Source organism: Platalea leucorodia, assembly GCF_965183815.1.
Source record: "Platalea leucorodia genome assembly, chromosome: 2".
NCBI lineage: Eukaryota > Metazoa > Chordata > Aves > Pelecaniformes > Threskiornithidae > Platalea > Platalea leucorodia.
In genome coordinates this window covers 22,738,226-22,882,404 of record NC_138824.1, presented here as the reverse complement: position 1 = coordinate 22,882,404, position 144,179 = coordinate 22,738,226, and the positions used below count along the sequence as shown (strand labels likewise).

The 144,179-nt window shown below is 43.2% G+C and overlaps 2 protein-coding genes across 9 annotated transcripts; one reads left to right on the top strand and one right to left on the bottom strand.

The window, feature by feature from the left end:
• Positions 1-28,757: 28,757 nt before the first annotated feature.
• On the bottom strand, positions 28,758-48,191 carry POLR1D (RNA polymerase I and III subunit D). Its single transcript, XM_082304741.1, has 3 exons — positions 48,060-48,191; positions 38,196-38,270; positions 28,758-30,113 (listed from the first exon to the last, which is right to left on the bottom strand). The coding sequence occupies exons 1-3, from the start codon at positions 48,083-48,085 to the stop codon at positions 29,828-29,830; spliced, it is 387 nt and encodes a 128-aa protein (XP_082160867.1). The 5' UTR covers positions 48,086-48,191; the 3' UTR covers positions 28,758-29,827.
• A 679-nt stretch (positions 48,192-48,870) lies between these two features.
• LNX2 (ligand of numb-protein X 2) lies at positions 48,871-109,953 on the top strand. Of its 8 annotated transcripts, none has more exons than XM_082305108.1 (12): positions 48,871-48,995; positions 76,587-76,749; positions 79,155-79,205; positions 81,962-82,480; positions 91,270-91,508; positions 92,598-92,797; positions 96,521-96,892; positions 98,422-98,568; positions 100,838-101,015; positions 102,798-103,029; positions 104,695-104,853; positions 107,668-109,953. In XM_082305108.1, the coding sequence occupies exons 4-12, from the start codon at positions 82,080-82,082 to the stop codon at positions 107,801-107,803; spliced, it is 2,064 nt and encodes a 687-aa protein (XP_082161234.1). In that variant the 5' UTR covers positions 48,871-48,995; positions 76,587-76,749; positions 79,155-79,205; positions 81,962-82,079; the 3' UTR covers positions 107,804-109,953. The 8 variants fall into 8 exon arrangements, with proteins under 8 accessions (XP_082161234.1, XP_082161238.1, XP_082161240.1 ...); XM_082305111.1 differs by lacking the exon at positions 48,871-48,995 and adding an exon at positions 64,128-64,174; XM_082305110.1 differs by lacking the exon at positions 48,871-48,995 and adding an exon at positions 71,326-71,368.
• Positions 109,954-144,179: the final 34,226 nt, after the last annotated feature.

The window sequence follows — 144,179 nt, the reverse complement described above, 5'->3', positions numbered from 1 at the left end:
AAACTCCTGATTTCAGGCAAGCCTTAGCCATGTTCTGTCACTGATGACGCTGAACTAATATATCGAAGGGAGATGCCTCCAAGAGCCCGCAAAACTAAAACACAAGTGGTCAAAACAGATCATGCTCCCACTGCTCTGCTGCATGTTCACCTTCTTGACTTTCAAGTAAAAGCCTTTATAGTCAAACCCTTGTTTACATGCCCCTAACCAAAGAACATGCTTGAACAACACATCTGGGAGTGATGATATGCTTGAGCGGTTTTAATCTATTCTTCAAACACTTACCTGGAGCAACAGGAAAGCCAAGCATTGAGATGTTTGTTCAGTTGGTGTCTTCCACCTCATGTGGAGCTGTGGCAACAATTAACTAAGCCAAACTAGCAAAGAATATAATCAGAGCCCTATGGCAATTAACAGAACATCTCTGACTTCAATAGGATTATGAGAAATGATCCAAAATGTTATTTTAATGTTCATAATAGCTTGTGGCTCAGTGGGAAGACATTAATGTACCATGAACTTAAAAAAAATAATTTTCCTGCCCAAGCATTGTGTACCACTTCTCAGATCAAGGTAACGTTTGTCCAAGTCTGTATGCATGAATCAAAGTGAACTCATCAGTGGATGAGATGGAAACACTAGGGGAGGACTCATGGGCAAATTACTGTTGAATTTCTTCATGGGACAACAAAACAGAGATCACCTTCAATTTTCTCTGCTCCATGTGACCTTTGAATGGAGTAGAGATGAAGAAATATTTTTCCTTTTTTCTCACAGGTTATGATGCCAGTCTGTGTTATGCACTGACCACCTTTTAGCCCTGCGTAGGTATAAATCACTTTGATGAGATGCTCAAAGCCCTGTAACCTCTTCTTGAGACCTCATCCAAAGAGTCGATCTCTGACTGACTCCCCTATATTTGCTCACCTGTATCTGCTTTGGCACAGTGGAAGTGAAAAAAGCTGTTTTCCATAACAAAAAAAAGCACATCCTCTCCCTCCCAATGAAATATTAAAATATCTTGTGAGAGACTTGCAGTGGTCCAGTGAAAATTTTCCTGTCCTCTCTTTCCTGTCCAGCTACCATGAGCAGAAATAATTGAAACAGAGGCTTTGACTCCAGGGGCGCACCCCTGTCATGGTTGGACCATCCCTGACTCTTGTTTGTAGTCTGGGAACCCTGTAAGAGAGCAGATAAATAGTCTTTACAATGTACACCCTGTAGACCCAGATGGTAGGGAGACCATGAACATTTGGCTTTTCCTTTCCAAAAACTGCAGTAGCTGCTATCCCTTTCCCTGTCTCCTGGAAACAGTCTGCCTACCTTAGTTACCACTTGGCCCTCAAACATTACAGCAGAGAAAATGCGCTGCCCACCAGACCTGTCCACCCTGAAGCTTTAGCAGTGTTGTTTTAGCTATGCAACTGCCATCATCCAGCTATGATGCTAGTCATGGCGCTCAAAAGAAAGGTGAAAGTATCATAATCATTATTATGCTCATTTCCACCAGGCTTTGATTCCGCAGTATTTCCCTTTCTTTAATGTAGAGATGTGACAAGACATGAAATAGTGGGCAGCTGGAAGGTGGTTTTCTTTCCATTGTCCAGCTGTGACTCTCAGAGCACTATAAATTGCTGAAGATGTTGCCTTCTTGAATCTTATATCCTTCTCCTTGCTGATGGATGTGAGGATAGGTATAATACCCTGCTGTCTGCAGTCCTACATGATACAGGCGCTCTCCTGCTACTGTACTTTGTCTGGATTGTTCCCTTGTGCATGAGTTTAATATACACACAGTCATCATCAGAATGAAACTTCTTTATACTCTTAACATTTTAAACTATGAAGTTGTTAAAATGTTTGGGATTTAGGGTTTTTTAATGGAACTTAAACTTGTGAATTTAACATTTTTGGAGAAAGCTCAGATTGTTAAGGAATCAGCAGGACACATCACTGAGCTACAATAGGTTCACTTTCATGTGGATGCTGTAGCAGGCAAGCCTTCATGGAAAAACTCTGAATGTGAATTTAGCTAGTTTTGGATAAAGACGCCTTTCAGCGTCAATAAACACCATGAATGCAGCCACGGTAGAGTTACAACTTAATGAGATGAGGGGAAGTGCACAGGGTCAGGCCTCATCTCCCGGCCTCTGTCATGCTAATCAGCTGGGCAGCCTGCAGCTGAAAAACTGCTGGAATTTTTATTTGCATTTCATTTAGTTGGAAGGAAATTGACCCAGATGGTCCACAAAGGCAATAGAAGGCTGGCAAGCAGTCTAGTGCTGCACACTTTTCCGAGGGGCTGCACTTGTCCGCCCGTCCCTCTTGGAGCCCAAAACATAAAAGATTAAAACAGCGTAAGGGAATTGATTTCATGATTTTTAGATAATTTCCCTAAGATTTCAGAAAAGACCTAAAAAACCTAATTTAATCAGCCAGGAGCTCAATAGTAATTAAAGGGAAGAAAAGCTGAGATAATGAAAGAGGTGGTGGGGATTTTTGCTGTTGCTGGTGGGAACCTTTCTTAATTAGAAAAAGTCTAAAATCTAAATGATGTTAATGATGACAAGCATGAACATTTATTGCAAAGACACTGTATCCTTGGTCAACTTAGATGATTGATTGCCAAATCTGATAAACTTCCTTAGAAAAACTAAAATGATTTGCTATGCATTTGTCCAAGCCCAGTATTTCCATGTGTTTACTCAAATGAACAATATTGGTGTCACTGTTATTCGTTTGGCCAAAGCTTAGATATTTGTGCAAGTGACGTGTGATTCCACACCATCTGCTCATGGTTTCACCTATTTTGCTTTGAAAGCTTAGTTAAAACTAATAAAATAAAGGCACTTCAGGTTCCACCTACTTTGCATTGTAATCTAAGAGACTATAACATTTCAGAGCAAGTGCAGCAACCTCATGGAGGGCCAGCTGATGGCATATCTACTTAATTGGAAGATATAAAACCTAACTGCATGGACATTACTAAAACTATTTCATAAGGGCAAACTTTTAGCCATAAATGTTCATGACACCCCAGAAGTGCATGGAGCTGGAGTAAATGGCTGGGGATCCCTTATCTTCCATTTGCACCAGTGGAGGTGCTGCCCTTTACCTCCACCCTGCCCTGAAAGGGTGGAACTGACCGGTCTTTCATTTCTACCAGCATTACTCTAGCCAGGGTGAAGCTTCCTCTCCTTATACAAACTGTCTTTCTAGATGGTTATGTTGCCTCAAACAGCAGTGTGCTAACCCCTCTGGTCTGGATAGTTGTTGAACACATGCAAACAAGTCTTCCAGTCCAAGTCCTGGGCAATCAAACCCAGCAACTTCCGTGGAATTGTTTCTGACTTCCACTTGTATAAAAGTGTGTGTAAATCTGGACTAACCCCCTTGGATTACCGGGCTGACATAGGTTTTTGTTTTCATTCAGTCTTTGGGGAAATATAATAAAAAGAGCCTGAGGTAGCCACAAAACCACACGATGGTGTGGTCAGTGTGACAGCTCGTGCAGGAACAGAAAGATCTGAGATTTTTCAGCTCCCTCTAGTTCTCTGAGGACTTACAGTTGGTTCAATTTATGGCAGCTCAGCTGCTAAGCAGCTGCATGAGCACACCACCAAGGTGACCCAAACGTACCACCAGGTTCCTGCAACAAGCCAGACAGAGACCTGGTCTTTGTCTTCCAAGGCATCAGTGACTCAGCCATGAGTTATCTCAAGAATTGTTCCTTCCCATGGTTATGACAGTCACACTTGAGCTTTGGTTTTATAAAGCTTACATAAAGCACTTGTCCACAGTCCTCTGTGCAAAGCAGATTGAGATAATTTACATTTCCAGCACAGTCAGAAGTCCCAAACTGCTCCTAATGTCCCTATTAGCAGTTCAGTAGCTAAGAAAGAACCGAAGAAAAACAGGAGGTCATTAGCTCCATTTTTTGATCTGGCAGTGGCTTCTTTAGTAACTTAGGGCAATTTATAGGACAAGTATTTATAAGGGAGCCAAGATTTATGTGGTTCTGAAGACCAAATACTCAAGATATAACACCTTAAAATCATACCTGAGAACCATAAGGCAGCATGCATAGCCACTGTCCACGCTGAAGGTGGCTGAAAGAGCTTCTGGCACTGCAAGTCCTTGAATTATCACCTCTGAAAGAGAGGAAGAGATCAGTACTTTCAATGTGGCTTCCAATATCCCTGCTTGCCCTCCACTGTAGAAGGGAAGGATGCTGACTGTGGGCAATGTCTGTCTCACAGGGGCTGGGCACACTGTGTAGGAGTGGTCTTGGCTTGCTTGAATGAACAAGCTGGTTAAGAAACACTTCTATTAGCATGCATCCTCCTATTCACTTAGGAGCCTGGAAGTGAGAGGACTTCATAGAAAATATGGAGGGCTGAAGCATTCAGAGGATGCATTAGTTACATTAAACCCTAAAGCACATGAGAAGCGTCTGGGGAAGTTATTAAAACAGCTCTTCCCAGTGGGGGTAGCCAGGGCATCATTACAGGATGCTCCCCTGGGAATAGCAGTGGGCTCAGCAATGAAACAGAGTAAAGGGCTTGGAAAGATTTGGATGGACATTCAACATCACTTGGACAAACTTACTCACAGATATGGGTGGTTCTGTCTCCTCTGGAGTCTTCTCAGTGCTGATACAATCCAACTTTGCAACTGAATAGAAGCTCGGTGCTGTAACTGAGTGTGGCAGGCCCTGGTGCCAAGGCAGTTCCTAAGCTACATTTTGATTTGCGCCTGAAACCCAGATGTAAAATTAAAATTGTCTCCTCTTCATACTGACAAGGCAGAAGAAAAAAATTTGAGGTGAACTTGGAGCTTTTTAATTGTAGCTGTACCGCTGCTGACCCAGTGCTGTCCCATCTGCAGTGTGGGTGAGGTGCTCCCCACCAGGTTACCCATTTCATGTTTCAATGTTGCATGAAACCACCTTGTTGTTGCCACTCTCTGTCTGGGGTAGCTGTGGTGTGTAGATGGGCTGAATTCAACGTACCATACATGAGGGCAGCAGCAGGCTGGGCCTTGTCAATCCCACTCGTAAGCCCTGCAAGATGCCCACAGCCACATCAGGGCAGATGACGGACGGAGCTTGCTCTCTGGCCCATCATGTTCATGAAGCTCATGCTGGAGAAGTTTGGATAAGCAGAGTAGAAATGGAAGTTAAAATCTGAAAAAAATGAAAACACCTGTGAAAACCAGCAATTTCTTTAGAATTTCTTTAGAAATTGCTCAGTATGGTTAAAGAGGCTTGCTGTCTTCTTGGCACGCTTTTCAGCAGCTGTCACTGACAAGGATTACCAAAGCACAAGCTGTAGCTGCTGGAGGAAATGGAAAGAATCAGTTCAAAGTATGAAGGGTAGCCCTCAGAAGAACAGTTAGGAATAAAACCAAAAGCTGCCAGATAAACTAAATGCAGTTCTGGGACTGGTGAGTCCAGTCAGCTCTCGCTGCAAGACCCTGAGCACTGCTGGTTTCTCAGATAGTTCGTTTCAAAGCGTTTTAGTGTTCTTACCACATTTTCCTTGAAGACTGCAAAAGCCAAAATTTGTTGTTTATGCTGAAATCCTGAGAAGGTCTCGAGCAAAACAGGAAATGTTTATTCAAACATCTGGCAAGGAGAGCTACAGGCTGAACTGGACCCTGGCTAACTCTCCCTCCCTGCTCAGCGCTGGTGTGTGCTGTGCTTGGGCTCAGCCTGGGACCTGCACATCTGGGAAGCTGCAGGCAAAACAGCCCAGAGGAGGACAAGGAGAATGACAGTAAGTCCAGAAAGTGTGATATACAGTGAAAGAACTGGAGTTGCTCTAGTGTATGCAAGGGATTTCCTGATAATATTTTTCAAATACGCCAAGAGCTGTTGCAAAGAAGGAGCAAAATGCTCTTCATGTCCATATAGAACAAGAAATAACATCCTTAGGTGCAGTGAGGAGGCTCCAGTAAGACACTAGAAACACTTGCTGATGGTATGGACAGTGAAGGAGTGGAGTTGTGCTAGAGAGGTGTGTGCTGTCCATCACAAGAAATCTTTAAGAACAGCTTGGAGAAACCTCCATCTGACAGGTGAGGATGATCGTGTCTTGTGGCAATGGTCTGGACTAAAAGACTGTTTGAAAACCCCTCCAGCCTTATTCTGATACTTTGCTTTTTTGTAACCTTTCAGAATGAATTTACTTTGATGACTTCAGCTCTCCGGATACTTTTGGTTTGATTACGTAGACTCACCTCACACCATGCATAAGGATTCCTGCACTGGTTCATCTCTCTAAAAAATAAAATAGTGTCAAATATAGGGCTGTAGTATGTGGATACAACTCAGCTAAATATAATAGTTTTGCAAATTATTATCCTAAGTCTGAATTCAATCTCTGTGAACCCCATAGAAAAAATGTCATAGAACTAGTAAATTAAAGGGAAATAATTCCAATGAGCTAAATGATTTTAACAGAAGAAAAATCATGCTACAGAACCCTGTAGATTAGTTTAAAATTCAAGGGAAAGTTAATTCATTAGTAAAGTCACTCAAGCTTGACTAATAACAGCCTGAGCCAGAAAATCTAGCAATTTAAAGTAAACCTTTAGTTGCAAGCATAACTTGATGCATATAATGCCAGCTGCAGAAATTGCCATTTCAAACCTCGCTCTGGTTGGCACAATGGGAACAAATAGCTCTCAGCTGCAGGTGAAGCCTACCAGACCTTTCTCCTCAATCTTTGTATAGTGTCAGTTCTTCTTAAAAAACAGCCATTAAATTATCGCCATTGTCTTGGGGGAATGGTGATTGATGCCTCTTCTTTTATGCTAACTCAGCTTGTCTCTCTGCTCTAAATGGCCTTGTCTTTGGCGTGGATGTTGGTAGTACATCATTAGGTTTTGGTACGCGTTGTGCCGCTCACTCACTCGCAGCTTGGCAAACAAGGCTGTCAGATGACGTGGCCGTTCGGCAGATTAATACAACTCTCCTGAACTCCTTAACAGAAAAAGCCATGGGCTCCCACCTGTTGGGGCTCAAGCAGGGTGCTTTGCAGGGAGCGCCTTCCCCTTGTGAATGCTAAGGTAAGGTAAAATAACCAGGCTTTGCATTTCTGCAGTATCTGTTGGGCTTCATCCCAGCTGCCGCAGGTGGCCTGGGAGGATGCGCATGGGGGAGCGGGAGCTACGGGAACCCCCTACGATGGCAGCAGAGCCCAAACCAAGCATTTCAGGTGCTTATGTTCGCATTCAAGCACTTGTTGCTTTGTTGTTGCACTGAAAATGTGAGCTGCTCCCTCATGTGTTAGTACACTGCAGAGGAGGGCCCTTTTTTGTATGCAGCTGATCACTGTTTGTAAAAGTGCAACCATATACCTTTGGAGAGGGACCAAAAAGAGAAGTGAAACCAAGGAGAAAGAGAAAGCTCTAAGGGTCTGTAAAGAGCTAAAAGCCTGTTTTGCTGACAGTGGTACAAGCCCACAGCAAACCCAGAGACGCTGGTGGTGCCATTATCCCTGTGACCACGGCCACTATGGTCCCATATGCTGTTTGCCATGCCAGGTCCCCTAGGAAGTGCTGAGTGGTTTCAAAAGTGACCCTTGTCTTGATGCCAGCAGAGCAGGCTGCTGTGGCCATGAGCCGCTTCCCTGCTGTACCACCATGCTGGCCTGCACTGGGATGGCGACTGAGCCTGGGGAGCTGGGAACCGGACCTGACGGAGCTGCATTTTTGGATGAAGGGCATTAGCAGTCTGAGCTACAGTTCCATTCCAAGTGAGTTGTTTCGCTGGGTGTTTCTGCAGAGCAGGAGTAACTGTGGGATATTCACCAGGTGACTTCTGAGAGAAAATGAGCTTTTCTAAAGAGCTGTGAGATGCTTTGACAAGATTGGGGGGGCAGGGAGGACAAAGGTGGGAGTGTTTGAAGATACTTTTCTTGTGTGAAAAATCTTTCTTCTCAAGACCATAAACCTGGAAAGAAAAGAGACAGGTTTTACATCCCTCTGGTCCCCCACGTAGCATCACCCTTCACCTCACTGATCCTGTTCCCCCTCTTCCTCCCTAGCCCATTTTGATTGCAAGTTCTTGGAACAGGGAGAGTTTCCTGCCATGTGTTTGAGTTGGCATAACATGCCTCTAGTGCTGACTGTAGTTTGTCAGAGCAAAATGAGTGCTAAATGTTTTATTTTTTCCTTTCTGCCCCTCGAACAGCCATAGTTTGAATCAGCTGTAATCTTCACAGCTTGTAGGCTTCAGACTTCCAGGTAAAGACAGCAAGTACTAAAATAAATAGACACATAAAAATTGTTATCTTAAAAGGGTAAAAAAGTTTAGCCTGTATCAGCTCTACATCCCACCTGGGGAGTGTGTGAGGCTTATCTGTGCATCTGTACCTCAGAGATGGGTGACCTGAGCTCAGAGGCTGTTATTCAGGCTCCTATATTTAAGCAGCCTCTGCCTCAGGAGGCAGTCTACATGTGCTGCAGCCACCACAGCACCTGGCAGACTTCACATGGACAAAATCTCTCCCACTGGGAGCCTTGTTTGAACCAAGGCTACTCACAGGACACTACTAGTGAGATTACTATGGTGTTCATGGTATAACATAATCCTCTTTAATTAGCACAAAACGTGGTTTACATTTAACTCAAGTTTTGTATTCTTTTTTATTTTCTTTTTAGAATGAAGAGAAGCTGAAAACCTTATTTCTCCCATACATTGAGTATTGGGTGCAGTTTGGGTCTCTGCATCTTAAGAAGGTTGTAGTGAAGTCAGAAGATATAGAAAAAGGCAATGAAAATGACTGAGGGTGGAGCAGCCACTTTATGTGGACAGACTGAAAAGACTCTTCAGTTTAGAGGAGAGAAGGCTGAGGGGATATGTACAAAGTTCACAAAACCATGAAGGTGATGGGTAAGGCAAACATGGAACTGGTGTTCACCAAATCCCTTAATGTAAGCACCAGGGAGTGCTCAGGGAAAGTCGGGGAGATCAGTTTAAAAGACACAGGCCAGTACACGGCTGGTAGCAAACATCTGGAAATCATGTCCATGGGAGGCCACAAAGGTGAATGGTATCAGCAGGTTCACAAGGGGATTAAACACATTTGTGGACAGCAGGTCCTTGAGGTGGTACTCAGAAGCCTGTGCAGGTACCTCCCACTAACACCCCCTCTCCTCTGGGGCTGGGGGCTCCCAGCAGTGTGAACGGACCACAGCAAGCAGTGCAACTCCTGTGCCCTCCCTCATGGCAGCTCCCACTGCCACCCACAGAGACAGAGTACGGGGGTAGGAGACCACTGCTCTGACACAGACCAATGCTACAGCCTTGGGGAGGAGTGGCTGGAGAGCTGCCCAGCAGAAAAGGACCTGGGGGTGTTGGTTGACAGACAGCTGAACATGAGCCAGCAGTGTGCTCAGGTGGCCAAGAAAGCCAACAGCATCCTGGCTTGTATCAGGAATAGTGTGGCCAGCAGGAGCAGGGAGGTGATAGTGCCCCTGTACTTGGCACTGGTGAGGCTGCACCTCGAGTACTGTGTTCAGTTTTGGGCCCCTCCCTACAAGAAGGACATCGAGGTGCTGGAGCGTGTCCAGAGGAGGGCAACAAAGATGGTGAAGGGTCTGGAGCACAAGTGTTATGAGGAGCAGCTGAGGGAGCTGGGGTTGTTTAGCCTGGAGAAGAGGAGGCTGAGGGGAGACCTTATTGCTCTCTACAACTACCTGAAAGGAGGTTGTAGCCAGGTGGGGGTTGGTCTCTTCTCCATAGTAATGAGTGATAGAATGAGAGGAAATGGCCTCAAGCTGCGCCAGGGGAAGTTTAGGTTGGATATTAGGAAAAACTTCTTCACCGAAAGGGCAGTCAGGCACTGGACCAGTTTTCCCAGGGAAGTGGTGGAGTCCCCATCCCTGGAGGTGTTTAAAAGACGTGTGGATGTGGTGCTTAGGGAGATGGTTTAGTGGTGGACTTGGCAGTGTTAGGTTAACAATTGGACTCGATGATCTTAAGGGTCTTTTCCAACCTTTATGATTCTATGATTCTGTGATTCTCAAGCTCACCTTCTGCAGTGTCTCCCTCAACAGCTTCTTGCTCTCCCCAGAGTCCAAAGAAAGCTCTCACTGCAAAGGGACCACCATGGGCGGGCAGGAAGAGGGAGCATGCCATGGACTAGCTGGTTCCCACATCTCCAAATGTGGTCCTGGAGTTACTTTTATTCTGCTTTGGTGGCCGGGAACAATACCTCTTTAACAGAGACACTGTTTCAGAGTAACTCTGTTTACAGCTAGCTCCAAACAGATTTTTGCAAATGTTTTCCCAAATACAAAATAATCAGTCTGCTTTGGTGGCATTCGACTCCTTCTTCATCTCATTCCTTTCCAGAGATGTGAGGGGAATATAGTTTGCTAGGATGTTGATGGACACAGAGCCTCTGGCAAACATGATCCTCCATGAAGAGTCACAGTAGGAAAGGATCATCTGGTAAATCTTCAAAGCTCCAGGAATTGCCCAACTGGACATCATAAAAAAAGTGTCTCTAAGTTACCAATTATGAACCAGTCACAAAACATAAAAAAAAGCATCTTAGGAATGCACAAAGCAAGAGACAAGGAGTCTGCAGACAATCCAGGGACTGCCCAACTGCTGAGCAAATCGCTACAGGTGAATAATAAATAAGACAAACAAAATCATTTTACAGATAATTTTGCAAACAAGAAAATGTCAAATAAACTAGACTTGGTTAGGAGCCCTATTCTAGCTTTTAGAATCTTGATTTTGTACAAAATCGGAATCATAGAAAATAATGGCTCAAAGGGCTGTTTTAGATCTGGGTTGGGTTTTTTCTTAAGTTTGCAATTGCTTCTTTTGAATGAACTGTACGCCCTTGGAAGATGTCAGAGTGACCTTTCTGGGAAGTACAGAATTCATCCAAAAGCTAAAGAAACCTTTATTCCTCCATTTTTTCCAGCGAGCCTTTCTGTGAGGTGACATCCTGCCATTACCCAACACCAAAGGTTTTACATGTGTTGTTTCTGCTGCTTCCTTTCCTCTACATCTTTTAGGTGTTGAGATGTGTAAAATCATAATTATGTGAACCTAGAAATAGAAGTAGAACCTACTCTTTTAGAGACCTACTGCTAGATGAAGAGGATTTTACATGTTCCTGGACTTTCTTTTGAACATTTAAACTCATCAGTGATCCCCATGTGAGCTGCCATGTTTACTGAGTTCATTTGTTTTATGGATTAAAGCACTCGGTTTGCCCTGGTTCTGCATCAGCTCAGAGCTGGATGCGGCCTGCTGGAAGCACCTGAGGAAGCATTGTGACCACTTCAAAGGTCCTGAGGGCAATGCTGCGCCAAGGGGACCAAGAGCAGATAGCTGTGTTTGGGGAGGAAGAGGAGAAAGGGTGAGATGGCCAAACTTTTGCTGAGCAGGAATCCAAACACAGCACTGGCCCACACCTCTCCCCTCTGATAATTCCTTCTGCTGTCTTCCCACCACCATGTCTCTGGACTCTTCACTGCCTTAACATCTCCTAACTTCACAGTTGCTCATGGCTGTAAATAGCTCTCAAGATTCAAGTGGGTGAGATGTGAAAAACGAATGGTCAGGTCTCTGGAAAAGAAAATCAGCTTCTCCAGATCCTGTGGAGATATACTCCGAGAGACACTCTCTTCAGGCTCCAGCTGATTTTTTCAACAGTAAGGACCACCCACATTTCTGAAACGTATTCATCCCATGCCCATCCTGCCCGTAAGTCACTCCGTGTGCAGGGTGATGTGCAAGCTGGATGTGGGAGCCACTCCAGCTCCCAGGAGTGGAAATGTCAGTGAGACACTCGACTGTCTGCAAGGAGGAGATTTGCATCCAGCATTCGGCACAACACTCAGACAGTTAAAAGGCTTTATCCAGGTGCCTAACTCAGGTGTCTAGGACTATCTGAGAGGCCGCCGCAGTTGCTAACACATGGGCATGTGAGGCTCACAGCTCTGCTCTGATTGCTGTTGCTCAGCCCTCCACGCACACCCAGGCACACAGAGCCCCTGTGCCCAGGAAAGTAGCTAGAAATGGAGTTTAATGAGAAAATGGGACAGACTGTTGTGATCAGGCACACAGACAGACCAGTAGCTTTGTTACACACAACCAGCCCTTTTTATTCTCTTTCGCTCTATTTTCCCACACTTATTTCTCCAAAGCACCTCCATCCCTCTCTGTCCCTACCTTTAGTCTCTCCCTTACAGGTCTTGCAGCGAGTTTTGTACGATCCCAAAATGTTCTTCCCCCTCTTCCCATACTGAGTCCCATACCCCTGTAGGCACTAACCCTGTCAGTCTGTAAGGTGAGCAGGGAGCTTCTCGGTCAGGGGTTGTTACCCCCAGACCATGGGGCTGATGCCTTATCTGTGACAGCCCTGGGAAGGGCAGGTTTTTTTCTCAATTAGGTTTTCTTGGTTTTCTCCAACTAGGCTATGGGGGTTCCTGCCCTGGCATCACTGTTCCTCTGTGCTTCTTTGTGTTCAGAGAAACGAGCCTTCAGTCACATAACCTAACACCTGTAGGCAGCTGAATCCCACTCCTAATGTCAGTCATGAAAATGATTGATAGTTTCTGGAAAGCTGCGCCAAATACTTGGATCATGCATGATCCTTTTTATTGAAATTATAAGCTTACAGATCTTCTCAAGGTACGTTGTTGTTTTTGAAGATCTGTGTGGCCTGTCATTTGGCTAAAGTTTACTTCCATATTTGTAGGTTATTTTTCTTTCACATCACTCCTCCTGCTGTAAATAAGCCATGAAGCTCAGCTGGAGGTGTGTGCAAGACAAGGTGACCAGCTCACTCCAGCCTTGCACAAGTGCATCCCAGAGGCCAGCCAGGGCCCTTGGCATCTCCTGTTGTCCACATCCCCATAGGGCAGGACCTGCCTCCCTGCTCAGCCTGGACTGCCCCTGGCAGTTTACAAGCAGTCTCTTCCTTCTCAGACCCACAACATTATGCAGAAACATCTCTTGGTCCAAGACTGTATTCTTTACTAGGGATGAATGAAACCCCCAAGTTTCAAGCTTTCTGATGTCTGAATCCTAGCTGAAAACTAAATGAAGACTAAAACCTATGTTTTTTCTCTAAAGGCTTATGGGTTTTATGCTTTATTCCCAGGAAGAGTAAACACAAGTTCTGAAATTTGGTCTCCAAACGCAGAAGAGGGTTTATTTCTTGACACGTAAAAGCTGATCGCTTCTTTTTCCCTGATAGTGCAGTTGACCATGAGCACGTCAAGAGTCTAATGTAAAGCAACAAACCTCATCCCTGCCTGTCCATGTGCTAAAGAGATTTAAATAATATTTACCTACCCCTGAACTTTGCTATGCCCTGTTGAACAGATGACTTGGAGCAAGAAAAAACGGTCAGTGGGACTCTCTGCAAGCTTCAACTTTTTTGTCCTCATTTAAGAGAGGGAAAGCTCTGATGAATCCCTTCAATGCTCTTGAAAAAAACTGGACAAAACTGCCACTCCAGCTATAGCCCACACTTCAAATGGCCGTGAGATGGCCTTTTCTGAATGTTACATAGTTCAAGGAGGCAGTGAAGTGCTCGGTGGAAGATTTTGTATGGGAACTTTAACTTCCCATTCCATTTGACTTTTGGTCTTTAAAATACAGGTCAAATCAATGAATTTAATGAAGGCCGTGGAACACAAAGGCTTTGCCTTGCATTTTGACCTAGATAAAGGAGAGTCAGTCCAGGTCAAAAGGCTTTAGCAGCACTTTAAGTGGTTAGTACACAAATGTGACAGAGTGTTTAGACTCTCGGAGACTTGCAAGACCCAGTGACAAGCCGTTAAAAGTATTTGAAATAGCTGCTTGAATGAACTTTGATAAGGTACTGCTATTGTCTACTATTGTCTCTTTCTTTTCATACCAAAACACCCCCAAAAGAACAAGAGTCAATGAATGTATAATGCAGTCCCACTTTTACTGGATTTGGGGCTTCTTTCGGCCCTTTGGACTTTTTTGTGAACTGTTTATGCCATTTTCATTCATTTCCCCACATTAAGCCTTTCTCAGATGCTAGTGATTAATGTGACTTGTCAGTAAGAGCTTTTAAAGTGCAATGATACTTTCAGAAGCTATAACATGTCAATTGAACCAAAGATTAAGAACAAATTAAGAGTAAATTTACTCTTACTGAATCTTCTTCCGAGATGGTGCTACCTTACGTGGAGGTGGTGGTGGCACTTTCCATCTCCCACATCACAGATGCAGATGTGTGAGGGAAAACTGGCACAGAGCAGCAGACCTGTATATTAAATTCTGGATTCATACCTTTCCTTTCACTGGGATTAAATAGTCCAGTGTTATCGTCAGGCACTTAACACACATTCACATACTCTACGCAGGCATCTAAATTAGGTGATTGAAATCAGCTTGTTGGTAAAGGTACGTTTCTGTTATCAACAATAAATGTATTTTAATGGTGGAAAGCGTACTGTCAGCAAACGCACGATCGTAAGATCTGCCAGAAAGCAAATCTCCATTTTAATACATAATTATTCTCCATTACCAGAAAGCATTTGTCCAAGGAAAACTGGTAAAATGTGTAACAGTTCATTATGCAGGACCAAATTTGTCTAGAAAGACCAAAATCCTAGTTAATTTGTGCAAGGCAGAAAGGTTCAGTTTTGTTTTGCTTTTCAATTTTGTTGTAAAAAGTCTGCTTCTTGAAAGCTTTCCAGGCCAGAGATCAGGTTCCCCCTTTATAATGGGAGCTATTAATGCCTGAAATGGGCCGCTCTAAAGAACCACATGTCCGTTTCACATGGTTTGATAGCTCCAAGATTTTGCTCACTGTGCTTTTGGGACTTTTCTCAGTATTCTCTATAGCGAGATTTTTATTGTATTTTACTCTTTTGTCTGGTTTTTGTGTTCGAAAATTTTCCCTTATTCATTGACCAGCAACTTTCTGTCACCCATCTTTGACTTTTCTTCTTACATCTGCATTAAAGCTGTCATTTACTTCTGCTTTTTCCCCTCTTTCCATATTTGACAGCAAAAGCCTTCATCAGCTTTTATCCCTTTTTGTTCACATTATGACATAACCTGCGCAAAGTGGCACAGCTCCCCAATTCTTGTATATAAAATTTGCAACATTTTTTGAGACGGGTCAATGCCCATTTTTGGGATCCTTTTCTTTATCTGAGTACCGTGTTAAAACTTTTTGCAGATGTGAGCTATTCAGGAGCAGCCTGCGGCTGCATGCAGAGATGGGGAAAAGAAGAAAAGGCCTTCCTATTTTGTGATTGCCATAGTAACTCAAACATTGCCAGGGTGTTTGTCAGTTTGGTAGGGCACAGCCAGGGAATTTTATTTCCTGTGCAATCAAGCCCTCTACTGGAGATCACGGCTTGTATGACACAGGGTTACAGGGAGGACAGTGGGCTTGTTAGGGCTGGGATTAAGCATTTCGCTTTAAAATAATACCCATTTGTATCCATTTTGTTCAACATAACAACAGCTGCTGGCCTTGGGATGACAGGCTTGCCTTTTTAACCAAAGTCTCCTATGACATTTATGAATGAGGCAGACTCCATTTTCACTTTGAATTCACACTGGTTATTTTTGGTTGTTTGATTCTTTTTTTTTTTTTTTAAGCGTGTGGTGATAGTTAACATTGTTCCTGCAATTATATTCACGGTTTATGACAGGGGAAAATTCAGCTTTATTTGGGGTGTCAAATTATCACTTTCATTTCGGGGCAAACAGGTTAAAAAAAGAAAGGAGAAAGAAGCAAAGAAAGCATCTTATGTCAGTATAGTGGAAGCTTTTTGTTAGACTGATAGATAGAGATGGAGAAACAAACTTGCAGGCGTAGAAGCTTTTCTTCAGACCCGAAACAGGAGGCGCAACCTCCAGACTGAGAAGGTTTCTGCCTCCTTTCTGGGTCAGAAGAAGGACTTGCTGCTCCAAGAGCTTCCCATTTTTCCAGGCTGTGGCAGACACCACCTCTCCCTGCGAACAGTGCTTTCCGTGCACACACCCCCAGGCCATCCCAGTCATGGCTGCTGCTACTGCAAAGCACCCCAGCTTTCACCTGCCTGTGGCTTAACTGAGCAGCAATGGCTCTGCCAACCTCGGCTCCTGGCCACTTTCTGCAATGGGTCCTAGCAGACAACTGGAGACAGATGCACTGATGAAGGCAGGAGGAGGAAAATAACAGCTTATGGGGAGGCTCCTTCAATTTATCGATTTCCAAGGGGGTTCAGTTTTCTGCTGCTTCATGGCCATCCTTTCTGCTAAGCACCTCAGGGCTGGAGTGAAAGGACTGACCCACCTGAGCAATAGTGATGAGGCGGAGAGACACCCTTCATCCCTCATTCCTTCATCCCCCATTCCTTCATCCCCCCAAAAGGGCTTGTTGTATTGGTTTGCATTTTTAACCTGAAGCAAATAAAGAACTGAGGACCGCGTTGACCCTGGCAGCAAGTTTTCCACCCAGAGGACATGGGGAAGCTCTGCAGCTGCGCGTCTCATGCCCTTTGGCCCTGGTGAGCCTTCATGCTGGTGTCAGGTAAGCACAGGACATTCCCATTTCAGTCAAGCAGCAATTGTGCTCCTGTCTAAGGTAATGCAAAGCAGCAAGGCCAGCATGAATCATGCCCAGGGCTGCTCCATCCCCATCCCCACCCTCACAGAGCCAGTCCCAAGACCAGGGCTGCCCTGAAGTCTCTGAGGAACTCGGGACATGGGTGCAAGTCCCACATGTCCCACCAGCTCCTCTCCTGACTTCACGGCTTCTGCAGCAGAGCTTCGAGAGACTCCCAGACCTACCTTGATGCATCTTTCCAACCTAGGACTGCACATTCCCTGAAGACTACTAGCTCTGTTTAAATATCAGCCAAAGTACTTAAAATCTGGCATATTGGGAAGGCTGTAAGGGAAGCCTTCCTTCTATGAAGCCAGAGGTGAAACTTGGCTTTTCTTTTCCCTGAAATATTTCCTAGAGGAGACAGTCACCCTGATATCTTTCTCCCCCACTGAAGCTGATGTAGAATGAAGAGCAAAAAAATCATGTATGTTAGGATGATGGAGTGGCTGATCTTCTTAACTCTCTATTTTCCCTGAAGAACCTGCTTTCAGATAGAAAAGGTTGAGATTAATATTCAGCTATCTACCTGAAACAAACAGGATTGTAGCCCATAACTACTTGTTTAAATATGCTTCAGGACCTGGATCCAGATCACTCAGGTCACAATGGGAGCAAAGCCTAGGAGAAGCCTGAACATGCATATGACTCATTAACCCATGGAAGATGCTCCTCAAGGCCAGCTCTCCTCTGTACTGCTTCCTCACTTTGTGCACAGAGGTGGAAAAGCTAATGTGGTGACTTCTGAAGGGGTTGCCCAACATGTGTACCTCTTCTGTACGTGCTGCCCACCTGGTGGGTGGCACTGCACAAAGCCGTGTTTGGGCTGGATTGCAGCAGCCCTGTATCCCCTGTCCATCGCATGGGCTTGCTCGCTTGAGACTCAAATCTGGCAAATGAATGTAGAAACTAAACGTAACACACAATAAGCTTCAGATGTGAATCGCATCGTCCTGCTCCATGCGAGAGCACTTCTGACATGCACAGGCAGCTGGCTTGGAGCAGACATGGCCAGGGACTGGCTGGGACTGGCTGGGGCTGCAGTCCATGACCTGCCTTCTTAGTGCCCACGGCCATACAAACCAATACTGTAACCACTTGCACCTAAGAGAATCACACACAATAAGGCAGCTGGAAATACCACCAAGTTCACCACTGACTGAGGACAGGATCTATCCATCCTAAAAACCAAATTCTGCCCTGAGATAAATTCAGTGATCACAAAAAGTCTCATATGCAACCCAGAGGAAGACCTTCCTCGTCAACGCAAAGCTGTCTACATCTTGCATTCTTGTGACCTCTCTACTATGCCAATAAATCCATTTCCCCTTTTCATCTCTCCCTTCCCTTGCCCCAAACATACAACCCCATTGGGAGAGCCACCATTTAGAAAATAAACTTCGTCATGCTATCATAGTTGACATTACTGTATTCTTTAAATATTTCCCTGTTTCCACTACCAGGAATTCTTCCTCTCCCCTTACAGCAGGTAAAAAACTTTAGGGGGTTGCCATGCTTTCATGGTGTCCGTTGTCTACATACAGTGAAATCAGTCCTATTGGTATCAATAGAAGTTGCACCTATAATACACCATCACAATATGATAATGTAACTCTAGGATGCTTGGAGATACTCATAACTCCTTGGAGATATTCAGAAGCTGCCTGGACATGGTCCTGGGCAACCAGCTCTAGGTGACCCTATTTGAGCAGGAAAGTTGGACCAGGTGACCTCCAGAGATGCTTTCCAACTTCAACCCCTCTGTGATGCTAAGTTGAATGCTGGCTGTTATAATATTGCTGAAAATTCATTATGACATTGGTATACTGCTGTAAACAGTCTTCAGAAAGTAAAGACAGCAAGAATCTACAGAGGATGATGAACTTTAAGGATAAGAGAGACTATGAAACAGCTTCACTTCTAATTTTCACCAGCATGAATTCACAGTAACTCTTCTGATGTCTATGGATTTGCACAGATGTAAGAAGGGAATCCTGCCCAAGTCCCATGGTTCTGAAATAAAAAGATGTTTTAAAGGTCAGTCAAATATAGCGATGCATGAAAACCTGTTGTTGTAGAAGACTTCACTTGCAAGCCATACCACATCTTGCCTACTTATGTTATTTGTGGAAAATTTTAAATTTTTTTTTTCATGCAGCACTTACTTAATTTCTAAGTTTTACAAGCCCAAGCAATTAAAAATGTATCTGAATGTAGCTGTTTTCAACATGGTCAGGCTCAGGTTCGATGGGATCACTGTTCTGTGAGTGAGCCATGATTCACCGGGCAGCAATCGATGTGGGGCCCAGCCTTGCCCTTCTTACAGCGTAAGAATTAGGATGGCAGGGGTATACGTTTGCCTTTAGGTTAGAAATATTAAAATCCAGTGGGTGGTGACCTTTGAAATAGGGAGGTAATATGTCTTTTATATAAATTCCCAAATTTACTCTGGAATTTTATATACATTCCCAAATTTACTCTCCCAAATAAACTCCCGAATTTAGTTATACAAAATACCTACTCAGTTCCCAGAACCAAACGATAGGAAAACCTTGTTAAAATAGTACGGCACATGCTGTAATCCGCTTCTAGGGAGAGCACTGATGTGGCTCAGAGCCTGTTTTCAAGGTGCGCACATCTGAAACGCTGGTGGAATCTCAGTCTTCTTCACTACAGTTGTCATATGAAGATTGTTATGGGACACCTAAAATACACACAGCTGTATAGGGAAAATTAGCTCTGTTAAGCTCAAAATTTGTGAGACAAAACAGCAGTTTACTGCTGAGAAGCTACTTCCATCATTTTATCCTTTGCAGAGAAAAGGCTGCAGTGGGACTTAACTAAACCTCAGTACAATTCTTCACTGTGTTATTGCCTCACCAGGTACTTTAACATGATATAAGCACAACGAAAGCCAAATAAAACCTGCAGCCAGCTCCTCCTCAGCAAGGTACATGGTGTACAGCTTTGTTGTCCCTGCTGATGAAGAAAGATGCTCAGACCAGATGCCTAATGGCACAGGAGAGAGGAGAAAAGAGCCTGCGCTAGCCATGGCACGTCTGTAGCTGGCCCTGGCCCGGGAAGGGTTAAACGCTTTGTGGTGAGGTGGGACAAACTTCACTTAAACTCAATTCTGCAGCCAGCCCGATTGTTTTGACACCTGCACTATGTGAGGGATGGCATGGTCTCCTTTGTGGCGCATAATGGCACATCTTCATTATTGTTCTAATACTCTGCAAAAAAAAAATCCCTAATCTTTCTGTGGTGCCAGTGACTGTTACAATGCCGGGACGTTTTATTTTCCTCCTTGCTCTCTCTTTCCCTTAACCCTCTATTGTTGCCATAGCCACGATGGTGCAGTACTGCTGGTTCGGGGAAGTTTCTGTACTGTACCGCCCTGAGCTTATTGTTTAAATCTTTATTATTCAACTGTTCTGAAGATTTACATTTTTAATGGCTCATTTATGTAATCCCATAAATAAAGTAGCAGAAAAGCATCCCACACAAATGAGTGAATTGGGGTTTGAAAAAAGCTGCTGAAGCAGGTCACTCAGGGTCTCAGCTGCGGGGCCTTGATTGGTATCAGCGATATAGCCACTGTGGCAATGGACTTAAGACCACCCAGTCAGCCCCAAAATGGTGCATTACCAGGGAATAGTGGAATGGTGCTATAGTTCAATCTCCCCTATTTAGCAGGGAGCAGAGTTCTGCTGCAAAAACCATTTTAGCCTCAGACTCATTTACCTTATTGCTTTGACAGCTGCACCTCTCCCGCAGTAAAGTTTAGATGATTAGCTTTTCCCTCCTAGCAGCTGATGGTGATAGTGTTTTTTTTTTCTTAACCAGTATATTCCTGGGGCTGATAAATTCCCTCTAAAGAGGCTGTGAATTCAAGCACCTGCCTGAAGAATTTGTTTTATAAACTAAGCACTGAGATGGAGATATGTTCTAACAATTCACTTTTAAGCTTCTCCCCAGTGCTCCCCTCACCAGCTCCCTCCCCACACATAAATCCTTCGCAAACTGTAAATCCTTTGAGCAGGGCGAGTGCATTCGTAGCCGCAGCCGCCGTGCTAATGAAAGACGGGGAAGATATTTTGTCCGGTCAGTTCTCACTCTTCAAAGTTGATTTTTTGTTGCTATCTCAAAGAGCAGCCGTGCAGCCACTGCACATCCCAGGAACTCTGTCTCAGTGCATCCACCACATCTCCTGAAGCATCCTGCTCTCGAGGACAGGCGCCAGCGGCCAGCTGCGTGCCCCACACCTCCCACCTTTACGTTACTCTGCTGAGTCAGTGAGAGAAACCCACCTAACTCCAACCTTGTGTCTTCAGCACCACCTTTGGTCAGTGCCACCCTGGCATGGCTTTGGCCCCACCAGCTAGCATCACCCCACAGGGGGGCCAGGCCCAGCATGGGCAGCTTGCCTGGGGCTGCCCCGCTTAAGGGACTGCAGCTGGACAGATGTGAGCCGGCAGCCCCGCGGCTGGAGGACCACTCTTGCCCCATTTTATTTTATTAGCGCAGATGTAACTGTGGAGAGCTGGTCCTCAGCACAAGCCCCCATCACCTGGACAGCCTGGGGCTCCTGGGGTGCTCAGGTCATGGCAAGACGGGGTAGCTGGGGCAGAGGGACAAGCTGGTGCTGCCTGAGAAAGGGACGTAGGACTGGCCGCTCCTCCTTCTCACCCCCAGGAGCATTTCTGGGGACCTCAGTTGGTGCAGCATGTTTGGGGAACAGTTTGCTTGCCTCTAAAATGGGAGGTGGACACCCCTGCTGCTGCAGAGGGGGAGCTTGGCAGCGGCATGAGCTGAGACCCCGCCGTGGTGAGCACCTACCCTGGGGGCCGGCAGTGGCTCATCCCTGCCAGCTCCCACCTCCAAGATCGTGCTGCCGGGTAACGATGGGTACCAGCCTGTTCACGCCGCAGGACAGCCTGGCCAGGTCCTCGCAGCGCTGCTCCCACACACCTTCCCTTGTCCTGGAGAGCTGCGGGAGCACACGGCCACGGAGGCAGCCCCATCCATCCTCCCCAGCTCTTCCCAAGGCTGCCAGGACGAGCGCCAGCCAAGGCTCAGGCTGCCAGACAGACAACAAGCACACAGTCAGAGCCAAAACGATGTGACATGCGCCCAGCACCCAAACCATGACACATGGTCTGCTGTTACCGAGACACATCAATCCTGCCTTCCCCATGCACAAGTGTTTTAAGTGCAAAAAACCAACGCGTTTTCCCCTAATTAAAAAGCAAAGCAGCTCTTTACAGAGGTACACCCATGTGAACCTCTGCTGGCAGATAAACCACAGTGGTCCACAGGCGAGGGGCAGCCGGACAATAGTGCTTCCTCAGTTTACCTGCTGGATCTCGTTCTGCCTGGCTGCGTGGAGCAGAGTCAAAGGAAGCTGCTCGGAGGCAGGGAGCAGGCAGCGAAACAAAGGCAGGGAGAATACCAGCCGGCCCAAAGGAACAGTGGGGAAGCTGATAATTGGGCCGTGTGTGTTTGGCTTTCGCCAGGCTAGCAGGTTTGTTTTTCCCAGGCTGGAGCCTAGGCTGAAAGAGACACGGAATTATTAAAGACCTCAACCTAGAAAGGAGAAAAAAGGAAAAAAAGTTGGCAGTGGCGGCTGGAGGTGAATCTCGAGTAATGAGAGCATGGTGGGGGCTCTCTGCTCTCTCCTGAGGGCGGAGGTGCCTGGGAAATTATTTTCAACGGGCAAAGAAAAAAGAAGTTTAGGTAAAATTCATTCCTGTGGATTTTTATTGCTAGTTTAACTCATTTCTCAGACAGCAGGGAGCCTACTGGGCAGGATGCAATAGGTCCTGCTATGGAAAGGTAGAGCTGTGCCTTCCCAGTCCCTTCCTTGTTGCAAGAAGATTCCTGCAGGGATCCAAGTCCAAATGGGACCCTTTGGTGAGGCAGACACAGAGCCACCCTTGGGAAGGGATTCCCCCGTGGCAGGGCTGATCTTTGGTCCTTTCACCAGGCAGACGTCATGAGGAGCTGTACGTCTACCTGCAGGTCTAGAGTGCTTCTTGCAGGCAGGGTGTGCGCAGGAGCTCTGGGCAGACCAAAAGCTGCGCTAGTGCAGCACCAAGCCTGAGCTGCTTCACTCTGCTCTGGCTTAACAGCCTGTTAACGCTAGGTCTTAGTATGGAGGACTGCAATTCCTTGTATATATATTTGCAAATCACATTATAGATATAAAATTTTCAATAAGGTAATAACCAACCTAAATATAAACCTGGTGATAGGGAGGGAAAATACATTTGCAGCCCCTTTCTCTTTTGGTTCAGTGAGAACCTACCTTGAGCCTTGCGGTCTCCATCTGCAACAAAAGGTGATGCAAAGTCCTGCTGCTGGACAGGCAGTCGTGAGGGCTGGGGGAAGCAGTACCCAAATCATGAACCCCAGGGAAAAAACGGGACCAGTAGGAGCTGCTGGTGATCCCACACTGCTCTTCTGGCTTCCCTACCCCTTTACGCTACCTGCTAGCCGCTGGATGGAGACAGAGCTGGGTGCTCAGCTGGTGCAAACCAGCCCAGCTCTGCTGACGGCAGCACGACTTCACTGATTCGTACCAGATGAGGATTTACTTATCAATACGGTACCATCCACTTTCCTAGGAGCCTATGCTTTCTCCCAGAGATTTATTTAACCAGAATGATCTCAGGTGTTTGATGTGAAGGGGGTCTTGACGGTAGCCGTGCCCCACACCACATCTTGCTGGGGTCCTCAGGGAGGGAGGCGCAGGGCCAGACCATGGGAAACTCCATGTGCCTCTCCTCCAGGCACCCCCCAGCTTAGTAAATCGAAGTCAGGAGAGAAAGAAGGAGGTAACAGAGTCAAACTCTTTTCTGGACAAAATATATCCTGTCCTCCAAGGACTTTGCAAGTGCCTTCTCTGCATGGAGGGGTTCAGAGAGGCACTAACCCCCCCAGCATTGGCTGGAGGAGCATTAGCAATTCAACCAGCAATGCCATGAAATCCCAGCAACATCGCCTCTCTGCTGCTTTAGCAACACAGTGGATTACGCTGAAGAGTAATGTTTTAATTTAGAGGTCTGCTGTGGGCAGAGTTGCCCAAGTTTAGACATCCAGATTGACAACATCAACTATTTTGCTTACTTTCCTTTTGGATTTTCCTTTTACTCTGGTGTCTGCTAATATGGTAGGGAGAGAAGACTGTATTTGAATATAATATACAGAATTAAGACAAAGCAATAGCTTACATAGAGCCTTGGTTTTCTTCATGTTTTATACTCCTTTCTTTATATTATTGAACTTAAGCAACAGCTCATTACCAGGAACTGTCTGTCGTTGCTGTTCCTTATGAATTAGCTGCTTGCTGGCATTTTTCTCTCCCTGAGACATTTTGAATGACTAGCACTGGCAAACTTTCAGCCCTCGTGGGACGTTTCAAAAGACATAGGCAGTTCCTCTCCAGGAAAGGCTGGAGAATTCAGAAGACACAGAGTCTCAAGCAGAACGCCCCCGCACGTCTCCCAAAACCAGACTTCCGTTGTATTTACACAATTGATATTAAGCTGTGTGTAATATTGCTCCTGTAGCACTTTCTGCAGTCTTTCCCCATTCCCGTCCATGCACCCCAGGAAAGCACAGATGGCTTGGCCGGGCTGCAGGTTTCATGGCGAGCAGAGGACCAGGGACATGCCTGGCTGGAGGTGACCGGACACGCTCCTGCTTGGCAGGAGGGAGAAGTGCGACTGCGCTAAGGCTATTCCGGCTGCCGACTGCCCAAGCAAAAACCAGGCCACATCCTTGCATTCTCCCTTTCATACCATGGTCCTACATTCATGCTCCTCTTTCAGATCCTCCATGACAAAACTGAACTCCTCCAAGCTGCAGTCCTGCAGTGGCCAACCTGCTCAGGCTGTGAGCACGCAGACACAAACCAAGGAGGGATCTCCAGAAGGTGAACTGTACTGAAACTGCTAAACATACAATTTAAAAGGGTCAATGTTTAAGTAGCTACAGTATGTTATTTTTTCGTTATTATTCTAATTACCATACATTTTTGACAAGCATCTGAGTCAACTCTACTGAGTTGCAGAGCTCGTGCCTTTAGCCTTAAAGCTGACAACCGTTAAGGATCTTTGCTGTCTCAGCGCAGACCTGAGACGGGTCAGGACCGATGAGAGAGCAGAGACTCTCACTGCGCCGCATCCGCCACCCAAGGGAACGTGCACTGGGCGCAATGGGGTAGCCGCGGGTCCTCCCACACGAAGCCCAGCCAGCACGGGTGGGAGGATGGCAGAGGGCAGCAGGAGGGCAGCCTCTCCGCTTGCTAGCAAGAGTCTCCGTCGGCTCTCTGAGGCTGCACTTTCAGACTTCAAGTCCAATTAAATCCTCAGTTACACTGGTTTTCTACTGTGGTCTAGACAGCCTTTTCTCATCCACACCATTAAAGATGCCACTGCCTTCACTTTCTGACAAAGTTTTGATTTTTCCCTTTGAGACTGTAGCGTCATATCCTTGTAATGCTCTTTTTGTGACCATGTGCCAGCCTGCAATGACACTGCAACGGCAGAACACAAGTCTGTTTGTCCTGCCATACTCCAGACCATAACAGTGCTCCACAGGCGATACAGAGTGCCTGAGGTTATTGACATGAGGCTGTGATGAGATTTTCTCAAAGCATTTCTATGTATCTATGCTGGGTATTCCTACATCTCAAATCCCCATTTACAGAGAAGAAACTAAGCCCCGAATCTGTCCTGCTCACTGCCAAAGGCACGATGGTCTGGCTTGCCCACATCCACAGCCAGGCTCATGGCAGTGGTGGCCAGCGGATCTGGAGGACACAGGGCTGCACAAGCCCGTGGGACCTCAAACATGGCCACATGGGGAAGCCGATGGCCGTTTGCAGAGCAGCCAAGAGGAGAGAAGATGGGTGAGAAACACAGCCTACAGTGCTTATGACCATGCAAAACTTATTTTTTTAGGTACAGACATATCCAGATTAACATGAAAACCTGCCTAAGATCCTAGAAGGATGTGGTAGATGGGAACTGAACTCTTCTCCAGAGACTTACACCAGCATTACAGGGCACTGCATCCCCTCACCGGGGCACCATGCCACTGCCCACGCAGCACTTGTGCAGTTAGGCCCTATGCAATCGCAATAGAAAAGACACAGGACGCTCTCAGGAGAACTACACAGAACTTGCACCGTTCCTTAGCCAAAACTATTTGGCTCAACATTCCAGTTGTAACACAAGGCTCATCATTTTGGATAGCAGTCAATATTGTATGAACAGAAATTTCGTGTAAAAATAGCATATTCTTCTTGCTTTCCCTTACAAACAAAAGTTTATTTTTGTTGCATACAAATGGAGATTCAATGTTTTGAGATTCAATATAGATGCAGCCTTCTAGAAGCATTTTATAAGGTGGGGGGTAATGCCCTGAGTGTTACTAAAACCATATTTGGTAAATTTAGAGCCTAAGCAATACGGAACCGATGTAAAATAAATAAGGAAGGTATATCCACACTGTTCATTTGAGACTTTGAGAGGTTGCTAAATATTTGGCATAAAAGTACTTGAGTTTTTTTCTGCCTGAAGACTATTGTATCTGGAAATGAGGGTGTGTATATAGTTTGCAAAATTTTTAAGGCTTTTTTTTAATTGGAACTATGTCCTCTTTAACATTTACTTTTGACTATTTCCTGTTGAGAGTCGCTAAAACAAAGAGCCTGTATTAATGTAGACAAGAGTTTCATTCATAGATGGTGAGCTGCAACAGGATTATTTGCAAGTGCAAAGATCACTCACATGAATAAAGATTTGGTGGATCAGCGACTCCACTGACAAAATGAATAAAATCCTCCTCCAAACATAATCCAAATATGTTTTCTTGCCACTTATCCAAGCAAGTCTACTTTTGTGTTGTTCCAGTTTAATTAACTGAAAACATTATTAATGAGAGCTCCGATAGGGCAGGAGAGGAAATGTGCTTCTCGGTGATCAACTTGCAGCCACAACACAAAAACCAGTTCTGTGCGTGCAGGAAAGGCAACCCCCTCCTGCTACATTATTCCATTGATCTACAAACATTTACATCTCCTTTGTCAACTAGTTTTCTGTAGAAATTTCATAATCGCTAAGGAACGCTCTTACAACTGCACCTCAAGAAAATTCTGTGAAGTAAACTTGGATCAGTCTAAAAAACAGGGTCTATTTTTGCCTTTAAGTCGAGTTATATGTCAAATCTGTTGGGCTTTTCTTGGACGTTCGTGATTCATTGTAAATAATTCAAATTGGATTTACAAAAGAGAAGAGGCTGTACAATGAATGTAAGAACTGCACGTTACCATACCCCTGACAGTCAAAACTAATAAAAGTATTTCATAAAGCCTAATTATAAAATGTTTTCTCCTCCTCTTTCACATCGTTTTGTGATTTACATTCAGTATCAGGTTGATGAAGATGAACATTTTGGAGGATTTCTGTCCAACATAATAAAAAAGGCCTAATTAACAAGTTCTTGTGGCTAGGGCAAGAGAATACCCTCACCTGAATACACTCTGTTACCCGTACAATGTGCACTGAAATGAAACAAAGACAACATCCGTAGCTCACAGATAAACACGAAACACCTTTGAAGCATCACTCCAGCAACATTAACGCAAGGTGCATTCCCCTCGCACGTAACTAGGCTGCAACGCACTACTACAAGAAGCTGAGACCAAGAACAGACTATTTATTTATTTATTTGTTTGTTTATTTTAAGGACTAGGCACTTTAATGAGTAACAACTGTTCTGAGTTACAGTAGTTAATAACATTTTTAAAAGTCATGTTCAGCTTTAAGTTTCAGGGTTTAAATATTATCTTTAAGATACCTTATAAATGTGATGCTGGTGCTGCATAATATGAGCAATGGCAGACACCATACACACCTGGCTTTAGCACCCAATTTTTGATTAAAAAAGTGATCAGCAGGTGAAGATTTGCCTTAAGAACAGTTAATGAGCAGCAGAGATTTTGGTTTTATTACGTACACTTATGAAAGACAGCACTAAAATATGGAATCAACCAATGAAAGATTAATAATTCACATATGTTCTGTAAGTCAGAAAAAAGTGGAATTAGATCTGAACCTACCACCAGTGATGAAAACAGGCTTTCTCCAGCTATCTGGTTTAGGTCACGTCAGATCCTCTAGTTGAGCATTTCTAGCACAGAAGCGCTCTCCATCAACAATCCAGACTAATTTTGAAATCTCTAATACTCTAATCACTTTCCCTATCTGAATGCCTGGCTTAAATTAATGTAGAATCAACAGCAGCACTCATCCTAAAGGGGTGTTTGACGACCCGAGTGTGCAAAGCTCTCAGGACACCGTATTATCACTGCAAGCCAGAGCAGCAAGCATTCAAGGGGGTTTGTCCTGTGGAACAGCCCCAGCCCCAGCCCTGGCCAACGGCGAGATGGATTCTCTGCTGCAAAGCCACATCCGTCCAGCACTGTCACTGCAGCACAGCCCAGCCAGCATTATAGGTGCTGTCCTTCCAGAAAGGATTATTAAGGAGAACACAACCAGTGTCCAGCAAAATAAGGACTGCAAACAACATCTGTTTATTTAAACCAAAGATAGTCCCACTTTCTCCAAAGATACTACTTCTGCCTTGATCTCACTTAAATTGTTGGACATTTTCTGAAAGGCTGGGACTTCTGTTTCAGTGCTATGTTTCCTGCCGGGAAACAGAGAAACTACTTGCAACTCCTCAGTGGAAATGTAAAAGTATCCCACTTTGTTGGATACGCTGACCCTGGCAGCCGCCAGTGGCCTCAACGCCTGCTTAACTACCTTCCTGTTACTCAGAAGAGTAATTTCCAGCTCATGCATCAAAATTCAGCCACAGCAGATCTCCGCTTTGGTCTCCCCATCTCCTAGCTAACACAATCTTTCCAAGAGAGACAGGCAAGTACAGCAAGACGAGGTATAGATAAGCCTATAGGTGGCACTCTTGCCCTGACACAACACTGAAGGACCATGAAGCGCTGGTCCTCCTTTCCCTCGCAGGAGAGAGGCCCACATCAGTCAAGAAACCCATTAAAAGCATTAATTCCACAAAGCACTTTTAACGAACATTTTCGATTTTATTGTCAACACACTTAAAAACAGAAACTTATGTTCAAAACAATTATTTTTGAGAATACCGAAATACAAAATATTTCACACAGAAGTTTGTTATTGTAACACAAACAGAAGGGAGACGTAGAATATGCCGCTGTGTATTACATGTGCTCCAAGTCATCACAAGTTTAAGAACTGTACCACTACAGAATTGTCACACAGGCTTGGAAAGTGAGCATTTGACTGTTTTTAAGAGCCATCTCTGCATTTCTAGTATTACACACTTACTTGGAAACCTCCTAGCAGTGGACAGAGAACATGGTAATTTTGTCTTCAAGGTTTGTTTTGAAAGCACCATGACAACAGACTGTTCAAACTACTTCCTTACAGAGGGAAGTCTAAACAGAGACAATTATTGCAGTTATGGCTTTTTAGGGGTAATGTTTATTATTATCTATGACAGGTTTGTGAATATACAATAACAAGCAAACTCAGTATTTCTTGGTGGTTCCTCCTGGAAAGCAAACCAGCATTGCCCATTTTAAATTTGTTCTTTTTATACTGAAGAAAGCAAACTCTTATATTCTATACAAAAACGTATATGCTTGGCCAGGCACTGACCAGCTTTCCCTTTCTTCTAAACTCTGTAAAACTAAACTAACCCAAACACACAGAACTTCTTTATTGGTTAGCAGCAAAGAAGTTCTGCCAGCTTTACACAATAAATAGATTTCTGCTTAATTTAAATTTCTTTCCAAAAGAGTGACATGACTGAATGAGTTGTATCAGACAGTGACACATGTATCACGCTCCATCACCGAGACCCTAAGCTTAGTCAGAAGGGGAGAGCGGAATGGAGCAGAGGGAAAGGAATGTCTGTTCTAGAACGACTGAAAGATTTATGCTGCACTTTGCTTTTCTCTTAAAGGTCCCGAAGAAAGGTTTTCTAAAGCTACCTCAAGGTTACTTCTCACACAAGCAACTCGGTTCAAAATTCAGTTTTGAACAGCATCTTTTCCTGAAAAACTGAGACATCCCTGCAGTTTGACACTTAATGACATTCCTGGCTTGTAACAACACATATTTGTCACTCTCCTCTCCTCATCGTTTGCTTGATCGCTTTTCATGCTTATCCTTTGTGTGCTGGTTCCTGTTTCGGTGCCTCGGAGGAGAGTAGCTGACTCTCCTTCTGGACTGAAAGCTGGGTGTATATGGGTGAATTCTGCGTTTCTTTGGTTTTTCTTCTTTCCTGCTTTTGTTTGGCTCAGGCTCCTTACTGTCTTCCTTTTGCTCACGTTCTTGGTCTTGTTCTTTTTGAGACGGTAATGTGTTTTTGATGGTATTAATAAGAAATCTTTTATTTGTACCAGCAAGAGGACATTTCAACCTGTAAAGACATTTAAAAGTGATCAAATGACAAGACAAAAACATTCTGAAACAAGTCTGAGATTTTAACTTCAATAATTTTAAGACAGGTTTGTGCTTTTGGCTTTCCTTGCATGCCACCTAGTGTAAACTCTCAGTACAGAAAGATATGCTCAAGGTTGTCTCCACTCTCCTTTTATCTTACTCTTTATAGGATGATAATTATTCTACTTCAGCACAGTGAAAATCGACATGATTTTCACAAGGTAGCATGTGCAGGGGGAAGCAGGCGATGACAATGTATTTTAAGGTTGACGGTGCTTAACTTAGGTATTCAGGAATCAAATATTCAGTGACATATTCTAAATCAAATCAGAATGGTTTACAAGATCATAACCTACTAAAGTCAGCATTATTTAACGAACTGAGATACTCAGAAAGTAAAAGACACACTTGCATGAAGAACCCAGACAGCTGTAGTGATAAAATACACACACGAAGCATACCGATTTTAACTTATATCTGGCAACCACCAAGCAAAATATTTTATTTCTTTTTCTTAAACAGAAAGGATACTTATCCAGTTCTTTTCCATTGTTTCTGACTTTCTCCTCTTGCAGCTTAACACTTTTGCACATAATTTATCAGCTAGTTTTAGTAAACAAGTACTGTACATTTCATTTATCTTGTTGGTATCAGCTGTACTCTACTTATTCCCAATTTATCATCTCTCAGAGAATGGAATGAGAAAAAACAAGTTTGAATATATTCCTGCAGAAAGCAGAAATCACTCTGACGACTTTGTTTATAGTGAGAGCCACCATGGTGTTTGTCTTCACAACATTTTTGAGTCTGCATGCTAATGGAGAAGTTACAGGATTACTGTAAAAAAGCAGAGCTGTTGGAGATCACAGTGCCACTTACTCAATCAACTATGGAGTCAATGAATCCTTACACCACAACGTTAAGATCATCTATTCTACTTGAATATTTTGTGTAAGTATAGAAACTATACCTTGACCATTTAAAAACCTTTGACACCTATGAATAATCAGAGGTATCAGAACAACAAGAAAATCGTAATGAAGATCCCATCTGATTATTTAGCATCCTTCATGACTTTTAACTGGACATGGCATTTACCGTGGTGTTTTGCTTCAGGTCTGCCTACTAAGCATTACTGAGAATTGTTCTTGTCCTAAATCCTCAAAGAACTTATGAGAGTCTTTTTAGAAGTATACATTAAACAGCCACACTGTTTTATTTCCACTAGGTATTTCTTGACGCATTTCTACAGCATAACTAGTTTTAGAGTTTTCTGAACTTTCTGAATATAAATCTACACTGTTTTGCTCAAATCATGGTTAAAAAAAATAATTAAAAAAAAGTCTAGATCTGTATCTAGTATAGCTGTTTTGTCAATTAGGGAGACAGTATTTATCCATTAACTGTACTACTAAGTAAAAATACAAGGCTAACATATGTCAGCAGGATAGGGTTTCTACTTCAAGCTACATCAGCTATGAACATGGTGCTGAACATGCCATGGCACAGGGTACACTCAAGACATAACACAAAACAGCCAACATTTAAGTCCTCTGTATGTCTTATTCCAGCATTAAATTGTTGTACCTCAACACTTCCTACCAAGGAGGGTGGCTTTCTCTAGGCTGTATCCAGGCAAAAACCACTTCACATTTGTCTCCTTCCTCTTGCTTTTTCTTAAAAGCTAATGCATTGATTAAGCACTAATATATATAGCACCAGAATAAGACAATGTGCCCTAAATAAATTCACCTTGCTGAGGTATTTATTTCTTTTTGGCACTATGAGTGCTGCCTGAGCTATACTAAGAATGAAAACTGATGAGAAATGCAGGGCTTCAGAGTCAGCTAAGAGATGCCATTAGTTCACCATCATACAGTGATAAAAGCAAGCCACTGGGCTTTCACGGAGCAGCAGTAAGTTACAGCACTGAAGAGAAACATCAGGCCTTAGTTTTATTGACCTCAGACTTCAACAAAGCAAATTCTGCCTTTAAGCCTTAAAGGAAAGGAGATGTATGACACATGCTACATTACACATGCACACACACAAGCCCATAATGTTTACATATATCCATGGTATATATGGGACCATGAAGATTAAAAGTGAACTGTATTAATCCACTGATATATTTGAGAGCATTTCTAACGGTGAGAAAATTGTAGAATACTTCTACAGTTGACTTCCCTGAAGACAAGCCTTTGGCTTATTGTAGGTCTGATCCTGCAAAGCTCAATTCAGTGACAGCTTTGCCCTCAATATAAGTTCTGAAAGGCTGGGAGGCAAGCTCAGCCTGTGCAAGGTGCAATGCAATGCTGCTGACTAGTGAACAGTGCCACAGACCAGCTTTTAAAAGCTTTTTGCCTTTTTTTTTTTTTTTTTTTTTTTAATTAAAAGACCATGTTAAAAGGACATTAAAGTTTCAAACTGAGGTGTTCCTGAAGCAGGGCTGCAGGCATGACCAAAGCAAGCACGCAACCTGCAATTCTAGAACAGTCTTGTCTACAAAACAGACTCCAGTTCTGTAGCAGTGTATTCACTCAATGTAAGGGTTCACTTTTTGCTTTGCATGCTCCAGTAAGCTAAACCAAGCTATTCTTACACACAGAACCTCATCCCCCTCCACAGACAAGTCTCACACCCCCCAAAATCTCTCCAATATGCAATGATGAAGTGTTGAGCAAGAAAAAAAGATTAAATCCATTATTCTGAACATAGGTCAAACCTTAACCCCACTTTTGACATTTTAAGCCAACTTCTGTGCGATAACACAGAATTTCTAGCCAATACCTGTCAGCGAGTGTTGCAGAGCACTTCAGCACAGAAGTGTATCATACAACTTCTTATCAGTAAAACACACTGACACCACTTAAAGACACAAGAGTACAGTGCCATACGCCACAGTCTCTTCTCTGCTGAGTAACTGGACATACCAAACAGGCTTGGCACAGTCAGCCTTGGCACACAGAGTAACTCAGATCTTTCCAGGAAACAGTGTTCATTATGCACGAACTTACAAGTACATTTCTACCACTTCCAAACTGCCATGGAAAATATGGTACTTAACAGAAGAGTGACTGAAGGCAAAAAAAAAGCAGCTAGAGGTTGTTTTGCCAAACCAACTAATCTAGGCTGTTACCCTTTCACAGGGGATCTCACAAAAGAGGATGCCTGGGATGACACTGCAAGCTTTTATGTATGGTCTTGGCAGCTAGATAGAGCTGGCAGGACTTTGGATGGGAACCCGCGCTCTGATCACAAGAGTTTAACGTATTTACTTTGCAATCTCTCTCTGTACCCTGTTTCTCCTCCTTCTCACATTCAAATGAAAGAGATGTAGCGGAATCACATTGCAGTGCTTCTGCACAGTCACACAACACCCATTCAAAGACAAGATGCAATACAGCATTTTGCAGTTCCGGTGCCCTCAAACCCTTCAGCCTCACATTCATTACTTTGTATTCTGCAGTACTTCTGACAGATTTGGTATTGAACAGAAAGCTATCTATAGGAATGAAAGCAATTTTAGGATTGCTTTACAAGAAAGAGGGTTAAAAATAATTTAATGCTTCCAACATTTATCATCTTTTTGCGATTTCATCTGCTTTTACAATGCAGAGCTGAAGAAACCATCCCAAAATACCCTGTTTTCCATATCTTATTTTAGGTATTTTAAGCAGAGAACATTACATTCAGTTCAGCCTTAGCTCACTTGCTACCAGCATTTTTGGAGACCAGACCTATACATTGGAGGAAAAAAACCATAATAGCCTCCAGAACTTGTCCACACAGTAGCTTTTGTGGCATTTTAACTGCCTTTCTCAATTAAAGCAGAACAACTCCTTAAAATGGGACCTAACTCCACTGCTATAAAAGGCTTATTAATTAGGTACATAGGACTGACAAAACCACTTAAGGAAAGCTGAGCTTTTGGCTTGATTTTACATAGACACACAATTACAGCTTTATTCCACCTGATGAATCGAGGATACATTTATCTACATTTATCTAACCATTTCAAGTGTTCTTGCACTATTTGTCCACAACTTCCCATCCAGGTGGCCCTTCCAGTGTTAACTTTCAGACAGCTGCTCTGATGTCTTTTTTCATCTCAGAAGTTCCAGCATCACCACTGAGATTTAGCCACAGATGCTGCTCTCTCTTGCTCAATGTTTCCAGGATTAAGACATCTTCAGAAGAGGATCCTCCCTTCCCCTTCTCTCACACATATTCTTACTTGTGATTAGTTCCACTAATGCTTGAAACAGATACATCATTAGCAGGATCTACACCATGTGGTATCATAAGGATGTAGGAGACCCCCAACAAGAATCACTATGGCCACAGAGTACATACGAAAGGAGTACTGCAGGAACTAGAAATACTGCGGTGCTGAGAGCAAGAATCTTGAGGACAAGGAACAAGTCAACACTGAAGAGCCAGTAATGCAAGATATACAAATACCCATATCCAGTACTTCTTGGATGAATTTGCCATGGACCTAGATAGTATCAACCTAAGCAGTCCTGAGGGCATGGAGGCCAGTGAGCTAGGATTTAACCAACTAAGAGATCATGCAGCCCATTGGCAATACTGACAGTTGCTCCATGTCCAGAGAGCCTCAGATTATGTCCCTTCACACATGAGCTCTTGCCTGATATCACCACCAACCTCCCTGTTTGGGTCAAGCCTTTCTTCTACCAGCATCTAACCCCTACAGGTTGCAGCACCTACCCACGTCATCCACAGCAAACTTGTAAGACAATGTACCATTGGCAAAACATTCCCAAACTGAAGAAATAAATACTAGCAACACTGTCCCAGATTTCAAGGCTGAGTGTTTGTATCAGAGACTGTAGGCTACAGGACGACCGCTTGGTACGTTTCTTCTGTACCCATCAGCTATACTAGTTTGGATGCTTGCAATTTAGGCTCAAACAGCAGCTGACTATCCATTTCACGTGAGGAGACAGCAAAAAGTTAGGTAGGGGTGCTTGGGGAACTTCTTCAAGCATTGCACTTGAGCTATGGAGAACTAATCACCCTGGACAGTAACGGAGCAGTGGCTTGAACCTGAAAGCAGTCCCAAAACAGCGTTCAGAGGCTTGCTGGCTAAGGTGTGGCTGCCATCAACACCCACCAGGAGACACTACTCCTTTGTAATGGTATGCACAATATAGTTCCCCAGGAATGCCACCTCCCCACACACCTCCCTTTAATCAATTCCTGCCAAATGCCACTGACTGCAGAAATCTATTTACTGGTATCCAACAGCTGCTGGAGAGCAACATAAACTGGAATCAGCAAAGTACGAGCAGTAGCAGCCTCTGCTTCTCCTTACCCAAAGACAGATGGCAGAACAAATCTTTTCTTCATAGGCCGAGTTGCTTCAACTATCCAGTGCCAATGCAGGATTGATGGCCTTACACTAGATGTCTCCAGGGTTTGTGCATCTCTTCTCCAGGACTCCTCTCACAAAGGGCTGAGGAAATCCCAGAAGTCCTCATGAAACACACCTGTAAGCATTTTCAGTTTGGCAAGGAAGGAAGGTTTTGCGTTTTAGCTGTTAAGACTGTGCTTTTAGACAAGTTCATGATGACCTTGTCTCTTTGCTTCTACCAGTTATGCTTTCCTGGCTTTGGTCTACTAATATACATTTTCATGAAGTAGCTTTTCTGCTCATTTCATTTGGTATCCATAAAGCTCAGAGCAGCAGTTACCTTCCTCTCAGTAGTTTACAGTTGCAAGGTTACCTGTCAGTCCTGGATCTAATCTCTGAAGCCCTTCAGGATTTACCGTAACATCAGTTACATCTGATGGCATTTTGCTGGAGTCTGATACTCAACTGAGCATAGTGAAGTTTCCTTCCAAATATCTTACTGGTTATCTCATCTCCCACTTATACGTGCAATACCTAGTTGTTGGGCCAGTTCAGAAGGACCAGAACAGCACAATGGGGCACGAAAAATATTAAAGGGAAGAGAGCAGTGGCAGTGTCCAACTGCTGTTCTGTCTCTTGCGCCTGCAGAACTGGACACCAAAGACTTATTGGGAGTCTGCCTATGGGGGACTTTATACCTTCCTTACAGCCACACACACCAGCTGTACACTAGCCTATGCCAAACTCTACAGCAGCAGATTTGTGACAAATGGGATTACTACCAGTCTCTCTAAGGATAAATTCAGAGACGGAAAAATCCCTAGAGAAACGTCATATACAAAAAAATCATCTCTCAGTGCAGGATATCCTGAGCGGCAGACTGCCTGAAGCTGGGACAGTACCTTGAGGAAGCACTGCTACTTTCTTGTACTTTTTTTCCCTCCGTTTCCTAGGCACTGGTTATGGGCCACTGATAGGAACAGGGCACTGCAGAGACAGATCCTTTCTTTGACCCAGTATAGCTATTCTCATGTTCACCTGCAGTTGAAAGGATCCTTACTTCAACAGTCTCGGGTCAGGATATCACTATGTCAATCCCTATGTCAACAGTCGTCTTCTGCCTGAAGCCTTCTTGACAATCCTCTCCTCCTACACCTTTCACACAACCCTGGCCTAGCCAGCCACTATTTCACTCTAGTGGAATCTGCAGCTGTTCTGAAGAACAGGTCACCCTTGGCTATCCCCTCCTCTGACACGTCTTGGGCATCAGGCTTTAGCAAATTGCATGTTACCCTGAGCTGCTCATCATAGCCAGCTGAGCAAGACGACTACCCCTTTACAGACAAGGAATAAGAAGTAGCCAGAGCCAGGAGCAGAAGACCATACACACTCCTGGCAGGTATTCCAGACTGCACTAGTGACAGTGAAGTTGCACAGGGACACTTGGTTATCTCCCAACAGAAATCTGTAGTCTCCCTGCCTGGAATTAACTTGCCAATTCAAAGTAACTGGATGCATGCAACACTTATGGTGCTAGTTATCTGCACTGGTTTACCTGGCCATTTGGCAAGGCTGACAGGGTAAAAGGATGCTGTATCAGTATAGCTATAACCACTCTAGGGGATCAAACTAATTTAACTATTTTAACATAAAGGGTATAAACTGCATCCCAGCAGAAATACTGGGTGAAAGATACAAAAAGCCCAAAACTTGCTTAGAAAATATAAATTATTAACTTTTTTCAGCAAGACACTATTTTAACCTCTTCAGAGCTACTAAAACAAACATAGCCAAGAAATCAGCTCAGAACTTCATTAACAGTGCAGGCTTATCTTTTACTACTGTTGGTGGAGGAAGCCAAACCTTATCAACAAATGAGTTCAATGCAGTCAGCTGGTGCCCTACTTGTGTGAACATCCCTAGATCAATAGCTTCTTATCAAAGTCATATACATTATTTTAAGATGAACGACTCTTCTCAGCATGTTATTATTTCTTTAATTACAATTACATGCATTATATGCCATGATAATCTAGCTGTAAAAATTAAATACTGCATTGAATAATTAATACTGTATTTCAGTTAAGATTTAAATCACTTTCCCACTTGCTATACAAATCAGCCCCTGGGTTTTAGGTTGTGGGGTTTTTTTAGTATTAAAAAAATACCTCCTTCCAAAACAGGATTATACTTTCAGTTCATTTTTGGCTGCAATTTACATATGGATTCTCTACTAGAGGATCATTTATTATTTTTACTGCTTTAAGGGTTTAGGTGTCAAGCTATGAATTTTAACTTAAACAGAATCTAACCCAGTAACATGCGGACAGTATGTAAGTACATGCACACTGAAGCTACCCAATATTTTAAACTCATGAGGTTCCAATCCAAACTTTGCAATTCCATCTATTATAAGGAAGTACTGTTACAGAAGCTACTCCCAATTTTCCAATTGCTTTGACTTCAAGACATTCTGTCCAGCAATTTCATGCAGGCAGAATTTACTTCAACTTCTTTCTTATCTGGACTCAAATTTTTGCCCAGACAAATTAATACCTGGACGAAGACAAATTATTTAAACATGAAGCAAATTAAGAGGTAGAGACTTCTGTCACACATTAAATGTAAAATTTATTTTGGCACTGGTCATAGCATTAATTTCCTTTTGGCAAAACTTACCAACCCATAGCTCCCATTGTTTCAGCTCTGGTTCTCCCACGTTTTGCCTCTTTAAGTAACTCTTCCACAGCCTTCCTAAATATGAGGAAAAGAAAAAAGTTACCACCTGCAAAACACAAGAACTTGACACTTTATGCACTTATGTAAATAAAGTGAAGAGCTTCTTTACTGTAATGAATTAAGCAATAAAGAGGCTACAAAAATCACCTTGACTTTCTTATTAAGATAGTTCAGATTCCTATGCACCAAGACTAAAAGAAACATTTTAACATATTAAAAGCAATTTAAGCTGTTGCAAATACAACAACTGCAATATTAATTGAAGAGTAGAAATAAAGTGTGCAAAACTGGTGTATTGTACTGAAAAGCACAGTCCCTATCATTTCACCTTGGGAATGCTCTTCCCTGCTGTCACTTCACTTAGGTTCTTCCTAAAGTCTTTCAACCACAGCAGACCTATTTTGAGCACAGTTAAACACCACCAGTAAAACAGCAAGCAGTCAAATGACAGTAAAATCACTGCAACTATCAGTTGTCAAACTGCACTAGCTTTGTGTAACAGTGGAAGAAAAGAGCTCATCTTTGTGACTATGATCCACCACCATCCAAAACAACCAATCTTTACATTATCAGCATCTTCTAGAACAAACTGGCCAGACTAACACTAAAGCAACCAAATAACTATGCTCACATAAAAAGTCAGAGTGTAAATTATGCAAATTATAGATAACTCCTGCAATGTCAGTCTTTCAGTTCTCTTTATAAATTAATTTCAATCTCAAATAAAACTTAAGTAACTGCTCTACAGTACATGGTTGAAGTTAATGGAAGAAACAATGAACAGATAGTGTGAGCCATTTATTATATAAATTGAATGCATAAACTATCAATTTGGTTAGTTAACTGTAAGCAACTCTGTATGTCAACTAAAAATAATTGCAAGACAGAAAAGGAAAGCTATGCACCTGGCCATAATACCCAGTATATGAAGCTAAGCATTAACATCACTGACATGGGTAAGACCGAAGGCTTGAGGAACTGAAGGTAGGAGGTATTAAAGAGGGTATTGATTGTTTAGCTCTCCCAGCTATGATGTGCCAGAATGGCTGCTGGCGTTTGGACTACGTGAGTAACACAATCATCACCTTGATGGCACAAGTGTCTGTGTAGACTGTGCAAAAAAGGTAACTGCCAACAGCCTTCAACTCAAACCTTAAGGAAGCCACGTCCCATCATGTTGTTACAGTATTATCAGCATAGCAGGATTTTGCTGCTTTACCACAGATAAAAAAAAGCCTGAGTACTTTGTCAAGCCAAAATTGAGACTAGAGAAGTCAAGAGTCATCATCTAATAGCAGAAGCAGGTCTGAGAAGAAAAGCAAGCAATTTATATGGCAGGCCCATGTGAAGATCTAACAAGCTAATGCTGGGCTCTAAATATCTAACAGAGTGGTTTATTACCATTTAGGTTATTAAAGTCTACATGGAAAACACAAGAGGTCTTAGCTTTAAATGCATATGCTACATGTGCATAACAGGGAATGAAAATAAGCAGTACAGAATTTCCTTCAGTCGCTAATGAGAAAACGTTATGCAGTTACACAGCAGCCTACATCTGTCTGTCTAGATCTAACCTTCTTCAGTCTGTTATGGTCTTAACATGAGCTTTTACCGGCTCCCTTCACATTTGTGATCGTGGATTCGTTCATTCATTAGGATAGGCTGGTGACATTTTATAAACACAGACACACTTTTTCTTCTGTCTGTATTGCTTTTGGGGATGCTTTGGTTTTCCCTGGCAACAGAAAACAAATTGGTGCTAAATGAGGACAAGTGTGATGTACACCAAGGTGTAGCTACTCTTTCTACAGCTAGTCTGCAGTTCTGTTTGAATATAGTTTTCATATTTTATACTTATAAACACCTGTCACAGAACTACTTCATCAGTTTACAGTAACTTCCAGCAAGCAATACTTTAGCTAAAGATTCCTAAACAAGCTTCCAGAATTGGTCACAAGTTCTCAAACAACATATAAATAATCCTTGATCAACATATTTATATATACGTCATTGTTCCAAGGGGAAATCATTTTATCCAGCAAAAGCAGAGATCTGTGCCAGACAGACATGCAAATACCCAGAGGTCATAACTTTTTCCTTTGAGAGTTTGCATTTGAAGGACTTTGCAAAGGAAAGTGTCCAAGACTTCCACAGAAACAATAGTACAGAAATGCACCAAAAATTGTAGTATTGCTTCTCTGTGCACTAGCCTATTAACGGCACATTGGTTTAAGGTTCCTCACAGAAGTCTCTCTCATATAAGGCTATTAGTATGATCCCAGTGGCAGCTGGGCTTGGGGTACTTCAAATCTTTTTTTAAGCGTACATCTGACTGCAAGGACATGTTGTATATCCAGTCATACCACAGGCATTCATGGAAACTGAGTATCTGCCCAGGTAAGCTGTCACCTGTTTGAGTTACCTGCACCTACAGGCCAAGGACAGCATCAGCAACCTCGCCAGCTACAGCTGCCTTCCCAGGCAGGAGCAGCAGGGTGTGCGGGACAGCTGCTCCCCAAGAACAAAAAAAAAAGGTAAGAAACAGGCTTTACCACTGGAACATGGGAGATGTTGCATACACAGGTCTCCACGAAATTATGGCAAAATTTATTTTTTCTCCAGACCCAGAAATTGCTATCTGAGCAGCCTGAGCTAGTTTATTAGCGATGACAGAAGGAACACGTGGCCTTTATAAAAGCTTGTCCTGAGCCTTCAAACAGCAATGTCAGATGAAGGGGAGGAAAGAGGGGGAAAAAAAAAAGCGTCTGACTTTTACTTACCACAGTCACCAACCTGAGTGATTCTGTTTTGAGAAACTTGACTAGGAAGCAGATTAAAAGCCACTATATCTGTCATTATTTTATAATTAAAATAATAAACCAAAGTATCTGAGCTACAAAGCACTAATAAAACACACACACACACACACATATTGTAAACAGCTATGATTCACTTTCAGGGGAAATGTCACAGTGTCAATATGGTGACATCAATTCTATTAACTTAGGTAGGAATTATAAGCTATTAAGTATTTGAGACTTTTTTTTCCTCTGGTTATATTAAAGATATAAGACTGACTTGGCATATATCTTAGTAGCCTTATAAGTCAACATCTTCCTTTCTTATCAAACCTTGTTTCCTAATATTGGTCTTTCAATATCACTCTTATTCACTGCACCTTTACAAAGGCCTTTTGACTTGCACAGACAAATGAAAAAATGCTCAGATCCTCTTTGAAATAATGTGTTTCCACTCACTGAACTTATATCCTCTACATAAGTAAGCCAAAAGCTTAAAAGCTATGCAAACAAGGTTTTTACATTTGCTTTTAGAGGCCTCTTGGGACTCAGCATTCCTCGGTCTCTTCATTTTTACAGCTTGGTTACAATACAAATAGTCCTGTGGCTGCCAGCTTCCACTCCAAGAGCAGCAGCATGAGCAAAGGGAACGCAGCACGCAACGTTCACATGAGAAGAACTCAAACACTGGGGGATTGATAGGAGGGAAAATTAGGGACAGGGGCACATTTAAGAACACCGTCATCATTCTGGTGTCTTTTATAGCAAGCATCCCTTAAAATTTGCCGGGCAATCCTTTTTGACCAATAAAGCTTAGCTGCAGAATTACAGTAACATGAAGGTATAAGCAGTGACGCTTTTATCTTCAGGAGTACAATGCAAGATCTCTTTACATTTCTGACGGATTAGACTTTTTCTTCTATATTCCAAGGTTACAGGCGAAGCTCCCATTGCATAAATCCTATCGACTTGCATCAAAAATGCATGTACCCAAAGAACGGGAGAATGTTAAAGGCTCTGAAGGCAGGCAAAACCAGAGATATTTTCTATTCCTCACTTAGGGAAAGAGCTTCATCATTTTTTCCAAAAGATCAAAGAGATAGACTGAAAAATGAGTAATTGTTAATAAAGAGGCATGTCTGATACAGTTACAGGCAATGAAAACACCATGTCATTACAGAGACCACCCAATGTTTGTAATTATAGACCACTCTGTTAGGAGAAGATGTATCACGCTGGATCTGACAGCCAAGAGGCATGGCAGCCACAGCTCCATGCCCAGGTCCAACCAGTAGCAACATTGAAAATCTGCTCCCAGCAGGCAGACGCACACACCACACATGTACACCACTGGCCACGCTGATCACAGACACACAGAGCGCTCACACCAACAGCTTCATCCCGCTCCTCTCTCTGGCTGGGCATAGAAGCCCCTGAGGCTTCAGCCCAACTCCAGATGCTGGTACAGACCATCATACAGAGCTGGCTGGGACTCCCCTGGTCCCCCAGTACCCAACCCCACTGCCATCTTGCCCACAGAGACACACGGGCACACACATGTGTCTTACCCCTGGAGAGCCCCTGACCCTACAGCCTTTCCAGCAGCTGGCCAGGACTCCCCACTGCCTCCGACAGCTAGCTCCTCCCGTGGTCTTGCTCTTAGAGATACACGCTCACCTCCCAGCTCCCACCTTATTCACCCACTCACCAGCTGATCCAGCTTGATTTTCACTAACAGCTACACGCTCCCTCATACACCCACACTCGCTCCAGTACTGCAGCACAGATAAATTGGTCCCCAGTCCCAGTCCAGTGGCTGACACTTGTTTTCACTCACTCCGTGAAGTGTCCCCAGTTGCTGGCACCCAGCCCTCCAGCCCAGGGTCCCAGCCCAACTGCTGGCATCCAGACCTGCACCTTGTTCCAGTTGCTGGCACCATGCACACACAGTCCCTCCGACCCATAGTGTGACTCTAGCTGCTAGCACTGAGATGCACACCCTCTCCCCTCAAATAGAGTCCCTCACCCAAGAAAGAGTCAGAAAGGAATTTAAGAGGGAGACAGGACAGACTGCACTGATCCGGCGCAGGGCACGGCCAGACAACTGTACCAACCAGCAAGCTATTCACACATGACCAGACCTTTTTATCCTCTTATTCCTGTATTTTCCCACTCTTGCTTCTCCCCAAATAACCTGAACCCATCCCTTTCCCTGCCTTTGGTTCCTCCCCTACACATCCCATAATATGCCTTACGCAATCTCAAAATGCTCTTCTCCTGCATCCCTTAATGCCTCCCACACCCCTCTGCAGCAACACCCTCAAGTCCCAAAGGCACTCCAGCATTGACTCATCTTGATGGGTGTCACGCCCGGCGGCTGAGGCTGCCTCCTGGGACGGGCCCAGAGATGGTCACTCCTCTGAGGCCTTACTGTGGGCTCCCACCTGCTGCTGTGCCCCTGTGCTCCTCTGGGCTCGTGGAGATGGACCTCTGATAGTTTGGTGGCTCCTGGGATGGGCCTGGGAGAAGCCAGGGCTGGGCACTATTCGGGCTCCTCCTTCCACCATGGTCTCTCTTTAGTCCTCTGTGGGTGTGCCTAGGAGCTTTCAGCACATAACCTAACAAACTCTGCCATCTCCACCCACGCCATCATCTCATTAAAGATCCCGATGAGAACTCTAATGAAAATATATCTGCTGTAATTGCTTCACAGCACACAATTGGCTACGGAAGCGCACAGACCTGGAGCAGGAGGGCAGCGTTCATATTCAACATCTCCCAAAGTCAGAGAAGAGACGTCTTTATCAAACACTTCTTCGCGAAAGACCTTCACAGCATTAATAACTGCTTGCAGTCTATACCACTACTATTCAAGCTCAAAGGCCAGGCTGCTCGGCTACTGCGATCCCCAAAATCACGCTTAAACCTACCTCCTGAGGCACTCTAGGTCCTGACAACAAGCTGCAAGCCCAGGAAAAAAATTAGCAGGCTTTTTAATCAATTTTCTCAAAGTAGTTTTATGCAGGCTATACAACTTATTTTTAACAATGCACGGGACTGGAAATAGAAGTGGATGTTGGTATTCTGATTACATCTGAATAATTAATATCAAGACCTTCAGTCAAGTAAAGGACTAAAGATACTGCCTTCTACAATAAAGGAATGGTAATGAAGGCCAGTGTTATTTATAATTAACTCCTGTGAGCTGGTTTGTCCTATCTGCTCACACTTACTAAGAAAACTGATGAAAAGGAATGTCAAGAATAAAGCTTAAGCCATAACATTAAGAGCAACAACGAAAAAAAGGCACAAATATGCCACAAACTTCCTAACATTTGTTCAAAGGCCAAGACACTCCACATCAGACATGTGAATGCTCTCATTCTTTGTCCATCAGGTTTCTTACTTATTTAAATATTCTATTTGTCATTCCCATAGCTGCTATTTGCAGCACATTTCTGTGCTGATATTCTCACCAGCTTGAGTAGTGAACATACCACTCCATTTCAAACACTGACTTTAGCTTGCAGACCACTTTTGCCATGAATATGGGAAAGAATGGCATACTGAATCCTGACACTTCGATTTTTAACTGTTAAAAACCAATAGTAAGAACTATCAATTTCTCCAAGGCACAATGCTTATTTGTTAAAAGGTGTAACTGGGATGCCTGTGCAGCAAAAATATTAGATTATTGATTCTCAACTCAACTACAGGCCTCTTGTTACAGAATTATAGCATTCTTTGTGATTCAGAGCAGCATCTCCTTAGGAAACACTTAATTCCAAGTAAATGATGCTCCAAACAAGCCTGGTAAGCACTTCTAATAAGGTATGGTATCCAAGGTTATGAAATATTTATAGCTGTTGAAAGACAGAACGGATTATGGAAGGATTTGGACACACAGTATAACAAAGCCACTTTCTTTATATTCGCAGAGAAATGACATATTTTCTGGGCTTCAAACACACAGAACAACCATGACAGTAATTTAGGAAGGAGAGGGAGAAGATTCTTTTTTTTTTTTTAAGATAGCGATGAAAACGGTGACCTCTGTAATATCCCAAAGGATATTTAGTTGAAATAAACTAGGAAAAGCACACACACACATTTGCAGGGGAAACAAACTAAACAGTTCCTAGTAGCTGATTTGTAACCTTTTTTTCCCCCCCTACTCATTCTTGGGTCATATCTTCACAATCCCATTAATTGTATATTAACAGAATTTTCCTAGAATCACACTATCTCAAGACTCTGGGTCTTTACTGATGTACCATCAAGTTCACAGGAAAAAATGTCAGTTCATACTTCTAACAAAGATTATTAGGTGAGATGGAGCAGAGAAAGTAATTCAGCAGAATTTAGCAATTACTGTTTTACAAACTTGTGTTATTTACAGCTTTTAAAGTTTTAAAATCCAGAGTACGCAACAGTTACATGGTAACTTGCGAGTTACTATTCAGCTTCGGTAGCTACTATTACTTCCTATTAAAGTGAGGAAAACATCAAACGCAAGGTCAAGCAAGAGTCAGACACAGTAAAACTGAAAAATAATAGCAGGAAAATGTGGCAGTAAGGACAAAATAGAACAAGCAAGATGAAGAGACCTCTCCTTAGATAATAACCAAACAAAACAAGATGACTGACTTGTCTTAACAGATCACTATTTGGAATGCTGGGACACAAAATTCGCTTCAGACCTGAAAAAACGTGCACAAAAACAGTTACACTTCTTTTTCCTCTGTGGTAAATTAAATAAAAACTGCACATACAAAAACCTTAAGCTGTTATTTAAGACTTGTGCATTGCAAGACAAGCCTGAATTCAGAGACAGACTACTGAAAACATTCCAAATAAACCCATTTTTAAACACTAAAAATCTACCTAAAATAGTTAACACTCTCGCTACAGAACAGAAATGCCATTATTTGTATGCTAAAGCCGTATCATAAAGAGCCTAAAAATTATAAACCCTGACTACCATCGCTGTACTGCTCACAGGACAGTACGATCAACAGGTCATTGAATATGAAACTAAGGAGTAAAGTCTGCAAACCAAAGGATAAAGAAAGGTCTGTGTTAGACTCTTGAAGACTCTATGGGGAAGCATATTTAGAGTAAGAAATACTCAAGTATCACATTGTAAATGCATATAGCATGAACTGAATTCAGGGTGCTACTAGCAAAGTGAGCTGTTATGAAAGCTGAGGGTATGAAAAAGTAACTAATGACAGGTAGATCCAGGACAGAAAGTGATAATCATCAAGTACACTATATTGTACTTCTAATGTGTTCAGAGACGATTAAACACATATGGAGGTGAACGGTAGCACGGACTGAAGACACTGGACAGCTAAACCCTACCGCATACCACCTGAGCTTCATCCTCATTATCTACCATGCTGCCATGGAAAAGGAACAGCAAATCCCGACTCCGCTTGAAGCTATGAGGCAGGATAAAACTTCAAATCTGGTTCCTGGGAAGGAGAGCATCAGAAGGAGACAGTGGAGCAGTCCGCTGTAAGCAGTGAGCGAGCGGCTATGCCCTGACCTGCCCAGAGGACCCCAAGTCCCCAGCACGGCAATAGCAGCCAGAAGACAGACAGCATGGAAGCACAGTGAGACGGTTTCAAATTGCTACGAATGAACAAGGTTTAATTTTGGAATGGCACTAGTAAAATAACATTCGGGCATATATAGAAAGAAGCTTGAATTATTAAACCAATGATCCGGGAGCAGAAGTAGCTTACCAAGCATTAAAGGCCTCTTAGAAAGCATTATGCTCCCTAGCCCTCCCACCACCCCAGTGCTATCGCTTTTTGTTCCATTTAAATATTTGTTAGATATAAATAGAAACAAATTATTTTCTATAAGCACTCTCAGACATGGTTTCTTAAAAGTTAATGGGGAGAACCACAGGGAGAACAGTTCAGAAAGCGTCTGGTCATCACTTCACCATATCAGTTTTAAACAACCATAAGAAACACGCAGTTACTCACAAGCAAGCTTGCAAAGAAAAAAAAAGATTCCAATAACTACAAATAGGTTTATCACCCCAAAAATCTGGGACATACACATCTAAAGTCTGTTTCTAGAACAAAAGTAAGAGAGGCCTGCTGTGACTGAGTATCCAAATATAGAAATCTGTATTTTAATCCTCAAAGTTTGCTTGGGAACACTGTAACTCAGTACACACAGCGAGATGAATCCTCCCGTCCCAAGGAAACGCAAGGCAGAGAGCAACTTTATTTTTTGACAAAGTAACTGCCAAGCATTTTGTATTATTCCATACAAGGAACAGGGCAATTTTAACAACTAGTCAACTGGCATATCTCCAACACTGAAAATAAAAATTCGTAAGAACGGAATTTTAACTTTTTTTTTCTTTTAAATTTACCAAGTACACCCAATCACCGATTTATAACTGATGAGAGATGAGCCGCCACACACTTCTCTATCTTGTTTCTAAATAGTATCAGCATGCATCACGAGAATTATTTTTTTTAATAATGGATTTTTTTCCCGTTATGCAGGAACATTTATTTTCTACAGCAACTCCCTCCGCGAGGGCTCCGCAGTTTCGTCCCGGGAACACGGCACACGCCAGCTCCGGGCCGCGCACCCCTCGGAGCGCACCCTCACGGCAGCCCGAGGGGCCGCGGCGGAGGGCGGGCCGGGGGCGCCGGGCAGCGCCAGGCCGGGCCCAGCCAGGCCGGGCCCGGGGCCCTCCTCTCCACCGCCGCCTCACGCCCGGCAGCCGAGGCCCTCCGCCAGGAGGGGGCCGGCCCGCGCCCGCAGCCGGCCCCGGAGCGCACCGACGCGCAGCGCTGGGCCCCAGCCGCCCGCGCCCCCGCTCCGCAGAGCCCGGGGGCCCGTCCCAGCCCAGCGCTGCCCGGGCCTTGCGTGCGGGGCGGGAGGCGACGCCGGGCCCTGTTCGGCGGAGAGGCCCCGCCGAGGCCGGCAGCTCCCGGGGCCGCTCAGCCGGCCCCCGCCGCCCGCCTCTCACCTCTCCAGCTCCGGGTCCTCCTCCATGGCGACGCCCGCTCTCCCCCGCTGCGGCCCAGCTGCTCAGGCGAAGGCCGGCGCCATGTCCCGCTCGCCGCCCGGCTCGGGGCGGAGCGGAGCGGCGGGGGCAGGCGCAGCGGACAGCGAGGACCCCGGCGGGGGCGGAGCCGGGGCGGTGCGAGCCGGGCCGCCGCCACACCCCGCCGGGCACCTGTGGCCGCACCTGGCCCCCCCATGCCCCGGGGGGTGACAGCCGGCCCGGCGGGCTCCTGCCAGCCCCGCTGCGCGCCGGTGGGACCCACCACAAACCTCCGCCCCGGCGGCGGGCGCGCTGCGGGCCCGGCGCCGGGGGAAGGAGGCGTGGGGCGGTCAGGGCTCCCGCCCGTGGCTGAGCGGGGACGGGCGGGAAGGGGGCTCGGCGGCAGCGCCGGCGAGGCGGGAGTGGGGCTGCCGCCTCCCGTCAGTGGCGGGGGTCCCCGCCAGGGTTTGGCCCCAGCAAGGCCGCGGGGCTCGGGCGGGCGGGCACAGGTCTCCGGGCCGGCAGCTTCCCCCGCCGGCCCCTCCTCCGCCCCGGCCCCGCCCGCCGCCTCCGGCCCCCCGCGGCGGGCTGCGATCAGGCGAGTGGCGGGGACACCCCGGCCCCGGGCTCCGCCGCGGCCCGCCCCGGCCCCGCTCCCATAGGCTGCGGCGCGCCCCGCCGCCCGGCCCCGCGCCCCGGGCTGCCGCCGGAGTGGCGGAGCGCGGCTGTCACTTGGGCCGCGCCGCTGCCCGGGGCGGGGGGCGGAGGCGGGAGCACCGGCCCGGCCCGGCGGAGACGCGCTCCGCCAAGTGCTGCCCGGAGTTTGCCTCCCGCCAGGCGGGAGGGCGGGCGGGCGCAGCCGGCTCGGCTGAGGGGCGCGGCGGCGGCTGAGGAGAGCGCGGCGCGGAGCCGGCGGCGGTGAGTAACTTCGCTGCCCCGCCGCGGCGCCGGGCGGCTCAGCCTCCCCTCAGCCGGCGGCGGCGGCGGGAGGGCCCCCGGGCGGGGCGGCGGCCGCGCCCCCCCGCCCCCGCCTCGACCGCGGCAGCGGCGGCGGGGGGCTCCCCGCGGGAGCGGCGGGGCCGGGCCTGCTGCGGCCGCCGGGTTGGGCCGCCCTGCGGGGGGCAACAAGTACGGGAGAGGGGCTGGGGCCCGGGAGCCGCCGTGCGGGGCTGAGGCGTGTGCGCCTGCGAGCGGGGTCCCCCGCCCCGGAGCCCCGGCCCGGGCGGCGCGGCCCGGCCCTGCCCTCGCCCGGGAGGAGCGGGGTTTCCTCCCGGTCTCCCCGGGGGAGCGGGTGCCGCTGCCCGCTGGGCGGCCCGCCGCGGGTCTGCGCCCGCCGGAGCGGAGCGGCGGCCGCGCCCGCAGCCAGAGCGCGGCTCCGCGGAGCTGAGCTGCGGGCTCAGGCGCTGGGGACCGGCTCCGGCGGCGCCTGGTTTTTGGGGTCCCTGCATGCACCGATGCTGCTCCCGCGTAGCTTCATTAAAGAAGCTGCTGCCTGAAAAGGAGTCGGATTGCTGCGTGCGGGGGAGGCAGAAGAACAGCTGCGAGCAAACCCCTGCTGCAGGAGCGGGTTTCAGGTTATGTGTTTTACAGCTGCGCCAGAGGAAATCAGAGCTGTATCTGAAATGTCCCTGAAGCCTGTGGGTACTTGGCAGCTATTTCAAAACGTTAACTCTAGTGCTCTGACCCAGGCTCTCCGTTTTTCCCCCGTTTGTTAGCTCTTATCACCGAAAACGTGGTTTGAATACTTAAAACCTCGTGTCTTTCAAACTTTAACAAGGCATACTTTTAAAATTATCATTGCTCTTGACAGAATATTAGTACTCGGTCAACTAATTGAGAAAACAGTTGCTGGAGCTGTGATAGTGACAAATCTGACAGTCCCTTGTGACTTTTCTTACCACGTTCCTAATGCATAGTGTTGATTGTTTGCTTCTGTAGAAATCCGCTATTAAGGACTTCTGAGCTTCATTTAATTCCTTTTTTAATTACATGATATTGTGGGTTTGTTTTTGTCCCTGTGTGCAAAGTAAAAAATGTCTGTTAGGGATTAGCTTTGAGATACGTTTGGTAGTCTCTGGAAATAAATTCCGAATCTTAAGTGCATTTGAGCTTCTGTTCAAAAGAGAAACTGTTCTGAGCTAGGCTCTCATTAAATAAACACTTTGAATTACTGATATTTTTTTTTTTTTTTTTTGTTCCTTTACCCAATTCCTTTTGGCTTCGCGATGCTTTATTCTAAGCTGCAATCCAGCAGCAGATCAAGGAGGCTTAGGAAGAAACATCAGATGGTTTCAGTTAGTGTCCCTACCACTTGGAAAATAAACATGTTAGTACCATATGCTGTCCTGACTTTATTAAAACAGATTTCCTCAAAATGGAAACAAGGTATGTCAGCGTACTTGCTAGAACCATAAGACTTAATAGGGTCCTTTATCATTTACTCTTCTTTTTTTTTTTTTTTTTTTTTTTTTTTTTTTTAAAAATGATCAGCTCACTGAGGGAGGAATCCTCCTTCCTGGACACAATACTATATAAAATGATTAACTCCAAATTCAGCAGGCTGCAAAGAACACCATTGTGCTCAATTAGATTTTTTTTTTTTGTTGTTAAAAAAAGTATGCAATGCTATGTTTTAAAGTGCTTGTATTATTACAATTCTAAAATCTCTGGATATTAGGAAAAAAAAAGAAAGCATAATTTGACAATCAGTGTTTTCAGTCCTGAATTTCTAACTGTAGTGACCCTTAACTCTGCCTAGTGACTTCAGCAAGAGATAGCCCAGGGCCTTGGACTCAGGTCTGAGATTTGCAAACACAGCATGATTTCCTAACACAGGACTCGAATCTTCTATTTTAAAAAAAAAAAAAAAATCAAGGTACAATTTAGGGATGAAACTTGGCAAGAGGAATGGAAGCTGGTGATTGGGTGGAAAAGTACTGTTCTCTTGAGACAGGTTAGCTTAAAAAATGAGATTACTAAAACCTGTCATGGGTAATTACAAAAACATTGGCTTTGACGTTGCAAGCTTTGGCATTTGTTTGGAGTCTGCTCTCGTGGAAGCACTGATGACCTCGGTGAAACTTTGTTTTTTTGTAAGACTTTACCTGCACTGAACAGCCTGTCAGTCTTGATCTTGGTATATATTTATGGGCCTGTATCACTGAAAACCAGTAGAAGTTTGTTAGCTTCTAGTTAAAACTGTCTACTTGGAAACACTTCTTCTAGTTACAACTGTCTACTTGGAAACACTTCAAAATATCCCCCTCTTTTTTTATCCCATTTTTCTGTCCTCTTAAAAATGTCTTAATATAGTTGAAAGCAACTGTGAAGAAGTGATACTAACAATATCAAAGTGAAATGTATAAGGATATGATGTGTACTAGACATTGGATTAATATAAATTAATGTCATAAATCAGCAAGATGCTGCTTATTTAAAGAGCTATTAGATATTAAGAGCTGTAACTAATAAGAAAACAGCATTCATTCAGTGTTAAAATGCTCCCTGGTGTAAAAGGCACTAGAGGAAACCGGTTGCCTATTTGATACAGCAGTAGCTTGTCTCTGATATTTGAAAATTCTTTGCTGATTTGGTTTGCAGAAGCAATTTTAATGTGACCCCACTGAATCACATGCAGCTTAATTGCTTTATTAGGTCAATGGAGTTTGTTGTTGAGAAATTGTAGTGCCTTTCGAAGATGAACGTTCTTTTAAATATCAGTATTAAATTATGTAATTGTTGTGTCATGATGTCTATGGAGCAATAAAAAATAATAATGTTGTGGTGTGTGCTTTTTGGTTTTTTATGGCCCCAATTCTGTAGATGTTTGCACTTACATATGTTTCATTTTAAACACCCAAGTATTTCTTTTGGAATTAGTAGGTTTGTTCTTGGGCTTAATGTTAAGCCTGCATGTAAACGTTTTCAGGGTCAGGATTTGTGTTCGCAAAGTTCATGGGATGAACCTGTCGGTTTTTCATACTGACTGTTCTGTATTCTGCATGAGATAATGTAGGCAGCTGACTTCTGCTTTGGGACTGGGGGCTGGTTTAGCTGCCGACACGTAAAGAGATGCTCCCAGCCCTGCTGCTGCGTTGCAGCGCTCTACCTGAGCTGACTTCATCCTTGCAATGTGCTTTGCAATACTGCAGGTGTCTCTTTTATTTCTAATGTGTTTTTACTGATACAACTGTGCATAGATGTCAATCCTTTATGTTCTTGTAGATGCTTATTTCAATTGATATTAGTTTTACAAGTAATTTGGGGGCTGGAAGAGGAGGGGAGTCTCTTGCTGAGTGTCTCACACTGAGCTGTGCCTTAGATGGTGAAAAGAAAAGCTTAACTATGCAGTTGTTTGACATAAAATCAGGTAATTTGTGAACATGCAAGATTTTAAATGGTTTTGCATTTCTGCTATTTTTCCACCCAATTAGTGGGAACTATTTTTATTTAAAAAATGGAACCTTAGAGTAACGTAGCTCAATATTTGCAACCTCATTTTTGTTTCAAGTAAGCAAGTTATGATGTTGCTCTGGGCTTGTGGTATTTTGTTAAGAATGTCTAGAATTTTCTTGCTGTCGTCACAGCAAAACAAACCAAATCGGGTAGGACAGTAATTGTGAGGTTATATATGTGTCAGCTCAATATTATATAGAAGTTAATTTCTGCCCAGGCGGAGTTTGTTTACTTTGGGATGGAGGGATAGATTTTGCATTTTGCCTGGCTGTTTTTCCTTCATTCCACAGAGAAGAATGTGTTTTTCTATTTCGTTGCAGAGATTTGTCACGCTTAACCACTGTTTGATGGGGTATACAGAATTTTTATGAAGAACCCTTGTTTGTAGAGCAAAATGCAATTTGATCAAGGAGTATGTCCAATGTATGAACTGATCCGGTTTTAAAATGTTGTAAATGGTAGTAATAAGTAGTTCTAGAAAATGGATAAGAAGGAACTATGACTTATTTATCTTTTTTTCTAGCAATAGAGCACAACGGAAAGTGGTGTATGTTAAAGGAGAACCCGTATGTGTCTGGGCGAAGGGAGGAACCCAGGAGTTGCAGAAAGGCAAAGTGCAGCTTTTGGTCAGGTTGCCTGGAGTGGTGTAGTGCTGTCAGATATTATTCAGCACAGTGGGGAAAAATGAGTGGCAAGCTACCTGCTTCTGCATTGGTATGTTCTTTGCAGTGGGAGTGATTTTGAAGTGTGGTGTGGGCTGCGCTCCCCACCTCAACCCCTGAGATAGCCCTGCCACTGGGTGTTCCCATGACCTTCTCTGAAGAGGTTGCACAAGCCCAGCGGAAGGTGTCAGGATGCCAGCGTCATGCATTCCCAGGGGCTGGCTGGTCAGAAAACAATTGGGAGTAAACAGTTTATTATTGGGTTCAAGTCAGTGTTGTTATATGTTGATGCTTTTATTGACTCTTGCAGTGGTACTCATCATGTAGATTTTTTTTTTTTTCCTTTGCATGCAATTTTTGCTTGAATCCGAGCTTTCCTCCACAGACAACCCTCTCTGAATGCAGTGTCATTTTCACCATTTTGGCCCTGAAAGGCCAAAAAATACTAGTGATGGAGGATTTTAAGTTCTTGTCTTCCTGTGGCTTTCTTTGTTCTTCAGATTGGTGCTAATCCTCATTTCGGAGTTCATACATAGGAAAAAGAAAGCTGGTGCAGCAGAGGTTTTTGGCACAACAGAAGCAAATGGAAATTCAAGCAAAGCTAACAGAGGTAAAATGTCGCTGACTTGTGTACTGAAACCAGTTTGTGGAAAGCGATTTTCAGTGGTTGCTATATTGTGCTCGGACAAGCTGTCGTGTTCTGCGACAGGAATGTTGTGTTTGCTTTGAAAGGACCAACCCATGGGGTTTTTTTCTGACACAAAGCAACATTTCAGGATCTAGGTGTGTCGTGATTTTTCTGGCTGTCAAGTTTTGGTTGGCATTCCTGAACAAAGTCTTCATTTATAAAAAAAGCTTGGCTGGTATCAGTGAGACTTCTTTGTTGGTGCATTTTACTTTGTCATAACATGAATGTGCTTCTGTCTGCGTACCTTGTATTAGTCCCCAGACGAAATGAGCTGTATCAGCAACGTACTCTTATGGCAGAGCCTATACTGGGGTTTTCTGTGGGTATAGCAATGTCATCCAAATCATTCCCATAGTTGACATCGCTACCTGCTACACCAGCAAAACCAAACCAACAGCAGCAAGAAAACCCACAACCCACACAAGGCTCTTAAGCTAACCACGTTTTGACTTCAACACAGTTGGTTCTTCCACTGCCTTCAGTAACAGTCTGTGCAGAACAGGACATTCAAAGTCCATCTTATGGCTGGTAGCCTACATCTAGGGCAAGTCCCATTTCAAGGAGGACACTGGAGATGTTAATATTTGTATGTGCCTTATGGATAGCTCACTGAATATCTGCAATAGGTTAAATACTTAAATATGGACCATATTAAGTTGCTTCTACACGTTTGGATGTTAAAAGTTATAGCAAAAAAAAAAAAAATCGGTAACAGCTATTGACACTTCATGCAGAAGAGGATGCCTTATTGTTACTTCCAAGTTCATACATTTATTTACCAATAGCCCACCCTTTCTTATGTTCTTGCCTCTTTTTATCAGATCTCTTCCCGTGCCCCATATCATCATTTTCTCCTATATTTTTTTTTAATCAAGTTTTTTAAAATTTGTTTGCAACCAGACTGAAATAACTGTAACTGAAAGTTGATTGATACATCACAAGACCACATAGATCCTAACGTGCTGTATAAACTTTCTGGTCATGTTCAAAGAGTTTGCTATAAACCCCATTGTGATCATCCAGCTGTAACTCTACCCTTGGTACAGTATGTGTGCACCGTAGCTAGCGTCCAAAACCCCACCGCTCCCTGGGACTGCCCTGACTGTTAATTGAAGTAACTTGTGTTTTAGACTTTTAAAAACCTTTTTCAGTCAAGCTTCTTCCGGAGCAGGTTGATGAGGATTTCCCTCTGTCCAGCCTCTTTTTCTTGTCTTTATGTCTCGTTTGCTCTAGAGGGGTTTTCTCAGCTGTTTTATTGTTACTGACAGAAGCTAATGAAGCATCACGCAGTGAATTTGTAAAATAGTTCCATGTCTGTGCTAGATCTTGCATTTATGTTAAATAAAAATTAGTACAAGTCAATTCCTGGACTGTTTTTACAAGTAGTCCATTACTAAGCTGTCATTGCTGCATCTAATGAAGAGTGAAGCTTTAAAAATCACAGGGTTTCCTGCCTTATACTAAACCAGTATAAAATGCTATTCGTTCAGTATTGAATGCCTTCAGAATTTCGGTCCGCTTCTTCACTATTTCAATTCCTTTTAAATGCTAAAGGTAAAGCTCATCTCATCCAGGTTATATTAGGCTAAAAATACAGATATGTTTGTGTACTTGTGGATCTGTCATGCATTTCATCCAAATGTCTTTAAAAGGTATGTTACTTAGATCTTTACATACACATTACAAAGCTTCCTAAGAATTCAACAACCACCACCAAATGTGTTTCTTTTTCAAACCACCAGTAAAAAAAGGTATCTTTCTACTTTGTCTGGCAAAATAACGATTCTTTATTCCTGTTATCTGGGGGATGGCTCAGCATGTCTGTTCAGGGCTGATATTTTTATATTCTATAGCTTCTGATACGTCTCTGTCTATAGCTGGAAGTGACACGAGCTGAATTAGGCTTCACTGCATGTACAGCAGCAAATATACCTGTTGTGGTGTATTTATACAGCGTGGGCATGATCCTGCATAAATAATACTTGCGGTTTTAGTTGTGGGGAGCTTTTTGCTCACTTTGAAATTCATTTTAACTAGTAGCTGCTGACTTATCTATTGACTGCGGCTCTCCTGCTTTCTGCAGGGAAAATAACTTTCCAGGGAAGCAAAAGTGAAGGTGATTCAGTGGTGGTAAAAAGGAGAATCAGCAGCACAGCTTGTCTGTGCATTTGACCTGAGCTGTCTTGCTATGTAAGCAGAAAAAGAGAATCTATGGGAAAATTAACACTAAAGTGAGTGGTAATGCAGAATTTTGGGTTACTGGAGTGTGAAATGAAACTGTTACAGTTCTTTCTTCTGCAGTAAGGGATGTGTGCCATCAACTAGGGGAATGCTGTAGAAGTGTAATGCTTTCCTAAGTCATATTTTGAAAAGTTTGAAAAGCTGTGAAGCCGGAAAATGTTCATAACTAAGTGTCATGCTGTTATGAAGCAGATGATATTTGATGAAGAACTTTTGGGTACAGCTTGACATGTTACCTCCTACAAATGATCAGAACCATATGGATTTCCCAACAGGTGTCATTTGTTGTTAAGTAAATGTCAAGTTTAGTGAAGGCAACTTACTTCACACGGTAATGTCAACATTGTGCTGTGATTTTTTTTTTTTTTTTTTTTTTTTTTTTTCTCCCTCAAAGGGTCAAAGAGGAAAGATTTCTGGTTTAGCTGCAGTACTGACTTTGTGGATAAAGAAGATGGTTTGTTCTAAAGTGTTGATATAGGTGAGGTCACGTATACCTGAAAACCTGCTAAGCAGGTTAAGTTGAAACGCAGGAGAGAAGGGACTTCACTACAGTGCACCTACATGTGCTAGGAGCAGTTGCTATGCCGTATATGCTATTTTCCAGATGATGTATCACATGCTGAGTCCTACTTAGCCATCCCTACAGCTTGACTGTGCAATTGAATCTGCAGTGGGGACTCCATGGGGTCCTGTGTGGGCATGAGAGTCCTTCTGCCTGCTTCTGCTCCTGAGGAAGTCACTGAATTCACCACAGCTATGATGATGTGCTTATAGCAAAGCATCCCTCATGGGATTTCTTTGCTAGGGCTCAATTGCTGCTGGCACAAATCTGGTTGGCATTCTACTTGTCATTGAACTTACTTTACACATATGTGTATATATAAAATTAATTTCTATCTATAAATAAATAAGACAGTATAAAAAGGAAAAAAACAAACCCTGTACTACTTCTTTTCTTTCAGCAATTTTTTGCTCTCTTTCCTTTTTTCTTTTCAGATCTTAGCTTAGAAATCCTTCCAAATCTAGCTCTAACATTAAGCATTTTTATGGAAGAATGAAGTTGAAATACAGTAGGCAAAGACGTTATAGAAATCTGATCCAATATGTTTTTATCAACTTAACTATTGTTCAATTCTGTAGTTTTTGCTTTTACTTCTTAGTTGTGGAATAACTTCATTCTTCTGGTGCTGTCAGTAGTTACAGCAGTGAGGAGCTTCAATAACGTGTTGTTTAAGTAGAAGATCTATATAAATAGTATTGATTATCCACATTGATTACAGAAAATGTCATGAACAGTTTATGGGTTTTATTGGGGGGATTTGCACATAAATCCCCACAACAAAAGTTTGGAAAACAGTAAATGAGTGATGGAAAAATAATAACATTTATAAGATAGAAGGAGTTATTTTCTTGATTTTCCAGCTGATGAGTAGGTGCATATAAAAACACAGACATCAGGTTGCTTTTGCTATCATCATACAATATGTTTTTCTGTAGTCCAGAGGTTAAGTTCTATCCTTATTTAATAATAAACTTATTCAGTTTTCTGACTTAAAATTAGCCTGCTTCTCAAATTTGAAATAAAATGGAAGCAATCAAAAAACGGTGGAATAACCAGTCATTTAATCAGATATTAAAACTGTATTTAAATATATTTCAATAATTATTTATTTGTAAAATTGCATTTAAATAGATTGATAAAACTCTATATTGGAAAAAAAGCTCTGCCTTAACATGAATTGAAGAGGATTAGGATTTCATAAAGTGAATTATTGTTTTCTGTTTGAGGGAGAAAAATATTTTCCCCAAAGGTTTTGCTTTTAAAACTACCATCTTTCTTCCCAGATGTTCTCGAATACATTCTGCATTGTTTTGAAACAACTCTAATCTTTAATACGATTATCTGTAAACTTCCTTTGTTTACTGAGGGATTTTTTCAGATTATCAAATCATTTTATATACAAATCCTCCTTTTCTTGGTGCACACCGTAAGTCTCCATTGCGTGCCTGAGGCAGTGCCCCAAATGAAGCCGACTGACATCAATTATTGATGATTATTCTCTGCGTGCTGGGAAGTGAAATCGAGTCTCCAGTCTCGATTCATGGTTTGTTTCAAACAAAGGGTAATGAGACCAGGTGCAGGGAGACACCGGAGCGTGCGCATTGATTTGCAGCATAAGCATAGACAAGTTACTTCAGAGTATATGGGATTGAGAAGAGAAAATGGTTGGAGCTGAAGTTGTCGTGTGCTTTTCAAGAACTTGGTCAATATGTTTTCCTGGTACCCATACACCAAAATGAGAGGAGCTATTTTCTCTCATTGTGCTGGTGGTATTTCATTACGCTGGGGCACGGGATAGCACTTAACAGGAGGGAAGAGCCCCTCCGTCCCAGTTCTCCATCCCACCTAAGTGTGGCCTGATCTGATTTGCTCTGACTCCATCAGACTTCACAAGCTAAAATTGTACTCCGTATTTCTCATGCACCAATAACTTTCTTTCAGTGTTTTTTTTTTTAAGTGTAAAATCAAGCAACCCAACACTGGAAATGTGCTTGTGTGTCCCTCATGCTACTCCCTTTTGTGTCCGTCCTTTGCACAGGACTGAGCTGCTGGGGAAAAAGGCGTCTGAACAGAAACCAGCAACTGGGTTACAACACAGGCTCAGGAGGGGTGGGGAAAACTGAAAGGCAGTGGGTAAGCTAAAAAATGGCATTTCTTAATTTTGTAAATTAGCTTGCAACCTGAATCATCATGTTTTGACATTGCAACATGTAATTTTTGACATCATTGTCTTTTTAAGTGACTGCAACCGTTGCAGCAACTACATAATTAGTAAAATCCTTACTGCTTAGGAGGTTTAGAAGGAGCCGGCAATATTGCCTGAGCTACAAGACAGCTTAGAGAGAGAAGAAAACTTTATTATCCTCTAGAGGAAAAGTAGTCTACTTGGTTTTTTTCTGGAGGACAAAATGATCAGTGAGGATTTGGGTCCAGCCAGGTTTCCCCCGCTGCAAGCTCTTTCCAGTGCTGGCAGCTTCTCACGGGTCCAGCTGCCTGGGTTTCCCTGCAAAGTGTTTGCTCTTGGGTATTGTTTTGGCAAGCTGTGTTCAGGCTTTCTGAATAACCAACAAAAGAAGGGAAATACAAGTATTTTCAAAACCCAGTGTGCAATTTCTTGGGACAGAGCAAGCTGTGCAGGCACATGAGGATTTTTCATGTTTAAAGTTGTCAGAATCTGTTGTAGGGAAAAAGGTCAGATGTGAATACAGGAGCCTGATGTCTCGCCATCAGGACTGCCCCTCCATCCTCTGGATGCAGGAGTTCAAACACCGAATGTAGTAGGGGGAAGTAAGAAGTAAGCAAAAGAGGATGCGTCTTCGAAGGATGAATCGGGGCAGTGAGCGCTTCCCTTGCTGGCAAAAGCCTGAGTAAGCAGGTGGGGCTGGCAGCATGCCCTGAAGGTTAATGTAGTTGGTCGCCAAGCCTGAGGGGGAGGCGAAGCCCTCCCTTCTGCTGGGGTTCTCAAAAAAGATGCTCTGAGAAGGCTTCTGGCTGCTGCCTCTCATTTCACCTTGGGTGCTGGGAGAAAGATGTTAGCTAGGACCCAGACAACGCAAGGCTAAAGAAAACAAAAAACAAACAAAAAAAAAATCAATGTATTTAGTATTGGTGGCATTTAGAACCGCGCTGGTTTCTTTGGTGGGCTCTGAGCAGCAGGAGGGCCAGCGTTTTGTTTCTTCTGCAGCTCAGCTGCCCAGGCAGGCTCAGAGCCTGCCATCCGCCCTCCCAGCCACCTGAGCTGCCCGCTGCACTAGCCGAGGTTTTATGGTGCCTCTGAGGCTATTCCTGGATGCCAAGTCTATATAGGAGAAATACTGCCAAATTTTTTTTTAGCACTAATGCAGGAGAGGTCTAGCTGAGCACAGAGACAGTGATATTGTTAATTTTCCAGGCTGTTGCTGTCTTCCTCTCAGCTGTCCCTAGGCATCCTCACCATTTTATGTTTCCTCTCTAATGGCATGAGCCAGGATGTCATAATATCCAAAATCAAATGTACCAGAAAATATAATAAATTAGAGTCGGGCTAGCAGAGTAATTGAAGAATAAACTGAATTTTAAACAACACAAGATTGCATTCTGAACTGATTGCTATGCACAAAATGCACCAGAGGAGTGCGACTTCATGTAGATTTACAATTGATGGCAGCATTTCCTAGATTGCTACTGGTAATAAAGAAATGAAAACGGTTTGAACTTTTGAGTTAGTACCACAACATAATATTGCAGCGAAGAAGAAGTACCATTCTAGTTACACTGCAAAGTAATTCTGGAAGAAAAAATTCCTTGGTGCATTAGTTATTTATTTATTTAAGAGGTTTACATGTGTTTAGCAATTCTGGAGTTTATAAAGCCACAAAGTGGATGCAGGCTTTGGTGCAGAAAGCACTAAATTTGTCCTCAACTCCTAATGTAATTCTAGAAGAAATTAGGCAATGTACAGTGGATTCTTCTCAATTCAGAAAATTGAGTTCGAGGACATTTGGTGTCCTTAAGGAATTCTAAGGTGGTTTGCCAGGTCAATTTTACGGCAGATAGGCTGCATATTTTGTTTGAATAATTTTCTTATAATTTTTATTTCCTTAAATACAGGTAATGCATGTACACAAGACGTTTTTAAAATAACCCTCTAGCTGTGATGCTAGTAGAGACGTAGGTAGGTGGCATAAGAATTTCTGGTTTTGTGAGCTAGAAGTTACCTCGGCTGAGCACTGGAAGCTGAGCATCTGTGTTCTCCTGGTCTGTTGAAACGTGAAATGAGATAGTGCTACTGAAAGCCACCCTGAAGGCTGCTCTTAGAACCAGAAGTTATGGGAAAGCCTCTGAAATGCAAATAGTCAGTAGCAGGTATTTGCTAAAAGATAGCAAATGTTGTTTGAGCTGCTGGATTGGAGAATCTGAGTAGACTGTATGAAAGCGGGTCCTGTGCAGAGGCGTTGGTGTTGAGGTAGTCAAGCTGCTGATGTGTGGAGAAACCTGAAAACCATTTTTGACCGTTCTTTATTTTCTATTCATCCTAATTTTGAGAATGCAAAGGAAATTTTGTAGGGATGAGATTTTTGGCGGCAATAATTCAAGCTCAAGGCAAAACTCTGCCACTTCCAAAATTGCATTCTGCAGTGAAATACCAATGGATGGAAGCGCTGTTCGGTGGTAGAAATCAAACATAAGGCTTCTTTGATGGCAGGGAGGGCAGGAAGGCAAAAAAGCAGTGGTACTGCACCGAAAGAATCTAATTTTGTAGTGATAAGTAACATGATTTGTTTAAGTGAATACTTTTAAGTTTAAAGGTTTAAGTTGTATTTAAACATTAAATGGTATCGTGCATTTTCATGATTGTAAAATTTAAATAAGGTTCTCTACCAGGAATAGTAATGAAATACATTTGATTTTTAAAATAATTTTATAAAATAGTGAAAAAAGATAGCTCTTGTGAGTTAAATACTTGAATATATACATTTAGCTTTAGCATTATTAAACTAATTCAAAACGCTGTAAATCCCTTGATTTAAATTACTTCACTGTACATCAACCTAATGGAAGCAGAAATTAATCTAGAAGATGCAATTAATGAACTACTTACATCCCCTGTGTAATATTTAAAATGAATTATTTTTCTATGTGTATTTATTCACTTAATAACTTATCTCCTCGCGTCCATCCCGCGTCTCCACGGGAGTGGGCTCAGGGATCACCGGGAGGCTGCTGCCTGCCCCTCCAGGCCGCCTGGGGAGATAGTAAGGGCCAGTTTTGTAAACAAGCTGCAGACCACCACAGCTCTGGCTCTTCAAACTTGTGTAGCAGAAAACTTGGGAGAGTGGTGTTACAAAGGAAAAAATAATCTGTCTATCAATAGGGGAAAATAGGCAGCATTTAAGTCATTTAAAAAGAAACAAACTTGAGCAGTCCAGGAATTCCTACAGGCAGGTTTTGAGGAAGGTCATCTTCAAGATCCTATATTTCTGCTCTCTTCAATGGCAAGTTGTGATATTTTGTGGAAAATTCAGAGCTGGATTTTCACTAAAGTGGAAAATTCAGAGCTTTTCTGTTGTACTGAGATCTCCGGGTTCGTTTCCCCTGTCCTGCATCCCAGGTGACTTTTGGTGATTTACACCAACACCATTTATCTTTGAGAGCTTCCCTAGCAGGACATGACACTTTTAAAACGTTTGCACAATTAAGCCTTTCTCTAGCTGTGGTAAATGGTCAGTCTCTTTTCTAATGCTTGTTACCTAGTTAACCTAGCACATGAAATCTGCATACCATGGACATGCTCTTACTGCAGGTAAGACCACTTCAGAAACTTTTAGTGCAGTTGTTAGGGTTATATATAATGGGTAAATGGAGTTCTTTTAAGGTGTTGTGGAGCATCGTTTTTCTTTCAAAATATATTAGTGGCATGGAAGAAGGCGAGCGTTTCTGATAAAGTTTATTGCAATAGTAAATGTTAGAAACAAGTCAGCAATATTGAACAGTCCAGATCGTTTTGGAAGCTGCAGGCAGTTAAATAATATATTACAATTTAAGCAATATATTTTCTGTAACGTTTAGAAGCAGAAAATCTAAACCATTTTCACAGGGTGAGTGCATCCTGGAAACAGGCAGCAGTCATCATGATTAATCATTGGAAAACAGCTCTGTGTTCAGTCCCATGGTAAGGTGCCTAAGAGTCCTTCAAGGAAGGATACGTAAGGGGGTGTGCTGGTTTTGGCTGGGATAGAGTTAATTTTCTTCATAGCAGCTAGTATGGGGCTATGTTTTGGATTTGTGCTGAAAACAGTGTGGATAACACAGGGATGTTTTCATTACTGCTGAGCAGTGCTTACACAGAGTCAAGGCCTTTTCTGCTGCTCACCCCACCCCACCAGCGAGCAGGCTGGGGGTGCACAAGAAGTTGGGAGGGGACACGGCTGGGACAGCTGACCCCAGCTGACCACAGGGATGTTCCATACCATGTGATGTCATGCTCAGCATACAAAGCTGGGGGAAGGAGAAGGAAGGGGGGACGTTTGGAGTGATGGCGTTTTGTCTTCCCGAGTAACCATTAGGTGTGATGGATCCCTGCTTTCCTGGAGATGGCTGAACCCCTGCCTGCCGATGGGAAGTGGTGAATGAATTCCTTGTTTTGCTTTGCTTGTGTGTGCGGCTTTTGCTTTACCGATTAACCTGTCGTTATCTCAACCCACGAGTTTTTTCACTTTTACCCTTCTGATTCTGTTGTGTCCTGTCCCGTTCCCCGCCTGCGGCTGTGTGGTGCTTAGTTGCCAGCTGGGGTTAAACCACGACAGGGAGTATTAACAAGGAACCCAAAGGTACAGTTGCTGGGCTATGGGGCAGAGGCGGTACCTGGGACCTGCTGGTTTCTGATGTGAATGCTCTTAAAGAGTTAACACATGAAAGCTGGAAAGACCTTAAAAAAAAAAAAAAAAGTTACAGAAATTATTAGAGGCCACTTTATGGTATTTATTCAAGAACCCTTCTTTCCTCATCTAATTGGTAAATAAACCGTAGTGCATAAAAGTAATGGGAGGTTTCATCATTTTAAAGAGATGTTTACATATCTGGTGGCATTGCTGACAGGCAGCTAATACAGCTAGGTAGGGCTGGTAATGGCTTGCTACAGACTGGGTAAATATCATAAACACTTAAGGATGGGAAACTCTCAGGAACAGTAAACATGACTAGCAAATACCAATAAGTAAAGATTTCACTGTTGGATGCAAAATTGCAGAAATGTGTATTTAATGTGTACACGTAAACTAATCGCTTCAGCTAGATACATTGTACAGTGATGCTGTTGGGATCAGCACGTAATGGTACAATTTCTATTAAGGAATGCTTTTCCTGTAATAGGTGGGCAGGTAGCCCGTGCTACATAACGTCATTGATATCATCCCAGGGCTGCTGATGGGGGGCACAGGTGGGACCAGAGATCCTGAGACCAATGGACGAGGCAGCCCTGCAGTGTCGGACTGCTGAGATTCATTTTATGGTATGTTGTTGAGTCCTGTAAGGAAAGTCTTTTAGTCTGGCGATCAACTTTCTAGTGGAGACTGCTATGATTGAAGAATCTCTTCAGTCTGTTATTTTAAATTATGTATGCCCCAAAGCAGGTATAAATGAATGGTCCTAGTGTGTCCATTAGATAGGGAGATGGACAGCTCATAAATTCAGATGTTGTTCTGTTTCATGTTCAGTCAGATACACTTGGATGGCTGTAATGTAGCAGCACAAAGACATTCTGAGTTTTGTGAATGCAAGAAGGATTATTAATTGAGTTCAGCTTTATCCCTGAAAAGTCCAATGAAAAAAAATGAGGAAGAGCCTTTCACAATTTTGTTACATTGTTTTCCTACCTCGGTAAAAGCTGCTTCTCTTCAGCTTTAATAAAGGATGTAGTAGCTGAAAGGAAGCTTTCCCACGTGAAGAAAAAGGGTGGGAAATTGCAAAATGAGTTTAAAAGATTGTCAACAGAAATATTTCATGGGGCTTACAGAGGATCCCTTTGTATGAAAGTGGGAGAACTGCAGATATAAACTAAGTCCCTACATGAGGCGATAGTTTGTTTGAAGTGGCATACCAATAAAATTGTGTTTTACCTCCCAGTTCTTCTGTGTTTTTGAAGAGGGCATGGAAAAAGCCCATCAAAAGAGTTCATAAAGGTTAAGACCTTTATGATTGTCACTGACTTTGAGGTTCTTAGGTAAAGGCATTAAATAAGTGGAGTGTACAGTGACTATATCATGGGCAGTAAGTTGTTTTGTCACACCTTACAAAGTGAAAAATGTCATGAGTTCAAAACTTGTTTCCTCATATTTATGCATAACATAGAACAGCACAATTGCTCAGCTAAATAAACAGGACATTTTCAATTATAAGGTGCCATTACCTTTGTGTGTTCTTGTCATTTATGAAATCAGCAGGTGGTTAATTAAATTGCTCCTTTGGACTCTTCTGAAGGCTGTGTATTAATTATATTTTAGTGGTGGTGTGCACATTTCCCAACTTTTTAATGAGGGTAAAAGTTGTTTACCTGTTCCTTTGGAAATACATATTTTCTTTTTCTTGAGGTTAGTAAAATATGGGGTTTTGTGGTGGGTTTTTCTTTCTTTCCAATAAAATCTCATTATTCAACTGCTCATTGCAATTGTGTGGCATGCTTAGTTGAAATCAGATCTTAAAATGTTAATTTTCCTCCTGCAAAGCACTGCTAAAACTGTGGAGTCTGTGCATTAAACCCCATGTTGATGGAGGGAATAGGTTCATCGCTCAGGAGGAGAACATGCTTCCTTCAGCCATTCAGGTCTTTGGAAGACGTGACTCCTGAAGGCAATTTTGGGGCTCAAACCCAGAATTTTGATTCAGCCTGTTGGCTGAGCAGGCAGATCCTGGCTGTCCTCCTCCGCCTTCACTGGCAGCAAGAGCAGTGCTGGTGTTTGGGGGTTCGGAGGGAACCCTGTGGCAGCAGGGCTGGGCCAGCTTGGGGAGCAACCTTCATGCAGCAGGGCCAGGGCTCTGCTTTTACCCCTTTCCTTTGCTGTGTGGCGTTTCACCATGCCGTTTCACAGTACAGCTAAGATCCCTGTGCTAAAAATCTTGGTATCTTAGCAAATGCCATTTCCAGCCATGACTTTATTTTAATTAATGACACTTCCGTGCTAAAGGAAGCTCATGTAGGTATAACACTGGTGTGTTGACAGAGGAGCGCTGTAGCCAGGATTGGTTTGTATTGGTTCTCCAGATGAAATGGTGTATTACAGGCAAATGCTCAAACCCAAAGAAAACACCCCTAGCCTAGCATAAATATCATTGACGTCGTCATTTTAGTGGTGCTGGAAATGTCTCTAGCAGAGGTCAAAAGTTTCCAAAGTGCTCTCTAGGTCTTTGAAATACCATCGCAGGTTTTCTCATGGGAAGGAGCAGAATGGGCCTCGCTTCTGATCGGACAATTTATTTAACTGGTCTGGTGGCCTCACCAGGGGTGATGTCTCGTCTAGGCCATGCAGCTCTCCTATGAATCAGAAGGACATCAGTCCTCTTCATTATGCTGTTTATCCAAGCCTGTTTGTTTAAGACCATGCCAAGCCAAGAGGAGTCAAGAAAAACAGTTTTGGAACTTTTTCAGATGGGTAATTTACTTTGCAATCGTGTTTTCTCAAGCAGAGGGTGGTATAAAGACGATCCTGAAGTCTTCTGAAGCATCCACTGAGACCTCAGACTGAACCCTTCACCACTGGAGCATACTTGTCTACTGCTGATTTATGATGTTGTTTGTAGGTTTAGGGGTTTTTTTAATCCACTTCATGGAACTAAGTAAGTGAAGGGAGAGGATGGTGTCTTCAGGGATATGGCGGTTATTGCATTTAGCTGGCTGTAGACTCTCCTGCATGTCATTTGTATTATGACCAGTATCATGGAAAAACAATACTTAAGTATTCAATTTGAAAGTGGAGTCATTGAAGTCCAATATAATGGACTTTATAAAAGCTGCCGTGGAAGATAGTGGTTGGTAGTTTGTGAGTCTGAAAATATGCTGTATATCTAGTATTCAAAAAGCCAGGAAGTTAGTTAGTTTGAAAGAAAAACAGAATGCTCCTTCCCCCCCCCCCCCCCCCGCCTTTCTTTTTTTAATTGACAAAAGCAGAGTAATTTCGGGATGTAAAACTGACTTTCTGCACTAAATACCCCTTTAGTACTGAGATACTGAATTATAAAAACTATACAGAAATTGAGACTCTTTCAGAAAGCATGTGCAGTTTTGAGAACAGTTTCAACATTTCATTTTAATTTTCTTTTTTAAGAAAAAAGCAGAATTTTCTGAAATAAAGGAGGAAAGAAAAATAACGTTATATAATCAAATTTGTTGGTTTTCTTGCAAACATTGTGTTGCTTTACATAGCCCATAGCACATGGAGAGCATGACAGAGACTTGAAATGTCCTGTATGTATTGTAAAGCCACTGTATACGTGGAGTTATTGTAAGTATTCCTCTGTGTGTGATACCCGCACATGCTCGCCGGGTGTGCTCACAAAACTGATGCGCGAGATGTAGCAGCACCGTTTCATTATGCATTCATGAGAAATTGCTGGCGACATTTTAGCCTGTGGTTAATTTTAACGTTAGGTTTAGGATTTGAAAAGGACACAGTGTAAGAGAGCACCTGCAGATCTTTCACGCTGGCTTCTGCTCCGGTTAGTATTTACTGAGCCACGGCTATTAGGGCTTCACTTGTATTCATGCGAGGTTAGGTGACCAGATGAATTTACTGCTTTAAGTAAATCAAACCCTGAGAGCTGCTTGGTGGTTATCGGGGGGCTGGTGCTGTTGTAATTGCCCACCAGTGAATTAATTTGTGTATACTGGCATGCTGACAACCTTTTTCCTTGAAGTTCCCTGTTGTCATGTGATACCCCCTCCTTCAGGAGAACAACAATATATTCTTCTTTTCCTTTATGTTGGGCAGGTATGCTGTGCTCCCTCCTCGCCTCCGCTGGGATGGAAGGGTAAGAAACGTAGACTAAAAAGGTGATGAAGGGAAGGGGCTGTCGTGCTCTGTGTTGCAGGTTTTGTAACAGATCCTCAGTGCTGGCTGCCGAGGAATCGTACCTGGGTGTTTCCCGGGCTCCGCTCGGCATTTTAAAGATGCTTCTTTGGAGGCTGGGCGCCGAGTGCTTAATTGCAGGTTAGACCCTGTGATGAGAATTGCAAACAAGAAACGAAGGGAATGCTTTCGATTCAGCTTATTTCAAATGCATAGGCTATTCTAACCCAAAGTGTAAAGTGAGTCTCTCTTGAATTAGCTGGTTTGTGCCTTTTTTTTTTTTTTTTTTTTCATTTCTCTTTTTGAGGATTTTTCCTAAATTGTGTGGTTCTCTGATATGTTGCATTTAACAGGTTGGTGCTCTGCAAAATGTTGTGGTCAGGAGTCTAAATTTCATTTGCATGAATACAAAGGCTCTTTCTGGTGATTTGCATGCATGTATATGAATTTTTAAAGATTAAAAAATTTTAGCTTTGCTCAGTTGTAAAATTCAAGTTTAAAAACACATTTCATGAATTGCGTGAGATTTCTGACATCTTTGTAGTCAGAAGGTGAGCAAGAAGGAGAAGTGAAATAAAATGAAACATTTATGCTGATATAAGCAGAGGTCAGTGTACGTTCTGGCTGAAATTAAACCAACGTCCTCTTTTCTCAAGGCTATTTGTATTATTTATAAATGCATGAGATGGGTATCGAGAGGGTGGCTGGGAAATAAGCTCTTAAATGCGAAAGCTCTTTGGTCTCCTAGGATACGTATGTAGTAATAGTTGTACAGTTATCCATAAGGCTTTCCAATAGGCATCCTAGAAGCCCTGGTAAACTTCCAGGTAGCCTTTACAACCACCTTGCAAAAAAGGCTTCTCATTTCGTTGGGCATTGTGCAGTGCATGCAAACTTTAAGTAACACAAGTCCTCTGTTTAAGACTTTTTTAAAAACAAAAAGGGATGATGTACTTCTGAAAAACAGAATGAGAAACAGAAGATCATTCATGCATTTGTTCCTTCTTTTTACTAAATCTGTTTGCTTTCAGGACTTCTTGGTAGAAAAATAAATGTTAAGAGCTCTGGTCTGTAGGTATTTTGAAATAACTGTACTTAGTGTTTCAAGTGGAAATGTTTTGTCCCAGAAAGATAATTTCTGTTTCGCTGTGTTTCCAGGATTTGGGGAGGGGAAGGAGGGAGAGAGAAAGATGGGAGAGCAAGTGAGGCATCAGGTCTGGCTGTTAGGAGGTTTTTTAACTGAAGATTTGAAATTGTTGGTGAGGTTCAGCAGTTTTATTTGTGTATTTTTCTTACCCTAAGCATGCCGTGTACCAATGTTTAGAATAATTATTTGGGACAAGGTTTTATAGCTAGTTCATTGCATTCTTTGACAGACAGTTTGCAGCTAAATAGGAATCTCTGAGCCAAAGTGTCCCCTTGGTTGCATTCGCAAGTCTGAAAGGAGTCAGGAGGGCAGTGGAGAGCACGGGTCTGCAGCCAGCCAGAGCCCCAGCAGATGAGCTGTTCTCCAAATCCAGCATCCAAAAAATATTCCATCTTCTATTGCATATGGGAAAGGTGCAGTGATTTGTTTTCATTTACTTAGTGAAAAAAAAACCAAGACTCTTTGTAAACCCTTTTAACTTTAAATTTACTTCCATTTAGTAGCAGTGATTGGCTGAAGCTAAAGCAACACAACATGCTTTAAAAACAAAATAAGTATCAGTTCAGAATTTAACCTTATCAAAACTCTCACGTTCAGTTAAACCAGTTTGTATGGACAAGCAGTAAATATATTTCCCGTTCTGAAGTTCATAAAGGGAAATGTATGCAAATCACTCCATTTAGCCAAAGTATGTTGTATTATTGCAGTAGCTTTCTAGTGTAACTTCTCAGTTCTGTGAAAGGTTTTGCCTTTTCCATCTTAAAATTGTTCAGCTAGGATGGTCTTTTCAGAACTCTTTCCTTTTCCCTGTATGTTTTCTTTACATTCACTCAATATATGGAGGCAGACTGGTTGCCTGGGATTTTATTTATTGTTTCTCTGTTCTCATCCCATATGACTGATGATAAGAGAGTGTTTTGCTTGTAGTTGAGTCTACTGCTTTTAAAGTAAGATGTCTCCTTTGAATGACAATCTCATTATGTTCTTGATTGCACTTCTGGTTTTCAGATCATACACCAAAAGGACAGGATGATTTAATTGCCCTGTTTGCCCACCTCTTGGTTCGTTAAATTGGAATGATTAGCTTTTTAACTCTCAAAACCAGTGAAAATCAGGCTGGTTTTTATTACAATATTAAACAGTTCTTTTCAGAAATGTGAAATGTTGTTTTTCTGACCCAAATGTCTGTGTCTAGCTGGAAACTAATGACCACAAAGCAGACTAATTTTTTGTGTGGATTCCCTCATACTTCTCTATGTTACAAGCTTAATGCAGAAGGGACCCTTCTCAGGGTAAAGTGTGCACTTATTTCCTCAGTATTCTTTAGATTTTTAGTGACTCTGCCAGGTGAAGATGACTTGTGGCATGGTCTCTTTGCCCCACTAGACCCTGTTCCTGTGAGCCACTGGGCTGCTCTGAACTTGTTAGTAAGTTGGAGTCATTTCTTACAAGATCTGGATTTCATGAACTGGCAGTTTGCAGGTCAACTTCTGACTAATTCCTTGAATCCCCATTGTTGCTGATAGAAGCAGAGAAGCTTGGAAGTATGTTATTCCCAAACACTCCATCGCGTGGTAGTGCCATTGCATTAAGTTAACCTGGCCTTATCAACACAGCTGCAGCTGCTGCTGCTGTTGCTTCTGTACGAAGGGTAGGCAGGTGTCTACAGCAGCACTGGACCTTGTGTAGCATTCCTGGGGTCTCGTTGTCTTGGCACTGCTCCCTTTTTATGGAGATCTATCCCATGGGAATGTGAGTCTTATCGCACAGAGACAGCATTATCTTTTGTGTTCATTTGTATGGCTCCCAGTGCATTAGGAGCGCTGTTTGTGATGGTTCCTGGCTCTTGGACAATATAGCAATTAAAAAGGTTTATAAAGTTTAAAAAATGTTTCATCTAAGTATCTGGCATAAAATGTGAAAGTGTTTGGCATGGGTTAGGAGTAACAAAAAAAAGTATGGAAATCAATGAGAGTTTAAATTTTTTATGTCTGTGAACCTAACCTAACTTGTTGAGAAGTGCTTGGTTTGGGAAAATGAGCATTGTGGTTAGGGAGTGCAAAGAAGATGGGCACTCCTGAGGCTGAATCGTCTGCCTCTTAAAGACCTTTTTCCAAAAGCAATGCTAATGAAGTAATATCCTTCAAAGCAAGACTGGTATTTTAAGAGCTAGCTCTTAAGGGTTGAATACATAGAATAAATGAGGAAGTGAAAATTGTATCATCCCCCACAGAATCTCAAATGCTAAATTTCAGTGTGCTGAGAAGAGATTGGGCAGGGAGGAGGAGGAGGAGGAGGAGGAGGAGGAGAAGGTTGGCTCCTTCCCAATGTAGCGTGCTTCTGTCAGCCTCTGTTGCTGGAGCCATTTTGACCACGGATACAGAAAAGTGGTGCCTGAAGTTAGGAATCTGAACATCCTACCTGGTGGGGCTCTTCAGTGCATCGCTCCTTTCCCACTCTCTTCCCAAAATATGGTGAACCAGAATTCCCTACTGACGTGAGTAAATGTCTTCTATATGTTTTGCAAATTCATGATTAAGTATCTGAGAACTGAAATGCATTTTTCTTTCATAATTCTAGGCCTTCAGTTTTTTTAATAACTCAGCTTTTGTTCACTAGGCGAGCGTAGCAGTTGGAGCCCTGATGCCTCCCCGCTCCACCAAACTTCTCCTGGCCCTTCCTTGTAGGACAAGTACCCTTCTCTGAGTGCTTAACCCTCTTGTGCTTTTATTGGACAATTTTATTCTAGTTTATTTCTTTATTTATAGTTATATAAATATATATATATATGTTCTATATAATTTCTGCATATGGCTACCAGTTTGGTGTTTTACATAGGTGCTACCACTTACGTGTCTTTAGTGTCAATTCTTTTCTTTGATTTTATTTTAATTTTTACTACTGACTTAGAAGGTAATGATTTTCATTTGTCTACCTTTGTTTAGGAATCTTATTTTTCAAACAAAGAGAATGAGATGACCAAGGAAAGTGGGCAGAAATGCTGTAACAGCAGTTCAGTGCTCACTCCTCCACATTATTCATTCTGCAAGGGGGAGGTAGAAGATTGCTGCTTAATATTTAGCCCCTGCCAATGATTTGAGAACACATACCAGGACCTGTTGGCTTACTCTGTGTTACTATGCATCTTTGCTAACATTTTCACTTGAATCTTAAGGGACTGTTTTTCAACAGTGCTTCTGTTGAAGTAGTTTCTTTCTAAGAGCACTAACAGGATTCAGGGGACACGCTGCAGCAGCCAAACTTTGCGCCTCAGGCAGATAAATAACTGCACTGTAAAAGCCTCCCTATTTGATAGGTGCTGAAATTCTATTTTTATATATATATATGTATGTATGTATGTATATATATATTTAACACACAGTCAGCCAAGCTAATAGGGAAAATAATTGAAATAAACAGCTGGCAAACATGGTTAGGGGAAAAATGTTTGGGTATTTTATTTTTTTTTTAAATTCAACAAATGTTGTCTCCAGCCTTTCTTGGTGGCTGTGGAATTACAAGGGCTGAAGTGGAGAATATATGATTCCTTCAGTTGGACTAAAAGCAAATGCAATGTTGTCTTTGCTTCCATACTCTTTGGCTCTGTCAAATCTGTATAACCAGACTTGACTTTACATAGTCAACTCCATGTCCGCTTCTCTCTCTGAATCCTGTCTGCAGGCCCCAGATCAAGTACTAGTCTACTGTGTATGTAAAAACCTGTTTACATACAAAATATTTAAATGTTTTTTTTTTTTTTTAAGATACTATTTGTATATTTAAGACTACAGCTTCTAGATCGAACATGTTCTTGTTATGTAAATTCTGATTATGCGTGGAGCCATTTATTTTCAGTATCTGTGTACAGAGTACATCTACCTGGTGTAAGGTACATGTGCATGTAGAGAGTGTAAGCAGAAGATCTCAATGTAAAGTTTCCATTTTCTGACAAGCATCATACAAAATAATACGGGAGTATTTTGTATAAATATACAAGAGCATGAGGACAGGTCACGTTCTGCCTTCCCTATGTGCTCAAAGCTGGGTCGGGCAGCTGGCTCTGAAAATAACCTTTTTATGCAGATCGGAAGGAAATTTCTCCCTGGAAATTAAGTTACGTACAGCAGCAAAGTGAAATGTCTTCAGCGGAGTTAATAGGGAGAGGCGCAGTCATCACCCTAAAGCATTAAGAATCAAAGAACTTGCCTTTGTCGTGGAGTTAATTCAAGTGACAGCTAGCAGACGGCATCCTAACGTCATTCCCAGGCACAGGTAGGGACTGCTCAGGTGTGGCAGTGCTTTCAGGACGAGTCGCCTGCTTGCCGAGGGCTGGCCGGAGCCAGCACGGCTTTCTGCTGCTCCCTGGTCACGCTGGGCTGCAGACCCGATGGGGTGGTTTCGCAGGTGAACCGGTCACTTCGTGTGCCGTACCCCTGCTCACGAGCAAGTCATGTCTCCTGGCTAATTTGGCCCGCATGTAGGTAGCCCGAGTTAAACACTGTTTTGACTGTGGGCTTAAGAAGGTTTTTATTTTCTTCTTTCTTGGAGAGTCCTGATGTGGTGATATTTGTTTTTTCTCATTAGGGAGAAAATAAGCAGTCTCTAGGCAGGGCAGACTGGTTTAGGAGATTGCCTTAGCTTTTCAAGTGATGCTCCTGAGCTGCCAGGGCGCTGTTTGGCAGGTTGAGGCTGGAGGCTGAAGCCGCAAACCTTCTGTCTAGACCATCGGCTGCACTCTTTCTCCCCTACTTTCAGGTTTCTTCCTCTGGGCGTGGGTTGTCATGGGCTCCTCGCAGCCGATGGGCACTTGCTCCCGCAGAGGACTCTACCTGCTTTCCTGCAGAGCAAGGACAGTGTGTGGCTTGTCATTTTTCTGAGCTGTCTCTAAAGCGTGTCCTCTTGGCTCTGTCTCACATAGACCTTAGAAATCTGTGTTTTGAGGGAGATTTTTCTTTTTTGTTAGCTTAGTAGGGGGTAGCTAATTTTTTTCATTATGTGGCTGAGCTAAAGAACTGCTTAGTAACAGCATAGTTTACCTTTCAAAATAGCTTTCCATCATCACTCGGGTTGTGGTTGGTGGGGGAAACCAGCTGTAACACGTTAGGCAAGGTGGCATACGCCCAAAGGAAGAGATGGGGCTGGTGTTTCTCCCTGAAAATAGTTAGTCCTGCAATTTAACTACCCAGAAAGTTCTTTTATCCTTCTTTCCACCCCCAGCTTTTCTCTGTCATCAAAGCCATTTTGTGATTAATCCAAGTGTTGTTTCCCTGAATTTTCTCCATACACACCCATAGGGATGGGGGCTGGTTATACAGAAGAGCAGAAAAGGGGAACATAGCTCACTGCTTCCTTCTTTATTTTCTTTGAATCGCTTCAGCTCCTTAAAATTTGAATTAATCAAATCAAATTCTCTTTGTGCATACCCAGGAACCAGCTATGTTTAATCTAGTTAAGTGTTTTCTGTTCATCCACGAAAGTCCCCGTTTCAGGGCAAAGCGCGCAGGGGAGGGCTTTCCAGAAGGTTTAGCATCTTGATGGACAGCTTTCTGCTGCCTTCATCTCTCCAGACAGAAAGGGTGGCACATATGGCAAGGGCTGGTGGACAGATTGCACTGCAGAAAATAACCATGGCGGATAAGCAAATGTTTTACTCTTTCTTGCCTTTCTCCTCTGCTCCATCAGTGAGAAGAAAGCCTTGTTAATTGTCTCCTTGTCATGGATTTTTGACTGTTGGAGTACTTTTTTTGCTCCCCCTGGATGTAAAAGCCCACCTGTTACAACAGCAGTAATGAGATACTGCTTTCTTTATGCTCTTTGTGCTAGGAAGGAAATTTGTCTTTGGCTCTACCGGCAGGTGAGTGTGGGTTATTTTCATTTTCATTTTGCTTTGCTTCTTTTTATTTCTTTTTTTCACTGCTGCAAAATTCCAGAAGGGATTTAGGAGCTTGAAGGAGGTTTCGTGGAGATTTTTTTTTTATACACTCAGGCCTAAAAGTTGCAAACCTGCTCGGTTGTTGGGAGAGCCTGTCGTGAGCCCCCAGGCACTTGTCCCACATTTGGGGGTGCTTGCGGTGGGGTGGCTTCTGACACCAAGCAGGGTTAGCCCCCAGAAACAGGCTTTTCTCTTTCCACTTAGCAGGAAATTGAATGTACCCCCAGAAAAAGGATCTTCTTGCAAATTGTAAAGGCGGCCGCCACCTCTCTTGTGAAACAGGATGGCAGCGAAGGGCAAATACTTGTGAGCGAGGCTTTGAGCGAGGTGGGCAGCAGTGGCTGCCGTGCCTGCGCAGGAGCGGGTGCAAGTCCTTTCTCCTCCGGGGGGTTCAGGCTTCCTGCAGGCCAGGAGAGCAGCCCAGCCATCCGAACCTGGGTGACTCTCGTCTAGCTTGGCTTGTGCATTTTACCTCTTCCTTTTTCAGCGCTCCTCTTGTTCAGTAGGAATACGCAAAGTTTAATCTGTAGATGCGTAGATGTAACTTCGTTAAAGATTCATGCTCTTGTCTCCTTTTCTTCTATTCTGAGATGATTTATTGGATGTAGCTCTGTATTTGCTATAAAGAATGGATATTTCACTGCAGAGACCTCTGTAGGGTCACAGTCCTCATCTTCCCTGTCTCATTCGAGACCGATTTAACTAAAGTAAAGCTATTTTAATCTCCTGGTCCCAAAATAGAAGCCATTCCATTTGTGCCGTATAAAATGGCTGCAGGATGATCTTCGCGTGTTTGAGCAAAACCTTCTGGCCACTTGTTTTATCTTTGGGCACCACATCCTTCTCTTTCCTCCCATCATCCCCCGGTGTTGAGCATCCCTGGGTTTGAAGTGCTGGTTTTGGGAGGCAGGCACCGTTCACCTTCTCTCCTAGGGTCGGATGGTCTTGTGCTTCCCCTCAGTTTCCCCTTTCTTTACATCTTTTTCTTCCCCGGTGCGATGGTTGCTTGGACCCCCGAAACCTCCGCAGGCAGCCGCGGGGCAGAGCAGGCAGCGCAGGCATTCCTCCTGCTGGTTCCCCCGCCTGGCAGGGTGTCACGCACACGGCTGTACCGCGGGGGCCCTGAACGTCGCGGCGGTAATTAAAGCCCATAGCCCCCCTGTTGCCACGGAAACGCAGCACTCCACAAATACCGAACACAACTTACGGTCCTCTCAATTTTCCCAAACACTCCTTATTCGCCAGATTTAAGCAGGGTTTCATTTCGCAGCCTGGAAAAATGCCGTACTCCAGAAATACCCAGCAAGGGGAGCGCACATGCACATCTTTTTTAGGATATTGCATGTAAAAACCCTCACCCCTGCGGTGGGGAAGGAGAAGCATCACCTGCGACCCACTGCCTTTGCAGCGATGATGCCATGTCAACATCTGGTACAGGGCTGACACCTTCGCTGTGTGAGCAGTGCTTTGATGGAGCAAAAACACAAGTACAGAGGCAAAGAAATAATTAGTGGAGAGATGCTTTTACTGCAAGCCCAGCCTTGCCTGGTTTTGGTTCAGTGGAACTAAGTCACTGTTCAGGCACAGTTTTATTTAGCTTGAATATAAAAATTCCAGTCATTCTGCTGAATGACTTAAAAAAATAGATAGAAAACATAGATGTATTGGATAATTGGTACAAAAAATAGATGTATTGGATAATTGGCATGCGGTGACAGTGTGGCTGCAGCGTTAGCAGAAATCTGTCCCAGTCTAATTGCTGTGCTCTGCCCGTCTCTCATAGGTTTGTTCCTGACTTTGAGCTGCCAGATGCCATCTTTTGACAACACTTTCAGTTGTTTGCGTTTTCGAAAGAAGAAGAGCCTAACAGGATTACTGTCTCATAAGCTTGGACTAGAATTGAATTGGGGTTTGGTGTTTGAAGACAGTGCAGCCCTCAGATATCGGTATAATTAACATGGATATTGTAAAGTCAATACAAGTTGCTAGTTCTGCTTCACTTGTTTGCTGTATGGCTTTAATATTAAACCAGAGATTGTATCTAGTGAGCTAGGTCACGCTTATTGGAAGATGTGGAATAACACTTTTCCCCTCTAGTGCTGTGTGCCAGCTATTTATTCTCATCATGTTTTTTATTACAGTTCCTGCTATCTTTTATTCTTCCACTCGAGCTAGGGTCTGCTTTGAAAACAGTTATGAATCATCAGCCTGATGCTGCAATTCCTGTGAAGGATACTGGACTGCGAACTAAGAACTAATTTTTAATTGGTCATGATGTGGTTTTAAGCGATGGATGTAACTACTGTCTACTTTCCCTCTCCTGGGGCTTGTGTTGATCCACTCCTGGCTGCTAAGAGATCCTGTTCACAGCCCTGGCATTTGAATAAGGCAGGGGAATTTGGGTGCCCTGAGATCCTTCCTAGCTAGCTTGGGCATTCAGGTGCCATGGCTATAGAGAACAGACTTCAGAAATCCTGTGACATCTTAAAATTAAGCCCACCTTTCCTGAAATCCAGGGTGATGACCATACTGTTGTTCAAAGTTATTGATCAATATATCTTATGTGTTGCCTCGCGAGTACAAATCTGACTGACGAGGAAAGGACTGCCTGAGTTTAGGATCGTATGAAACCTTCACCATAGCTGTTATAACTTCTTTCCATATCCCCCCCTTTCTCCACTGCGGACAGATAAGAAAGGGATATGCTGAGGCATTCCTGTGCTGCCAGCGGGCAGCAAAATTTTGAGCCCTCTGGGATGAGAAGCAGCAGCCAGCACCCGGTGGCATTGAATCGAGAGCAAATAAAGGTGGACGTTTTCTCACCTGCAGTTGGTTTAAGCCACACAGTATAAATGAGGCATTAATTCAGTGGTTCGAAGATGTCCATTCTGGCGCGGAGTGCTGTTAGCCACAGAACTGAGAGATCTGCATCCCAGCTGTTTGGGGATACAGGGACACCGGAGTCCAGCAAAGGAACAGGAGTGTCATTCGTCAAAGGGTGTTCTTTTGACCTGTGCTTTTGGTTGAGGAAATTGCAAAGGGTAGTAAACAAAATCGGGAATTGTGGTATATTAAAGATAATTTTGAGAGAGATTAGTTGGTAAACTGGGTATTTCCCTTAGTTGTTTGCTTCTGAGGTATAGTCAGATTTTTTTGTAAAATTTTGAACAGTCAGCTAATGGGCTCTAAATCTCCAGGATTTTAATAAGAGAATTTAGAAATAGATTATTTAAATCTCTGAGAGCATTCATTGCAAAATACATATTTCCATTCACTTCAAATGAAACTAGCGTTAATTATTTGTGACTTATGTAAAAAGAGACAACCATAGTAAAAAGGCTAAGTTATTGCTACAATTCCGGTTTCTTTGTGGTTTGGTTTTTTTTGTTTTTATAGTGCCCATTCAGACAGAAGGAATAAACATCGTGAAATCTGATGTAGGTATAGAGCCTGACATCTTATGCTTTTGTAAAAATGTGTCAAGCTTCTCCAAAGAATGTTAGTTGAATCAATAAGTCAGAACTAGAGGAGGCCTAAGGGTAAGGCTGTCATCTTCAGTCTAAAATCGCTCTCATGCACACTCCACTTAAAAAAAAAATAAAATAACAATTTGCACAGTTGGATATCCAGTCTTGCCCAGTTCCCAAGTGGATTGTGATTTAAAACTGAAAGCAGGGCACCACCTGCGCTGTTCGGCTGTTGTAACAAAGTCCCAGGAGAATTATTTCCTAGGGAATTATATGACTTGAATAACAGGCCTGGCTCACTCTTTTACTCTCTTTATATTTTTTGTAATTCTGACTATTTTTCCTGTTTGCAGCTTTCCTGAGCTGATATCGTCCTGTGGAGCTGGTGATCTGCAGTGATAAGAGATACAGCAAATAACATAAGGGATGCATAAAGAGGGTTGAAGTAGGGTATTATAAATGGCAGTGCTCCGGTATTGTGGATTTCAGGGATATAGTGCTTTACATCAGTGAAATTTAGACCCTGCCTGCCATCGCACTTTTTGCTCAGACCACAAATATTGTGTTTGTGGACTTTGTAAATCAGTCAATATTTTGCACTGGGAATAGCCTATAAAAACTCTTGGAATTGATAATTAGGCAGCTGTGGTATGTAATCAATACAAATCCTGGTGACTGATTCCTTGGTCATGGTACAGGCATGCCTCAAATGCAGCACAGCAGTGAAGGAAGCAGACAGCAGTGCGAAAGTGAAGAAATCTCAATGGGGTTTTTTGGGGGTTTGGTTTTGGTTTGGTTTTTTTTTGGTGGTGGCCGTGTGTGTGTGTGTGTGTGTTTGTTTTTTAAATCTCTGTGTTGTAATCCACTATTTATTTCTCCCACAGCTCTGCTGGCAGAGAGGTGGTGGAAGGGTGGTCACGCCAGCTGTGGAAAAGGTGGTGGCGTTAGTTTATATGGTATTTATTGATGGTTTAAGCTAACAGGACACTGGTGGCCCTGCAAAGTGGCTAGAGGTAACGTCAGCAGTCTGCAGAAACAGCCTGCCCCGGGCCTGAAGTGGCATCTCTGCAGCAAAGCACAGCCAAGGGTCCCTGTCCCTGCACCAGCAGCATTGAGACACAGAAATGGGGCAGTTGTAGGAACAGGTTTGTCTGCTTACCTCCTTCAGTGGTGGGCAATAGAGAGTGACTGCCTGTGTTGCACTGAGGACAAACTCTTGTGATTTCAGTAAACAGAGCTTGTCTCTGGATATACCTTTCCTAAGAAAGAAGGCTTGTCGTGATAATGTAAAACATGACAGTGAAAGTCTTATTTCTCAATAACTTTTCTTACTTTTCTTTTTTTGTTTTTTGTTCAAAATTTATAGTAAGCTATTTTAAAAAAGTTTTTAACACACAAAAGGATTTAATAACAACCTCCCAGAAGAGGGGTGCAGGTATCTTTGACCACAGCAAGTATATGGTCAAAGTATCTCACGGGTATATTTACTGTATGATGCTGCCTGGTGCTCTGTAGCAGACTGCCACGTGAGTTACATAGACTCCAAAGAACAGCAATTCTAGAAGCCTTCAAGAAGGCGAATTCAGGATGCTTGCTGCCAGTGGTCCAGAACTGGAGCTCCGTAACCGCAGTACACGGAATGGTCCCCGGGTGTTTCTGTAGCCTTGCTGATGTAGGACTTGCTTCTTTGTTGGGACCTGGGTTACTTGGAGGAGGAGGAAGAGTCCTGATTATAGTCAATAGCAGGAGTGGGTCTAGCATTTGGGCAACACACTCTTAAAATTGCTTTCTCTGCCTGTTCTGCATGTCCCTTTCCTCTGCCCTGCCTGTTGGTGCTGCCGGTACCCCCACACGCTGCGTGTTCCTCTTCTAGCGCCCTAAGTGGTAAAATAATTTGGTAAAGTCGCAAATCAATGCAGTGTTTTTCCAGAACATTTATCTGGTTTATTTTGCGTTACATAAAAGACAGCCATTAGATGGGTCTCATCTCTTCTGCCTTAATCCAGTAGCATGAATGCAGAGCGAGAGAGCTGTGGTTTGAGCACGAGGGCCCCGTGCACGGCTCTCCTTATCTGCTCTCCAGTCCTTGAACTCTTACATAATACGTTTAAGACTGGGTTTTGAGTAATCTCTTTTGGGGTCTCATTTTGCATCCTTAGACTCCAGTGACAAAGAACTGCTATGCTCTTCCCTCGTGAAATCCTTTCCAGAAGGTGCACATTATCTGCGACGAGGCAGGGCAATGATGAGCATCAATTTCCACGGCAGAATAGAAGCCTGGATTACAAATTACTATTTAATCCTTTTTGCGTCAAAGGATATAATAATCCTTGTAAAATGTGCTCTAAGTCTTGTGCTTGGCTGTGCGAGGTTAAGGGGCAAAAACCAAACCAGGGATTCTCTTAAAAAGTAAGACATGGTGAAATGCATGTGTTCCACATGAATTTCAGAATATATTTATGACTACATTTCAGCAGCTAAAAATAAAAATGATGGGCTGGTACCTAGGCTAGCAGTTTTCATTTCTCCGTATGCTTGCTACTACTCTGCTAGAATACAGTGAGTGTCTGTCATGAGTGTTGCTTGCTGAATTGCAATGAAGAATTTAGGCACAAAGTAAGCGTTGCTCAGATTTGATTGTTTGGGGTTTTTTTCCCCCGCTGATGAGAACATTTACCAAAACTAATGAATTGGGAGGTCTCTTAAGAATGTGAGAAAATTTGTTTTATTTTCTAAGTCATCCTGTTATGAGTGTCAAGCAATGTGATTTTGTAGGGGAGAGAAGGGTAAATAAGGCTGGGAGTGGGTAAGGATTTAGTGTTTGAAATTGCAGACTGACAGCTGCACTGTTTCCTGACCAGATAGCTATTTTAAGAGGGGCAAAGTTTAATAACTCATAAAGTTTAGAAAATAAATCCCACAGTGACAGACCTACGGGCCTTTGACTGACATGATTATCGTCACATTGAGTACGCTGTAATTTTGTTAGATAAAAAGCAAAACAGGTTAGTTGTTTGGAACCAATAGCTTCATATGATTAGTTTATTCCATATTTTTATTACTGGCCTCTGTACTAAATCAAATGTGGCATATTGGATAGGATCAGTCCCTCTTACTGTGTAGCAACCCACAGAGAAAACCTGAAGGTAAGTGGTGACATATATGCAATATTATTAATGGAAAGAACAGGGTAAGCGGTTTGTTGCTGTTATTTTTAATGCAACGTATTTAGACCTGTAATGTGTCGTATTCTACATTAATAGTCAAAATCCAAAAAACAGAGTAGGACCAGATTAAAATCATAATCTCATATTAAAGAACACATTTAATTACTTGGTCACGTAACCATTATTCCACAATAGGGTATTTTTGTGCTAGATGCTAATTGCACGCCTCTGGTGTGACATTGCATAATGCGGTGTCCTTGCTGTCACAAACTGGTCATCTTGCAGGTGAAAACTGTGCAGTGCAGCAGCTGTTATGAAGCCGTAAAACATTTCTGTTGTAAAAGGAATTGTACTTACAGATTTTTTTGCTGCTGTCTTCTATGACAAATTTACAGAAAACAGGAATATTCTCTTAATCTGTCTAGCTGTGGTGTTTTGGTAAACGCAGAAATTGTCAAAAGTACTGACAAGAACTTTCATAATTCATGCAAGATGAATAATTTTTATTTCTTTATTTGTTGCAGAAAATGACACTTGACTGAAGAGCGTAAGTCATGCTGGCAGAAGTTGCTTCCCTCTGAGCTTTCCATGAGCAACCCCATCCTTTGAGGAGGCGGATCCATCAGCCTTCTTAGCTGTACAATGGGGACTACAGGGGACGACATGGCGTCGGTGGAGCAGAATGCCTCCTTGAACCCTCTGTGCTTCGAGTGTGGCCAGCAGCACTGGACAAGGGAGAACCACCTCTACAACTACCAGAATGAAGTGGATGACGACTTGGTCTGCCACATTTGCCTTCAGCCCTTGTTGCAGCCATTGGACACTCCCTGTGGACACACTTTCTGCTACAAGTGCCTAAGGAACTTTCTGCAGGAGAAGGATTTCTGCCCGCTGGATCGAAAAAGACTCCATTTTAAGCTTTGCAAAAAATCCAGCATTCTTGTTCATAAACTGTTAGACAAGCTATTTGTTTTGTGCCCCTTCTCTTCCGCGTGTCAGGAAGTCATGCAGCGATGTGACCTGGCGGCACATCTCAAAAACAGGTGAGCGGCGCAGATGCTTGCATTGCATGTTCCTTACGTGCTTGGTAGGCCAGTTTGTGTAGCAGTGGAATTTAGGGGCAGGAGAGGGGAGAGGGTTGGTGGTGGGTTTTAAATTCACAGCAGAAAACCGTAGGGAATGGTCAGTCTGTAACTGCGCACAACTAGAGCCCTGGATCCCGCTTTGGACATCGGACCAGAAATGGTGAAGAACACTTGGAGAGAGTCATGGGGAGAACGACATGATTCATTAGAGGTCTCAAAAACATGATTTAGCAGAAGTTGTTAAAGAAAATGGCATTTGTTTATGGTAGGGGAAAAAAGGCTGAGGGAGGGGAAAAACGAGGGATGTGCAAACTCTGCCTGCGAAGAGGAAGGAAATAGTGCAATAGGAACAAAGGAGATTTAGTTCAGATTTTAGGGAAAAAAGCTTTATAATGGTCCGGCACTGGCATAGATTGCTTGAGTGGTGGTTGTGTATTCCCCACTTTCAGAAGTGTTTATGAATATAAACCAGCCTTTATCAGGAACAGTTATGGCAGAATTGATTTTGCTTTGAGGTAGGCAGATGGACAGGGTATCTCTCGAGACTCCTGCAAGACCTATGTTTCTCTGTTTAAAAAAAAAAAAAATTGTTTGTTTGTTTTGATTGCTTATAGAATGCTTGCAACACCCTGTTAATTAGGTAGAAACTCATCACTTCACACCAGTGGGAAGTTTTGGTGCAGCTTTTGTGAGTGGTTTTGTGTCAGAGATACATTGCAATGTTACCTGCACCTAAATGTTTAGGACCTTATTTTGAACTGTTAATAATTTTATCGTTCTTCTGCTTTATGCCATCCTACCCTAAATATTTAAATACTGAAAGGAGGCCATGATAGAAAGAGGGGAAAAAAGATTATTGTAAGGTTGGACCAGATGATCCTTGCGGTCCCTGCCAACCTGGTATTCTATGATTCTGTGACTATCAAATTCAGACGATGATACTTCATGTTGTGCAGACTAGTGCACTTTGTTCTTCCAGCAAAGGCATTGCCTCTGTACCGTGTGTGCAGTACCCTGCTACCTGAACACGTTTCATTCTTCTCTGTAAGGCAATGCCATTTTTCTAATGGAAAAATGTTAAACTTGTTTTGAGGGGTACGTTTGGCTTCTTTTGTTTCCTCTATACGTTGGAGAATATTTTCAGTAAATAAACAGATAGAATTTTTTTAATCATTAGCTATTTCATTACATGAGTCACAAACAAAAACTTGGACATACCATTTATGTTAAAGCTAAAATATGTTGGAATTAATGAGTCAGGGCTAAAAAAATATTATGCCTATTATATTTTATATATATATATATTTATTTATATAAATATTATATCTATACCAACTAACTTTAAACTGTTTAGAGATTTATGAAATTATAAGAGGAGTATAGTGAAGAGTTATGTAGAGAAGGAAATTATGTATTCAGAGGAAATGCATCTGACTTCAAAGGATCAGGTTCAGGTGAATCACGTCTGCTACCAGAAAATATTCCGTGTACAACTCAGTGCTGTTTGACAAGCAATGTTCGTGTTGCAGAGAAAGGTTTCAGAGAAGTATGTAACTGTCCCTGCAAAAAAGCATCAAACCCAGAAGAATAAGCATTGAGGCTATCCATTGTACGTAGACAAAAGGCACTAGGGAAATACAATTCAATATGTAAGCGTTTTTGTCAGCAGCGTTGGTAAAAACAAGCATATTGTCTGGTGACTCTTCGCAAAAATGGATGGTACAAGTCCTAACTCTTGTGGTCTCCTCAGTCACTGGCTGAGATGAGATCTTTTCATTTCAATGGCTTCATCATGGGCTTTGTTCTTACCTGCTTTGCTTTCTTTCAATTTGATACTCTTTTTTTTTTTTTTTTTTTCCTTTTCTTTTTCCTTTATTTTTTAAACCAGGCTGCATAAACTTCATCAGTTGCCCATTTCGTGAAGGTGTTTCATGGTTTGGTGGTCTTATTGAAAACCCCAGGCCCAGAGGGAGGGACAGCGGTGGCTGTGGTGGGATGGGGAGAGGTTTCCTTTCCTGTCACCCTCCCCAAAATGAGGGCAGTATTAGCTGTGTGCCTCCTCCGCTCGCCCTCAGTCCGGTCCAGTGGCACTGGTGGCCACCTGGATGGAAAGGTTTATTTGAGAGGTGCACGGATCTACCCCATGAACTTCTTTCCAAGTCTCGGTCTTTGTCCATTTGGAGACTCTTGGAGACCATTTTCGGGTGAAGGGTGACATTGTGGAGGAGATTGCTTGGAGTCAGGTGTGGTGTGGGTGTGCGTGCAGGCAAGCGCTCCGCAGAGAAAGGGAAGAGAGCAGCCACCGCCTGCCTTGGAAACGGTTTGTTCACGTGCATTTTTCCAGCGTGCCCTCTTCCTTCTTTCCCATGTCCTGAAGGCTTCTGGGGATTTGGAGCCTGAGAGGACCTTGGGCACACAGGGTATGCAGCAACCCTACGGACTGTGGTGAGCCTGGAGTTGCCTGGGTTTTATTGGTGGTTGTACCCACAGCATAAATGTACACATATGCGGTGTCCATCTCAGGGGGGTACGGGGACTAATGAGGAGCCTTTCTCTCTTTTTTTTTTTTCTTTTTTTCTTTTTTTTATTTCTCCACACAGTTTCCATGTTAGCTTAGGCTCTTGCTCATTTCCTCCAGGCAAGTAATTTTTGATCTATATGATGACTTGGGGGTGGTGAGGAAGCCTGTTTGTTCGATTTATAATCCTAATATTAAACTGATTTGATTTTAATAAAAGGCAAAATGCTAGCAAGACTCCTGCTATGTATTTGGTTCATCTTCTGGTTTCCCACTGTCATATCCCTCACCTCTTCAGTCCATTTTCCCTGGATGACATCTCTTTGAATGCTATTAGGGCTGTTTACTACAGGGCCACATAATTCATTTGTACGTGGAACACTATATATGCTCTCTTTAGGTATATATGAAATATTCATTTACCTAATGCACAAGGTTATTATGAAATCCGAGTGAGCTGAATCACTAGCTTTTACTGTTTGTCAGCTGGAAAAAAGCTTTCAGTTGCAGAAGGCTGCTCATTTTCAATTCCTTCTGTTGTCTTGGGATGCCGATATGCATTTTGAGTATATGGTGATTTACAGTTTTCAATTAAGTTTATTTGCAAACATCTGAACACCTGTAAATTATCATTGCTGACATAAATGATGGCAGCAGCTGCGTAGTTTGAATTTGATTTTATATGGATTAGTGAATCCAGTAAAATTCTACTACTGATCATTAAATGTAGGAAAGAAATATAAAATTCAGTATTATTATAATTTTCAGCATAGATTAATATAAACCAGTCTCAACAAGCCCTTACATGAGCTAGTTTGTATTTCTGAGAAATGCAGTATGGTTGGTTAGTTTTCACTGTCTCAAAACATCCACACTCAGATTTTCCAGTGTTGTTTTAATCGGCTCCATTTGAGCATAAAAGCTGGAAGAAAATGTCATCGTATCCAGCAGGCACCTCAGAGTGTAAGGTTACTGCAAGCTGCTCCAGCAAGGAGGTGAGAGGCACGAGATACAAACTTGATTACTTCATGGTCACTAATTGCACTCCATGGTACCTTGTTGCATAAAGAAAATATTCTTGATTTATCAGTCTTTCAGTTTCATCACACTCACTTAGGAATTGTGGTTTTCAAAGTTAAACACAGTACCCATAATCTGATTTAAAGGAAAAAAAAAAATATGAGTAATGCCGAGTTGTACTGTTTTTCACAATCACTTGGGACAGAAAATTTGTTAATGTTTAGTAAAGTAGGTGCCAATTCCACTTCTAAATATCAAAGGTAAATTATCAGAAGGAAATCTGACAAAAAAATTATTGCACTTTTCTCTGTATGATTTTAATTCAGTTAATTCTTATGGATTATTCAGACCTGAAGAAACTCCATTGTACAAAAACATACTCTGAAATTCATACAACTTTTAATGAGAGGGTTAGGTATTGTGTTTCTGTATTGCTTTAGAGTTGGGCTTCAGTTTTCCCCTCCTATATTCTCCTATGGTGGTTTAAGTTACCATTTTGGATGGAGACATTTTTCCAAATGTTTTAATGTCGGGGCCAACATTCAAGCCAATTTTATGTCAAGTTAAGTTTGAACTTTATATAGGATGGTGTTTTCTGGAATTGAAGAAATTATTGAGCTATTCACTGTGTGTCAGTCAGCACGCTTAATATACGGCTTTAGATTAACAAGATCCATGGGAAAATTAGTTATATAGATACAGAACTTTATCATTCAAAATCTTGGCAATCCCAGTTATTTTGGTGTTTATGATAGTGGTGCTGAGTCCTGGTTAACTGCAAGCACTGTCCCTACCCTGCTCTTCGTAGCACCAGGAGAAGTGAAGAGGATCTGTGGCATTTAATCCCCTCTTGGCAGGTCTTTTCTTACACCTGAGTAAGCGGATAGGCAACAGATTCAGAGTTTCTTCAGGCCCTACGGACTCTTTCTGTTGCTGGAAAGGTGCAGGATCCTTCTGTGGTTGTTCTCTGCTCTGAAGCCACCTGGCTCTTTGTAGGCTTCTCAAATCATTGGGTATGAGAGAGAAAACTGCAATAAAACCACTCTCTTTTTCCTGACTCTTCTCTGATTCCAAAACCTAGATAACTCCTAGTGCCTCCATTTTTTTGTTTTTTTTTTTTTTGTTTTTTTTTCCTTCTTTTTTAGCTGGCAAAAACAAAACCAAGATCCAAACACTTAACTTTCCAGAGCAGCACCATGTTTTACTCTGAATTGCAGCTGTAAATCTTGCCAGAATTACTGCTTAAGGTCACTTTGCTGGAAAAGTTTTATGAGCAACAGCAAAGGCATTTGGGTTGCTTCTCTGCAGTCTTTGCTTAAATACAGCTCCTGCTTGGAAAACTATTTAGTGCAACTGGTTTGAGGTTATTTGGTGTGTTTGCTTTTATCGAACCTCTAGACTGGGCAGAAGCTGATGACATAAGTTACAATGAAATCTTTCTTTTTAGTAGTCAGTGAGCAAATGTGTTTTTCGAGCCCCTACTGTTATTCCACGGAATACACTGTAAACTACATCTTAATTTTGTATGAAAGCTCTTTTTATCTGCAGAGAGGCATTGCTGCTAGTGTTCCAAAAAGTCAGCTTTTAAATGAGAAACCCAGCAGACTTGGCTACAAAAAAAAAAAACCCAAAAAACAAAAACAAAAAGGAAACTTTTCTTCTCTATCTGATACGGATTAAGAGAAGTTGAAGGTAAAAGCTATGCTTTGTCACCATGCAGAATTGAGCAAAAGCTGGGTGCTGAATGGAGGAGGGAGTCAATGAATATAAGCAGAAGCTCATTTTACATCCCAAGAACAACGGCCTTTCGAGCTTCCCGATAAATAACATCACTCAGTTGCTTTAGCTGGTTATTTCAGTATCTCTACTCTTCAGCATCTTGATTCATGAAAGAAATTAAAATAGTTTCTGGAAATTCTATAAAACATTCCTGCCTTTCTTTTCGCTCCTAGCCAAGATATTCTGGCTTTGTAGGTAGATATGAAATGCCGTTCCTGTAAGACACATTTCAGTCTCATTTGAGCCCTTATTTATGTAATTTGTTGTATGAGAATGGATTTCTGTACCCATAAAAACAATCTTCAATGCTCATTTTGATCCCGAGATGCCCATCTGTGTACATAACTTGTTACGATATTTAGACCAAAATGCTCTTTATCCCAGTTATTTGGCAAAAACAGTATTAGTGAAGATGTGCACCTTTAGAGATTTATTGGTGCTTGTTAACTGTTACAACTGCTGTATGGTTTTGCTGTTTGTGAATAATACATTCCTACTGCCAATAAAAATCTTTTTATGTTGCAAGTGGAAATGAAAAATCTCCTTATGGATGTGCTTGCATACCAATACTGGGCTTTGCTGCTTAGTAGGTAGCATATCATGTTTAAAGACCTAGGAACTGGCATCCCATGAATTAACGTCTCCACTAGACAACTACTTTCCTGGCAATGCAGTTGCACTATACCAGGCTGGAAGTCATAGTCTGTTACAATTACTGGTTAATTTGGGGAAGAATCTTCTTTTTTTTGCCTTGTAGAGTGCTGCACAAAAGGGATTCCACTGAGCTGAGTAGGTGTGCTCAGGAGGCTGTTCACATTTCTTGATATTAGCCTTTGAAATGATAATTAAATATCATTGGCAAAAATAAACCTCAAATCTATTTATATTTCGTGTGACGACTTTCATCAGCTGCCAGGTAACGATGGGGGAATGTGCTCTGTGAAGGAGGATCTGGCTGTGGTTTGGAAGGCTTTGACAGAAATAGGACACTTCCAGGGGTGATTTTTGTTCTGTCCTGGTTTGATACAGTTTAAAAAAAAAAATTGCTAAGGTGTGCTTTGCAGTCTACACCAGATCCTTTGGGATCCACAGGCCTTGTGAGCTGGCTGAATAAGAGTCAAGAGCACAGTGATTTGGTAGAAGATACTTAAGGAAGTATCTGGTTCACAGAAGTAGTCCAGTAAGGCCGGACTCTGCCGTCCAAGCTCAGCGGGACTGAAGCGCGGTCCTCTGACAGTGTCAGTTTTGAGCTATTCATTCACCTCTTTGCTGAAAAATTGCCACTCCTATAGCAGAGCAGTTCAGGGACAGCAAGGACGTGCAGCTTGGGGTGGCTTTGTCCTAAACCCTTGTGGATCAGTGTGGGAGAGCACATCTGTCAGAGCTCCCAGGAGAGAAGAGGTTTCCTCTCAAGAGCATTTACCCCTTGCCGTGTTGCTGCAGAAGTGAGTGATGTTGGAGATTGGTCCTTTTTTCCCCTCTTGCCAGTGCTAAGATTTGGGGGAGTGTGAAGCTAACCCATCAGGTTAAAGTATTTTAGAAATTTTGAGGGAAGGGATTGCATGTCTCCTTTTCTTGGCCTTTTGGGATTCTTGTTTTAAGGTTTGCATTGTGAAACCGTCGATGATAAAAACTTCCTGCTGAGTTTCACCTGTAACCATGTGTCTCTGGCCACCAGAATAAATTGAGACTGGCCAGATTTCGTAGCTTATCAGTCCCACTATGCCAATGATTTTATGTAGTAAATATTACCTGGGGACAACTAAGAAGTAGGGTTGTGTTCCATCATTAAAATCAGAGTTTTTCACAAAGCAAAACCTTTCAAGTCATTTTCATCTTTCGTGCTTGCACTTTCTTAACTTTGAAGAACAAGATGACCAGCAATTGCCCTGGGGAAGGCCCCAAGAAGTGATTTCTTAAATGTGTCATTTCATAATGTGAGCTGTCTCTAATTTATGTATTTATGCATATTTCACAGCACATTTGGGTTACCTTATGCTATTCTTCTAAACATGTATATCATGACTTTAATATATGTATTTAATGATTGTGAGAGAGAGGGATAACTGACTTTATCTATGTATAACGCTGCTGGGGGTCACAAAAGCTATACAGGTGTCTTTATCAACATTCTTGGGAGCTGAATAACTTTATTAACATTTCTTCAAAATCCCTCATGCTGAAACAGTCTAACCATTTAATTATCAAGTCCCCTTCACAGAATGTCAGAACAGAATTGTGATTCTCAAAACATTCTGGTTTAACAAGTTAGGACATTGTTAGACTTCGGCTGTCTTTTACTCTGTTAACACATTTCTTCTCCTGTTGCAAAAATAAATCATTTCTTCTTTTGTTATAACAATCTGTCAGATTCCCAAACAAGGAGTCCTTTCAAGAACACGGTTCCTTTTTTTCTGACACTGCTACAGTACAAGCATCTTTAGGTGGTCAGCAGCTCCAGAAGCAGGAACTTTAGGAAGGACATAAAATACTATAAGAAGTGACATATCAGACACTGGCAAAGCTGTCACACAGGCAGATGTAAGATTGATGTCCACATCCAATTATCTACACGTAAATGTAAGACCATTCGAAAAATGAAGGCTCTCTGTGAATTTGCAACATTGCAGCCCTTCTTTGCAATAAACTATTGTAGGATTTTAAACACAAGCAAAAAAAAATATTGCATTAAGAATAATGGCAACTCACAAAAATGAGTTTATAGCGAAAAGCGCCAAATGCTGATGGAGCATCGTTACATGAGGGAAAGCAAAAAATTGCACCTCCTGTGTGAAGTCAGGAAGAAAAAAGGGGAGACAGGAGGAGGATGAAACACCTTCTACTGATTCAAGAGGAGATGATGAGCAGAGCTGTTACTTTTGCTAAACTTTTCATACAAACTCCTAGACAAGCATAATTTTTTTTCAGTATTTTATCACTTAGATTGCAATACAGGTAAAATTTTCATCTCTTTCCTCCTCTGAATGACCCCAGGAAAATATGATGCTTCCTTCTCTTGGCTTACTAAGGTGAAAGGAGATTGCTTCAGCGGGTCTCCAAATGTGTCTTTGCACAGGGCTTCTCTTCTGTGGAATTGTATGCCAGTCCTGTTTATTCTTTTCAGCAAGGTTATCTTCCAGAAACTACAACGTACATAACAGTGTACACATTCAGAAGGTGTTACAGCACATTTAGTTCATGGCCAAAAAACTATGTAGTAGAAGTTTTGTGAAGAAGGCAGTATTGTTTTGGAGTTCTGTCCACTAAAACATATTTTGGCCTTAAAGTCCAATGTGTTTAATATTTTTTTATGACTAGTTTAAAGCTGCGGCTTTGAAGAAGACTGATTTCATTTGATGGAGCACACGGGCGTTTTGTGCTACAGACATTGCTGCAGGCTTGAAGCATGGTATAAACGTTGTCTTCACAGGTGTCCTGGGGCTTCTCATCGAAGGGCTGCTCTGGAGAGAAGGAAAACGAGCAAGCTGCAAGCAGAAGCAGAAGGCGAGAGTGGACCCGGTGGGACCGAGCAGCCTAGCAGTTTATCTCCAGATGCAGATCAGGGAGTAGTGCCAGCCGAGCAGAGCTTCACCTCGCCCGCCCTTCCCGCATGGACAGACGAGCCTGGCATTGACAATCCGCCTTTTGAGGAGAACACGGTAGCAGACAGTATGTCACCACTTATCTTCTCAAGTCTCTTTTATCAGATGTGGAAACATTTGTGGTGTCAGTGCTTGTCTCTTACCAACTGTGAATGCACATCTTCATCTTCTGCTCTTTTCTTTTGCAATTCCTGGATAAATATTAGTGGGTTTCGGTTATGTGCAAGTATGCAGCTGGGATAAGGTCACAGTTAGGAAGGAAAGAAATATCTCAGAGTGTGTGCCAGATGCCATGGTGCTGTATCGTCTTTTATCGTATCATGGTGCAGTAGTTCACGTTAATCTACTAGTAACACTGGCCTTGCAGCGAGTCAGAAGGAGTGTATTTTCTGTAACATTACAAAAGTTGTTTTCTAAGATGACACTTCTTTTCCCCTCTTCCCCCTTTCCCCCTGCCCGGATCAGCAGCGTTCCCACACACGGAGTGCTGTCCTGCTCGAGCGAAAAGGCAGCTGAGTAACTCCTGCATCCATCTGCACCGAACGAGCAGTAACATCTCTAGCATCTGGGATTTTAGAGAGGAAGCGCTGAGCCTTACCGCAGAGGAAGGTGGTCCCGTCCCCTTCCTTCTCCTCTGTATTTGCCGTCCTTTAGCATCCCCCTTTTTCCTCTTTAGTTGTCTTCATGTTTGCTTCAGAAATGGGCTCCTTCTCTTGACCCGGTAACTCAATAGCAGCTCCTAGTGCAGTTGTGAGACCAGCTGATGAAGAGGCATGACCAAGTCATGCCCTGTGGGGTAACCCCTAAAACACATTTTTATCATCAACACCAAATGTGAATACACAAGTGACCCAATTGGAAATGAAATGTATGAAATTTATTATAAAGGACAGGATCCAAAGGGTTCAGAATACCCTTTTCCAATCCAAATGACTCCATTTCAGGAAGCACGGATGCTACTAAGTCATTAGAGAGCTGTTTCTAATGAGCTAGGTGTTCCAAGAAGTAGTGGAACTAATCCAATTGCATTTGTTTAGTTTGTTGTTAAACCATTGTCGTGTGGCCTTTCTACATTGTCCTTTGGTGATTTGCTTTATTGAAAATGAATGACGTATAAAGGATATTAATCATCTTTCTTTTTAAAAATAATTGGCAGCAAATCAACAGCCACCTACCTTGCCTGAAGGAGAGATCACTACTATTGAAATTCATCGGTCGAATCCTTATATCGAATTAGGAATTAGCATAGTGGGTGGCAATGAAACGCCTTTGATCAACATTGTCATTCAAGAGGTTTATCGAGATGGGATCATTGCCAGAGATGGAAGACTTCTTGCTGGAGACCAAATACTTCAAGTATGGAACCTAATTACGTATTCTGTCTGCTTGCTTTCCATTCACTCCTTGCAGAACTGCCTGTTAAATGAGATGGGAGATTTTCCTTGTCAGAATATGTTGTGTAAATGTTAGCTTTGCAATTATCAGTTGGAAGGCAAATTAATATTCAGAGCAGAGCCTGTTGTTCTAGCACTTTTGGCTATCATGCTTTATGTTGTTTGTCGGTCCAGTCTCTGGAATTATTTTTCCTCCTTAGCATCTCTCATCAATGTTTAAAATATGAGTTTATTTTTCTGTTTTTAAATGTTGTGGGACCTGGTCTTTGTTTCAACTTATGCATGCTTTCTGAAGGAACCCAAGGTTACTTCTGGCTAACAAGTTGGCATAGTTTGTTCTATATAAAAAGCAATTTATGGATTGTAAGGCTGACTTCATCTAAACTGTTACTTTAATCTGGCTTCACTGTTACCTTCCAGCAGCCTAGGCAGTTGACCTGCATCTTTCAGTATGTGTAGAAGAGTCAGTGGTGTTCTTCACTAGCATGATCTGAAGCAAGGTGCTCTAAATATTTTTCAAAAAAAGTAAACAGTTACAATTTAAGTTGGTTATGATAGAATGTGTACTTTTGTTACGGTGTTAAGTAATTAGCCACAGACAGTGTAAAAAGATCAAATTCTATTAAATTTTGAGGTTTAGTTTTATATTAGGGGAAGGGGTTGTTTATAGGACTCTTAAGAATGGCACTAACAGAGTTCTACATAAACAAGACAGTCCTCCAGCTTTTTTCTGTTTTTAATCATTCCACCTGAAACAAATATATTACCGTAATTTCAAAATGACTTCAGTAACAATGTTTGCTTTTGATCTGATAGGCTAAGGTCAGTCCAAAATTAGTATCAGCCTTTTTCATTTCACTTTTTTGAAATCAAGCTGATAGAAGTAGCTGAAACACTGTAGTTACCCTTGGAATGAAATTAGTTTGCACTTCAGAAAATAAAGTCCCTTTTGAGAAACATGCCTTTTTCCTCTCTTGGAGTGTTAGCATAGTGGCTGGCCAAGAAGGTAACCCAGGAGGTTCCCAAAATGTTGCCTTTTTAACAAGCAGTTGCAGACACTGATTGAATGCTGCCTAACTTATTTCAATACTCAAGGGCTCTCCTTGGTTGACAGAATAGGGAGCTTGAGCTCCAGTGAAGCTTTGGAAATCCTTGCTGTTTGGGCAGGTGTCAGTTATAGTTTCCAAAGCTGTGAGTGGCAGTAAATTGATGATAAATAGGATTTATAAGCTGCAGTGAGTCTTCCCTATCGACGTGTTGGCACTGGGGCTGTCAGATGCTAGGAGGGTGTCCATCAGGGTCCTTCTGTCATGCCAAGGGAGAGGTACAGGAGTTAAAAGCCAAACGTTTTGGAAGATACAATATCTTTATTGCTTTGAATTTACCTGTGCAGGTGCTGAGCTGTTGTAGTAAAATGACCAGGCTCAGTCTCTGCCAGCTGTAATTAAGTGCAAAGTTAGATGCAGCTCAGCGTGCACACTTCAGTCGGCTATTTTTGAAAATGTTTTCAAAGGCTTTTATGAGCAGTAAAGGACTAAAAGCCAGAAAGGACTGCGAGATGAAACTCAGCATTTTCTTGCCCAGTCAAACAAGAAGCATTACCGTTTCAGGATCTGAGGGAACAGCATTTAGTAACAGCTACATAAAAGTGTATGTTCTCTGCAAGGTATAGATAGGTACCTAACACTTTCAAAGTGCTCTACAAATTGTTTCTTTTTTTGTGCTGGACTGTGACTGTAATTCATGTAAAACATGCCCTAATGAGAATCTCTTTCCCCAAGAAATGCTAAGGCTGTTTTATTCTGAAATTGTGAACTGCCTTGTAGAAAGAAGAATTACATTTTATTGCATATATTCTTCTGTGCCCTTTGAATGCCTCCATATTTCATGTATTTACTTTAGCTAGTGACAGCTAAAAATAAAACTAGATTTAATTTAAGGGCTCTGACGGAGGAGCCCTAGTGGGTTTTGCTGGTGGCAGCTCTAAATGTTATTTCTCCTAGCTATGCCTCCTTTCCCTCTGCCCAAGGTTACAGCCTGTCTCGGGGCAGCAGCAGACCAGGACACGGCTGTGGTTTGGTGTCTGAGCTTGCGGTGCTGCCGAGAGCAGCGGCTTTGTGCTGGCCATCGGGCTGGAGGATGGAGGTGGCTGAGGGAGGGCGACCTCCCACTTTGCTGCCAGAGCGGCAGCCTCTTGCAGGGGTAGGGTAGCAGCGGGTGCGGCTACCCCTTCGCCGTGCTGAAACCACCACGGCCAAATTGTTTGGTATTGACCTCTCGGAGCCCCTCAGCTCAGATGCGTGATGTAAATGTGGCAGCTGTCGTACATAGATTTCTGAGTCCTTTCTCTTCCTATTTTTTTTTTTTTTTAAGTGTTAATATTGCTATTAGATGGTGGGAAGCTGCAAGTTTATGTTTTTACTTACTTAGGTTGCAGTGGGGACCATTAAAAGGCTTAGGTAAGGCTTAGGTAAGGCAGGTCAATATTCCATTTGGTGTTAGTTTCTATCTGTTGAAATTATGGGGCAGAGGTTTCTCCATCAGGGCACAATAGTACATGCTAAGGATGAAGTTTTAGTGTTAACTTCGAACCCCTTCTTACAGAACAAGGCAAATACAGGTTTTGTGCTGGTTTTTGTGGTGCTCCTGTTTTCTGCCAAATCTCATTGCACTGTCAATTTTTACCTTAACTTTATAGTGCAAGAAATGACTTAAGATTACTGAGCTTTGTATCAGTCGGCCACATAACAAACACAATTCTTGTTTATAGGGAGGGAAAGTTCAGTCTGTTTTTCATTTACAACTGAATTTGGAGCGATACAGGTTATAAGTCTGAAACTCTGACCTAGTTGAAGTCGGTGGAAAATCTCCTAAGTTCATGCTAAGACTTGAGAACTAGTACAACCAGCTTTTTCTATTGTCTTAATGAACAAATTTAATTATTCTGGATTTCAAAGTTTTGTTTTTTTTTTTATTTCTCACATCATGGACGTATGGCATATTGTTAGACATAAGCTTTCTTCAGAAGTTTGTATGTATTCTTTTTATGGTTATTGTTTTATAGTGTTAAGTGATGCTGGGCTTGACACTGAAAGCACACACAAAGTTCTTATCCTGGAGAACAAACAATGTAAAGATCTAAGGAAGACAAGTGTAGGTGACCAGGAGAACAAAAACCCTGGACTATGATGACAGAGGGTGTTCACTGTTAGAGAGGTGTTGTCACCATTGTGGGAAAAGGCCTCAAGTTGCACCAGGGGAAGTTTAGATTGGATATTAAGAAAAATTTCTTCAGTGAAAGGGTAGTCAGGCATTGGAACAGGCTGCCCAGGGAAGTGGTTGAGTCACTATCCCAGAGGTATTCAAAAGATGTGTAGATGTGGTGCTTAGGGACATGGTTTAGTGGTGGACTTGGCAGTGCTAGGTTAACGGTTGGACTCAATGATCTTAAGGGTCTTTTCCAACCTAAAAATAGGTTTGTAGATGGAGCAACAAAAGTGGGTTTGCAGGAGAGGATGGAAGGATGAGAGAGGAAGCCTGGTAGGGTCAGATATGTAAGTTACTCCAAGGTTGGTTTTGCAGTGAGCTCTGAATTTAGTTTGGAAAGGACTTTATTTCCATAACCGGGAACAATTAAACATACGAAAATATCATTCTGGGTTTTTTTGTTATTGTTGTTTTGCAGGTCAATAGCTTTGACATAAGCAATGTGTCTCACAACCACGCTCGAGCTGTGCTTTCCCAGCCTTGCTCGGTGCTGCACCTCACCGTGCTGAGAGAGAGGCGGTTCGGCAGCCGCACACACAACCACGTGGACACCACCAGCTCCTTGCGGGAAGACAGCTTTCAAGTGACGCTGCACAAACGCGACTCCAGCGAGCAGCTTGGCATTAAACTTGTACGCAGAACAGACGAGCCAGGAGTTTTCATTCTTGACCTTTTGGAAGGAGGGTTGGCTGCTCAAGACGGCAGGCTCTGCAGCAATGACCGTGTACTTGCAATCAATGGGCATGACTTGAAGCACGGGACACCGGAGCTTGCTGCTCAGGTTATACAGGTAATTTGCATTCCCTACCTGAGTCCTTAGCTCAGCTTTATTTCTTGGGCGAAGCCTCGGGTAGAGTCTGTCCGGGAGAGCACAGCTTGTGTAACGCCTAAAAGCCTGCAGCGATGCAATTCGCTGTGATTTGTGTTCTGGAAATAATAGTGCAAAGCAAGGTCTGCTTTGGCGCCTAGCAGATGAAGTTCACCTCCTCAGAAGTGAAAAGTGCATTAGTCTTCCCTGGCATACAGCCTTAAGGTTAGAAGACCACTCGTGTGAGCAAGGAGAGTACCACGTAGCCTATTGCTTGGCAGAAAAAAAATGAGAATTACTATTATATTTATATATGTACTGTAGTTTTAATCTCTCAGTAAGCTCTATAAAAGTGGGCTTTATTTTGTATTGATTTGCCTGTGCATGGAATTGGGGTTAAAACAGGAAAGTGATTTGTCAGACTTCGAAGAGGCAACAGGTAGCAGCTGGGAAGAAAAAAAAAAAATAGGTCTTCCATGAATCCTGTGCAGTAAAACTCATTTTCTGAGTGTTCAGGAAAGGGCTATTCCAAATGACTGGCTCTGCTCTGGACACAAATATTACTGAAGGCATTACATATGACTTCCCTGTTCCCACAGGAAAACCTTTACTCCGTGCCTTTCTCCCAGTCTGTAAGGAAACAGCTGCAGCACATTGCTGCTTCCTGCTGACTGGATGTTGGTGAAAATTGCTGGTTTTTTAGGAAAGTTGGAACAGACCAGTAGTAGGTTCTTGCAGTCTAGCGCAGTCATCTTTGCTTAACCCAGTACCACATAGAGAGCTGCGATACAAATGAGTAGTAAATATTTGTTTCAGGTATGATTTCAAGAGCTTCCATGGCAGTTAAAGGAAAATAACAATGATCTTTGGAATTGTAATTTCAGTTTCCCAGTATTTTGATACAGTGAAATGGTCAGAATTTTACACTGGGTAACTTTCATCTATTGAGGTGTATTTTTGCGGCAATAGAAGGAGATGATGTTTCATTTAATGTCTGGTATCCAAGTTACCTGATGTTCCCCAAACTCCAAAATTTGATGGTATGCTTATATATACCATCTTTCTTAGAAGTCTCTTTGGGAAACACCAGAGGTGTTCAGAGCTTTTGACCAAAATCTGCAGACCCTGGAACCATCACGTGGGCATTTCTTTCTTTTATTGCTACCTGTTGCAGAAGTTTGCAGAGGCTGCAAATGGAATTGGGTGATTTTTAATGTTTGAAGCTGCATAACATAAAGCAAGAAACAGTCCTTTTGGCAAAGGATTTCCAGCTGATAAAGATGTAACACCAGGGGAAAAGCAGGAGTGTTAATATCCCCTCTGTTCTGGGGGGAATTGCAGCAAGAAGCAAGTAAGGGACTGTGTAGTCTTAAGAAGTTTGTGGCACCCCCAGGAACTGGAAAACAAATTCTGCTGTTGTCTTGTTTCCTATTTTGTCATATGTTTTCCTCCCCCTCTGCTAATAATCAATATCCTATCAACTTCATTACTTTGTTTTATATATTCGGCAGGCTAGTGGGGAGAGAGTGAATTTGGTCATCTCTAGGCCTCTGAAGTCACAGACGGTCAGTATTATTCGAGACACAGGGACTCACAACAACAACTCACACCAACACCAGTCCCAGCAGCTGTTTCACAGCAGACCCAACTCACATAAGGTTGGTGCTTCTCTTTCTAAGAGGTATAAATACAGTTTTATTCTTGTGATGGTCTAAGTGTGTAGCAAGGCAAGATTGGAAGAAGGGGTTATGTCTTCTTTTTTACCTTTTTTTTTTTTTTTTTTAAAAAGATGGCTTCCAGGTACTCAGGTCCTGCATCATGTCTGGAGTGAGAACAAAAGATATGCAACAGCTTTTCAATATATTTTGGATTTGCTGACTGCAATGAAAGAAGCAAGTTCTCTGAGCTCATACAGCTGTAGTTGTTAGACCTTGTCTAAGACGGTGGCTCATGTGTTACTACTGCATGGGAGAGGTGTCATTCAAGAACGTTGTCTTTTGTTGCTGCTGTGCTGGCTGCAACCAGCAAGGACAGGAGATGTGGTGCACACCACCTCGGATATAAAGAGCACGTTGGAGGGACGTGTTGTCATCTCCATGAGCCAGCAGTGCTGGCTGCAAGACTGCTGAGTTCTGTAGGGTCAAGCTGGAGAGAAAGGCAGAATGAGGAGGCTTTCATGAAGCTGGTGTCAGATTATCCAGAAGACCTGCAGAAATAAAGCCTGTGCTTGAGATGTTCTTGTAGTTAGAAAAATATGACTTCTCACTGTTGAGAAGTCGATTTTGTGAAATAATTGTCATGTTGACCGTGTCAGCCAAGCCACCTTTCCTCCTCTCTGCTCTGTTGGCATCACTGTTTAACATTATACTTCTGTTGGAAGGATTTACATGTGTTGGTAGTATTTTCTTCTAAAAGTTTGGGTAATTTCAGAACAGAACAAGGGAGGCTCTAGGAAGCTTGTTTTCCTCCTGAGGGACAAAGGTGAGGCTCCTGAATACAGTTAGTGGCTGTTAGAACTTGCCACAACATTAGGCCATATCAACACAATAATTACAGCTCATCTATATAAGAGCTTGAGCCCACTTTGCGTCTGCCAGCATGGGTTGCGTTCATATCACAGTTCCAAAGTTGATCTGTTGGCTGAGCTGATTTCCCTCCCCTATCAATACCACCCATGGGTTCTTTCAGAGTGGGATGTCCCATGTAACCACAAGTGGACATTTCCCATGTTTCACACCATTTATCTTTGCCTCTCTCTCATTAACCTACAGTTGGCTTAGAAGTCTTGTGGCTTAAAAAATGTTTATATAATTGCATGGTACCAGCCAGTTAGTCCTAAAGTGTGATGACTTAAGAAGGAGCTGTCTTTATAAGCTATGGTATGTGTATGTATAGCCACATATGTGATTAATGTGTATATGCGAGGAGCAGAGTGAGTGAGGAGGAGCATGTGGCATTGGAAGTCAAAGAAAGTAGTGTTGCCATTTTCCAAGAGAAAGCAGGGAAGTATAAATAAGTATTTGTAGTTGGAAGAATCTCCCAGGTTATTTTTTCTGATATTTTGGATTCCTTGCAAATATTCTGTTGATTTAAGATGCTAGTATAGGTATAGCTACAGTGGTTTGAATGTATCACTAAATATCCTTCAGAGCAAGAGCTTCAGCAAATAAAATATACTTTGATTCAGGTTTAGATCCTTTTGATGGGGCAAAACTAATTACAAGCTAAACTTGATAATTCAGGTGTTAGAAAATGAAATACAGGATCTCTTCTTGCTTCAAGTTTGGGTCTTTGTTGTAATCATTAGGGAGACCGCACAAGGCACCCATTACCAGCCTATAGCATTGACTGGCCTTAGTTACTTTGTGGTCTTAGAGATTCTACATACCAGCTGCAAAAGAAAGCATGACGTATAAGGGCTTTAAATGGTCTCTCTTTGTCAGCATGAAAACATATGTGTTTTCATTTCTTAGGAGCCCCTTTGTAGTTCTGGGCCATATTCTACTGACAAATGAGGTAATGCTGATGTTCACCAAGACATCAAAAGATTTGTTTCTGGCTTGTGTCCACTCTTTTGACCATATGGTTTTGTAGTGCAGTCCTAAAATTTAGTCTATTCCAGTGTAGGATGCTAAGAAAAACTGGAGTGAGATTTTTCAAGATGGGCCTTTATGAACTTTCTGTCTATATTTAAATATCTACATGAGTGGCTTTTTTTTGTGTTGTTGTTTTTTTTTTTTCTGAGCTGGAGGAAATCCAGACAAAGCCGATTTGCACTGCTTAGTCCCTTTAAACCATTCTGTTAAAGTGCCAAAGTATAGCTTTGGTTATTTAGTTGTGTTTTTTTCTGTTTTTTTTTTGTTTGTTTGCTTGGTTTTTTGGGCTTTTTTTTAAGTTTTAACGATGTTATTTGTCCTTGTCAAACAGGATCTCTCCCAGTGTGTTACATGCCAAGAAAAGCACATTACTGTGAAAAAAGAGCCACATGAATCTCTGGGAATGACAGTGGCAGGAGGCAGAGGCAGCAAAAGTGGTGAACTGCCCATCTTCGTGACAAGTGTACAGCCTCACGGGTGTTTGGCAAGAGACGGCAGGATTAAACGAGGTGGGGCTTGGCTTTCCTGGTGGCACGGGTGGCCTCTGACTGCTGTTTGATGAGTACGTTCTCTGGAGTCAGGTGGTGTCAAAAAGTCTTCTCACAGATGTAGGAAAGCGCTGATGGATGCTTTTCTTCATGTTTCAATAATGGAAAGAGTATTTAGTATTGCACTTCCACCTTTTCTAGGAAAGGGATGTTTAGAGAACGATAGCAGGGGAAGTGGATAAGACCAGGAAATGTCTGGTTAAATTCTTTAAAGCTGACGGTAATTGCCTGAGCTGAGGGTCTGGTGTGATGCTTTGTACTGCAGCACACGCATCCTGGTTTTGTGTTTAATTTGGTGGGGTGGGCCCCATCTCTGTCCAAGGAGTCTCTGCTCCTCAGTATACTATCTGAACAGCAGAGATGCCCTGATGGCAGGCCACAGTTCACCCGTGCTAAGTTTACCCCTAAAGCTACGTCAGTGTTGACCCTGGTTCCTGAATGCTTTCTTATCCTCTGAGACAGCTTGGGTTTGCTGGTCTTCAGGAGTGCTACAGACCTGTCCTTGTTCCTCGGCTTTGCAGAAGGGAACCAGGAGGTGGAGGTTAGACTCGGTGTAGGTAAAGGCAGTCCTGCCTGATTGATAGCAAAAGCATTTGATGATTGAAACATATTGTGTCATATGTGAAGCAAAGACTGCCTATGGGATCTCTGTGATTCAGAGTTTGCAGAATTACAGATTGTTTTAGGAAAAAAAACTTATCAGATTGCAAATTTAAAAAGAACAGTGTGGGAGCATCCTTATACACTCCTGAGAGGAGATTTACACCCACACACCAATGGCTATGCTTTCTTTTTCTGTACTACTACGAAAAACACACTTGATAGAGGAATCGCAATTGCTCTTTCATTGTGTAACATTAAAGTAGCCACAGCAGCAACAAAAGTGATTTCAAGTTAAGCTGCACGTCAACTTTAGCTTTCTGTGGGAGGAAAAAGCTTTTTAAAAATTAGTCTCGTTCCAAATGTGACCCAGGTGTTCACACTTCTGCTTTAGTTTTTCTGACTTTCATCAGTAAGTGTGACATTGTGTGAAAGAGGAGACTGTCACTGCTTGGACAGTAAATAACATCCTTGTTTTCATCCTGAGGCTTTTTAAAAATATTCTGAAATAAAATAAAAATTGTGGCAGTTTTTTTGGTGGCTTCAACTCTTTCCAGATTATCTTTATAGAGATGTTCTTTCTTTCTTCTAATGGACTGGTTTTTGTACTAACCTTTCCAGTAGTTTTTGAATTCCATTTTGTTCTTCTGAGCAACAAGTTAGAAAAACCAGAAGACCTAAAACACTCTGTGGAGCCTCACTAATCTACAAGAGTTGGTTACTTTGTGGTACCTGTATTGTTCCTTCCATCATTCTTCCTTCCCTCGTAAAGTTAGGGTGGACCTGAGATCCATGACTGGAAACGATTGTGGGATCTGCAATAGCAATTGCAGTTGAGATGGTGAGGTGCTTAGGTAATTCCTATCTCAAATTTTCAGGGCAATTTACCATAGAAGCTACAGCTTTTGATGTGTTACGTGGAAATAAATGATACTGATCCAGCTTAATAGTTCAATACATTAATGTTTCAAACTGACAGTGAGCTATTCACATAGCTTCAGAGCTATTCACATTCCCAGGCTGTTAGTTCAGACTGTCTCAGCTCTGAAAAATACAATATTAAATGAAACTCTGGCATGGGAGGTGCTGTCAGTAGGAATGACTCTGACAGACTGATGTGTTCTCACTTGCGCCTCTGAACAGGTGATGTGCTGCTGAACATCAACGGCATCGATTTGACTAACCTAAGTCACAGTGAGGCGGTGGCCATGCTGAAAGCTAGTGCTGCCTCTTCGGTAGTCGCCCTGAAAGCCCTGGAAGTCCAGATTGTAGAAGAACAGCCCCAGGCTAATGAAGAACAATTGAGTACCATCAGTGAAAATGAATATGATGCCAGTTGGTCACCGTCATGGGTCATGTGGCTGGGACTTCCAAGGTACGAAATTATTTGATAAAGTAATTAGTTAGCTATTTTAAGCTAAGTCTGAGAGAGGTACAAAAGCAGAGACCTTATTAGTTGCAGCACACCTGCCCTTATTTCTGCCTGACCAACCATCTCAGCTATATTTGGTTGGCAGTGTGCTTAGGAAGAGGACTGTGAACAGGAGCAATGTTTCCTTAGGAAACTGGAAGATGGATAGACTTGGTTTATCCCTTCACAAACCATAGTAACTATCCATGTAGATTGTTGACATTGAAGAGTCATCTGTTCTATTGCTTAACTGTATCATAACATCCTGTAGAGTATCTAAAAGCAGAGAGATTATTAATAAAAACACAGGTATTTACCTACATATCTCTTTGCTAATCCACTACCTAAATTTACAAGGCCAAATATACACCTTTAGAATATTGGATCAGACTTGCCGTTCTCACAGGCTCTTGACACAGGTCTCTTGCACGTATACAAGCCCATAGTTACAAATCTTCATGCATTTCTTTCAAGAATCCACTACCATCTCTGCCAAACACAAGAACTCTCCAAGATTTGCAGTGAGCAAGCTCCCCTTGACTAATCTGCAGTCTGCTGGACATCACCGTGTTTCATTTTTACGCTTCTGTTTTTCACTCTCTTGTGGCTACAGCTATAAGCTCATTCTGATATTGGTTGCTATCAAGAAGAGCTCCCACTACAGTGAACAGTGTTATTAACTTCAGTCAGGGCGTGCAGGTTAATTCATCTCCCTCTGATAGAGTTACTGGGCTCAGGTCTGTAGTTTAAGCATAAAACCACAACAAGAACCATGCGTATTGGCAGCAGAATTGCAGTTGAAGATAACAGAACCATGCGTTGACCCTCCAAAGATTTCACACTTTTTCATTTAATTGTCTGAGTTTTACTATCAATTAATTTCTCTTCCTTTCAAGTATTAATGAGTTACCTAAAGGAGTGCTGTACATCAGTAAAGAACTTGGCATTTTTTACCCAAAAGTTAATTTCTATGTTGTGGTTTTTTGTTGGTTTTTTTTTTTTTTTTAATTACAGTCATTGCCAACTTCATTGGCAAGAATTCATTTTCACCACGGGAGATAACATTTACCAGTAGAGTTAGTGAAGCATGATCTGGATTATTTACATTCCATGTAATGAAATGGTTAATCATTTATATTTTCATTACTGATGATGCGTCAGTTCAGAGGTAGAGAAGATGATGCATGGATTTTTAGATCTTTACTTAAAGTAGAAAAAGCCTAAACTGGCTGGGGGTGGAAGAAAAATGCACTGCATTTTTGACTTGCAAACTAAGCACATGGGGTATCCATTTTCCACCCACATTCTTGCCACCTGTGAAATCCCTAAAATGCCATTCTACTACTGTCAGTTTACAGAGTTAACTGTGTTTAAGCAATTATTCTAGCACTGCATTATTTCTTTTAAAACATTTTTCTGCCTCAAGATTGTGGGTTTTTTTGGTAATCGGTTTGAATATTGCAAAATCACTCTGTTCGGGAACAGAAGTCTAACCACCATCCCTCCCCGTCTCTTCCACGCTTATCACTGTGGTAATGATGAGACAGCAGGTGTTGTGCCTACTATAAAAATATCTATATGTGGTATACACGGCTTTTTCTCTTGCTATCCTGTGCTTCCATTCCACAGCTGCCTACATAGCTGCCATGACGTAGTACTGCGGCGGAGCAATTTAGGGAGCTGGGGTTTCAGCATTGTCGGTGGCTACGAGGAGAACCACACGAACCAGCCTTTCTTCATTAAAACGATTGTTCTTGGAACTCCCGCGTACTTTGACGGAAGATTAAAGTAAGCTAAAGTATAGTCGTAATAATAATAATCAACACTTTAAATAGTTACGTGCTGGTGCAACTAATTGCTTAAGGAAATACGCTGTAGCATCTTGTGCTGGGGCAGGTCACGCAGCCCAGTAGTGCTTTGCCTCCCTGATGAGTGTGATGCAGGGAAGGACGGGGTGTTTCTGGTGGGGAAAGGGCGTCTGTCAGAGGTGGTGCTTGTGCTAACACCTCTACCATCTCCCGTCCTCCTCCCCACCTGCGATGCGGATGTCACCTGCTGTCTCTGTCTCCCTGTTGAACTCTTCTTTAGGCCAAGAGACATTGCAAAATGTGTATGTGCAGAACTGGCTCGTTCGTAACATTTTTGTCTTCCTAGAGAGCAGCTGAAAAATTAGAACTTACTTCTGTAAAGTGGGGAAAACTGCTTTATCCTTTCATATAGCCTTCTGAAGCCACTGCTAGGAACTCTGGTACTGAAGATGGGTGCTGCTGCTTTAATGGAAAGGCAAGAAAGTAGATGAAAAAGATCTCTGAAAAGATCACTAAGGAACCGAGTCCCTATGCCAGTGCACTGAGAGTCACTAGTTGGCAGGAAAGACACCGATAAATGAGGCAAGTTCAGTGAAGGGCCCGGAGATGGGGGGAGCTGGAGCATTTGCCCGGTGAGGAGAGGGCTTCAGGGCACCTAACAGCTCCTTCCAGTACCTACAAGGAGATTATCAAGGAGACAGAGCCTGGGCTTTTCACAGTGTGGTGCAGGGCGAGAGGACAAAAGACAACAGGCACAAGTTGAACAAAAGAGGTTGAGACTGGATATAAGGAGAAACTATTTCCCCCATGAGGACGGTCAGGCAGCGGCACAAGTTGTGTGGTCTCTGCCGTTGGGGGTTTCTGACACCCAACTGGATAAAGCTCTGAGAGACCTGGTCAGATCTCACAGCTCACCTTGCTTTGAGGTGGGACTAGAGACCTCCTGAGGTCCGTTCTGACCTTAAAGATTTTATGATTCCACTTACACGTTCTGTTTGGATGCAGCCTGCAGGTCTAGTATCCATATATGCATCTTAGCCTCATTTAGGATTAGTTCAGAACTAGGACTTACAATTCCTATTGAAGGTTCTCTTGTTCATAAACTGATTTTTTTGTGAAGGTGGCAGTAAAGAATATGCAACTTGAAGTTTTATGGCATGATTTTTACATGTAGATTTACTTACAAAGCAACTTTGTAAGTAAAAAATGTACTTATGCCTAGAGCCTTGCCAGTAATTGATTTTTCAGTTCAATGACTAAACAAATAAATGAAAAAAATAGCTTGGCTGAACACAAAATTACATTTTTTTGGCCAACTATGAAACAGTTTGGATTAAATGAAAGATTTCAGTTCAACCCAAAGTAAATAATATCAGATTGAGGAATTAATAACTAGAAGTCTTCAAATGGAAATTCAAGCATCATTCCTAAGAAGAGGGGAAGAGTGGTTGTGGTCACACTTACCTCCTTGTAAGGAATGGAAAAGATGCTCTTGAGTGATATTGTGATATAATACACTCTGTTCAAATGCACTGTCTCACTGAGAATATGGACTTAAAAATGGGCCATCAACAAGGGAGAGCTCCTTAGAACCTGCCCCATGAGTTATCATCAAAACAGAATAGCTTCAAAAAGATCTGCCCCATGATAAGTCATGACTTATTTTTTGTTTTGTTTCCATTTTCTAAATGTTTTGTTAGGCTAGACAGGAAGGGAGAAAATAACTTCAATAGTTAAGACAGTTTTCTGCCTACCTTATCTGTCTGGTATGATTTTATGGTGAAATGAATGCAGCAGAAAGGCTGGGTAAGTAAGCTGAGACCCCACTCAGGGAACTGTAGCATTTTGGTTTGGTTGATGGGGTACCTTGGTTCAGGCAGGGAAGCGCTTTTGAGTACACATTTAAGTGGTGTTGGTCACACTGCCTTTTCTTCCTCTGCTCTGCCTTAGTGGAGGGCACTGGGAGAGCTCAGGAGAGCATCTTTTTGGCATCCGTTTTGGTGCCTCCAATAGTTGGGAGGATCAGTTTCAGGAAAAGTCCTGTTTGATCTCCAGAGTCATTTTCAACTGCTCTGGGGGATGCCAAACACACACACAAGTCACAGAGAAGAGATGCTTGGAGATGGAGCATGGCCAACATAGGAAGAACTTAGGTGCCTTTTTTTTTAAAAGTTTCTCTTGAGCTTGTAAAAACTGAAACTGAACCCTTCGAGGTCAATTTTCTCAAGGCTAGTAAACAGCACCCTCCCAAATTTCTATTCCCTGCATCAAAACACAGAGATGCTACAGCTTCTCAGTTGAACCATCTGCTGAGGGAGATTTCAAGCCAAATGGCTACATTTAACAAAATCATAAGCCATTGAAAACAAGGTTCTCAGCTGGAATGCGGTTGGTAACCATAAGTATCTTTACTTACACCTCCTACGGTAAAGGCATGTTTGGTGTAAATGTGTTATAATCCACACAAACAAAGAGAAATGCTTCTGTCATGCACATGCTATCTCATCTTCTCTTGACTCGGTTAGATCTTGCCAACTCTCTTTCCTCACGTTTCCCTACAGGTCAGCTCTTAATGCAGAACTATCTTTGTATTAGAATTGAATCCCAGTGATTTGGGAATTTCCCAGATGAGTTTTAGTAGTAAAACAGGCTTAAAATTGAACTCTCTGGGCTTTTTTAGCTACACTTCCAACCTAATGGAAACCTGTCACCCCAGAGGTGAAGTGCTGTTTGTTGGTGTGTACTAGTTACTGCGGAGTGGTAGTCATCTTTTTTTTTCTTCTTGTGTTTTTAGGTGTGGTGATATGATTGTTGCTGTAAACGGACTATCCACAGTTGGAATGAGCCATTCTGCACTCGTTCCCATGCTGAAGGAGCAGAGGAACAAAGTGACTTTAACCGTGATTTGCTGGCCGGGAAGCCTCATATAGATTTGTGAATCACTTCGGTTCAAGCAGCTTCTTTTTCTAAATAGCTGGCAAAAAAATCTCCTCTATCTTTTTTTCCCCTGTTGATACAGCTGGTTATAAGCAGGGCCAAAACTGCTGTATTTTCTTTTTTTGTGGGCCTTTCAGACTCGCTCTGTGTATCTTTCCATTCTGAAATAGCCATTTCTGTTTGCTATACCCACTGCTGACGCAAATGCAAATATACACAAGCTCATAGAGGAACTCCCACTCCAATACGGCTGTCATTGAGCTTTCCCCGTCAGGCTTGTAGAGTCAGCAGAAGAACTTAGTGGTTCTTTGGGTTTCTCTGCACAGTCCTCAAGTTATAGGTGATAGATAAACGTAATAGCCATGTGCCCGTTCTTCCCTGTGAAGAGGACGTGTGTCAGTACCACAATGACACATCTATCTGCTGCTATGAATCAAAATCCGTTTCCAAAGGTATGTCTCTTCATTTCGTAAGCCTTTCCATTTTTGATTCAGTATTTCAGACTGATTCAAGTAATCCATCTTACTCGTCAGAAATTACTTGGTCCCCCAGATTTTTCTTGCAGGGCATCAGTGTTCATAGAAAAGTAGGACAAAAGCCTGGTATTACTGGAATTTTTATAAAGTGCAATAATTGGACTCTTTGTTAGGAAACTTTAATATATTACAGAGTTTGTATCCTACAATGACAAGAAATATGGAAGTAATTACTGTTGCAATGCTGGCAAGAATACACGTGCCCAAGGTCGTCTTTGAGTGAATGGCTTGCAGTATTAGACTTTACTTTACAAATGAATGTTTTGCTATGTCAGAGAATTTTGATGAACATTTTTACAAAGATCATTTTTACCGTTTCTATTGTAGTTGTCAGCTCTCTTTATTCATGTGTGGAAACAATACTTTGACTTGTACTTTCTAAATGAGAGAATTATTTCCAGGAAAAAAGCAAGCTATTAAGAAACTATACGTTGTGGTTTACAGGTGGGCAGGCTAGAAGGAAGGCTCTTTGAATTCAAGTCCAACTGCAGAGTAAGCTGCAAAGTTCACTCTTATTCTGTCACCTCCTGACAAATGTGCAAATGCCTTGATATCAAATGCTGAAACGATCTCTCTTGCATTTCAGGATATTATTTTTTTTTCCTTTAGCGAGCACCTGCTATTAAGTTGTCAGTAAGAGTAATACTATTTATCTTGGATTGTATTTAGTATTTTTACAAACCAACCTGTAACTTCTAGACTTTGCCTTTCCACGATATTTGCAGGCTAAGCACCCATTTGTTTAAGGAAAGAGGGGTGGAGCGCAGAAGGAAATGTGCTGACCTGGAGCTAACCCTGTGTGTTGTCAGTGTTTATTTGCATATTTGCAAAAAAAGATTCATTTATAAACCGGGTTCCCAACCTGAACTGATTTTACAAATGACCTCTGTATTGTATTACTAATTACCAGAGAATGTATTTGAGAATCACAGCATATTTCAATTGTGAAGCATGAACTTTATTTTCAAACTTAGCCGGTATAATATCGGGGCATATTATCGCATGTCATTAATTCCAGTAGCTTTGTTTTCAAAACAAATAAAGTTACTCTTTTGCAAAAAAATTGTAAAAATCTCATATGAATGAAGTGGTTTTATTCCTCTCTGTAATGTATGCTATCAGTTTAATTTCATAATATTAAAATACAAAAGAATGTCCTCTACAGTATATTACTGTACTGAGAATCTTTGTGTCTGAAGCAAACACCAAATTTATTTGATACTCTGAATGATTTGAGAACAAGTTTCCTCCCGTCCCCAGATGCTGTTTAACTGTATGCTTTGCTCTTAATGCAGATTTTTTTGTAAAGTACATCTTAGTGTAGACTTTAGGGAAGATTTTGACATATGTACTAGATTTAATGTTTTTTATTTTCAAAATTACACTTTTCATTCAAAACTCAGCAAAAAATCAGATTTTTAGGTTTTGTTTTTTTTCTTTTATATGTATAAGTAACAAAAGCATGGGTTAGTTTAAGCTGTGTGGTTTTGTTTCTGTGTGCTGTAGCTTTTGATCAGAGTGTCTAGCGATAAAACCTATCTGAATTAATTCCCTTCCTGAATCATTTTTCCCCTTTCCCTTGTAGCTGCATAGTTGGGTTTGGTTTTCTGTGCCTTCTGTTTTAAATTATTTCAAGATTTTTTTTTTCCAGATATTGCTATCTAGTTGTATGGTATTAATGAAGGATGAATGAAAATAAAAGTTCATTCTACTCATTGTAATAACTCAAAGTATTGTCTCACTCTTTGCAAAAGATACGGGTAGCTCAAAGCAGACTCAGTTTAAAGATTTTTTTTTTTTTTTCTTTCTGCTGTGATTTATCATAAATTACAGTTAGTGAATGTACCAAAAGAGTCTGAGGGCATGGTCATCCCGCCAGGGTAAAGTACGAGCTGTTTAACCAGTAGTTCCAGCACTGAGAAGTGTTTCTAAAGCGGAGGTAAGGTCTGTGCCTTATGGTGCTTCACCGCAAGCAGCGTTTCCTCTTTTCCCCTCGATGCCAGCTGGTACTGATCAGCTGGAGGATGTTTTCATAGCATAGATTTGATGCAAGGAGACAGTCTTGCTGGAAACATCAGTTTTACAGCTGAAACTTGGGCCTCCTGGTAATCAATTCCCATCTCCATCTCCTGCAGGCAAGTATGCTCTATCTTGAGACATCTGCAAAGCTGGAATGAGTCTAAAAGCATTTCTTAATGATTTGCAGTGAAGTTGCCCAGAACCTGGATTCTTATTCCTTGCAGTAGTTAGCGGGTTACGAATAGATGAGTTCCTTTAAAACAAAACCATGCCTATGTACAGAAACGCAGAAGAAACTAGCTGCATCTGCCAGTGGGTTATTAGCTCTCGTACTTCTTGTAAGGTAAGAGGCAGACCATCAGAGTTGTGATTTACAGATGGATGAATGAATTAATTGTTGCAGCTGAAGGTGCACAGAGCCGTTGTGTGAGGTGTTGGGGCCTAGTTACCTGCGTGCTGGAGCTTCGTGAGAGGAACACCTTCCCTGAACAACCCTAGGGATCTCCAGCGAAGAATGTTAAAACAGTTTATTTTGCTTCACAGCATGCCAATGAAGCGAAACCTGAAGATATTTCATTTGCCGCTCTAAACTTCCTACTTAGAGTCAGGAACAACGGAGGGGAAAATTCAGCGTCGCAAAAGAATTAAGAATTCATTTATTTGCAAATTCCCTAATAGATCTGGGGCGGGTATAATGAAAATCTAAGCTTCATTCTCAGATGTAGTGTGACCCAGATAATATCAGAAGCAAGGCAAGTTCCTTTTAGTTAAGAAACTTGACCATTTACTTCTGAGGCAATTTTAATGGATCATAAAAATTTGTTAACAAACGAAGGTAGGAGATCCTGATGAGTTAAAAGAATAAGTATGCCAGGCAGTATGATGGCAAACATGGAGCTAAGGCCACGCGTGTCTGATGCCACGCAGCCCAAGAAGATGTCGTAACACCAAGGAAGGTCAGTGAACATCCTCATCCCAGTTGTCTCGGGCAACTTCTAGGCAAGGTTACTTACCTAAAAAGTGGATCTGCCCTGACACATAGAAAAAGGAGAGACGGAAAATTATTTGCAATGGCCTCATCACACCTGACATAAATTTGTCCAGCTAGTGAAGAACAATTCTTAGCTTACTTGTTGCCCAAAGGATGGAGAAAGCCTTAGACTGTACGCTTCTGGGACAATTCAAATAATGTTATATGTGTAAGAAAGCTTAATTCTAGTTAAATGTTGACGATGTCCTTCTGTTTATTGCCATATCACGTGGATGGGTCCCCTGAATATTAGAAGTGCAATATGGATGCAATGCCCGTGTCAATGATGCACTGCAATTGATACAGCGGTGATGAGCTCCCTACCGTAGAGTGACACAGAAAACTTCAGACACCTCAGAGATAAAAGAGGTCTGAGAGGCCACTGAAAGGTGCGGAGCCTGCTCAGCATCAGCCTTGGCGTTCACTGCGCCTCAAGCTGTTTCAGAAGGAGAAGGAATGTGTTTGGGTTTGGGGGTTGTTTTTGTTGTTAAGCTATGCTGGTAAAGGCTGGCTGGAGGAATCTGTGGGTTGCAAGCACAGCCAAGCAGAAATAGCATGCTTCTCAGCGGGGAAAGCCAAGTTTGTTTTGCCAAAGGAGGAACGAGAGCCAACCGCTCCCGTTGCAGGAGGGGGAGGAATTGGGCAAGAAATGGAAGGGGAGAGACTCTTCTGTGACTCTTAGGGGTACATACCGCGTCTAGGAGGGGCTGCCCCTCTTCACCCTCCTTCCCAAGTAGTAGTAGCTACCTTTAACACCTCAACTCCCCTCCTGGACCTTCCCTACCGTGCCTTAGCTGCAGCAACCAGCTGTGGAGACCATGGCTCAGGTTTAGAGAGAAGAGGCAGAGGCATCGAGGCCACTTGGCCTCCCACAGCAGCCTGCCGCAGTGGCAAGTACCAGCTTTGGCTACTCCGGAGTCAGTGGTCACGGTCTCAGCGATGACTCAGTCCTGGGCATCTTGCAGGGAGATGGTCTGCAAAACAACCACCCCTGCAGCTGTAAGGGCTCACGTAAACACATCAGGAGCGCTCTAACTCTGGTCTCAGAGTTAGGCTTGCCTAACTCTATGGATCCATAGCACACAGAATAGCTTCTGCTGTGTGGGGCGTTCATCTACCAGCTCTGCTTTACCCCCAAAGCATAGTGTGTGGTGGTGCAAAAACACCACTATTTCGGGAGCTAAGTTTGGTCTTCTGCAGCTCTTCTGCCACACTGTTCTGGTGTTGGTAATCTTTAGAGGACCAGTGGAAGGAGAGGAGCTAAGTTTTACTAAAACAGAGCTCGTTTTCTTCATGCTATTACTTATTAATGGACTATCATTTTCTCTGCAACGCGTTTTCTGTACTGTACCTTCAGGTTGATAATAAATTGTGGTGTATGAGCACTAAATGGCAGTGGAAATTAGAGGTGGATGTGTTCTCTTGCATTAACTAGTTTACACCTATTCTGGACCAGATACATCACGTAAGGGAGATGGTATCATAGGCAGTGAGAGAATTTAATTACAATGATGAATTTAATGCTATGATGGGGTTTAGATGTAGCCGTGACATTAGCTACGTGTAGTGACTTCATTGCTTAGCAACCTCGGCACCAGGCAGCAAGACCCAAAATGCCTTTTTTCTGCCCCTAAAGCAGGCAGGTATTGAACCTTAACCAGCCTCAGGGTGAGCCTGGGCCATCGGATGGGTCCCACACGCCCTTTCTCAGCAAGCAGCTCCACTAAAGCCAAATGGAGCCAGGTTTGCAGTTTGGACCCAGCTTTGCATGGTAATGAATGAAATACGCAGTTAAGAATCCCATTTGGTATTTCTTTCGATCTGGGACAAACCAAAGTGCTGGTGGCTTTGCTCCCAGGTTTTGCTATAAAGCGATTGCGTAAAGCTACTGAAGAGAAGCATTTTAATCAGATTAGAATAGATAAAGAGTATAACCCCATGGTTATACAATTGAGCTTTCTAATCATATTAAACTTTAATACCGGCATCAGTGCCATATTGGAACAACAATCGCAAAAAGCTACAAGCATAAAATATTACAGATCCTTAAACATATTACAAAATGTCATCCACTAAAGTTAAAAAACGTTATCATGTTTGGGGAAATGTGCCAGCTAAAAAAAAATAACCCGGCAGCCTGAAATCCTGCATACATGTGCAGATTAAATGCAGCACAGCAGAGGCTAGGCTTGACCTTTTTGTTTCTTATTTTTTTATTAATTAAATTGCTTCCCAAACAGCTACTTCTGCCACCACTATTACCCACCTTAGTACTCATTCACCGAGGTGCTAAGTACACTTAGCTCTTTTTGCAATCAATTAAAGGGTCCCTTGTTGTGGGACGCAGCAAGAGGTGGCTCCTCTTTACTGGTGAAGCAGCCCTGGAAAGAAACAGCTTCAGCTCTGTCACACCTCTGCCGTTGCAGCCACCGCTCAGCATCCATCGGTGCTTAAAGCAGGAGAGGACTGGAGCCAAGAGCTGAAGGAAAGGGGCTGTCACGCACGTCAGACTCCTGATTTAAGTGGTTCCTTCTGGCACCCATGGGTTTCCACCAATTTGAGTTTCCTCTGTGATTCAGGTTTGTGGGGACAAAGGACCTGCTTGGAAACGGTGGCCTTGTGCTGAAATTCTGCCTGCAGCTGCAAGTCCTGCCGGCACGCCTCCGGGTTGCGGAAGCCTTGAATCGCCGCAGGCGATCATGGCTGTCCCTCCTTGAGCGAAATGGCCAAGCGATAATTCAAAACTAAAGGTTTTCCTTTCTTCTTCCCCCCAGCTGGAGTTTCTTCTTCCCGCAGGCTGGAGGAGCTATGCAATTTGTTTTGATTGAATAGAGTCAAGGTAGCACAGACCTCGAATTTAAACCGCGTGGTCCCTTCTGGCTGCGGTGTGGCTGCGGCTGGCAGCTTGGCACGGGGCGATGTCCATGAGGATGGCTGGGACGGGAGCCACCACACTGCTGCAGCCCGCATCCAGGGGTTCTGGGACAGCTGTCTGGCTGTGGTGGGTTCTCCTGTGCCCTTGGGGTTAAATTTTATTCTGAATATTCTGCACCTCACAGAGACTTTCTCATCCTTAAACTAAATAGCATTTACCCCCAGATTTTTCTTTCCAAGCTTTCCACTGGTTTTTTTGATCCTTTTGCATGTTCCCTGTCCCACTGCCATGATGCTCAGCCACTCCCCTATAACCCTTTAAGTGCTGCTTTTTCCAAGGCATCTTCCAGCCCACTAATGCTTCCTCCAGGCTCACGGTCTCTCTGCATCATCCTCTGACAGGTAGCGCGTGGTCTGTGGCACAGGGAGGCCTAAGGGTTATTTTGGGCTTTCCATCGCTGCTGGCACGTTGGCGCTGGGGGTGCGGCCTGGCACCAGGACAGCTGCTGGGTTTGCTGCTCCCCGCCACGGGGGAAGCATCACGGCTGGGTCCCGGAGAGGTGCCCCACCTCCAGCACCCACCCTGGCACCCCACGCACCGGCCGAGCCGCGCGGCCCCGAGGTGGGAGGGTGGACCGCTCTCTGACAGCCCAGGAAGTTTGGCTCTTTGTGTTTCTTTGTGATTGACACCCTGGTAATTATGCACCTTATGAAGACATGCAATGTAATCATACCCTTCTAAAAATGCCTTGGATTAAAAGCTTTTCCTGGGTCTTTAGGTGATGGGCCTGCAATTACAGAAAATGAACTGCATTTTAGCTTTCCATTGAAATTAATAACAGTGGTTCTCCAGTTGACTCCATGAGTAGTTAATGGAACAAACTGGATGCTTCACTACAATACAGGTTTTAAAGCTATTTGAGAGAGATTCTGTGTTTCAAATAGGAAAATAATTCACACGATGCAAAACCATTTTGTTCACATCTTTGTGAAATAATGGCTCTGTGTAGCTTCGAGATGTAGCTGTTTATCAATAATGATTTCAATGTGCTCTTCCATCCCTCGCTGCACTTGGGAGGAATGACCTGCAGAGAACTTCGGAAAAAGAAAAACAAGCCAAGGAATTAATGATACAGAAAAGAGCTCCAGCCTGGCCTGAGCTGCACGAATGGGTTTTATCATAAACCTTGAAAAACAGATTTGTGTGAGTTCATGCAGGGGCAGAACAGCAAATATTCTGAGACTTGTTGAATTTCAGTTACCCCATCTCCAACTCAGCTCAGTTAAATGCAAGCTGTGACAATCGGCGAATTTTGCAGTGCTGCTGGTGGGTTGCAACCAATCTCAGGGAGAGAGCAGCCTGCCCCTCTCCTAGATCCCAGGTAACCTGGATAGGCAGGGGCAAAATGGCTCACGTGTCTTCTGCTGCATCTGCCTCCTTTCATAGCTCCTTGCCTGCCGAGCAGAGGTGCAGCTAGGGCATCACTCTCCGGGTGAGCGGAAAAGCGAGTGGTCCCTCTTTCCCTGGTGCCTTTTGCATATGACCTGGGCTGAGGATGGACCAGGATCCAACCCTGCACCACCCACGGTGAAACCAGTCCCACTGCTCCTTTACACTGAGGATACCAGAGGTCCAGATTATTCCAGTGGGAATAACCACCAGGAGCAACCACAGGGGCATTTCCCCTGGAGCGGGTGTACGCAGGGCCACCCTCTCCCCCTCCACCATCAGCACCGGCGTGCCACCAGCCCTGCCCGCTCCTTCCGTGCCACCGCTCACCCAAGAAACGTTCCAACACCTTTGGCCCCCAGTCAGCAAGTCCAGTCTCACAGCAGCCGTGAGTAGCTGCTCAGCCTTTTTGGTCAATGTTCCAGAAAGGTTTTCCTGGCACTGGCCTTTGCACAGGCAGATGCCAAATTGGGTGATCCCCATTAGCTTGTGCTGCAGTCGCTGCTTTCCAGCACTGGCCGTGTTTTTTTTGGAAACCTGTGAGACTGTGCCTTATTCTTCTATGGACATTGTTTCAGTGTCCACATTTTTATCTCCCATCCAGTGAAGACCTTTGCACTGTGAAGATAAAGCAGGGCAGGCGCTGAGTGCCACCAGCAGCCTGGCGCTGGGGCTGGCTCCCCACCCCTCGTTCATTTAGGAAGGTTGGAATAGCCTTGAGCACACCCACCTCCTGCCCAAGAAGTCCTCTCCTCGGGCTGTCTCCCCAGGGTGCAGGGTCCGTCCTCACTCCCACATGCTGTGTCCTGCCAGGGGGTCTTCATGTGTCAGTGTTACCAGTTTTACTGCTTTTCCCCTGGATGATAGCATCATCTATGTGAGTTTCAGTACTTTCTCTGACATCAAAAATAGTTGTATTTTCAGAGCATATCTCTCAGATGTCCGGAGCAACCAGAACTGCAATCTAAAGAAACTATATTTCACAAGGAACTCCTTGAATCTAACACTTGCTCCCTTTTTTCTCTCCAAAAGCATCTGCCAGAAATCTAGCGAAACATCAACCATAGAAAAATTTTTTTCATCAGCTGAGTCTCCTGGGACTCACAGACTCACAGCAAAATATCCCCTCACTCAGTGGCCATGCACATGAACCTGTACTGCAGTGGCCTGCTCAGGTACCCTCTCAGAGGTTGGTGGGCACCAATTTCCAACAACAAGCTCCAACACCCCCGGCCTGGGCCCAGAGCCACTTGCAACTGCAGTGCTCGCACCAGGACAGGGCTTGGTAGCATCCTGCTTCCCAGCCAGGAGGCCTGATTGGACGTGGTCAGGCATGAGGGTGCATAATCAATCAAAAGGAAATTGTAGTTAACTTTCTAACATATTTTATAGTTAACATATTTTTGTGATCTATATATTATGTATTCCCCATATACTATAATTACCCATATAATTAACTATAACAACCTATATGTTATAGGTAACAAATTCTAGATAATTACCTAAAAGTTTGCAGCCTTTTGGGTGGCCCAGCACGGGCAAGATGGAATTTCACTTGTTTGGTCTCTTTCCAGACGTGCAGCTTCTCAAGGCACGGCTCTGCTTCCGCACACAGCTGTAAATCAGTCTTAGCTAGGTTAAAAAATAAAAAATCCACACTCATTTTTCCTTTGCTTCTTTCTCTCCTAATTCACCTTCCCATCACCTTTTATATAATCTACACCTTTTCCAAAGTACCACGGACTGACCCTACCACCCACCCAGCACCCCTGGAGCAGAACTGCTACTGCAAGCTACAGCCAGGACGGGTTATTCAACCCCAGGCCAGGCTTTGAAGGCATCTAGCAGCTATGCTTCTGTCTACACTCATTTCATATTATTTCTGTGTCTCATTATTTTTGTTGGCAAGGAAGGGATTTTTTTATCAGGAGTGGAGTCAATCGAGAAGCACCGCAGAAACATCTTTCGGCAGATGGCTATGGTGGCTCACCCATCCTGCGCGAGGCAGGGGAAAACTTGCCCCAGTCTAACGAAGTCTCAGGCGTTCGTCTGCTTTTAGAAAATCCTTCATTTATTGCTAGAATTGGTTAACTCTATTAGCAAATAGATCAACTACATCCAGGTCTTTGCATGTATTATGGGCTCATGGGCTAGGTGACTATGCTGCATGTGGATTATCAACAAGAGGTGTCTGTAATAGCTTGACTTTGCTTTAATTCATGCTCTGTTAGCACAAGAAGCCACAGCTCCTCAGCTATTGCTGTTTCTCATGGCTGGAACATTCAAGTACCTGTTCTTTGAAATACAACTAAACCAAAACCTTGCTCCCTAAACAAAGTCCTCTGTGCAGAGCCCCAGTGCAAACCAGCCTTTACACATGTGTAGTAAAGCCCTGAAAGAGGAGGTTTTAGTGGCAACACTGCCAGCCCCCTGCTGAGAGCCACTCTGACGGCTGGCCCAGCCATCACGCCGCTGCCAGGTGCCGGTGGCCCTGTGGGGGCCATCAGCTGCCGGGGGTGGGCAGGGCCTTCCCGGGCACCGGCCACAGGTTCCCCTAAGGGCTTCCAGGTAAAGTCAACCAAAGTGAGTAAGATGAGAGGCCTGCAGCTCATTCTTCTGTTACTATTTTACAAATGAGCAGCCAGATAGATAGACATCTTCCTTGGTTTAGGGTAAATATTTTATCAGCCATATCCTTCCGACGCTGCGTTGCTCTCCCACTGTCTCCCATTCACAGCAAAGAATAAGGAGCTGCTCACCGGGGCTTGAGTGTTTTTTTACCAATCGTATGGGTTGCGATGCCAAAATGAAAAACCTGTTGACTTTATCATGAGGAAGGAAAGCTGAGCACAGAGATGCATCTTTGCGATGCAAATTTCCCTGTCATTTAGCATGATTTTTCATTGTCAAACAGATAGAAGCTAACCAGGGAGCGAGGAGCAAACCTGGCATGTTGTGACAGACACTTGCAAACAACAGATAAAACGTGCCATTTCCAGCTTCAGCCAGGTGTGTCTGACTGTCATTTTGTGAGTCTTTGGAAGCTTTGAATATCAGATATTTTAATTATAAATGCTCAGTCAAGTCAATGTATATCTCAGTACAGGAGCAGCAACAGACAAAAAGGATTTTCTTAAAATTCAGCGTGCACAGCGACATCTCTGGAACTTAAAAATAAGACAAGGATATCTTTAAAAAAAGGATTTACAACTTATATATATGAAACAGGAACAGCAAAATAGACCTTTGGGGAGACTACAGGTAAGCTTCAGCCCAAACTTGGAAAGAAACACAAGATTTGGAAGTCCAGAAAGACTTTGCAGTGCATAATTACATTGTGCTTCCATACCTTGAAGTAAAACACGGCTGTAACTGTGCAACCTTTGAGCTACCCAGGAGCCTGACGATGGAGGAGAATTTCACCAGACGGGCGTCTCTCCTGCTGACGGTCTGGATGCAAGGCACGAGGATAGAGATGCTCTGCCTAGGCACAGATATCCGTCATGCTGATACCTGATGTTTATACCAGGGAGCTTGGGCTCCCTGTCTCCTTAATGGAGCGAAATTGGCACTTTTAGGTGCCATTCATCTCATCCTAATGTAGTTGTCTAAAATAAATCAGATGACTCACACTGTGGGCATAGCTTTTTTTTTCCCCTGTCTTGAAAGCGAGTGCGGATGAGCAGCTGAGGTACTGACTTTCACGCAATACCATCTCGAGGTGGGTGAGATGAATCCTACCACAGATAGCTAGTGCTTTTCAGGAGTTCTCCAAATAAGTCAGATGTACAGTTCCCAAGAGAGACTGGTTTTGAGAGTAGTCAAGAAAATTTAAGCAACGAAGAATATTTCAGCTCCCCTCCTGGGATACAGGCAGCATTGGACTACATTACACACACATGGTAAGACGTAAAAATGGGGCGCCCAAGGTAGTCACAAGGGGTGGGGTACTCAGGGAGGTCCATGCTGGGGGGCCATTGCTGCAAGCCACCTCCTGTAAGGTGCTCCTGGGTTGGAAATGATGTATCTCAGACAAAACCCAGCTCAAAGCTTGTGGTCTGGGGGCTGTCAGGGAAACGTGACCTCTTTAGGGGTAACATTGGGTAGAGCCATGCCCTGCAAGCGCCTGCACCCTCGCTGGCTGCTGCTGTCAGCTGCAGGGAGCCAGGCGGCGATGCCAGCTGGCGTTAGGGCACCCACCTTTGGGGTCCCCAGTTTTGCAGAGGGAATATGCCCATCCACTTTGTTGGCAGCTGTGAGAAGGGTCTGTCTCAGCCGACTTCACCAACCTGGAGGCTGAGCATCTCCTCTAATCATGCCTCCACGAGCAGCAGGGAGGCCAGGAAGGTGATCCCTCCACATACTTAGGTGTTTGCCCAAGCAAGGGCTGGGCCAGCCCTGGAGCCTTTCATGCCCCCTGACCGATGAGGAGGCTCACTGAGGGCCCCCCTGCATGGCTAAACCTGGGTGAGGGGGGTCCCATCACCACGCTGTCACAACCAAGCAGCAATGCTGGAAGGTGGACTTAAAAGTAGAACATTTACATTGGTGGTAAGCAGCAGTTCATTTTAAAGAGAAGTTTAAAATAACACACTGTTTTGACTATTGTGTGAATCTGTAGCCTCTCAGGGGCGCATGTTGCCTGATACACCTAAACTGAAGAAATATCAGCTCCCACCTTGGAGATATCCAAAAGCCGCCTGGCCATGGTGCTGGGCAACCGGCTGTAGGTGGCCCTGCTTGCGGAGGCGGTTGGACCAAATGACCTCCAGAGGTCCCTTCCCACCTCAACCCCTCTGTGATTCTGTGAAATCTAAAAATAATGTAAAAATAATACAGAAATTAAGAATGTTCTCAATGAAGCCTTTCCTGAAAGATGACTGAGATTTTGTGAAATGGCAGTTTTCAAATATACTTTCATCACTCAGGAGCGCTTTCTCTTTGAAGTTTCATCAAAATTACATGCTTTGGTGGAAGCATTCAGGTTGGTCTCCCAAGATGTACAGGTCACCAAGTTCTTCCCAGCAGAAAGGGGGTGCCCGCAGGGTCGTCCCTCTCCTGCCTGGCTGAACGGAGACTCACCACCACCACCATTCACCAGAGAGGCATCACCCTCTCCCAGAGCAAAGCCCCTCTCCCCTCCTGGCCTGCCCCTGCTCCCCTGCCACACGATGGGGATGTGGCCATGGTGCCAGGCATCCCTCCGTAGTCACCCCATGCCAGCCAGCCTCGTATCTCACTGCTTCTGCTTGGGTTTTCATATACGCTACGTACACGCTGGTGAGATATGGACGGCGAAACCTCCTCCCCTTCCTCCCCTTCCATTGCTCTGCATCTCTGCACCTGCAGGGGAAGAGGATGCTGATGTCGGTTAGATACAAAAGTAAAAAGAAAGAAAAGGAGAAGAAGGCAAAACAATTATTCCCTGATGGAAAGCTCTCCTGTTTGTTCAGATCATTACCATATCAGCAAACCCACATAAAAGTACCGTTAATTTTAATACTTTTGCAAGACTAATTACGTTTAAATTGGGTAGAAAATATTGTGCAAATAACTACCCGTGCATAAAATCCTCGGTGAAGTTTAAACAGGAGTGGTAGAAAACAGGGAAAATAGTTTTTATTAATGCATTTACACCTGTTTAGAATTTCCCTGAATTGTGTTTTACCTTGGCTATAAAAATGAAAACATTTAAATTTCTTTAAAATTACATTTGTCTTAATTACAGCCAATCCCTAATACCAGCAAACAACCCATTTTGCCTACTTTGCAGCATAAATAGCCACCAGCCTCATCATTTCATAAAGAGCTGTTTTTCTACATGATGTTCTCTATGTGCAGAATGTTAATAGCTACTATAGCTGAATATGAATAGGCTTTGTAGCTCCACTTGAAATATAGAAAAATGGCCCAGACATTAAAAAAGATAAAAGGGAAAAGGGCAGTAATGAATTTAGAGGAAAATGAACATTAATGGTACTAGCATTACCTCATGTTCCACATAACAAATTATTGGAAATCTGTCAAGCACACCAAATTATCTACTCATCTGCTGTTGTGGGGCCCTTTGGAGCCATCCAAAACCAGCAAAAGCAAGACAATTTAAGCTAATTTTACTATTTATAACAATAGAACAGACCATTAAGATAAATTAATGTCATTATCAAGTTTCTATGAAAATGACAAATACCGCTATTTCAAGCAGCTTTAGAAGCTGTTGACTATAATGAAATCTGCTGTACAGGTACTAAAAAGAAACACTCCAAGTAATTATTTTCTAGTAGCTTGTTTGTTTCCTTCACATTCATTTACTTTCACCACAATTAGTTCTGTACACAATATATGGTAACTAAACAGTCACACCACGCAGCATTAGGACTAATTGGGCAATTACGATGCAGTTTTCAGCCTTTTAGGTCCTAAAGAGAGCCAGGAGTAAACATTTTAGAGGCAACAATAGTGGCACCGCATCGATTTGCGGGGTTGGAGTTTGAAGGAATACAAAGCAATGCGAGAAATAAAGCCAGGTAAAATGCTTTACACAAAACAGCCCGAAATGAGATGGTTTATTAAATGATCTAATTGCTGAGGCTCCGAGCATGAGGCTGGACATGGCCAGCAGAAGCCAGCCAGGGTTGGGATTTTGGAGCAGGCAGGGTCCCGGGTCAGCTGCGGCGCTCGGGGCGAGAGCGATGCCGAGTCAGTGCCGGTAGCCTCCGGCCTCGGATCGGTACAGCCGCCTAACAACAACAAGTGTGGCACCAGGCAGGGGTGAGAAAATATGTGTGCTGGGAAGGTTTTTTTCTCAAAACATCCTCAGTGTTTTAACTCCAGGTGTTTCACATGTCCATGTCCCATCCTCTGCAGGACTTTCCTGACCCTCAGCACTGCTGGGTTAGACAACAAATTATGCAAAAAAATCTTTTCTTACTGCCAGTCCTGACTTTTTGCATTGGAGGATAAAGAAAACAGAAGCTCCTGGTCCCTCCTTCTCCCTACCCCTCACAATTTACTAGACAAGGCCGGGCAGAATACATACGTATTGCAAACACAGCATGGATGCAGCTCAATATGTGAATAAATCCCAGCCAAAACGTCGATGTTCAGCTGCATTAACCAAACACGACAGAGGTAGTCATGGAAAGCTAGGTGGAGATGTCACGCTTTCCCAGGCCAGCCTGGAGCCTTTTTTTCCCCCCAGCAGCTCGCTCATGCAGAGGGCAAGAGGAGGATGAGTGAGCTTAGCATCCCTCTTTGAACTCCTTTTCGCTTTCCCCATTTCTGTAGCTGCCAAGCTTTTATCCGCTCTGTGTGTGGCATTTCATGCCAGCGACATAATGAAATAATTTGTGTATTTGCACATAATTTCCACACAACCATCTCCAACTTTAAAACCCTTGTACGGCTGGGGTGGGGGTGAGCGCAGGATGCAGGGAGAGCTCACTGGTGTGATGCCAGGGGAGCAGCAAAGCAAAGCTCTGCCCTGCGTCCCTGCCCAGGGGCATGTGAGTCTGGCCGAGAGCCTTCTCCTTGCCTTGAACACAGACAAGGGGCTGAGCTGGGGGATCCCCAAATTGCCATGGTGCAAGCCACAATCCTCACGCTCAGCTCCCTGCCACAAGGGTAATGCGCCGCAGGGCAGAAAGCAGACCATGCACGGGGACAACCCGTGTCGGTGAACTCCCCAGGGCCTGGGGACAGGGCTCCCCACTTCCAGGGCCGCAAGGTGGTCTCCAGCCCAGACACAGATGAGGAAGGTACCAAACCCAGCCGCTGACACAAAGACCCCTCTTTTCTCCTCTTCCTCCTGGCCAGTCCCTGTCCTGCATTCGGCGACACTGCCACGGCACAGTGGTATCTTAGTCTGGGTGCTGATCAGTTCTGTGCTAATGATAATGAAAGGCAATTAGTCTCTAAAAGCATTATCACAACATTCATTGCATTTATGACATTTTATTAGTACTATCAGTCAGGGATTTTATGAAGCAGAAGTTTGCTTTTTCCTTAATTAGACATTTATGAGAGAATATCAAATCTGACAATCCATTTAGGAATTTATTACAGAATAAAGAGACTCCAGCTGAAATTCAGCTTTGGTTTATATGCCTGGTTTTGCACTGAATTTAACAGGAGCTGCATCTGTTTGCACCACTACAAATTTCGCTCCATGTCCTCGCGACGGACTAGGCATCCATCAATTTAGGGAAGGCTGAACCATCCACCCTGCTCACAGCTGCTGCCAAAGGCTGGAGGTGCTCAGGTTGCATGGGGATGCACAGGGAAGAGCAAAGGTCCTGTGAGCTCTTGCACCAGGATGATCTTTAAATGAGTTTCTACAGCAACCTCCTAAGTGAAGATTTATGAAATGCTGGAGCAGCTACTGGGGGACCTCTGCAAATCACAGCAATTATTCAGGCCCCCACGACAGATGTAAAAACCAACCAGGTGAGTGTGCCAGGCCAGGTTACACCATCCCATCTGGGCTGCAGCAGTTTTCTGACCCTGTTCTCCCACCACACATTAAAGGCAAGGTATCATGGTTGAGCTGGGCCTCTGTCCCTGCCAGGGAGGCTGACATCCATTGCCTCACCTTGCCACTGCCTAAGAGCTCTCCCAGGAGCAGCTGGAGCCCAGCAGCCAGCACAAGGCAAGGGCTTGGGGAGCTCAGTCACTCGGATGTGTGCCTGAGCCCTTGGGACCTTCACTTTGGTTTCTGCCTTGTTACTGTCTTTGGTCCCTGTGCTTTGTCCTGCATTTTCCATTACATGGCTAGATTCTTGCATCACTAAAAGATGCTAAAAGGAATTTCTTAGAAATTATTTTTAAAATGTCACACCTGAAAGGAGTGATGAGCCGGCTGCTGACCCCTCAGCAAGCAGCTGCCAGCAGCGCCGGAGAACTCGGCGAGTGCGTGCAGGGTGCTGTGGCTTCGCCGGGAGTCGGCAAGGTCTGGGGGTCCCCTCGGTGGCCAGGAGAGCAGCAGGTGGCCCAGGGACCGGTGGAAGTCACAGGACAGCTGTGCACCATAAGCTGGACTTCTCAGCCTGCTGAGCCTTACGAAGAAAAGGCTTTTGAATCCCGGAGCCAGATGCAGAGCAGTAGGAAAGGGAGCAGGATGGTGGGGCTGTGTCCAAGGAAGGATGAGGAATTCAGGGAAAAAGTGGGAAAACGTGTCCCTTGTGTGCCTAAAGGGCTCTTGTGACCCCTGTATATCCAACTGGGGCTGAGAGGGATATTTTAACCATGCATACTAACACTGTATCCACTTCTGGCCTCTGCAGTTTTGGAAGGTGTTCAATATTTAAGAAGTTACAAAAAAAAAGAAACATTTCAAGACTTGGAGAAAATGCTGCTGTCAAAAACCTGAAGAGCCTATAAAGGATATTGAGAGCTGACCTTGCTACAATTTGTATGAACTTTTTCAGAGAGAAAATACAGGTTGTAAAGGGACTGTATGGTATAGAGGAGAAAGTCATAGCAAGAACGGAGGAATGAAGCTGCAGCCACACAAATTCAGCTTGGCAGTGGAGTGCAGATCTCCACCAGCCAGGGTGCTTAACCATTAACTCTCAGTGCCAAAGGCAATAGCCATCGCCAGCTCAAGGCTGGATGCCTGTATTCCCACACAAGTAACTGGGCTCCAGACAGAGGTAAGCAAACGCAATGTAATAGCCTGTGATAGACAGGCAGTCTGCCCAGGCGATTTGAGGTTCCCTTCTGCCCTTAAATACTGCGAATTTATGAGAAGGCTCTGCAGGCTGAAGAGCTAGGTCAGTGGGGAGCTGACCTGGGCACGCACCTAAGATACGCGTCAGAAAGGACTGTGATGGAGAAAACGCTTAAATAGCACAAGTGTAGCGCGTTTGCTCATTTTTCCAGACTTTTAGCTCTGTAAACAAAATATACCCTGTGAAATTTCTGAGAAACCAGGAATTTTTGTGAGGTCCTCGGCATGCATGGAAGCGTGGTGGAGGCAGGAAGGGAGAGATTTATCACGGGAGCCAGCTGCATCCTTAAGTACCAACTCTTCTCATTCCACTATAAACAGATGAAACCCCACAGATATCCACACTCGTCTTTGTCTCTGATAAAGACAGCTTGAGGTTAGCTCCACCGTTGGTGGTCACGGACGCGGCAGCCGCCCCCGGTGCAGAACAGCAGACCCAGCCAGAAAGCATCAGCCGCTCGCCAGGCAGCCAGCCCCATGTCTAGCACCTCAGCTGTTCTGCCACCCGCCTGGCTTCTGCTTTTTCCTCAGTGGATGCTGTTTAGCCTTTACTTTATGTAATAGTAATAAAAATTAATGTTATTTTTGCAAGAAGAGACCCAAGTAGGGAAAGGAATGTGCTTTTTAGATCCTTCATCCTGCCTCTTGCCAAAACTGCTTTTATCTGTGTCTGTGTGTTAAGGAAAGAGGCAGACAGACAGACAGGGGAAAAGCTGCAGGCGCACTGGTGAGCGTACAGAGAAAGAACAGGGCTTTTTCCCATTTCTCTGTGCTTTAGCAGGAGACACAGGGCAGCAACATTGCCATGGCTGGCTCTTCCCCCCTGCCCCTGCCTTTACCTGTGCAACCCCCAAAAAGATGCAGTTCACCTGGTGGGTCCCTCTGGCATGGCGTACAGCACAGAAAATCATGGTCAGATTTCCTGTCAATCAAGCTGGTGCTTTGCAACAGATCCCAGCCTGAATAGCCCAGAAAACCATGTGGTCACTGGTTTAGGTTGTTCTGGACTTTTCAGAGTTTGGGTTTAAATTTCCCCTCTACCTTCCAGAAGCACAACCTGGGTAATGATGAAGAAATCCCCTCCTCCCACCCCCATGAGTATTTTTCCTTCCCCCCTGCTTACAGAGAGAGCGTTAAGCCCTGATGTGAGCGTGTTAAGATCAGGGCAATGAGACTGTCTTAAAAGTCTGCAAGCAGCCTGGCACGAGCCACTCCGAGACATGGGCTAGCACACTAATTTAAGCAGCAGCAAACCCAAATCCAAAGCGATCAATGTGCAGCTTACTGAAAATGAAAGTTTGTGAGCACAATGACAAACACATTAGTGTACTAGCAAACCAAACAACACCAAACTGATCCGATTACATAGTTACTGCCAGATGAATTCCATCAAATCTCTCCATTTTAAGAAATGGATGGATTTTCAAGGACTTTTCCACTCGAAGAGCGCAGACGGCAGGAACCTGGTGCAGAGCTGACAACCAGCTCGCTGCAGTGCACAGCAACCTGCAGACACGATGCTAACAGCTGCTTATTACAGCTTTCTCCAGGCTGGATGCAGAGACACAGCCTCTTTCCCAGGAAAATGTTCCACAGCACATGGTGTGCCAGGTGGTACTAACAGAGGAGCTGAAGCCTCCGTAATTCTCTCTAAGCATCTCTCCTTCCCCCAGGAGAAATCCAGCACCATTCCCTTCTGAAGATGGACAAAAGTGTTTTCCCTTCCGCAACAGCAACTAAAAATAACAACTAGCAAACACACTTGTCCCCCTAGATCAGCGATGTGACCAGATGAATGGATTATCTGCCAGTAATTATGGCCCCTGCACTGATGGAGCTTTTTAATCCCAGCCATGCTCCCTGCTCTCTGCACAGCCTTCTCCAGAGAAGCCTCCTGAAAAGGCTGCAGAGGTGGGTCCAGAGGCTGCAGTCCATGTTTGCTGCCCCTGTGAGAAGGTGTCCTTGGAAAGGCTTTGCCATGGGGAGTATTTCATGCCTGATGGATGACAGGGTTGCCTTTTTCGTGCTTTGTCCACCTGGGTGTTCTTGGCCTGAGAGAGAGATCTGGGGGAGGACACACTCTGCACAATTTACAGCCAGCTTGGAGCAAACGACTTTAAACTGAGAAATTATTTGGTCAAAGAGGGTCTCAGGGCAGTTGCTGGGTGATGTGGGGATGGTAGGACTTGCTTCAACAGGTTAAGGGAGGAACTGGAGCAGAAGTTGTCTAGAGATCCAGATTTCTGATTTACCTGCATCTGGGGAGATAAGCAGCTCCTGCCACGCCAGAGGAGACCCCGACCTGCCTGCTCCAGGGGTGCAGGAGGGACCTGCTGGCCCCTACCCCTGCAGAGCCCCAGTGGCACGCACACAGGGGACAGCCACTGTACCAGGACAGAGGGCTCAGAGGCAGCCGTGGGCTGTCAACTTACCTGTCATGTGTGCCCTGCGCTCATGGGGAGGGCTGGAGCATCGGCTTATTTTGGCCCACAGTGAGGAGAGGAAAGGCGCACACACATGGACAGCTGACATGGAAACCTGGTCAGCAACATTGACTTTGCCCTGTGTCTCTATCGTGGTTTAACTCCTGTCGGCAACTAAGCACCACACAGCCGCTTGCTCCCCCTCCCCGCCCCCTTGGTGGGATGGGGGAGAGTATCAGGGGAAAAAAAAGTAAAACCCATGGGTTGAGATAAAGACAGTTTAACAGGACAGCAGAGGAAGAGGAAATAATAATGACAAAAGAATATACAAAACAAGTGATGCACAATGCAATAGCTTCACCACCCACTGACCAATGCCCAGCCCATCCCTGAGCAGCGATTGCTGCCCCCCGGCCAACTCCCCCCAGTTTATATACTGGGCATGACGGCATATGGTATGGAATAGCCCTGGGGCCAGTCGGGGTCAGCCCCTCTGGCTGTGCCCCTTCCCAGCTTCTGGTGCACTGGGCACAGCATGGGAAGCTGAAAAGTCCTTGACCAGTGTAAGCACTACTTAGCAACAACTAAAACATCAGTGTGTTATCTACATTATTCTCATACTAACTCCAAAACACAGCACTACAGCAGCTACTAGGAAGAACATTAACCCTATGCCAGCCGAAACCGCAGTCTCCTATCTTGGAAATGGCTTTTCGCTGGAGATCAGAGGGAAAGGTGTTCCTACGAATACATTAGTGTGCCACTGCGGTGTTTGAACTGTGCATTTTAATACACACAACAGCCGTGGAGCCTATATGAGGGACACAACTACATGTACATGGAGAATCTCAGATGTCAGGAGCAGCCACTGAATCTTCTGCCTGTGTGTGGGCTCTTCCCCAGGCTCCAGGGTGGTGATGGGGGCACACCGATGCCCTAGCAGTATCATAGAGTCATAGAATACCAGGTTGGCAGGGACCGCAAGGATCATCTGGTCCAACCTTACAATAATCTTATTTTCCCTCTTACTATCATGGCCTCCTTTCAGTATTTAAATATTTAGGATAGGACCGCATAAAGCAGAAGAACGATAAAATTATTAACAGTTCAACATAAGGTCCTAAACATTTAGGTGCAGGTAATACTGGAATGTATCTATCTCTCTGACAAAAAATCACTCACAAAAGCTGCACCAAAACTTCCCACTGGTGTGAAGTGATGAGTTTCTACCGAATTAACAGGGTGTTGCAAGCATTCTATAAGCAATCAAAGCAAACAAATCCTAGAAACTACATCATGCTCACATGACATACCACCAACCTGTTCAGGAAACAGATTTTTTCTTAAAACAGAGAAAAACAGGTCTTGCAGGAGTCTCGAGAGATACCCTGTGCATCTGCCTACCCCACAGCAGAATCACGAGTCCAAGCGTTCATGATACCAAACAACCAGGCCCTCAGGCTATGGCAGTCTCAGCAAGCACCTACCCAGGACACGTGTGTTCCTCTCAGGAGACAGGCTCTGCTTCGTGCTGCCGCCTCCACCATTAGGCACTAGGTTAGTCAGGAGACAAAGCAAGCCCTCTGCCCCCACTCACGGCCACCTCAAACACTTCTGCAATACCTTGGTGCCACTGCGTGGTACTGAGGCATGTTTCTTGGTACTGCTGGAGTCTGCCGGAGTGTCATCTATCCCACCAGTGCAAAGCCAACACCACCGCTGAGGGTGTTACCACCAGCCAGCTGATCATGAACAGGTGGGCATTAGCTGAGCGATGGTGGGGCAGTGCTGCATGAGAGATCCTGGTGTCTGGATGTGGGGTATGTGGTAGGACTGTGGGGGACATGGCGGCTGGTTCTTGGGCTGTATACGTTTCAAATGTATTTGTAGCATGTACATTTCTACATTGCCAGTAACAAGACGGTCAATCCATATTTCCTCCCAACCCCATCTTCAGCATTTGCTTCTGCTCTACTCTGCCCACCAACTGTGCCAGCACAATCATTTGTGCAGCATAGGGGGACCAGGACCACTGTACTTACTTGGATGAAAAATAACCCACATTTTTGCAAAGTCATTTTTCAGCTGTATCAGCTCTCTAGCTCAGCACAGTCACAAAACCACTTGTGCCAGTACAGCACGGGTGGTAGCATGGTGGGTGGGAACGAAAGGGCAGGGAAAGGAGATGAAAGCAGTGGCTGATGGAGAATGTCTCCACCTGAGGCTGTGGCTTTGTGGTGGGCAGCAATGCATTTCTGCATTCCTTTGCTCACCTGGTACCGTGTCGTGTCTTGGCTCTGGAGCAACCATTTTGCAGCCACACTGTGAACAGAGTCAGGGCTCTTGGCCTCACCTTTAAAAAAAGCTGCAAAACATTTATTTTTAAACCAGATCAGGTTTTCAGTCATGACTCACAGTACAGATGTGCTTTCTGCACAATTCAATGAGTGGTACGACATAGCATGGGCTGGAACAAGAGAAATGCCATTTACAGCAGCTGCTGAGACTGCCTCAGACCGTAACACCATTGAGCAGTGTAAGTCAGGACCAAAGTGAGATGTGTGCGCCCACACAAGACTTCTCAGCCTTAACTACAACATTTTTCAACCCTCCCCTTCGAGCTTAGCTAGTGCAATTTGTGTTGAGCTGCTAATGGTGTAAGACTTCTTATAGGAACTGGGTTTCTTTTAAGATCGGCATGATGAAGACAAAAGAAGTATGCAATGTACATTGTCACATTTTGTGATGAAAACTGAAGAGATAAACATGGAATATAAACTGTTTTGTAAAGTTCTGGTCTATGACCTTTATCTCCAAGTAAATTAAGCTCCATAAATAAATAATAAAAAATATGCTGTAAACGAAATTCTGAAAATGATCACTTCAGTTATTTGAAGAACAAAGAATACAGGTATATTTTTAAGCCCTGAAACTACAGGTCTTTGAAGTCTGAGCAAAGCTTTGAGTTCAAAGGTATCCTGGTTTTGGCTGGGATAGAGTTAATTTTCTTCCTAGTAGCTGGTATAGTGCTGTGTTTTGGATTTAGGATGAGAATAATGTTGATAACACACTGATGCTTTAGTTACTGCTGAGCTGTGCTTACTCTGGTCAAGGACTTTTCAGCTTCCCGTGCTCTGCCTGGTGCACCAGAAGCTGGGAGGGGGCACAGCCAGGACGGCTGACCCCGACTGGCCCCAGGGCTATTCCATACCATATGCCGTCATGCCCAGTATATAGACTGGGGGGAGATGGTTGGGGAGCCGCGATCGCTGCTGGGGGACGGGCTGAGCATCAGTCAGTGGGTGGTGAGCAATTACATTGTGCATTGCTTGTTTTGTATGTTCTTTTATCATTATTATTATTATTTCCTCTTCCTCTGCTGTCCTATTAAGCTGTCTTTATCTCAGCCCACGGGCTTTACTTTTTTTTTTTCTGATTCTCTCCCCCATCCCACTGGGGGGCAGGGTGGGTAAGCAGCTGTGTGATGCTTAGTTGACAACTGGGGTTAAACCACAACAGGAGGAAAGTGGTGGGTCCCCAAGGAAGAGTAAGATGGGGCGAACACAGCGTACAGCCGCTCAGGTTTGGCTCAGGGTCTTGCACTGAGCCCAGGGCAGTTATTGCCGAGGGGGGTGCACATGGAGCAGTGAGAGAATCAGAGAAGAGCCGAAGCTCTTTCCTCAGTGGGCCTATCTGCTCACATTGCTGTGCCCTTTCAGCTGAGACATAAATCGCTTTCTCCATTAGCAGGTGCACCAGGGTGATGAACTGCGCCCCAGAGCCCCAGTTCCACCTGGGGAGCTCGCTGCACTCTCCAGATGAAGCAGTTCATACCTTACCTTTGCTGCTGGCCTGAGGACACAGGCAAGTCATGACTAAATCATGAAATGGCAGCTTGAATTAAATGGTAATTCACTTTTTTACAGCCCATTAATAGCAAACCATCTCTAATTACAATAATTTCTGGTAATAAATGACAATATCAGATTTGTCTGGGAGAAAGATAATTTGCTATCTAAAATGAGGGACATGAAATTATTTCATATGCAGGTGCTGCTCAAAGACATGATTTGGGTTGCACATGGGGACCATCACAGAAGGTTAGAGCAACACTATCTTTGGCCAGGACAGTTACAGAAGAACTTGACAAATAAAATATCCAGAGTTGCAGCTGCTGTGGATGGAGGTTTGTGACTTTGCACTGACTACTGCAAAGCATGATTTAAAACCTGGGTCACGTTTCTTAGGGCCTTCTCCAGTCAGGGTCTGAAGCTCTGCAAGGACTGAGATTCCCTGGCTGCCTGGAAGAACACCCTGGCTCCGTGGAGTGTCTTTTCATCCAAAGAGTTGTCTCAGATATTTTGCTTCCCATTTGCCTGTACCTTACCTTCAGGGATGATGAGGTCAGTAGGAGCTCTGCTTCACCCACCTTCATAAGTACTTTCTCCTCTGTGCACAAGGAACTTTGTGCTGTTACTTTTTTTTTTTCTTTTCCCTTCTTTTTTTCCAAAAAGCTCTGACTCAGGCCCCTCATGAAGGCTCTTACAGAAATGGAGCTGTCATGAAAAATCCTCCTATGAGGATTAATAACTAAAGTGGTTAGAAGATGTGAAACAAAAGGTGGGAAAAGATGATGCAGTTTTTCACAATGAAGGGGATGATAACCACTGGGGAGCTGTGCTGGCCAGCATTTTCATAAGTGGTTTCGACAAGGGGTGAATAGTGAGGTGAAAAAGTTCGCTGATGTTGCAAAATTGTCAGGGAGTAACAATGACAACTGGCTATGAAGAGCTGCAGATGGATTCTATGCTGTGGAGTGACTTTGAGGATAAAATGGAAGATGAAATTCAACATTGATAAATGCTAAGTAACGTGCATGGGGGAAAACAATCCTAACTATGTACGCTCAGTGATGGGCTTTAAATGAGCTGTTAAACCGGGGAAGAGATCTTTGAATAGCTCTCTGAAATACCACCTCATTACTCAGTGGTGGTCAAGAAGGTAAATATGATGTCAGGAGTTATTAGGAGAAGAAGAGAGAACAAAATAGAAGATACCATTATGCCACAGTACGGATGTACTCAGACCTTGAATATTGTATACAGTTCTGGTCTCCCTACCTTAAAAGCGTGTGCTAGAGCTCCCAAACAACGAGATAAGGCTACTAAAGGTACGGAATGGCTTTTATGGGAAGTGACCACAAATACAAGGACACTGAATTTTACAAAAAGAATGAATGAACGGGGGTAAGACAGTGAGATGTTTTAAATTATGAATGACATTGAGAAAACAAAAGAGAACGGCTCTTTGCTGTTTATCTAACAAGAATGGCTATTCGCTATTTCTCAAAGAATAATAAGTTTTAAAAGAAACAGAAAAGTACTGTTTTACTTAAATTGTGGAAATCATTGTCTGAAGATGTGAGACACAGGCACGGATGAGTTGTAAAAGGGATTAGATACAAATAGCATGAGAAAAAAAAATCAAGTGCTATTACAAACAAAGGTGGCAATGCAACCTCTAGCTCAAGAAAATGGAAATATATATTTCCACAAGTTTATAAGCAGGAACGGATATATAAGTATAAACATGTACATGAATGCACACAAACGCAACTATTCCTAAGCCAGAAGGGTACACCAAGGAAGAATCTCTCTACTTGCTGTTTGTACATCCATCGTAGGCATCCATTACCAGCCACTGTCAGCTGCCAGTCTCTCCCAAGACCCATGCACGTGTCCCTCCTTTCCTTTTAGGATCACTGTCGCAGATGCCAAGCGCTGTTCTCTGCCCTCAGGTCTCTGCCTGGAGGTGATACTTCACACGCAGCCGGTACCTGGCACTGGGACGCTGGCAGCTGGCTTGAGCTTTCCGAAAGAGAAGGTGCATTCGTTTGTGACCATCTCTGTTTAAAGAGCAGCATCTGTGTGTAACTAAGAAAGGCACAGTAAAAAAAGTAATCAACAGTTTACATTGCTGATTACTGTGTCAGAAGGAAACTAAATGGCAAAATAGTGAAGTCCACTGGGATCTGACAGGCGGGAACTTCCCTCTCTTTTCCAGGACCGCTAGATCCTGACTGCCCCAGAGCGGGTGGGCACAGCACAGCCCTCCCTCTCTGACCCAGCTGCGCTGCTTGGAAAGGCGCTGCCAAGCATACGTGCCAGGGCAGGGCTGGTGCTTGCAATCAAATGTTTTAATCTATATGTCACACTCCTCAGCCCATGTTATAACCAAAGCGAGGGTCCTGATGCTTATGCTTTGCTTTTATGGTATAAAATAAACGTTATATGACTGAGGGGAGGCACAGCCTTGCAGGAAAAACACGTGAGGCTCTGCTCTAATGACACTGCACGTTCACTCCTTTCTCACGATTCAACGGATAGGTCTGGAAACGCTGAACATATAAAAGGACGCCACATTTCCAAATTGTTGAGAAATGAATAATGCATTGGGAAGCAAACATAAGCATTATTTCTTTTCTAATCAGTATCATGAAGCATTTTACAAATTAACCACTTTCCCCAGACGCTTACTGTATTAAGTAGCTGTAGGCTGAGCCCCTACCAGGGTGGACAGTGCCATCTGCATTTAGAAAATTGCCTATACATTTATTAAAGTTAAATTCATCCATTAATTAATGCTGTTAGCGTTTTCCCTGGAAACTCTCATTAGCACATTGAGCTAATTACTACAACCAGCAGCACCAGGGGGTGTGTGTATAGGCAGGGTGGGGAGGAGGGAAGCTTATTCTAACTTAATAACGGAAAGGATACCTCATTCTTACATTTACATTAAAATCAAATTGACAAAGTCAGAATAACTTTGGAATGAGATAAACCTGCCATTTTATTTTCCTTCCATATTGGAATCTTTGCTGCAGGGGGAAAAATATATTCTGAACATGATGAAATCTTCTGAAGCTGATAAGACAGAAGGAACAAGACATTCTTCTAGTTACCCATTCCTGCATAACTCTGGTCTTAAGTGTATTTTAACCTAGGAAAAGGAAAGTGCATTTGTGTAGCAATACTACTCAGCTCCTTTTCTACAGCTCTCCTTGTTCAGAATAGCTTCATACTTGCTTGCGCGACAGCAGCACCTAAAAACCCTGGCTGGACAGGAGGACTCAGATGCACCACAGAGTTATCCTGACTTGCCTGGGTTCTTCAGTGAGGTAAGCTAGGGTGAACGTGGTAAGCTTTTGGCATGCCAAAACCGATCAACTGTGTTAACTTGAATCTTTTTCACTTAGGTTTATGTTAAAACATTTTCCTCATGTGTCCCACAGGTTAGGAATGGCTGTGCAGTCAGGGACTATGGCTCAGTTGCTGGACAGTCCTTTTTTATGCCATAGTAACCCCATGATGAACATCATCACTGTATGAACATCACTGTATGAACATCAAGTGAAACGCAGCAAAAAACGCCTCGGGGAGCCTGCTGACTAACCTGACAAGATAACAGGTGGGAGGGAAAATGGCAGCATAGAGAAATGAAATGACTTTTAAAGGCTTAGGGTAGAAGGAGGCAAATACTAAATCCAGAATCTTAACTCCTCCTTGAGTCACCTTGCCAGCACACACAGCTGCCCACACCAAGCATCTTACAAGTTTGCCACGTTGCACATCGATACAAAGGAAAAACTATTGTTTTAACAACTCTCCTCCTTCATCGCACACTTGTAGCGTAAATGCAAATATAGCCATTACAGCCAATACTTCCCACATAAGCTACTATACCTTTCTACATGGGCAGTCCTCCACCAGCAAAATGGGAGCAGTGAGGGAGGGGAACAGCAATAGTCAGATCATGCACAGCGCAATACAGCTGGCAGATGAGCGCATCATCCAGCTGACAACGCCAGGGCACATATCGTGCGAATACCACTGCAACACCCGTACACGTGGGCTTCCCAGAGTCACACAGCAAACAGGGTGGAGTCGGAGGGTGTGTGGTGAAAGTCAATATTGGGAATATCTTCGAGACCCAACTATCAATCAGGCATGACATGGGTTGATCTTTTTAATAGCTGAAAACTAGGTCACGCTCCACAGGTGTGCATCCTCGACGGACAGGAATCAACTTCTGGTCATTCTGCTCCTACCTATATTACACAAGTATCAAAATTGAGCATCCTCTGTTCTCAAGATACTGCAGAACACAGGACACATTTGTAAGCAAGAGACTCTACATAAGGTCATTGTAAAAAACATTCCACCCCAATTAAACATGATTTGCTCTTACTAATTTTACTGTAGTACAATTCTCCCCAATTAAACATGATTTGCTCTTACTAATTTTACTGTAGTACAATTCTCGTAACTATAATTATCTAAAGCTCGAAGCAAAGATACATGCAGGTACTTACCAATGAGCCCATCAGCAGTCCCAGTTCTTAAGCACTCTCCTGCATATAAAACTTTTCTCAAGCCTTTTATCCCTTCAAAGTCAGTAGGACAGTTCCCATGTGTAAAGCAGCTCTTACACACACACCTCCCCCTTCAGTATCAGGCCTTAAGTAATGCTTTGTAACCCCGAAAGCATTTTTTTTTTTATAAAGAATAGCAAAAAGTGTTTCTTTTGCAAAAAGGCAAAAATACTTTTAATGAAATGAGCACTGTGACCTCAAATAGAGAACGGCATTATTTCAACTTGCTAGGGTTTTTACTCAGCCCATTTATGATATCCTTCCTTGCCTTCTAATCCTCGTAGATTTCAACTGTATTCCTCTAGCAACAAATGGATTCTCCTGTGGCTAAAATAATTGTATAAATAGGGATGCTAATGTACTCCCTTCAGCTGATTAGTATCAAGTTGTAGAGACAGTGAGTTCAGCTTGTACTTGTATTATAATTTCTATTAACTTCTGCCCCCAATCTCTATGTAAAGATACTCCAGCAGAGAAATAATATGAAATAAGCACAAGATGTAAAACTGTTCTGGTGTTGAAAAATGAAAATAAGAAAAATTTAAGGAAGAACTTCATCTGTGTCATTCATGCCAGATGTCTGCTTATTTAAGTAATCGAGTTAAGCAAGATGCATTTAGGACTGTCTTGTTTAATTTGATTATTTAAATGAACAAACTGCCTGTAAGGCAGTGGGTTTTGCAGATATAATCAGGTCATATTCAGCTCTGGTTCATATTTCCTGATTTTGATACGGTTAGATCCAAAATGAATTAGTTCACCGTTTCTCTATGCAGCTAAACTGTTTTGCTTACATGAGGAATGGTTTGGATCAGACGAGAATTACCCCAGCGCACCAACTGATATTATGTTAATGCCTAGCAGATTAATGCTCTAGCAAATTTGCATATAATGAAGGCAGACCATAACCCTTTGTTGAAGTGCGCGTCCCTGGGTGCCTGCCCCAGATAATGGGCCCTTTCCCTATCGACAGGGAACCGAGAAGGGAGGAGAAGCAGGTTCTCTAATTCCTCTTTTATGCATGCAACAAAACTACCACCGCAACTGCGACGGTATCGAGTAGTTACTGGTACAGGAGTGATTACGCAAAGGACAATACGCAACTTGAGCGCCTGAGCTAACACTACCCTAAGCCTCTACATTTGTTCAGTCTACAGCAGACGTTTCCGACGCAGATAGGCTTCAACAAAGACAAGTGCTTATATGGTCAATAAAATGTTGTTCTGCCCTCTTTCCTGGCAAACTTTGGGAGTGGTTATTATTCAGGGCTTGTCCAAAACCTTTCCACTGAAACTGTTTCCATGGAAAATTTCAATTTAAAACTGAACAGCTTTTCATTTTTACTGAAAGGATGTCTTCTGCCTGTGGAATATTCTGCCCCTTCTGTCCCAGTGAGCCGTGTCCCAGACAAAGCACACTGGTGTACTTTTTATGAAATTTAGTCTGGCTAGAAAACCCAGCCTGGAGAGGGCAATGAAGGTATGAAGCACCTCAGGGCATTTCCATATCAAAGCATTCAGGTTTATAATTTGACAAAATCTTTTCTAAAAGCCAAGGAAAATATTAGTAGCTTTGTCCACTGTGCAAAAATATCTTGATTGCCAATGAAAAGCTAATAATTGCATTTCATTGAAAATATCCAAATTTGGAAATGTCGCATATTTTTTCTGTTTGTCCTGCAGTCAGTTTGTAAATGGCTGGGGAGGATTGGATGGGAATGTGGAAAACTAGGTTCCCATATCTAGCCTGGAGTGATGTGAGAGGACAAATTTTGATATGAAGCTGATGTAGTGAAAACTTGAACCTGCCTTTCCTTCCTCTTGAGCCAGGATCCCAGAGCAAAGACTTTGGCTTCAATGAAATGCTGTATTTTTTCCAAAATTCAATTTTATTGAAAATATTTTGAAGGATCTACAATTAATACTTTTAAAATAACAGAAGGAAACAGAGGGATAACCTCTATATATTTACTGAGACATTTTTTACAGTTACTCTATATAAATCACTTTGCTTGGCTTGTGACTGGTTTTTAGACATAATTAGAAGAAACCATTTACCTTTTAGAGCATCAGTTAATTATATTTCAAGCTCACAAAGTACAGTTGTTTTTCATTACCCACATATGTAACTGTAAAAGGAAAGCAAATGTTACTGTTATAACATGGCATTCCTCTCCAAAGTTTACAAAAGCAGGGTGAGCTAATGGAAAAAGAACCACTAAATAAAGCACCAACTGGCCCAGTTTCTAGGCTTGCTTTTAACTTTTTCCCTTTTTTGGCCATTTAAGAAAAGATACTGCGATTTTCCCCACTTTATTTTTACCCAGACATGAAATAGCTAATAATAACTCTTATCTTTTTCAGTGGCATGTTGAAACATGTTAGTTCAGATGAATAAGTTTGAAATTTGGGTGTTAAAAAAATAATTCCAGCTCTGTTCCTCTATTTCCTTGTAAAGAAGTAGACAAACAAGAAACTTCAATTCCTCTGCGTATGCTAATTCCCTTACTTGCTAGGATCAGGCACAAATTTTCTACTACCTTGAACGAGGGGAAACACTATAAAGCTGCAGATTAGTAAATTAAGGGTTTTTTAAGATCCTGTTATGGTCAGTAATACGTGCAGAAATTCTTGTTAGTACATTTTGCAGAATTATTTTCCTTTGACAAATTTAAATAGAATGAATGCACATGAAGCATTACAGCATGAATAAAATCTGCTCAGTCCTTCTAACACCATCTATGTCTGTGAGTTAGTTGATCTTAGCTGAATATGGGAATAATTCATTTGATTTCTGAGTACAATTCTATGTGTTAATGCAGAGCTGGTTTCTGAATTTCTTATCAAAACAATTACCTCCTGCTGCTCTTTATAGAAAAAATATGACTCATTTCTTGTGGCTCCATCATCCATGTTTAATTTATGTAAATAACTTATGGTCTGATACCATATAAGTATCACTGGCATATGAATCTAAATAAATACATAAATTGCTTGGAATGTAAAGATGTCTCAGCACAATGAAAGTGGTTTACAATTATTAACAAATAAATTCTCAACCTTCTACCCAAATACAGATTAGTTTATTATGTCTCAAATGGACTGAGCTTGTAGAACTGTAATTGCTTCTAAGAAAATGTACACGTAAGGCCCCCAATCCTTCATTAGCATGTAAAAGAGCAGAACCTGAAAATCACGTAGGTCTTGCTAATTCCTGAAGTGATTCACAGCTAAATAAAGCTTTTTTTCCACCCAACTTGAGTTCATAATCCAAAATTCTGGGTATGCCATTGGGGTAGATGACCCTTTGAGGTCCCTTCCAACCTGAATTATTCTCCGATTCTACACTTCTATCACAAAGTAGTAAATTGTCTTTGACAGCCATTCCTCCTGAAGCCAAAAACTTGTTCGTATAACCCTATAGTATGTGGAGGGAGGGCAAAAGGGAAGGGGGAGGGAGGCTATTGGAATTAAACATGAGGCTGATAACACACTGTGGGGTCTGAACGTCACCAATGTACAAAGTCTGGGATCAGACAATTTACACGGGACCCTGAAAGCTGGTCTTGTTGTGAGAGGTTTGTTCTGATGCTCTCTGAGAGCACATCTGATATAAAGAAAAAAGACAGAGCATTGTAAGGAAGGGTGAAATGCAAAACTGTGGATGATGAGTTTTCCATATGTGTCTCCTGGAAGAACCCAGTCTGAATTCTGGTTGGAACAGAAGGAGCTGCAAGGGCAAGTATGGATTGGTGTTAATGTTTTGTTGCTGAAGGATGTAGGTTTTTTTTCCATTACAGTAATTTTTTTTTTTTTTTTTAAGATGTTGACATCTTGGACCGGGTAGAGGAGAATCTACAGGGAAAGCTGATCTTAGAGAACATACTCAATTTTGCTGAGATCGTAGAGCAGAGCCAGTAATGCTGACAGTGGTCCCCATCCTTATAGGAATAAAACAGAGTAGATTTCAGGGGTATGGTACTCTGTAATCAGTTCTGGAGCAGGCTTTGTCCATAATCTCAGACACATGAATTGCACCTACACAAAGGAGCAAAGTTAAGGAAAAAATATAAAAATGAGTAAGATATATAGTGGCATGTTGTTTTGTAATTCAGTTTGACAAAAAAAAGGCACAGTGAAGTACTGAAGCTAGCGCTGAGATTTCAGGAAGAAAAAATATGTTACCAATAATTCAGGAAGCATGAAATACTATAAATTTTCTGACAACCCAGGGATCATAATTGATGTTTTTTCATGTTCAAGATGCTACGCAAAAAGCAAGCACTTGGGCAGTAGGCAGGAACACTCAGTCTTTTGAAGGACCTTTATTTTATTAAGGTTATGGGTGAAGCCCTGAGATAACAGGAGAGTCCTGGTGAAGTGCTCAGTGCAGTATTTCTTTATTGTTCATTCATATTATAGTAGTGCCTAACCCGAGAGCACAGCTGCATTGTGCTGGCATACTCCACACATATAGTTAGGGAAAAACCCTGCAAAGAAAAAGCGAGTGAGATTCTGTCTAAGTGGGCAAAAAGATGAGAGGAGAAGCACGGAGACGAAGTGACTTATCCAAGGTCACAGGGCATGTCAGTGGCAGCACTGCAGTCAAAACTCACATCTCCAGACTCCCAAGCCAAGAATCACACACCCAACACAAGCATGGGGCAAAAGATGTAACTGAAATTTAGGCTATATGAATCCAGGGCTCCTTGGGCTGCTGTAACTCTCCTCTGCTGCTCTATCATTAAGAGCAAGCCATGATCAGTGATGTGTAACAATCAAATAACCTTGCTTTGGTGTGTCTGCTGCCATCACCCACACAACTTACTTTGCAATTCTCCTCCCCAAGCTTCCACTCAGCCTGGACCGTTTGATGCCTGCTGCCTTTGTGAAGCTTTTGAAATTAATGCTTTAAAGCCTGTGAGAGCAGCTCAGAAGGAAAAAAAAAAAAGTCAGTTTTACATTTTTAAAAAGATGCTGTTATTCTCCTCACAGCTGAGTTTGGTGTCAGGTCATGAGCAGAACAGTAAGTGGGAGTTTTTGTTGTGTTTTCCCAGGCCAGTTTGTCTGGGCTGTGGACAGCCATACTTTTTTTTCATTTGTTTTTTGCTGCAGTTAGGCCATAGGAAGTCACCTGCTGAGCAGAGGCTGCCCCTGTGTGTGTGTGGACCAAAGAGAGAGGATACACAGCCCTCAGCAATTCGAGCCGGATCGTGCCATTTTCCCCGTCTTTAGGGACAGAGAAGGCCCCATATTTCTCCAGCTCCCTACTCCCCTTCTCTAGTCCTTTGCCAGTCAAGTGTCTATATACATGCCTATACAACATGCCAGTACAAATACTTCTATCTGTGAGCTGAACAGACTTTCTCCAGATCTGCTAGCCATCTCGTAGGGAAGAATTTAGTCTACAACAACAAAAAAAGTTCATGCTAACTGATTTCAGAAAGAATCCTCCCAGAACTGTCAAAGTGGCGACATGCATCTCAAAGGACTAATCTAGCTCTCTGGAGAGCAAAATCAGCTCTCAGTCACACAGCCAGGAATCCAGCGCAAGTCTGAATTAATGCAACAGCAAGTTTGTTTGAAGTTTCAAGACTTGGTCATGCAGACTGCAAAGACACCACAAATCAGATTAAATTTCTCCTCTCATTGAACAAAAGTTGTCCCAAGAGCAGTGAAATAACTGCCACTTGAATGGTCAAGGTTTCTGTTGTCTCTCAGTTCCCACTGTAATAATTTCTGCCATTCTTCCTATCTCCTACAACAGCCCTACAATATCAAATACCAAAATTAAAGATATCAATATCCCCCCAGCATGCCCCCCCCAAATGTTCTAGTTCTCCCATCTCTAAATCCCCCACTGCAGCACTCCCTCATCCTTTCACATCCCCTACGCAGCTCCCTGGGCGGCTGGTGAGGCAAAAGGCACCACGTACCGTAGCTGATCTGATAGTACCTGTGTATTAACGGGGCAGTCCGCACACACGCACGCTGTCTGGTCAACTGGATGAACTCTTGTGCCAGAACAAGACGGTAATTTGAGGGTCTCTCCTCTGTTTAATCATCGATTTTCACAAAACCTGTTAGAAATATATAAATATTAATAGTTATTATAAACGTACAATATCTTTGAGGCTCCTCTTTTACCAAATTGGGCTGAAGTGTCCAAGACGTTAAAACTGTGCTGAGAGAACCTGAAGACAGACAGATGGGTAGGAAGACAGGATGATCACATAAGCTTTTTTTTCTTTAGGAAAACACACTAAAAAGAAAAAGAAAACAAACCTTCCAAAATGCATAGTCTGTACTTACGAATTATTATCAGATGTAATTAAATTCTATTTTCAGATCTGAGTTCTTTACTTTGTATCAGGATAAAACAAACAAACAAAAAAAGCGGTGATTTTATCAATTAATTTTGAAGAAAAGATTGATTGGCAGAAGATGTGCTGTTGTGTATAAACATGTGAAAAATCCTACTGAACTTTTTTTTAATATTATTTTTCTTCAATAGTTTTCAGAAAGATTTAAACTTTCTTCATCTTTGCATTCCAAGAAGTTGAATGAGAAGTTCATGGTGGAGCTACCCACCAAGTGCGTTTTGTAGTTTGTGCTTCTTCACTAAATTGGGAGAAAAAAAAACCCCAAGAACTAGCATCATGCATTATACGCTAAAAAATCTTGAAGGGAGATGGCGAAGGCCGTTGTTAAGGGCATTTGCCTTTCATCATCTTTAGAGGGAGATAAAAAAGAAAATAAGGTTACCTTGGGAAAAAATACATACAAAACCAGTCAGATTGTAAAGCCTCCAATAAAACACTACTCTTGGCAAGTTACATTGGAGGGGGAGGGCAGGAAAAACCAGCTCCTCTGTCCGTAATGTGTATTTTTTTTAACATTTACAAATTATTTTTGACTTAGCCACGCAGGGAGCCTACTTTCAACCCTCAATTTGAAAATCATGGAGGCTTTATAAAGTCTTCCACCTGCATCTCTTTTTTGCATCACAGTTCTTTATCCTCTAAAAGGATGAAAACCCTGGCATATAAAAACTTTGTTAAGCTGTCACTATCAATAGAGTAAAAAAAAATAATGGTTGACAAAGAAGAAACAAATTGCATCTTCGAATAAGTTTCCTTCATGCTCTTGTTAAAAGCTATAACCTCTGATGTTAACTAAATTTAACCCATTCTGACCCTTGCGGTGGCCCTTAACCTTTTCTTTATTCTGCTTCCTGTGGTTGCTGAAGAAAACTGGCCCAGTCATTGGAAAAGCGCTCTCTGTTGCACACAAAGCCCCAGCCTCGCTGCTAGTCTGTCAGGAGGGATAGAATAGACGGGGAGGTCAGCACCTGTGCTGAGAAGCAGGTGACAGGGAACTGCTTGGACCATTCTAGGGCAAGTTGTAATAGTTTCTACCCTTTAAATATCACACTGTAGTTTCGGGTATTCAAGGCAGCGAAGTTCACATTTTCTTTGTGAATGCAGACTTTAAACAAATTAATCTATTGCTGTTCAACTGACTGTAAAATTAGTAGATTTACTGTTGCAAAAAAAAAAAAAAAAAAAAAAAGGGGAGCTTTCACTTCCACTTTAATAAGGTCACGGATGTGTCCTAGGCTGCCAACAAAAGCAGCTTTTAAAATCTTCGCAGCTGAACCCAGCAACTTGCAAAGGCTGCAGAACAATGTCTTAGATGTACAGTGGAAACTCCTCTCCCTACAGTCAAGATGTAAAACTAGAGAGTTAAAAAACTTTCTACACTGGGAAGTTTTAACTTTAATTGTGTCTCGCCCCAGGGACCCACGGGCTTGCTTTATGATTAACATTTTAATAAATTCAGTCAGCCCTGCTTTTCAGGGAGAAAAATCACTTCTTTGC

Coding starts and splice junctions, on each gene's coding strand:
- POLR1D (XM_082304741.1), bottom strand. CDS start 48,085: ATGGAGGAGGACCCGGAGCTGGAGAG. Junction 38,271..48,059: donor GAGGACCCGGAGCTGGAGAG/GTGAGAGGCGGG, acceptor CCTCATATTTAG/GAAGGCTGTGGAAGAGTTAC. Junction 30,114..38,195: donor ACAATGGGAGCTATGGGTTG/GTAAGTTTTGCC, acceptor ATGTCTTTACAG/GTTGAAATGTCCTCTTGCTG.
- LNX2 (XM_082305109.1), top strand. CDS start 82,080: ATGGGGACTACAGGGGACGACATGGCGTCGGTGGAGCAGAATGCCTCC. Junction 103,030..104,694: donor ATGTGGCTGGGACTTCCAAG/GTACGAAATTAT, acceptor TCCATTCCACAG/CTGCCTACATAGCTGCCATG. Junction 104,854..107,667: donor TACTTTGACGGAAGATTAAA/GTAAGCTAAAGT, acceptor TTGTGTTTTTAG/GTGTGGTGATATGATTGTTG.